The 107,888-nt window shown below is 40.3% G+C and overlaps 2 protein-coding genes, 1 non-coding gene and 1 pseudogene across 4 annotated transcripts; 2 read left to right on the top strand and 2 right to left on the bottom strand.

Annotated features, from left to right (window-relative positions):
* The first annotated feature begins 10,626 nt into the window (after window positions 1-10,626).
* NOX1 (NADPH oxidase 1) lies at window positions 10,627-36,747 on the top strand. The gene is made up of 13 exons (XM_010380182.2): window positions 10,627-11,596; window positions 14,880-14,975; window positions 20,210-20,320; window positions 20,565-20,649; window positions 20,988-21,139; window positions 21,235-21,416; window positions 21,505-21,637; window positions 27,547-27,639; window positions 28,453-28,688; window positions 28,905-29,067; window positions 29,410-29,556; window positions 30,091-30,215; window positions 34,815-36,747. The coding sequence occupies exons 1-13, from the start codon at window positions 11,414-11,416 to the stop codon at window positions 34,939-34,941; spliced, it is 1,833 nt and encodes a 610-aa protein (XP_010378484.1). The 5' UTR covers window positions 10,627-11,413; the 3' UTR covers window positions 34,942-36,747.
* Window positions 36,748-37,375: 628 nt separating this feature from the next.
* CSTF2 (cleavage stimulation factor subunit 2) lies at window positions 37,376-58,692 on the bottom strand. 2 transcript variants are annotated; one of them, XM_010380181.2, is made up of 14 exons: window positions 58,583-58,692; window positions 57,443-57,521; window positions 56,619-56,788; window positions 55,607-55,743; window positions 55,030-55,149; window positions 54,778-54,915; window positions 52,260-52,383; window positions 50,901-50,963; window positions 47,337-47,478; window positions 46,074-46,249; window positions 45,511-45,803; window positions 41,479-41,589; window positions 40,551-40,676; window positions 37,376-38,187 (listed from the first exon to the last, which is right to left on the bottom strand). In XM_010380181.2, the coding sequence occupies exons 1-13, from the start codon at window positions 58,638-58,640 to the stop codon at window positions 40,554-40,556; spliced, it is 1,734 nt and encodes a 577-aa protein (XP_010378483.1). In that variant the 5' UTR covers window positions 58,641-58,692; the 3' UTR covers window positions 37,376-38,187; window positions 40,551-40,553. The 2 variants fall into 2 exon arrangements, with proteins under 2 accessions (XP_010378483.1, XP_030790105.1); XM_030934245.1 differs by lacking the exon at window positions 58,583-58,692 and adding an exon at window positions 58,409-58,568 and having other exon boundaries at window positions 37,966-38,187.
* LOC115898894 lies at window positions 56,288-56,420 on the top strand. The gene has a single exon (XR_004058548.1). It is a non-coding gene; the product is annotated as a small nucleolar RNA SNORA9 (small nucleolar RNA).
* Window positions 58,693-76,149: 17,457 nt separating the features above from the next.
* LOC104675585 lies at window positions 76,150-78,002 on the bottom strand (annotated as a pseudogene).
* Window positions 78,003-107,888: the final 29,886 nt, after the last annotated feature.

The raw sequence follows: 107,888 nt of genomic DNA, 5'->3' as shown, positions 1-107,888 counted from the left end.
GGCTAGCTCTTTTCAGGCCCGATAGGCACACATTCATGGGCCTGGCTGGACCACCTATGAGAGAGAAAAGGGTGATCCCTTCCATTAGATTAACAGGCTTAGAAAAGGCTAGGGAGCTAAGCTGACTTCTTTTTTTTTTTGAGATGGAGTCTGGCTCTGTTACCCAAGCTAGAGTGGAGTGGTGCGATCTCAGCTCACTACAACCTCCACCTCCCAGGTTCAAGCAATTCTTGAGCCTCAGGCTCCCGAGTAGCTGGGACTACAGGGATAACAGGTATTACCACGTCCAGCTAATTTTTGTACTTTTAGTAGAGATAGGGTTTCACCATGTTAGCCAGGCTGGTCATGAACTCCTGACCTCAGGTGATCCACCCGCCTCAGCCTTCCCAAAGTGCTGGAATTATAGGCGTGAGCCACTGTGCATGGCCTAAGCTGACTTCTTCTTCTTTTTTTTTTTTTTTTTGAGACAGAGTCTTGCTCTGTCGTGCAGGCTGGAGCGCAGTGGCATGATCTCGGCTCACTGCAACCTGCGCCTCCTGGGTTCAAGCGATTCTTCTGCCTCAGCCTCCTGAGTAGCTGGGATTACAGGCATGCCACCACCATGCCCAGCTAATTTTTGTGTTTGTAGTAGAGGCGGGGTTTCACCATGTTGGCCAGGCAGGTCTCAAACTGCTGACCTCGTGATCCGCCCACCTCAGCCTCCCAAAGTACTGGGATTACAGGCATGAGTCACCGTGCCTGGCCCTAAGCTGACTTCTAACTGAGATTTCTGAGTGTAAGAGCTTTAAGTCAGAGCAATGGCTATGTTTTGTTCCTCAGAGGTTTTTTAAAAGATAATTGTCCACTTTGAGTTCTGACCTGCCTGAAAATTGAGTGGTGAACCTAATGACCTCCTGCCTGCTGCCTCCCAGGTCTTTTATGACTTAGGACAATTACTAAGACAAATTGATATCTTAAACAAAGGTCTCTTGGGGATTTCTTGTTATTGTTTGCTTTTGTATCTTCTTAACGATCAAAAGAGGACTCTAACAGGAACCTTTGATGTTTATCCAAGTAAATTCAGGCTTTTCCTGCAATAACGAAAGTAAGCTTGTTTGTGGTTTGTGAAGATTTAAGCAAAGGAGGAAAGAAAAGTTGATTTTTAGAAACTGTTTCTTAAAAGACAAATCTTTAAATGAACAGAGGAAATAATTTAATTTAACAGTTTTCTGAGATCAGGTTCCAACTTTTTTCTATTTAATCCTTTTCCAAACCTGCTTAAGTCAGTAGTTTTTAAGCCCTTGTGGATTGCAGACACCTTAGGGCAATGCATCTCAAATTTAGTATGGGTATGAACCACCTGGTGGTCCTGCTAAAATGAAAATTCTGATTCAGTAGGTCAGGGGAGGGCACTGTTGGATGGATCGAATGGATCTTCAAGCTTCCCCACTTGGGCACCCACTTTGGCTTCAGCCCACCTCCAAATGCCCAATGCACTCCTATTTTTCAAAGTCCACTGCTGCAGTATCCCATTCTAACTATTAATTTTTGTCAGATGCCCCTGTTACAAATCTTTCTGTTTTTACTTCACCTTCAAGTTTACCTCTCTTAGGTCCGTTTCTCTCTGGACCCTACTCTTGGTGAAAATATAATGAGCAACAGGTGATCATGGGTTGATGGGTTATTTCTCTTTCTCCCTTGGACAGAAGACCAAGCCCACTTATCCCTCCACCACCACAAGGTAACAATGGAATTTAACTATAGCTTTCAGGAACAAAGCTTTTCTCAAAGGAAAAATTCCAAATGATAAAATTTTTCTGCCTTATAACACACTAATGAAAAGGCTATTTTTTAGTGGCTTAGAGAGGAGGAATAGAATTTCTAATTTCTCAGAAAAAAAAAAAATCCGTACAACCTACCTAGGTAACTGCCAATCTGACCTGCTTACACTCTGCTCTGCCTCTCATCTGCTCTGGTCTCATTGAAAGCAACACTGTCTGATTTTAGAAATGGAACCATGAAACTGTTAAATGACCAGTTATTTCATGGTTATGTCCAAAGGGGTGGAAATTCCAAAACAAGGGGAGCAACCAATTTATTTTTCTTTTCTTTTTTTTTTTACTGAGAGACCTTGATGACCCATGGTGAAGAGCTTCAAAGCAGTGTCCAAAGTCTTAACCATGAAAACCTTTTTCTTAACTGCAAAGAGGGCTGAGTCTTCAAAATTCAGATGGTCTTATCTTGTACTCTCCAGAAGGGAGGGCAACTATTTGCATTCTGTTCTGGGAGAGGTCCCTTCCGCTAAGAGTGTGTTAAGTGCTCCTAATACAACAAAGGAAAAGGATTTTTTTTTAAAGCAGTTGCATTTCCTTATTTAAAAGGCCAATCATTTACATACTGCTTTACTTGCAACCAAAATAGTTCTAATGCATTTATCCACAGCACGTTATATTGATGGTAGGGGCTATACATTGTCAACCTTTAGCTCTGACATCTTGTGGCTTTATCTTCTTCTTCTTCTTTTTTTTTTTTTTTTTTTTTTTCTTGAGATGGAGTCTCACTTTGTCACCTAGGCTGGAGTGCAGTGGCGTGATCTCAGCTCAGTGCAACCTCCGCCTCCAGGGCTCAAGTGATTCTCCTGCCTCAGCCTCCCAGGTAGCTGGGATTACAGGTGCCCACCACTATGACAGGTTAATTTTTTGTGTTTTTAGTAGAGATGGAGTTTCACCACGTTGGCCAGGCTGGTCTCGAACTCCTGAACTCAAGTGACCCGCCCACCTCAGCCTCCCAAAATGCTGGGATTGCAGGTATGAGCCACTGCACCCAGCCGATCTTCTTTCCCGGGCTACAGGTAGTCAGTTCAGAGCCAGTAAATATGGTTGCAGGAAAGTCTTTTCTTTACCATCTGTATTACTTCCCTATTGCTGCTATAACAAATTACTATAAACTTTGTGGCTTAAAGCAACACACACTTATCATTATCTTATGGTTCTGGATGTCATAATTCTGCACTGGCTCTCACTGGGTTAAAATCAAGGTGCTGACAGGGCTGCATTACTTTCTGGAGGCTCTAGGGGAGAAGTTCCAGCCCACATTCCTTGGCTCCTGGCTTCCTTTCTCTGTCTTCAAAGTCAGTAGTAGTAGGTCATGTTCTTCTCACATCTCATCAATCTGACTTCTGTGTCCCTCTTCCATTTTTAAGGATCCTTGTGATTACATTAGGCCACCCATATACTCCACAATAATCTCCCTACTTTGGGGTCAACTGATTAGCAATCTTAATTCCACCTTCATTCCCTTTTGCCATGCAAGGTAACGTATTCAAAGGCTTAGGATGTGGACATCTTTAGGGGTCTATTATTCTGCCTACCACACCACCACATGACAAATGTTTATTGAACATCTACTGTTCATGGAAAGCTTTCTGCTCTGCCTTAAGGGACAATCTGGATAAGACAGGACTTGTTCAGAAAAGGGTAAATAACAATGGGAGGTTTCACAGGCTATGAGAGAGGTAAGAAGATGAGGAACTCATGCTATGTCATGCTACAAAAATTAGAAGACAGTGTGGTATGATGACTGAGGTGGTCAGAGAAGACTTCCTGGAAGAGGCAGAGCTTAATCGGTCTTAAAGAAAAGGCAAGACTTGAACATTGTTTCTGAGCTGAATAAGTCTTACATATACATTTTGAGGGCAGATTTCCAAAGTAGCAGATGTAACATGAAAGTACTCACTGCTATTCTAGTGATGTCTCCATGACACTTATCGGCCTAAAAATCACTGTTATACATACCAGCTCATTTGATGCTCACCACAGCCCTGTGAGGGAAGTAGGGAGAACAGGGAACTACATAAACCTTTCCATCATTGAGTCCCTGGGCCCCTTTCCAGGCCTAGGGCCACCCCCAGTGTTCTTTCTTCCTTGTGGCCATAGGGATACCACCTGTTTTCTCCTTTGGTAATTATCTCCCCAAGCCTAGCTGCAGAATGAGACACAAACTCTGCACCTTCCCAGTTTCTTGCTACTATTGAAGCCAAGCACACAGGCTCATTTAAAATTTGCTAAACTCTGTAGAAAACAGGGTAAAACCGACAGACATAATGGAGTGACAAAAGTTTCATAATCTTACAAAGTTTGTATAATAATGGTCTCTGATCTATAGTTTCTGCTCCCCTTTTCAATGGCAAAAGAAAGTAGTATTGAATTTAGGTCCTCTGCTTATATTTTCTTAGGGCTCATCATCATCATCATCACTGTAGCAAGCAACTATGGAGTACTTTTTATATGTCAGGCAGTGTTCTCATTGCTTTCCATACTTTAACTCATTTAATTCTTACAACAACCCATTTTATGGATAATGAGGCAGACTTCAAACCTAGGTAGACTGGCTCTGGAATCTGTTTCTAACCACTACACCATACTGCTCTACCATCTCTTCCGCACCACCACTTTGCCTTCTGCCTGTCAATATAGGCTGCAATTTGGATACTTTCTCCATGAGGGATCAGTATGCTAAGTTACAGAAGAAGAAACTGAGGCTGAGCAAAGGTAGACTTTTCCAAGGCAGCATTAATAATGAGTGGGGAGCTGGAGGTCAAATCCAGTTCCATCATACCATGTTGCCTTTATGAGGTGCTACTTTGGTGAGGTCTGGTTCTGCTCCAACATAGTAAAAAGAAGTGATTTCAAATGATTCCACATGTATCAGTCCCTCATACCATTATGGGATGTTTCATTTTTGGATGCTGTAATCAAGACCAGATTAATACCTTTAAAGGCTCTAAGATTTAAAAGAAACGAATGTCCTCCCAACACCATCCTCTATGGATTCAAATTAAAAGTAATTATAAACAATAAAATAAGTAAAACAAACTATCATTTTTCCCATGACTACTTAAATTTTTGTTTTTGAAATACCAGCCGTCAAATTCTTTTATAAATTCTTAAAAGTATTCTCAAAACAATTTTTTCTGATGTCCTAAGCACATGTTTAAACTATTAAGTAATTCAACACTCTCTGTTGCATCTTAATTCCTGGAAGAGGTGTACAAGATTTGTAACTGTAAAGGCAAATTTGGGACAAATGAGGACAGAAACAAGTGATCAGGAAGAAGACAGAACATGCAGGTCAGGGAAGGGCTGTGTGTTTATAGTTTGCAAGAATCCACCTACCATGGGTGGGATCAACCGTCTACAGGAAATCTTCCCGAAAGACTGTAGTCTATGGTAAAACTATGAATAAGTTACTGATGACGTTTAAGTACTCCCTAGAGATCTCCAGGAAGCAACCTCAAATTTAATCAATGCCCTACAATCCATAAACCTGGGAAATGCAAACATTAAAATAGGTGAAACAATACAGGGTGGAGGGGACTATTATAATGTCTAGAGCCAACAGAAGGAAAGCAATTCTTGGAGAATTTACAAAAAAGGGAAGTTGATGGTGAGAAGTTTTATTTATTTATTTTAACTTATTTTTATTTTACTTTAAGTTCTGGGATACATGTGCTGAACGTGCAGGTTTGTTACATAGGTATACATGTGCCATGGTGGTTTGCTGCACCTATCAACCCATCATCTAGTTTTTAACCCCATATAGTTTTTAAGGTGGATTCTTGCAAACTGTAAACACACAGCCCTTCCCTGACCTGCATGTTCTGTCTTCTTCCTGATCACTTGTGTCTGTCCTCATTTGTCCCAAAATTGCCTTTACAGTTACAACTCTTGTACACCTCTTCCAGGAATTAATATGTAACAGAGAGTGTTGAATTACTTAACAGTTTAAACATTAGGTATTTGTCCTCATGCCCTTTCTCCCCTTGCCTGCCACCCCCCAACAGGCCCTGGTGTGTAATGTTCTCCTCCCTGTGTCCATGTGTTCTCATTGTTCAAATCCCACTTATGAGTGAGAACATGCAGTGTTTGGTTTTCTGTTCCTGTGTTAGTTTGCTGAGGATGATGGTTTCCAGCTTCATCCATGTCCCTGCAAAGAACATGAACTCATTCTTTTTTATGGCTGCATACTATTCCATGGTATATATGTGCCACATTTTCTTTATCCAGTCTATTATTGATGGGCATTTGGGTTGGTTCCAAGTCTTTGCTATTTTAAACAGTGCTGCCGTAAACATACACGTGCATGTGTCTTTATAGTAGAATGATTTACAATCCTTTGGGTATATACCCAGTAATGGGATTGCTGGGTCAAATGGTATTTCTGGTTCTAGATTCTTGAGTAATCACCACACTGTCTTTCACAATGGTTGAACTAATTTACACTCACACCAACAGTGTAAAAGCACACCTATTTCTCCACATACTCTCCAGCATCTGTTGTTTCCTGACTTTTTAATGATCACCATTCTAACTGGCGTGAGATGGTATCTCATTGTGGTTTTGATTTGCATTTCTCTAATGGCCAGTGATGATAAGCTTTTTTTCATGTTTGTTGGCCGCATAAATGTCTTGATGGTGAGAAGTTTTTAGTGTGTCCAGCATTGCCCAAGAGAGGGAGGTTTCAGATTTGGGGCATGAATATTTTAGTTGAATTTGCTGGTATAATCTTATCTTGAAAAGGGCCAAGTGAGTTTGCTGCTACAGTTTAATAGTAATATTCCGTTAAGATAATCTGACTATCTTAGCTCAGATTCTGTGATCACCAACTTATCAACGGACTTCATAGTACTCTGATATTGGGAATAGGAGTCCTACCTCACAGACATAAGGGTCCGATCAGCATGGCATATATAATTCTTTAGATAATACATAAATTGTCATCCAGATTATAGATCATTCTTTTATGAATCACAGGATCTCAATGTTGGAGTATATGTAAGGGACATTTAGTTAACCATCCACCTGGTGCTGATATTCCCCTTATAAAAAACTGACAAGGGGTTGTCCATTTGTCCTTGAGAGTCTCAAGTAATAGGTAACACATTACCTCTTTACTTCTCTGAACACCTGTGTTGGAAAATTCTGCTTTATATTGAAAAAAAAATGTGTTACTTTATTTGTATTTTTGTTTTTTGACACAGAGTCTTGTTCTGTTGCCCAGGCTGGAGTGCAGTGGCATGACCTTGGCTCACCACAACCCCTGCCTCCTGGGTTCAAGTGATTCAAGTGCCTCAGCCTCCTGAGTAGCTGGGACTACAGGTATGCACCACCATGCCAGGCTAATTTTTGTATTTTTGGTAGAGATGGGGTTTTGCCATGTTGGCCAGGCTATTCTCAAACTGCTGACCCCGGTGATCCGTCCGCCTTGGCCTCCCAAAGTGCTGGGATTATAGGTGTGAGCCACCGTGCCCAGCCAAAAGTGTGTTACTTTAGAGCCCCCATTCCTTGGTTGACTCCTTGGGTCACATACAAAACAATCTAAATCTTCTAAAAAAAAAAAAAAAAAGTAGATAAACTCATGTCCCCGATAAACCTTTTCCAGGCCAAATTCCCTTCCTTCTTTAAATCCTCCTAATATAGGATGCTTTCAAATCATTACATCAACCTGGTCACCCTTCCATAGACAGGCTTTAGTTTCTCTTTTAATATGTGGTCTTGGGCATGGGCAAGTATTTTTGTAAAATTTACAAATGTAAAATATTTTCATCGCTAGTGATTGACTGTCTCTTACCACTCCAACTTCCCTCTGTCACACTTCCCCTCAGGTCAAGTGATGCTGGAGTGGCCATGAGCATTTCTGGAATACAGATAAGAGGTTATTGTTTTGGTGGTATATTTAGTTTGGATTTAGGAGAATATATATTATGTGGTTCACTGCCACTTCTATATCTAGTTAACTGATTGATAGCTGCCTTAGTGTAGAAATGGCTTCCAGGAAAACTCCTACTACGCACTATGCCAATTTCACCTGGCATTATGATACTAAATTGCAGGTGTGTTCGGCAGCTAATGAAAATGTTATTTTTATGGGTTTGGTGATGTTGAAGAGATTTTTCAGCTTTTTACAATAAATATAAAATGTACTATGCATTGAGCTATACTCCTTATAATGGGAATATTTCATGGCATATAAATTATACCTCAATAAATCTGTTTAAAATGTGCTGTGATTTCTTTCCTATTTTAAATAAATATTTGCTTTTGTGCCTAAAGTAAAATAAAAATATGTAGCAGGATATCTACAAAATCTGTACAAAACATCCCCTTTGTATGGAAGAGTGAAATGGAAGCATCCCCTTTGAGACTGGGAATTAGGCAAGGGGATCACTACTTCTACCTTTGTGCAACATTGTACTAGAAGTTCTAGTAAGTGCAGTAAGTGAAGAAAAAGAAATAAAAGTTATAAAAATTAGAAAAAAGAAGGTTGGGCGCGGTGGCTCACGCCTGTGATCACAGCATTTTGGGAGGTCAAGGCAGGCGGATCACCTGAGGTCAGGCGTTTGAGACCTGCCTGGCCAACATGGTGAAACCCCGTCTCTACTAAAAATACAAAAATTAGCCGAGCATGGCGGCAGGCGCCTGTAGCTCCAGCTACTCGGGAGGCTGAGGCAGGAGAATCGCTTGAACCCGGGAGGCAGAGGTTGCAGTGAGCTGTTGCAGTGAGCTATTGCACTCCAGCCTGGGCAACAAGAGGGAAACTCCATCTCAAAAAAAAAAAAAAGATAGAATTAGAAAAAAGAAATAAAACTGTGTTTAGAGCAAAAAATGTGACCACGTTTAGAGATAATCTAAGACAAAATACAGAAATATTATTACAATTAATAAGTGAGTTCAGCAATGTTGCTGGGCATAAAAATCAATATGTAAAAACAAATTGTCTCTTTAACAGCCATCATTAAAAATTAAAATAAAAATATATAATTTACGACCTCATGAAAACATATAAAGTTCTTAGAAGTGAATATAACAAAGGAGATGCAAGAATTTGATTATAAAATGTACATGAAAATGAAAAAGACCAAGAATAAAAACAAAACACAGAACCCCCCCCCAAAACAAAGAAACAAACAAACAAAAAGCCAAGAATAGCCAAAGCACTCTTAAAGAACAAGGTGGGAAAACTTGTCTTATCAGATATCAAGACTTAGTAATTAAGGCAGTGGCATGTAAGAACTAAATGGAGAGCTCCGAAACAAACTCGTGTATAAAGACATTTCATATATAATAGAACTGACATTTTAGATCAGCAAAGAAAGTATATTTTTGAAAGTACTTTTCAAAAATGGTCGGGCGCAGTGGCTCATGCCTGTAATCCCAGCACTTTGGGAGGCCCACGTGGGTGGATCACATGAGGCCAGGAGGTCAAGACCAGCCTAGCCAACATGGCAAAAACCTGTCTCCACGAAAGATACAAAAATTAGCTGGGCATGATGGTGCTTGCCTGTAATCCCAGCTACTCGGGTGGCTAAGTCATGAGAACCACTTGAACCCAGGAGGCAAAGGTTGCAGTGAACGGAAATCATACAACTGTACTCCAGCCTGGGTGACAGAGCAAGACCCTGTCTCAAAAAAAAAAAAAAAAAAAAAAAAAAGTACTTTTCAAAAATGATGCTGGAGCAATTCGTTTTTCATATTTAAAAGTCATAAATTGGATACCATAAGTAAAAATCAGCTCCAGGTGGATTCAAAACATAAATGTAAAATGCAAAAATATAAAATTTCTGGAAGAAAATATAAAAGAGTGTCTTGATATCTGGGTATTTCTAGAATTTCTAAAGCAAGACATAAAATGCATAAATCATAAAAGAAATGACTGATAATCAGAGTGCATTAAAATTAAGAACTTTCATTTATCAGAAAACACTATTAAGAAAGTGAAAAGATAAGCCATAAACATAACCAATAAAATATTAGTATAAGATTATAAACAGAACCCTAAGAATCTATAAGCAAAAGAAAAATAAACCAATAGAAAGATAGGCCATAAGGTAGAATAGGCTCAGAATAGGCTCTTTTAAAAAGAGAAAACTCAAATGCCCAGCAGTTGAATTAAAAGATGCTCAAACTCATTAGTAATCAGGGAAATGCAAATTAAAATCATAATAAAATAGTATTCCACACTTACTTGAATCATAAAAATAAAAAAGTCTGGAAAATACTGAGGGTTGGTAAGCATGTGGAGGAAGTAGAACTCTCATTCATAACTCTCTGTAGTATACATTTAGGTGGTCACTTTGGAACGGGCTTAGAATTACATAGCAAAGTAGAATATGTGCAAATCTCAGGACCCAGGAATTCTACTCCTGGGTATATATACCTTAGAGAAACTGTAGCATATGTGTGACATTTGATCAACATTGTTCCGTCATCATATCTATCAGTAGTGGGATGAATGAATACATTAATGTATATTCATTCATGCAATGGCATATTAGATAGCAGTGTAAATGAACTGTAATTACATGTACATGTATGAATCTCAAAAACCCAATGTTGAAAGAAGCAAACCACAGAAGCACACATACACACTGCCAGGTTTCATTTACAAAAAGTTCAAAAACAGGAAAAACTAAACAATATATTGTTTAGGGATGCAACTATAGTTAGTAAAAATATAAAGAAAAATAACGGAATGATTACCCCAAATTTCAGGATAGTGATTACATCTGGTGGGGTAGAGGAGGGGAAGAAGATAGATGTGATCAGGGAGGGAAACAAAAAGAGCTTTAAGATACTGGAGAAAAATAGTCTATTTTCTTTAATCTGAGTAGCGAACACATAGATATTTGTTCCTTAAAATTATTCTTTAAGTTACATATATATGTTTTATATACTCTTCTGTGTATATTTCACCATTTTAGAAAAGGAAAAAAAATCAGTGCCCAGAGCTGAACATACAACTCTAGTTAATCTGCCCAGAGCTGAACATACAACTCTAGTTAATCTATCATACTAGAAGACAATCATCTCCATTCTTTTGAGTGCTCTGCCCCTGTTTATTTTGAACCAAAGTGTACATTTATACTTGTTAAATTTTCTCTTATTCTATTTGGCCCTTCTTTTCACTTGTCCTTCCAGCCAGTCAAGCTCTCCCCAAAGCCATCATCATATATGTCAAGCATGGGTCATCCTCCAGGGCAACTGGTATACTAAAGTTTCTGAGCCAGCCGGGCTGAAATCCAAATGGCAGCCGGCAGACGTGGCAACACTTTGAAACAGCTTCCTTACCACACACGCTTCCCTCCCTACTTCTCCTGAAGTAATCTGTTAATGGACCCAGACTAATTATCTTTTTTATGAGAAACTTTAGCAAATCTTTTATCTAGGAAGGCAATGCTTCACATTAGGTCATGTTGATAAGGTGATGAGAGAAAATATTTCATCCATGAATACTGCTATTTCCTGAAGGGGTAAAAACCCCACAGGGAAAACCCCTGTGGTTCTCATAGGTAGGGCTGGTCTATCTAAGCTGATAGCACAGTTCCGTCCAGAGAAGGGAGGCAGAATAAACTTATTCATTCTCGGGGACTCTTGGGATGGGTGTGCGTTTTTCACATCTTGAAGACTCACAGACCCTGAGCTGGATAAATGTCCCATTCCTGAAGGACCTCTCCAGAATCTGGATTGCTGAATCTTCCCTGCTGCCTAGAGGGGCTCCAAACCACCTCTTGACAATGGGAAACTGCGTGGTTAACCACTGGTTTTCAGTTTTGTTTCTGGTAAGTGATGTTTGACTTCCTATTAATCAGGAAGAATTAAGGAGAAATCATGTTTGTTAATATTTGTAAAATAATTTGAAAGGGAAAGATTCCATGCCAATTATTGGGTTCCTCAGGACCAGTTAGTTAAAAAATACAACTCTGGGTCAGATGAGAGGACAGAGGCAAATGGCATGCAATTGTTCATGTTGTCAAATCACAAGTATTTGGAATTTCTATCTGTTTTCATTTTCTGTCGTCTCCCTTTCTCTTCCATCTCACTTCTAACTACTACCATGAGTGCTGATTTCTCTCTGTCTTTCCTATACTGGTCCCGTCAAGATTTCAAAAAGTCGCTGAATGTTTGAGACGAAAGTGATCTTAGAGATCATCTGGCCCAGCACTACCCACTAGAAATATAGCAAACCACATAATGTATTTCCTAAATTTTCTAATACCTGCACTGAAAATGTAAAAATAAACAGGTGAAGTTAATATTTAACAATATAATTCATTTAACCCAACATATCAACAGATCCTTTCAGTATGTATTCAATATTGAATATATCAATAAGATAATTTACATATTTTTATTTTTACTGAGTCTTTCAAATCTGATATGTATACCCACAGCACATCTCAGTGAAGACTAGCCACATTTCAAGTGCTCAGCAGCCCCATGTGGGTAGTGTCCGTGGCATTGCATAGTGCAGATGTAAACCAACTTATTGATTGTACAAAGGAAAATAAGACCTAGATGTCACACAATGAATTGACTGAAGAGGCATCACTCGAACCCAGCTCCCCAGTGACGTTCAGGCCAGAACCCCTTTACCACCCTATGTATGCACAATCCCTTTCTCCTAACACTCCAACGCCTCTCTCTACTCTCATTCTTCCATTTCTGAGCCACAATTGAGCCTGGGGCTCCCTGTGTCCTTTCTCACTTTCCTAGATCTTCATTCATTACTCTTTCTCTTTTCTCCTATTTTGCTTTTGGGTCCCACAGGAGAAACAGGAGAAAAGAGAAGGTGTGATGCTTCTTTTTTTCTCCTGTCCACCCCCTCGCCCCCTCCACCAGGTGCTCCAGGGAAAAATATGTGAGTTTCCCTGGAGGGTTGTTTGTTTTACATTTAACAAAAGTGCTTATTTTGTCAGGTTATCCCATGACATATTTTAAATGCTCAATGCCTTATATTGAGTTCCTTTTGCACAATAATGGAAAAAACACTAGTTTAGGAGAAAGAGAACCTGGCAAGTACTTTGAATTCTGCTACTAACTGGGTGACCTTGATCAAATTATTTATCCTCTCTAGACTTCAGGTCCTGTATGTGTATGTGGGGGGGACTGGGCAGGGGAGGGCAGCAAGGGATTAATAAAGTGACTAGATTAGATACAAATATAAGGGTGTTTCTAGCTCTAAAATCCACATTTACCTGCATTTTGCCCCTCTTATTTTTTGCTGGGAGAGCTTACCAGCTATGATGGTGACTCACATTTAACTCTCTAGCTTTGAATTTCCATCCCCCACCAAACCAGCTGGCAAGCTTAGACTTCTCATCATCTCTGATATATACTCCTATGCACTGATTTTTAAATAAAAAATAAATTACTTAAAAATCGTTTTATTCCTCCTTCCTCCCAGGTCTTGTAGTTTACCTACTTTGTCGTTCATAGTGGAGGAAATGACAGCTAAGATGGGGAATGGAATTCCTTACTCCTAGATATCACTGTATTTCATCATTTGCCTTGCCTACAATTGATGATGGGCTGACACAGAGTTATTTGCCCCTGTGTCTCTTTGTGATCCAGAAATATTTCTGCTCCCTCTAAATAAACTTCTCTCCTCTGTCTTCCAAATTCTGGAGGTATCTGTGACTGTTGACTTTCTTTTCTTTCAAAGACATTTCTCTGGAAGACACTCAGCTCTGGAAAAGGGTATCTGAGCAAAGGAGGCAGGAAGAAATTGATTGGTAAAGGAGGTTCGGTGGTGACACAACTCTGTAGCTAGCATTTATTGATCTCTTACTAAGCCCCAAGCATTGCATTAATCACTTTACACGCATTATCTGACGTTAGCCTCACAGCACTACTATAAAGTAGGTCCTGCTATTATCCTCATTTTACAGGTGAAGAAATTGAGGTTTAGAAAAGTTAAATCACATGTCTGTCTGAGATTACAGAGCTATTAATTGGTGATGCTACAACTTGACTCCAATATCACACTTTAAATCACTATGTTATAGTACTAAAGGTGTAGTGAGTGGTCTAGATCTAGGGAGTCTGAATAGGCCATGTCCTAGGCTAAAGGTCCTTTGCCTGTTGTGCTGAGATGGTTCTGACTTACACTGGGTCGAGGGATATATACTAGTGCCCTGGAGACCTGTCGAATTACAGACTGTCGAATCACCTCCACACTTGAGCTAGAGACCAGTTGGTTGGTCCTCAAGGCAATGGGCAGTGAGTTCCAAATTTCACGTTTAGCCAGTGCAGAGGCAGAATTTGGGACAAGCAAAAGCAGTCTTAAGAGCTCAAATGAGTCCAAAGGAAAAATAGATTAATTTGAAAAAAGACTCACAATCTGAAAACAGGAAAATGTATGTCAGGGTGTAATTAAAAAGGCAGGCCCATCTGGAATGGTTTAGTTCTTTTCAGATAGGTATTGTTATAGATGCTAAATTTGTTCTTTGTTTCTTCAGATATCCATTTATTCACTTATTGCCATCTTTTAGGTGCAACAGTTTGAATGCTGTAGTCCAAGAATTGGCAAATGTTTCTGTAAAAAGCTAGATAGTACATATTTTAGGCTTTGCAAGCCATATGGTCTCTGTCCCAACTACTCTACTCCGTCATTGTATCACAAAAACAGCCATAAACAATACAGAAATGAGTAGCAGTGGCTAAGTTTCAATACCACTTTATTTATGGTCACTGAAATCTGAATTTTATATAACTTTCATGTGCCACAAAATATTCTTCTTTTGATTTTCTCAACCATTAGCAAATTTGAAAATATAAAATACAAAAAACCATTCTGAGCTTGCAGGCTGTGGCAAAACAGGTCATGGGCCATGGACCTCAGTTCGCTGACCATGCTCTGGTCTAATGCATGTCTCAAAGTGCTGACTCACTCTGAAAGCCAGTTAGATACTGGCAGGATTGTACTCATTTAAGATGAAAACAGGTAAACACAAAATAGCCAAAATGGCGACACTCTTCCTATCCCTATCATTTATTTACTCCTTCCCATACTCAAATTTCACTTTATTCCTTGCATGTTTTTTTTTTTTTTTCTTCCTCTAGGCTGTTTGGTTGGGGCTGAATGTTTTCCTGTTTGTGGATGCCTTCCTGAAATATGAGAAGGCCGACAGATACTACTACACAAGAAAAATCCTTGGGGTGAGTATCACGGTTGTGATGGAGGAATCCTATTTTTTCCTTATCTCTGATTCTGGCTTCTTTGTGACCTAATGCCCTGATATCCTCTAGGGCTAGGGTTGCCAGAAAAAGTACAGAATGCCCAACTGACTTTGAGTTTCAGATAAATGACAAATTATTTTTTGATATAAGTATGCTCCAAATATTGTATGGAACACAGGTATATGAAAATATTTATTTTTAAAAATCTGAAGTTAAAATTTAGCTTAGCATCCTGTATTTTTATTTAATAAATCTGATAACCCCATCTAGGGCACACTACCCAGACCCAATAAAGGAAACATGCCATAAAGAAAACTATTAGGCAGTGGTTTTCAAACTGGTTTCCAGAAACTCGGGTGTTCCTACAGGGTATGAGGGGAAGGCTAACTGGGCAGTGCTCCTGCTCCTGCCCCTGTTTCAACCAAAGCAGCCTATATCTATCTATGAACACCTGCTTACAATTTTAAGGAAGTGTTTGGTTTTTTTTAAAAAAAAAGGAAAGTAAAAAAGAAAAAACAAACACAACTTGAAAACACCGCTGCCATGGAAACATACCTCTCTATCAAATAGAGGGATACTTAGGGGAGTCTCATGGGTGCTACAGAATTCAAGGCCTGCAGAAAGGAGGGCTCAGGTCAAGGTTACACAACAGAGAAGCTTGGGGAAGCGGCAGATCCAAAACAGAAGAGGGAGGGAGTGGGTAGGGCACATGGGTGTGGAGGTGACCAGGAGGAAGCATGGAGTTGAGGATGGTTCTCTCACAGGCTGATGAACCCGGACACTGCCTGGTTAGAAGAGCATATTTGACTGCTACCTCTAGTCTATTATGCAATAACAGAGGATTTTTAAATCACTTTCATCTTGACAGTGTCTTTTTTTTTCTTAGTAGCTTTCAGTATCCTTCCAATGTACATGTTTAAAGACAGCTTGTCCTTTTAAAAAAAATGCTTTTTTCTCTCTCCATAATCAAAGAATCCATGTTGAGATCACAACTAATTTGAATGTTCTGTTCATGGTTTATTTCACCCTGCTGTTTTCCATTTTAAATGTTCATCCTTGATCCTTCTTTAGAAAAGAACTCCAAAGGAGGTATTAATTTGCTTTAAAAATAGTTTTTTACTAAGAGAATGATGCAATAAATGTGACTAGTTATTAACAGCTTGATTACTGCATGACCAAAATGTCAGCAGCAGAAAAATAAATTATGCTGATGTCCCATGGACATTTTGTTTTTTAAAAATCATTTAAAAATTGTTTATATATGTAGGGGGTATAACTGCAGGTCTCTTTCCTTCTTTCTTTTTTCTCTTTCTTCCTTTCTTTCTTCTTCCTTCCTTTTCTTTCTCTCTTTCTTTCTTTTCTTCCTTCCTTCTCTCCCTTTCTTTCTTTCTTTCTTTCTTTTTCTCTCTCTTTCTTTCTTTCTCTCTCTCTCTTTCTTTCTTTCTTTCTTTCTTTCTTTCTCTCTCTCTCTTTCTTTCTTTCTTTCTTTCTTTCTTTTCTTTCTTTCTTTCTTTTCCTTCCCTTCCTTCCTTCCTTCCTTCCTTCCTTCCTTCCTTCCTTCCTTCCTTCCTTCCTTCCTTCCTTCCTTCCTTCCTTCCTTCTTTGTTTTCATTCTCTTTATTTTGAGACAGGGTCTTTCTCTGTTACCCAGGCTGGCATGCAGTGGCATGATCATGGCTCACTGCAGCCTCGAATCTCCCAGGCTTCAGCCTTCTTCCCACCTCAGCCTCCTGGGACCACAGGTGTGCACCACCAAGCCTGGCTAATTAAAAAAAATTTTTTTTGTAGACATGGGGTCTCCCTGTGTTGCTCAGGCTAGTCTCAAAACTCCTGGGCTCAAGTAAAATTCCCACTTTGGCATCCCAAAGGCCGGTATTACAGGTGTGAGCCATCTTGCCCAGCCACAAGTGCAGGTTTCTTACATGCATATATTGCATAGTGATGAAGTCTGGATTTTTAGTTACCTATCACCTGAATAGTGAACATTGTACCCAGTGGGTTATTTTTCAACCCTCACTCCCCTCCCACCTTCCCACCTTTTGTAGTCTCCAATGTCCATTATTCTACTCCGTAGGACATTTCATTTTTAAGGCCCTATTTTAAAAAGTTAATTATCAATAATGCTGCTTGCAATGAGATCAAACCATATATTAGGTTGGTGCAAAAGTTATTGCGGTTTTTGCTATTAAAACTGTTTGCAAAAACCGCAATTACTTTTGCACCAACCTAATAGAAGGGTATAAGTAAAACGTGAAAATCTCCCTCCCACCCCACTCCCCAGAGATACACACACACACACACACACACACACACAGACAGACATGCACACACACTGACATAAGCTCACAAATGTATCAGACACATAGGATTTTTTTTGAGCTGGGTACTATTGTTTATTCACATTTTCATTTTCATATAGTCAAATTTGCTGTTTTTTGGTGTACAGTTCTATGAGTTTGGGTAAACACATACAATAGGACACACAGTTTTTTTGTTTTAACCGAAAAAGGGATCACTTTGTAGATATGTAGATATTGGCTGGAAATTGTTTATGTTACTATATCTCACATATATCTTTTTTTTTTTTTTTTTTTGAGACGGAGTCTCACTCTTTCGCCCGGCCTGGAGTGCAGTGACGCCACCTCCTGGGATCAAGCAATTTTCCTGCCTCAGCCTCCCAAGTAGCTGGGATTACATGTGTGCACCACCATGCCTGGCTAATTTTTTGTATTTTTAGTAGAGATGGGGTTTCACCATGTTGGCCAGGCTGGTCTCAAACTTCTGACCTCAAGTGATCCATCAGCCTTGGTCTCCCAAAGTGCTAGAATTACAGGCATAAGCCACTGCACCCAGCCTCAGATATCTTTCCATGTGAGTGCCTAACCAGTGGTGTGCTGAAACCAGCTCATATCAGGTTGCAATGCCGGTTGTGTGCATCTCTTCCCAACTCTACATTCAGTGGTGTTCAATGACATCAAGTTAGTGTCTTGAAATCTGCCATGGTAGGAGTATTTACATCATCAAAATTGGCAAATGCTAGAAATCAGGAATCCCCCTCCCCTGCAAAAGCTAGTCATTAAAATATTTACCATCACTGCATCACTGCATAGAGCTCTCAGCCTTTTAAGAGAATACAATTAATTACATTGATATACCATAATTTATTTAAACATTTCACAGGTTATTTCTTCAACTCATGCTCTCCTTGGGAAAATACAGAGAGCAATTTGATTCACTATGAAGTAGAGCAGATAAGCAGCAGAGGAAGAAGTTTAAATCCATAGTCAATGATGCATTAATGGCAGCAGGAGTTCAATTATAACACCAGTGAGTGGGGATCTAGAGAAATGAACATACATTGGCATATTTAAATGTGCTGCAATGAGGAAAAAATGTTTTCTCTAAAAAGAATTCATCCTATACAGATAGCCACCACAGAATATGGAACTGTGAAATTATAGTCCTATATTTTCAATTCACTTGCCAATTTTAGCTTTAAGAAATCTCTGTGATTCAAATAAGCAAGTAGTGGGAACCAATGTGGAAATGCAGGATCTCTGAGATGAGCAGAGGAAATTTACTCAGAAATGGAACAGGCTGTCTGTACCGAAAACAGTCGGAGCGTGACTCAGCAGAGGGAGAAAACACAGGTCATGTGGAAAAGCCAGAAATGGAAAACAGTAGGGCAGCTTTTGTTCACCACACTGCCTGACATTCTTAGCCATTATGGATACTAGACAGGTCTTGTCCTGGTGTATTACACGATATCACATGTTCCTGGGTTTACGATGTAAGGAAAAATCAATTTTGTGCTTCATAGATAATTAGAAAAAGGCCAAGAAATTGTTAACCTTAACCCATACCCCTCCTTTTAGAAAGTCTTTGACACGCACACAATATAAGGCTGGCCAGTCAGCTGAAATGCAAAAAAATTGCCTGGCTGCTGCTGTCAGCTCCTCTGCTATGACAACATTGTCACACTCTATAGCAGTCCCAAGTTCATGAAGTAGACTCAGAGACCAGTTGTACAGAGTTGAGGAGAGAAGTCAGATTTAGCTGTCATGGAGTTAAGCATATTCTGTCCAGCTTATATCTAGTAAGGCCTGTTTTTCTGGGCTAAATACTTCTTTGAAGTGTTGATTTCTTGTCTCCTTTGCTAGCAGCTTCTACTGCTGGATCAGGTTGTTCTTGATTTATGCTACCTGGCCACCCAAGGAAATCAGCTTAAAATTTTGCTCCTCTGAAGTTCTCCCTTCTCAAATATCTACCTGTTTAAAAATTTTACTCTAAGAGGTTTGCTAGTCATGACTTTGTTCAATTTTTAAAGACATCTTAATAGAATTGCTTAAAATTTTAAGGGTTTTTATTATACAACTATTATGTGCTCATAACTGCAATATTAGAAAATACAGAAAAGAATAAAATACCATCTGTAATTATACCTCTAAGTATGAGCTTTATTTAAAATGCAAATAAAGGTATATATGATCCTTGGCCAGGCATGGTGGCTCACGTCTGTAATCCCAACACTTTGGGAGGCCAAAGCAGGCAGATCTCTTGAGCTCAGGAGTTCCAGACCAGCCTAGGCAACATGGCGAAACCCCGTCTCTACCAAAAATACAAAAATTAGCTGGGTGTGGTGGTGCACACCTGTAGTCCCAGGTACTCTGGAGGCTGAGGTGGGAGGATGGCTTGATCCCAGCAGGCGGAGGATGCAGTGAGCTGAGATCTCGCCACTGCACCCCAGCCTGGGCAATAGAGCCAGACCTTGTCTCACATATATATGTGTGTGTGTGTGTGTGTGTGTGTGTGTGTGTGTGTGTGTGTATATATATATATATATATGATCCTTAGGACTTTTTTACAAGTGGCAAATAACAAAATTATAATTAAGAGTATTACGTAAAATGTTACATCCATAGGATGTTTTGCTAACATGTAATCATTAAATCCTATTCTCTTTCATGTTAGTAAATGTAGTCAAACATTTCCAAACTACTGTCACGAGAATGTCTCAATTCAATAGTAAATTCAGTATATTTTATGTATTCTGCAAACAGAGCCTGGCCTGATGGTGTTAGCTACTGAGAGAGAGGGGAGGCAGCTGTAGCCCTGTTCATTTGCAGGCCTCAGACGAGTGGGCTGGGTCAGTGGCTCACATGCTAGATGGTGAAATGAAGCAGCTAATGGTCTCTTTTTCTCCTCTGCTCTAGTCAACATTGGCCTGTGCCCGAGCGTCTGCTCTCTGCTTGAATTTTAACAGCATGCTGATCCTGCTTCCTGTGTGCCGCAGTCTGCTGTCCTTCCTGAGGGGCACCTGCTCAGTGAGTCCCAACCACTCCTAAGTCAACTTTCACATTAAAGAAGGAGACCCCAGACTCCTCAGTAGGACAGCCCAACACCATGCTCCTAGGAATGGAAGGCAGAAGTCTCCTTTGGTAGCTAAGGGGGTGGGTAACGGTGGGTGAGTATTGGCATGCTATGTGCAAGAAGACATATTGGTTATGGGTTAGTGAATTTAATAAAGCTGGCTGGAGACATCTGACCATGATCACTTTACATTTGTAGTTTTGCAGTCGCACACTGAGAAAGCAATTGGATCACAACCTTACCTTCCACAAGCTGGTGGCCTATATGATCTGCCTACATACAGGTAATGCAGGCAATCCATGAATCTGCAGACTCCAGGGCATTCAGAATCTTGCTTCATTCATCCATCCATATGCATATTCAAAAAATATTTATCAAGCACTGGGCACTATTTGTCAGGCACTGTTCTTGGCCTATTTTCATGAGCTTAAGTTCTATTCCTTTGGGAACAGAGTAAATATAAAAAAAGATCTCTCTGCAATCGAGGGTTTATTGGGCACCTTCTGTGCACTCAGCATTCTGCTAAGCACTATAATGTAGGATTCTTCTAGTCTCATGGGGCACACCTGCCGTGATGTTGCTGAGATGCCTCTTAACATTTCTTTTCATCTTTCCATTTAGCTATTCACATCATTGCACACCTGTTTAACTTTGACCGCTATAGCAGAAGCCGACAGGCCACAGATGGCTCACTTGCCTCCATTCTCTCCAGCCTATCTCATGATGAGAAAAAGGGGGGTTCTTGGCTAAATCCCATCCAGTTCCGAAACACGGTGAGCTGACTTTCTAGCAAAGCATCTGAGATCAGGTCATGAGCAGGAAGTGCACAGGTGGACATTGTGTCAGGCTGACATTTCTCCTTTCACAGACAGTGGAGTATGTGACATTCACCAGCATTGCTGGTCTCACTGGAGTGATCATGACAATAGCCTTGATTCTCATGGTAACTTCAGCTACTGAGTTCATCCGGAGGAGTTATTTTGAGGTCTTCTGGTATACTCACCACCTTTTTATCTTCTATATCCTTGGCTTAGGGATTCACGGCATTGGGTAAGATCCTCAAACCCTCATTCTCATGGCCCAGCCCCTGACCTTGCATAATTCTTTGTCCCAAACCATCCTTCTTTGTCTATTTCAGTGGAATTGTTCGGGGTCAAACAGAGGAGAGCATAAATGAGGGTCATCCTCACAAGTGTGCAGAGTCTTTTGAGATGTGGTATGATCATGACTCCCACTGTAGGCGCCCTGAGTTTGAAGGGCAGCCCCCTGAGGTAAGAGCCCTATGGGCAAGGACAGACTCTTGTTAGGAGCTGTTACTGTTATTATTCTTATCATTACTCTTATTGTTATTATCATCATTATTATTAGCTCAGTCCTGTGCTGGGTCTTATGAAGGATATCCATGGGGTTCCTACCTTTAAGAAACTTCCAATATCACTGGCAACAGGCAATTACAAGGGGATCTTGAAGAGAAAAAACTAATAGTTCTTGCATGTTGTGAGACCTTCTGCAAGGGTAATAATGATAGCCCACATTATTAATTGTGTTTATCATCTGCCAGCCTTGCTGCATAATATGGATTATTTCATTTATATATAGCAATAACCTATGAGACATGTACTTCTTTTTTGTCTAAATTTTGAAACAAAAGGACAAGAATCCAAGAGATTAAGTAAACTGACAAGCTCTTACAGTAAGTAAGTAGTGGAGCTTGAATACAAGCCCAGGCCTTTTGGATTCCATAGATTTGAACTCTTGACCACTATACTGCCCCATAGCTCAGCTGTGATATTCCAGTCAAATTCTGGGGGGAAATAAAGCATTCTTGAAGTGGGCTTTCTTTGGTGTTCTAAGACTATGCTTGGAAATTTTTGTTAGATACTGGGTGATCATGAAACTGTGTTCTAGGGAACTCAAGGTGTGCCCCAGGGTAATTCTTGCAGATATTATGATTTACCTTTGCTTGCTCACAAAATAGGTTATATTGAGGAGTAAATGGAAGGGGAAGATTGATTTGTGGTGCCTCAAAGTACTCTGAGAATGATTAAGGTCTTTAAATCAGATTCAGAATTAAGAACAATAGCTTAGTTCTCATTTGGAACACGAAAAATATATAAAACAAAAAGCCTTCTAAAGTTGGCATTTTAATTCAGCAGGAAAAGGATAAATTAATAATTTTTAGTACAAGAAGATCATCATCTGGGAAAAAAGGTATATTTTCATTTCACACCTTGCACTAAAATATGAATCGAGGATACATGAAGCAAAAATTTACATGTAAAAAAACCCATAAAAGTACTTTAAGGCCACATGGGAAGTTTTTTTCTAATACTGAAATGGGGGAACATGTTTCTAAATAAAATAAACCATCCTGAAGCCATAAAAGAAGAGATATTTTTGCATGGCAAAAGAACCCCATCGGGCCAGGCACAGTGGTTCACACCTATAATCCCAGCAATTTGGGAGGCTGAGGTGGGTGGATTGCTTGAGCCCAGGAGTTTGAGACCAGCTGGGCAACATGGCAAAACCCCATCTCTACAAAAAATGCAAAAATTAATTGGGCATGGTGGCGTGGAGGGTGAGGTGAAAGGATTACTTGAGCCTGGGAGGTTGAGGCTGCAGTGAGCTGTAGTCATGCCACTGCACTCCAGCCTGGGTGACAGTGAGATCCTGTGTCAAAACAAACAAACAAACAAAAATTCCCATTGTAAATAAAGATAGACAAAAAATTACCAAGTAGGAAAAGTATTTACAACTCACAGGCCATGGACTAATTTTCTAATATATCAATAACTCCTAGAAATCAATAAGTACCTATTTAGAAACTAATTTTGTAATAAGATAGATGGAGTGCTAGCTACACAAATAAAGAATGGACCACTAGCTACACTAGTAATAATAAAAAGAAAAAAGAGAGAAGATCCAAAAAACACAATCAGAAATGACAAAGAGGACATTACGACTGACCCCACAGAAATTTAAAAAAAAAAACCCTCAGAGACTACTATGAACATCTCTATGCATATAAACTAAAAAACAAACAAACAAACAAACAAAAAAACCTAGAAGAAATGGTTTAAAAACCTAAAACAAATGGATAAATTCCTGGACACATAATACAACCTCCCAAGACCAGACCATGAAGAAATTTAATCCCTGAGCAGACCAATATTGAGTCCCAAAACTGAATCAGTAATAAAAAACCTACAACCAAAAAAAGCCCAGGACCAGACAGATTCACAGCCAAATTCTTCCAGATGTATAAATAAGATCTGGTACCATTCCTACTGAAACTATTGCAAAAAAATTGAGGAGGGTCTCCTTCCTAACTCACTCTGTGAGGCCAGCATCATCCCGATACCAAAACGTGGCAGAGATACAATGAAAAAAGAAAACTTCAGGTCAATATCCTTGATGATCATCGATGAAAAAATCCTCAACAAAATACTGGCAAACTGAATCCAGCAGCACATCAAAAAGCTAATCCACCACGATCAAGTAGGCTTTATCCCTGGGATGCAAGTTTGGTTCAACATATGCAAACCAATAAATGTGATTCATCACATAAAGAGAACTAAAGACAAAAACCATATGATCATCTCAGTAGATACACAAAAGGCTTTCAATAAAATTCAACATTCCTTCATATGAAAAACTCTCAGCAAACTAGGCATTGCAGGAACATATTTCAAAATAATAAGAGCCGTCTATGACAAACCCACAGCCAACATCATACTGAATGGGCAAAAGCTGGAGGCATTCCCATTGAAAACTGGAACAAGACAAGGATGCACTCTCTTACCACTCCTATTTAACATAGTGCTGGAAGTCCTGGCCAGAGCAATCAGGCAGGAGAAAGAAATAAAAGACATTCAAATAGGAAGACAAAAAGTCAAACTATCCCTGTTTGCAGACGATATGATTCTATACCTAGAAAACCCCATAGTCTATGTCCAAAAGCTCCTAAATCTGATAAACATCTTCAGCAAAGTTTCAGGATACAAAAGCAATATACAAAAATCAGTGGCATTGCTATACCCCAACACCCAAGCTGAGAGTCAAATCAAGAATGCAATCCCATTCACAATAGCCACAAAAAGAATAAAATACCTAGGGATACAGCCAACCAGGGATGTGAAAGATCTCTTCAATGAGAGTTACAAAACACTGCTCAAAGAAATTAGAGATGACACAAACAAATGGAAAAACATTCCATACTAATGGATAGGAAAAATCAATATCATTAAAATGGCCCTACTGCCCAAATCAATTTACAGATTCAACACTATTCCTACCAAACTACCAATGACATTCTTCACAGAATTAGAAAAAAACTATTTCAAAATTCATATGGAACCAAAAAAGAGCCCAAATAGCCAAGGCAATCCTAAGCAAAAAGAACAAAGCTGGAGGCATCATGTTACCCAACTTCAAACTATACTACAAGGCTACAGTAACCAAAACAGCATGGTACTGGTATAAAAACAGACACACAGACCAATGGAACAGAAATAATGTTGCATACCCATGACCATCTGATCTTTAACAAACTCAACAAAAGTAAGCAATGGGGAAAGGACCCCCTGTTCAATAGGTGGTGCTGGGATAACTGGTTAGCCATATGAAGAAGATTGAAACTGGACTCCTTCTTTACACTATATACAAAAACCAACTCAAAATGGATTAAAGACTTAAATGTAAAACCCCCAACTATAAAAACCCTGGAAGACAACCACCCTGGAAGACAACCTAATACCATTCAGGACATAGGCCCCGGCAAAGATTTCATGATGAAGATACCAAAAGCAAATGCAACAAAAATGAAAATTGACGAATGGGATCTAATTAAACTAAAGAGCTTCTGCACAGCAAAAGCAACTATCAAGAGAGTAAACAAACAACCTACAGAATGGGAGAAAATATTTGCGAACTACACATCTGACAAAGGTCTAATATCTAGCACCTATAAGGAACCTAAACAAATTAACAACAACAACAACAAAGAATAAATTATCCCATAACAAAGTGGACAAAGTCTCAAAAAAAAAAAAAAAAGTGGGCAAAGGACATAAAGAAACAATTTTCAAAAGAAGACACACATGCAGCCAACAAGCATATGAAAAAATGCTCCACGTCACCAATCATTAGAGAAATGCAAATCCAAACCACAACGACACACCATTTCACGCTCTTCTTTTATGGCTTCAGGATGGTTTATTTTATTTAGAAACATGTTCCCCCATTTCAGTATTAGAAAAAACTTCCCATGTGGTGTTAAAGTACTTTTTTGAAGAAATATGTGTATGGTATATATACCATTTTAATCGTTTTTAAAGTAAACATTGTGGCCATTACTTTACTCATGTATAATACTTTTTCACACCTTAATTATTTATCTCCATTTCCTAGAAGTGAAGTTCCAGGGTAAAAGAGAAAGAACACTTTTGAGGCTATTGAGATGTGCTGCTCAATTGCTCTCTGGGAAGATGTTGCCAATTTGCATTTTCAGCCATGTGAAATGCATGTTCAATTTGCATGCCCACGTGAACACGCCCATTTCCCTGAATCCCAGTTAATGCTGGGCATTATTACATAAAGTTGTTTTTCAATTTGAGAGACTAAAATGGTATCTTGTTTTAATATTTATTACTCTGACTATTTCTGAGGCCAATGTTTTTTTCACATAGTTATTACCCATTTCTTAAATATATTTTTCCTCAAATTCAGCTAGGGAATTTTTTCAAATAAGAAATGGCACTGAATTGCATAATGTTCACTCTGTTTGACTTATCCCATCTCTGCCTCTTCCTTCCCTAGAGATACTCAAGGAAGTTATTTGCTTGCACCAGCTTAAGAAACCTCACTTCACACAGTCCCAATGTATCACACTTGAGCAACTGTGCAAGAAAGGACATAATTTAGTATTGCTAGGAAGTACATTTTTAGTAGTTCCTGTACAGGTAGAAACAAACTGCCGCTTTGCAAAGATCTCAGGGATAGAAAGGCTGCTTTATTTATTTATTTTATTTATTCTGAGATGGAGTCTCGCTCTCTCGCCCAGGCTGGAATGCAGTGGCGCGACCTGGGCTCACTGCATCCTCCTGGGTTCAAGTGATTCTCCTTCCTCAGTCTCCCGAATGGCTGGGACTACAGGCGCCCACCACCACACTCAGCTAATTTTTGTATTTTTAGTAGAGATGGGGTTTCACCATGTTGGCCAGGCTGGTCTTGAACACCTGTGATCCACTTGCCTCAGCTTCCCAAAGTACTGGGATTACAGGTGTGAACCACCACGCCTGGCCGAAAAGCTGACTTTAAAAAAAATGTAAACAAGGTAAAAAAAAAAAAAAAAATTACTACGTTAAATGTTTAAGCACTTGAGAAAGGAGGTGATGGATTAGTACTGAGTTTTATGAGCCAATAGCATCAGCCACATACTTTCCCTTTCTTGTGTTTATTTTGTTTTTAATCATCTGCTTCTATTTCACATCTACTTTCTCTGTTGGTTTTTTAGATTGGACAAGCTGTCTTCGAAGATAATCTTAGATTCTTAAAATTAAATCTTATTTTATTTTTTTTTTTATTTTTGGGGACAGTGTCTTGCTCTGTTGCCCAGGCTGGAGTGCAGTGGCGTGATCTCAGCTCACTGCAACCTCTGCTGCCTCCTGAGTTCAAGAGATTCTTATGCCTCAGCATCCCATGTAGCTGGAATTACAAGCATGCACCACCACGCCCAGCTAATTTTTTGTATTTTTAGTACAGACAGGGTTTCGCTATGTTGCTCAGGCTGGGTCTCCAACCCCTGAGATCAGGCAGTCTGCCCGCCTCAGCCTCCTAAAGTGCCAGGATGAGCCACTGTGCCAGGCCTTAAAATTAAATTTTACATGTAATTTAAGAATAAGGATATTTACCATGTGTCCCATTTCTGTGCTTTTCTCTTGCTTCTTGGTCAGACTTGTAAATTTCCAGGAATTGGTCTGTTTTATGAATAACAGATTAGCAAACTACACCATTGTCTTTTATTTTTTCTATTTCCGTCTTCCAGATTTGGTGAAATTAGTACCTTAAAAATGATACACATTGGAGAACTCAGTAAAGAATGAAGGATGAGCTGCTACATAAATAAGTCCTAAACAAGAAATTAATGTGTAATCTCATTCTTAACCCTGTCTCTGTGCAGTCTTGGAAGTGGATCCTTGCACCGGTCATTCTTTATATCTGTGAAAGGATCCTCCGGTTTTATCGCTCCCAGCAGAAGGTTGTGATTACCAAGGTAAAGAATATGCACTTTCCTCTTGCTGTGATGAGTTCTCTTCTATCAGAGTATAGAACTAAATTTTTATGTTGTCACCCTGAAGGGAATAAAGAGGAACTTGGAGGCCGGGCACCGTGGGTGGTAATCCCAGCACTTTGGGAGGCTGAGGAGGGCAGATCTGTTGAGGTCAGGGGTTCGAGACCAGCCTGGCCAACATGGCGAAACCCTGTCTCTACTAAAAATTAAAAAAAAAAAAAAAAGTTAGCTGGGCGTGGTGGTGCCCACTTGTAATTCCGGCTACTTGGGAGGCTGAGGTGGGAGAATCGCTTGAACCCGGGAGGCGGCAGTTGCAGTGAGTTGAGTCGAAGTCACGCCATTGCACTCCAGCCTGGGTGACAGAGAGAGGCTCTGTCTCAAAAATCAAAAACAAAAACAAAAACAAAAAAAACTTGGGTTTGGCATACAGTGCTGGACAGAACTGGGAAAGAGGGGCTTCGCCAAAATCATCAGGATGATTGTTTGGTGCACACAATGTTTGTTTATAAAGTCGAATTGGTTGCCAGCATTTAAAAATCTGGATGGAAGCTTTTGTTTGATTTTTTTCAAAGCTATTTCTTACTTCTCTTGAAGAATCAGAAAACCTGGTAACATTGTCATGGTTCCATATTGCAACCACTGTCTGGAGCTAAGTAGCTGCTGCTCTCTTTAGAGAGGATTTGTGTTTGTAGTTCACCACTGTCACCAGCCCTCTAGCTTCACTCATTTGCTTTATCTGTCTGTCCCTGTCACCATTAGAGTTTGCCTTCTTTGGTCTATGTGCTTCATTCACAGGTTGTTATGCACCCATCCAAAGTTTTGGAATTGCAGATGAACAAGCGTGGCTTCAGCATGGAAGTGGGGCAGTATATCTTTGTTAATTGCCCCTCAATCTCTCTCCTGGAATGGCATCCTTTTACTTTGACCTCTGCTCCAGAGGAAGATTTCTTCTCCATTCATATCCGAGCAGCAGGGGACTGGACAGAAAATCTCATAAGGGCTTTTGAACAACAATATTCACCAATTCCCAGGTAGGTCCTTGAGACCAGAAGAGTCCCAGACCAGAATGCAGACTGGCAGAAAAGAGAAAGCAATTCTTCCTTGAACCTTAAGTTTGGTACAATAGAATAGGATTAAAATAAATACGCAGAAGTCAACCATGGGAACAACTATATTTCTGGGAGGATGTTTGAAGTTGGAGGTAGAGGGGAGCCTTCAGTTTCCCGTTATCTTCTGTCTTCTGCCAGGATTGAAGTGGATGGTCCCTTTGGCACAGCCAGTGAGGATGTTTTCCAGTATGAAGTGGCTGTGCTGGTTGGAGCAGGAATTGGGGTCACCCCCTTTGCTTCTATTTTGAAATCCATCTGGTACAAATTCCAGTGTGCAAACCACAACCTCAAAACAAAAAAGGTATAATCCCGTATATCACTTTTCATCTGACCTGGGTCTGACAAGTCTATTGCATTCTTGGGTTAAGTTCTTTACAATTGATAAGAGCAAGCTATCCCTGGGGTTATGAGAATAAGTGACCACTTCTCTTGGCCAGGACATCCACTTCAACAGATTTGTCATAAGAACAGCGTCTTCTTTTCTATTTGGAGTTTAAGATAACCCTGACCAAAGATGTTGGAAGGCTCTTTCCTAAGGAAAATTGTCAGAACTCTGAACATTCCTGCTGCCTAAAGTTTGCGGCTCTGTAATGTGACTTTTAAGGTCACCTAATAAGGCTATGTTCTCTTTTGCTGATTTCAGATCTATTTCTACTGGATCTGCAGGGAGACAGGTGCTTTTTCCTGGTTCAACGACCTGTTGACTTCCCTGGAACAGGAGATGGAGAAATTAGGCAAAGTGGGTTTTCTAAACTACCGTCTCTTCCTCACTGGATGGGACAGCAACATTGTGAGTCCAAATAACACACTAATTCCCCTAGTAAACATAAGATGAATGTCAGACAAAGGATAGTGCATATGGATTAGAAGTTATTTCTTATGATTTCCTACCTGCCCTCACACTCACACACAAGTTTAAAAGTGGTGGAAAGAAGGAAGAGGCAGCTATCAGGACTTGGTTTTTCTTTTCTTTTCTTTTCTTTTCTTTTTTTTTTTTTTTTGAGACGGAGTTTTGCTCTTGTCACCCAGGCTAGAGTGCAACGGCGCAATGTTGGCTTACCGCAATCTCTGCCTCCTGGGTTTAAGCACTTCTCCTGCCTTAGCCTCCCGAGTAACTGGGATTACAGGTATGCACCACCACACCCAGCTAATTTTGTATTTTTAGTAGAGACGGGGTTTCACCATGTTGGTCAGGCTGGTCTTGAACTCCTGACCTCAGGTGATCCACCCACCTCGGCCTCCCAAAGTACTGGGATTACAGGCGTCAGCCACGGCGCCCAGCCTAGGACTTGGTTTTTCTAACTTTTTATTCCTCTGAATCCAGGTTGGTCATGCAGCATTAAACTTTGACAAGGCCACTGACATCCTGACAGGTCTGAAACAGAAAACCTCCTTTGGGAGACCAATGTGGGACAATGAGTTTTCTACAATAGCTACCTCCCACCCCAAGTAAGTATATTTTCCTCCAGTAAGATGAGTTTGCGGGGGCCGTGTGCGGTTACTTACTGCCTGGAATCTCAGCACTTTGAGAAGCCGACGCAGGTGAATCACCTGAGGTCAGGAGTTCGAGACCAGTATGGCCAACTTGGCAAAACCCCATCTCTACTAAAAATACAAAAATTAGCTGGGTGAGGTGGCGCATGCCTGTAACCCCAGCTACTTGGGAGGCTGAGGCAAGGAGAATCACTTGAACCTGGGAGGCAGAGGTTGCAGTCAGCTGAGACTGCGCCATTGCACTTCAGCCTGGGCAACAAGAGAGAAACTCTGTCTCAAAAGAAAAAAAAAAAAAGATGAGTTTGCGGAGTTAGGATTTAGGAAAGGTATTACAGCATGTTGAACACTCTTAAGAAAAGATCTCTGGGGCAGAAACCTTTTGTGCCATTCTTAGATTCTTGATGAAGACTGAGGAAATTTCATCTGGGGTTTTAGAAAAATAGGGTCATGATCTTGAAACTGATGAAAAGAGGTTTTTTTGCCCTAGCAAACTCCATTCAAACAGTGAGGCAAGTGGAATCAGTTCTGATCTATCCTACCAAACAAACTAGAGAACTGGAGCAATTCAAATGCATTTTTGGTGGGAGGGGACTCAATAATCTCTACTTAAAGTAACAAAGGTATTATCTAGTTTACTGGCCACCTGAGCTCAATCTTTCTGGAGGGTTTTGAGACATGGTTAGAGCACAAAAAACCCTGGTGCTATGAAATCAGCCATGCCAATGGGAAGGAGATGAAGCTGAGATTCCCTGAACAAGTAGGCAGGTGATGATCAATTCAATGCTACAAATATTCTTGATTACTTTTTTTTTTTTTTTGAGATGGAGTTTCGCTTTTGTCGCCCAGACTGGAGTGCAGTGGCATGATCTCTGCTCACTGCAATCTCCGCCTCCCAGGTTCAAGCGATTTCTCCTGCCTCAGCCTCCTGAGTAGCTGGGATTACAGGTGCCCACCACCATGCCCAGCTAATTTTTGTGTATTTTTAGTAGAGATGGGGTTTCACCATGTTGGTCAGGCTGGTCTCGAACTCCTGACCTCAGGTGATCCACCTGCCTCAGCCTCCAAAAGTGCTGAGATTACAGGCATGATCCACCGAGCTCAGCCTTGGTTACTTTTTATAAGCTCAGCTTTCACCATTCTAGAAGCTTTGGAGGTTGAAAGAGAAATAGGATATGGTTCTTGCCCTCAAGGAGAATACGTTTGAATAAGAGATGCACACAATCACCTCAAAGCAGAATAATGCACTCCGTGAAACAGGTGCATGGTTGCTAGAGGGAAGAAAAGTCTATGGCCACATGGCATGAGGTGATTAAGAAAGGCTTCAGGAAGGCAGTGGCTAGAGCACTTAGTGACTTGGATTCAGATGATCCTGGGTCCTCATGCTGGTTCTCTCTCTTTTTTTTTTTTTTTTTTTTTTTTGAGACACAGTCTTGCTTTGTCACCCAGGCTTGAGTGCAATGGCGCGATCTCAGCTTACTGCAACCTCTGCCTCCTGGGCTCAAGCTGTTCTCCTGCCTTGGCCTCCCGAGTAGCTGGGATTACAGGCGGGTGCCTGCCACCACAACCAGTTAATTTTTTTGTATTTTTAGTAGGGACAGGGTTTCGCCATGTTGGCCAGGCTGGTCTCGAACTCCTGACCTCAGGTGATTCACCCACCTTGGCCTCCCAAAGTGCTGGGATTACAGGAGTGAGCCACCGTGCCCGGCCTTCATTCTGGTTCTGACACTGTCTAGTTATGAGACCTTGAACTTCTGAACCCTCTGATCTTGATTCCTCATCTGTAAGACAAGGGTCATATTAGTGAATGCCTGCTCTACTCACTTGCAGGGTTGTTGTGACAATTAAGTGAGACAATATATGAAAAAAATGCTTTGTAAATTGTAAAGCAGCATATAAGCATAAGAGATGCTAATTATCCTGTTGAATGTAACTGAAGTTTTGAGAGAGTATGAGGTTGTCAGGAGAGAGAGAAAGAGAGAGAGGGAGAGAGAGAGACTAGCAAGGGACAGAGTACCAAGGAATGCTGCCTAGGTTATATGGGAAGGGAAAAAGACAAACCAGGGAAGAAATAGAAGTACACAGAGAAGCGGTGTCACAGAACCCAAGGGAGCAAATATTAGAGAAGCGTGGTCAATAGTGTTGGAAGAGTAGCAGGGTCAGGAAATGTTTATTTAGCTTAAGCATATTTATAGACAGAACAGGGACCATTACATAGAATAAAATAAATACATGAAAGAGGGGAGAGGACTAAGATGGCCATAATAAAAGATGGACAATAGTGTTAGCAAGGAAGTGGAGAAGTTGCAATCCTACTACATTGCTTGTGGGAATGTGAAATGGTACCACACTTGGGGAAAACTCTTTGACTGTTCCTCAGTGTTAAACACAGTTTCCGGCCGGGCAAGGTGGCTCACTCCTGTAATCCCAGCACTTTGGGAGGCCAAGGCGGGTGGATCACAAGGTCAGGAGTTCGAGACCAGTCTGGCCAACATAGTGAAACCCCGTCTCTACTAAAAATACAAAAAATTAGGCCGGGCGTGGTGGCTCATGCCTGTAATCCCAGCAGTTTGGGAGGCCAAGGCGGGTGGATCATGAGGTCAGGAGATCAAGACCATCCTGGCTAACATGGTGACACTCTGTCTCTACTAAACATACAAAAAAAAAAATTAGCCGGGTGCGGTGGTGGGCGCCTGTAGTCCCAGCTACTCGGGAGGCTGAGGCAGGAGAATGGCGTGAACCCAGGAGGTGGAGCTTGCAGTGAGCTGAGATCGTGCCACTGCACTCCAGCCTGGGCGACAGCGAGACGACGTCTCAAAAAAAAAAAAAAGGTGAAAAAAATTAGCTGGGCATGGTGGTGGGCACCTGTAATCCCAACTACTCGGGAGGCTGAGGCAGGAGAATCGCTTGAACCCGGGAGGCGGAGGTTGCAGTGACCCCAGATCACACCATTGTACTCCAGCCCGGGTGACAGTGCGACACTGTCTCAAAAAAAAAAAAAAAAAATCACACAGTTTCCATACGACCCAGCAATCCCACTCCTTGTTATACACCCAAGAGAAATGAAAATATATGTCTACACAAAAACGTGTACATGATGTACACAGCAGCATTACTCATAATAGCCCCAAAGTGAAAACAAGCCAAGTGTCCATCAATAGATGAATGGATGAAGCAAATGTGGTATATTCACATACTGGAATATTATTTAGCTATAAAAAAAAAAAAAAAACAAGGTACTGATACATGCTACAACATGGACAAATCTTGAAAACATCATGCTGAAAAACACCAGACACCAAAGGCCATGTATTGTATGACTCCACTTATGTGAAACGTTCAGGATAGGCATACCCAACAGAGACAGAAAGTAGATAAGTGATCGTCTTGGGTAGGACAGGGTAGTTGGGAGGAAATGAGGACTGCTAATGTGGATAGGGTTTCTTTTGGGGATGATGAAAATGTTCTGGAATTAGATAGCGGTGATGGTTGCATAACTTGGTGGCTATGCGAAAAAGCACAAATTGCACACTTCAAAGGGGCGAATGTTATGGTATAGAAACTATACCATGATTAGATTTTTAAAAAAGAGGGGGAGAGAAGGGTATGAGAGAAGGAAGAAGAAGGTGAGACCCAGAGCATAGCTGGAAAGATTAGCCTTGGCAAGAAAGAACACTACCTCTCCAGTAGGAGAAATTTTGAGGTGGGGATAAGCTCACAGTGGATGGGTTTAATGGGCGCTAATACATATGTACTTGCTATGTGGCAGGCATTTTTCTAATTTCTTTACATGTTCTTATTTAATCCTTAAAACAACCCTATGTGGTGAGTACTATTTTTATCCCCATTTTACGGATGGGAAAGCTGAAACAGAGAGAGGTTAAGAAATTTGCCCTTCTCGGGCATTGTGACTCACGCCTGTAATCCCAGCACTTAGGGAGGCTGAGGCAGGTGGATCACTCGAGGTCAGGAGTTTGAGACCAGTCTGGCCAACATGGTGAAACCCCATCTCTACTAAATATACAAAAATTAGCTGGGCATACTGGCACATGCCTGTAGTCCCAGCTACTCAGGAGGCTGACGCAGAAAATTGCTTGAACCCGGGAGGCAGAGGTTGCAGTGAGTCGAGATCGTGCCACTGCACTCCAGCCTGGGCGACGGAGCAAGACTCCGTCTCAAAAAAAAAAAAAAAAAAAGATAAAAGAAAAAAAGAAATGTGCCCGAAGTCCCACAGGTGGGATAAATATCAGAGCTGACATGTGAGCCCAGACAACGCAGACAGACTGGCTGCACAATCTGGCACTTAGCCACTGCACTGTCCTATGTCTCTCATCTGTGTTCTCAAAACAGGGAAGGCCGAGTGCTGAAAGTGTTAAGGGCTGAGAGCATATTTGGGGTTTGTGCGCAGAAAAGGTTAAAAAACTACCATGAAGAACGTGGGAGTTAACAACCAAATTTTTATTCAAGGTTCTTGGAAGTAGTAGAGGCCTAACAGAGGCAGTTTCTCCATTCTATCATTGTTGCATTCTAGCCCGTACTATTGTTCTGTTCCTACAGGTCTGTAGTGGGAGTTTTCTTATGTGGCCCTCGGACTTTGGCAAAGAGCCTGCGCAAATGCTGTCACCGATATTCCAGTCTGGATCCTAGAAAGGTTCAATTCTACTTCAACAAAGAAAATTTTTGAGTTATAGGAATAAGGACGGCAATCTGCATTTTGTTTCTCCTTTGTATCTTCAGTAATTTACTTGGTCTGGTCAGGTTTGAGCAGTTACTTTGGTGTAAGAATGTACCTCTCAAGCCTTGACTCCCTGGTATTCTTTTTTTGATTGCATTCAACTTCATTACTTGAGCTTCAGCAACTAAAGAACTTCTGAAGTTCTTAAAGTTCTGAAGTTCTTAAAACCCATGGATCCTTTCTTGGAAAAATAACTGTAAACCTTTCTGGACAGCCATGACTGTAGCAAAGCTTGATAGCAGAGGTTTGGTGGTTGAGTTATACAAATAATCCCAGGTGATTTTATCAATTCTGGTGTTACCATCTCCTGAATTTTGGTTTGTAATCTTTTGTCCCTCCCATCCCCACAGAAGATTTCTAAGTAGGGTGACTTTTTAAATAAAAATTTATTGAATAATTAATGACAAACATAACAATAAACATAAATAATAAACAAAATTACTGAGAACCCCATCCCCATATAACACCAACAGTGTACATTTTTACTGTCACTTTTGATACGGTCTTATCCAGTGTGAACAGCAATTTATTCTTATTTTTGCTTGTCAAAAAATAAAGGATTTTCTTCTTTGCTTGATGAATGAGTCTTTTGTTACTTCTTTTTGGGCTCTCCATTTGGGAAAGAAAATCTAGAAAGTATGCTAATTGTAATTGAAATTGTATTATAATTGCAAGTCAGCTATATTGTCATCTTGTATTATTCTGTTAAAAGCGATTGTGAAAACCTGAACTCCATGTTAGGATGACTTATTTAGTCAAGAGGAGCTCTTTATCACTATTTTTATTAAAGGAGTTTATTAATGTCTAGTTTAAAAAATAATTTATAATTTTCATAGATTTTTGTGGACTACCTATATCGCTAAGGAATAATTCAGCTAATGACATAAGCAAAACGCCTTCATTCTCTATCAGAATGCTTTTTATTTCTGCCATCTACCCAACCTCAGCCTAGAAGGACCACACTGGCTCTGGGATGTTAGGCGTCACAGTGAATCACTAGAAGGAGAGAAGCCCAGGGCTCTTAAGAGAGAAACCTCACACTTCATTGTGCCCAGACAATTCAACTCATTATAGAGTTAGAAGAATGGTTCTACTGAATTAGCATTATATTATCTATTTTTTCTACCATTAAGTGACCAAGAATGAACAAATGGTTGTTTCTAATATTTTAGGAATCTCTATGGCTTGAAGGATAAAACTTTTTTTTTTGTCACTAGTCTGAGCACAATAAAGGTAGGTCACGAACTCATGGTGGCTAATCACATTTCATTTATTACAACAGTAAAAAATACTGATAGTTGTTTACATAGGGAGGGATACCACTGCTGTTGCCAATTTGTTCACCCGGATTTCAGCTAATTCAGGTTTAATAAGGCTTTGGGAAAATGCACAATGAAACCTTGAAGACATGGTTCTTATTAGACAACTACTGACCAAATGACAACTTCATCTTCAATGACCTTGATTTGGAAATCTTGAAACTTACAATGAGTTCCTAATGAGAAAGGCATCACTCTTGGTCTCCATGTCTAAATATATTGACACACTCACTTCAAGATATGATGGCTGCCAAAATCAATATCCCAAGGCTTGAATATTTATGGAAGTAGACATAAATTCATGATTTATTATATTCACGGTAATGAAAATAATAAATCCTATGCATAGCCAACATCCAAGTTGAACTGGGGATGAGCAGGATACACAGAAAGCTCCTCATCTGCTTTGAGCAAGTTTTTCTTGCAAAGTTGTAATACGAAATACCTTAATCAGCAAATTTCTTATAAATGTTTATGAGTAGAAAATCCTTCAATTTCATTGTCACTCAAAAAGTTGATTATCTTTGCATTCTTTTGCTTGACACGTAAGCAATATGCTATTACATTCTCTAAGCCTATGCCAGGCTTTTAATTCACCTGACCATAATCCTAACCCAGGGGATAGGATTCCAAGAATATAAGTTGGCTCAAAAGTAGTTCCAGTAGAACTTTACTGATTATTAAGGCAACTCTTAACCTCTTGAGGTTGGCCTGATGGAGAGAAACCATGTTCCTCCTTAATGCCACTACGAGAGAGACGGGGTGGGGTGGGGGGAGAGAGGAGGAGGCGGTGGCGAGAGAGAGAGAGAGAGAGAGAAATACTAGGCAAGAAGACCCATAGGTTAGCGCTAATGGCACTAATTATGTTCATACCTATCCACAAGGAAGCAGGCAGGAGCAGACCTAATGAGCAATCTGACTGTGTTCTACATTTGGTCCACTTAAAATCAGAAGAATGTACAAGTTTTAGGGTTTTCTGTGTTTTAAGTTCCCAGAATAAATGTAGTTACAGGGTAGGACTGCAGGTTAGGGACTGCCTGGAAGATAGGATGAAATGTATTTTGTTCATTTGATTTCTGTTTTTATTTCATCTCAAACATGTGAAAAATCAGTGGCTTTTTAAACTTTCAAAGTTGACTGCCTAGACTGATAAGTTTAAGAACACACAAGTAAATGTCAGCAGTCTCTTGTGTTGCTGACAGACTCAAACCAGTGCTAAAACAATTTTTGTCTTAACTCTGAATTATACATGTTCAGACCTGCTATTGAAACAAATGCATTTTGATATTTGGATTTTTCTAAACTAAACACATGGCTGTGCTAGGCTCTTTGCTCTGTTAGCCTTCTGACCATTTTATAGCTCTAAGCACGTGCTATTTTCTCCCAGAAGACTCAGAAGTCCTAGAATGTTTTCAGAGGGCAAAGCCTTATAATAATTCTTACTGGAAGCAAACTAAACAAAAACCAAGTTCCAGAAAACATTGCTTCTGAGAAATGCTCAAATATCATCAAGAAGAATAAATGGTTAACTTAAAATAAAAACAAAACTATGGCAATATGTTAAAGTACAATACTGCAGTAAGGGTAGAAAACACATCTAAGGTTTCACCCTTAGTGTTAAGCTTTTTAAAAGCAAAAAGGTCATGTATATCAATTTGCAGTGTACTAAAATTATGTTCAAAGTTTATTTGAAGTCACAGAAAATATACAAACTAAGACAATAAAATGAAGTGATTTTGTTCTGAGAGAAGGTGATGGGAGTCCTCCACCTGGCACTGATTTGAGTCATTCAAGGGTTAGGATGCAGGTCATCTTTTTTCAATATTTCAACAAAATTATAGAATTTCCAGATTTCTTGCCAGGTATTTTTGAAAACCTGTAAGAAGAAGTTAGGAGAAAGCCATTAGGAGTGAAGACAAAGCTCTCTTCAGGAAAAACTTCAGGAAAAAAATAAAAGGCTAGGGGAGGGAGGACAGGCATACAATCAAATCACCAGGACAGATTTGCAAGGTGTCTGTCTCCGACCTCCTGCCTCCTCAAAGCAATCATCCCTTGCAGCAGGGTTTCTCAACCTCAGCACTATTGACATTTTGGGCTGATCACTAGTTGCTATTGGGAAGTGGGTAAGGGGGGGCCATCCTGTGCATTATGGGATGTTTAGCAGCATCTCTGGCCTCTACCCACTCAATTCCAATAGCATGCCATACTTCCCTAAAGTTGTGATGACCAAAAATGTCTCGAGACATTGCCTAATGTCCCCTAGGGGGCAAAATTGCCCCTGTTTGAGAACCATTCATCTCTAATGATAATAGTATAGAAGCCTGTCCGTGATGGCAGAGATGGATCACAACTAGCTAGGTATAGGATGAAGGAAAAGGAAAAGCCAACACTTCAGCCATGGTATGCACAAACAACAGTAGACACACAATAAAATCCTGCCCACAAAAAAATTGCATAGAACCACACATACATACACACAAATTATGACAGGTTTTTTAAAATGGTGAAAACTGAGTTTGCAGTCAAGTTAACAGTAATGTGCCAATGTCAATTTCTTGGTTTTATACTACACTGGGTGAAGGGTACATGAGACTCCTTGTACTATTTTTCCAACTTTCCTTGAGTCTATGATTACTTAAAAATAAAAGGTAAAAAAATTAGACAAAAACTTTGCCCTGTGGTTAATATGCAAGGCCTTAAACATCTTATAAGCAAAAATATAATGAAAGAAATTTCAGAAACATTTCTACTTCTACTATCCAGAAACAGTAAGCAGTAATTTTCTCACATTGTAGGGAATGCCTTCTCTGGCATAAGTAAACTAGTAAAAGAGAAATAATTTGTATCTATTCCTCTGAATGTAATAGGTAGTCTATACTTTTACTTAAAAAAAAAGAATATGTGGGGTTTGTGGAATAAAACGTTAAGGTACCAAAAGTCTACAGAGCCCTCCATCTATGATAGCTTCTCATTAATTCATTTAAAGTCTAAATATATATATGATGCATAGTTGCAGTTTAAACATTTAAAGACATCACAAATATGGATTAAAATGATATATTTTGTAAGAGTGGTAATTACTAATAGTTAAATGAGTTCACTATTATATAACATAAGGATAGGAATTATAATATGGATAGGGTGAAAAGTAGAAATTTAAATTGTGCTGTCCTACCTGATAGTGGGGCAATGTTAATTTTAAACTGTTTTTAGAAAAAAGAATTGTTTATAAAATACAAAATGCTGGGGCAATTTTTTTTTTTAAAAAGGAAACACTGATCCATGTATGTGTAATCAAGTTGTCACATGATTATTTATGAAGTAGGTTACCTGGATCCTTTTTTTTTTTTTTTGAGGCAGGGTCTCACTCTGTGACCCACGCTAGAGTGCAGTGGCATAATCATGGCTCACTGCAGCCTTGACCTCCTGGACTCAAGCAATCATCCCACGTCAGCCTCACAAGTAGCTGGAACTATAGGCGCATCTCACCATGCCTGGGTAATTTTTTAAAAAAATGTTTGTAAAGATGGAGCCTCACTATGTTGCTTAAGCTGGTCTTGAACTCCTGGTCTCAAGTAATCCTTCCACCTCAGCCCGCCAAAGCTGAGATTACAGGGCTAAGCCACTGTGCTTGGCCCCTGGATTCTTTCTGCCTAAATGATGAGCAAGAAAAATAAAGGTAGCAGGGTACAGCAATCTTCAAAATATATAGAAACTGATGGTGATGATGGACATTTACTACCTTAAATTATGTGCTATAATAGTTCAACATAAAAATATTCACTGTAAAATAAATACAGGAAACAAAATATTTACACATTTTATTGAAATGCTCTGTTATTTTTTCCATTTTGACAGGACAGTTTGGAATAAAATAATACAACTGATTATAGAAGGATACACACCAAACTGTATTTAGAGGTTTTGTCTGGGGAACAAGATAGAGGAAACAGGGCTTTTTACCTTTCACTTTCTACATTTCTATATATGATTACTTTTGTTAAACTGATCATACATTACCTTTGTCATTAGGAAAGATTATAAGCAATTCAACAACTGAACAAATATTGTATAGCCTTACTCTATTCCTACAGGAGCTAACCTACTGAAGGGTAAAGAAGAGTCTAGCTAAGTGGATTGAGGGCTGCTGAGAGAACAATCTTGTTGGTTAAGGTTAAAAGTATATACCGAGAATAGACAAGGAGCTACTCCTACTCAGATGGGATTAAGTTTGCTCACCTATCAAGGTGCTCCAGTGGATTTCTGTATTTGTTCTTTTAAAATCAGGATACTCTGCCTTTGCTCAGGAGGCAACATGGCAATCTGGTCGGCAGTCAGTTGTAGAACCTGCATAATCAAAGCAGCCTGTGCAGAGGGAAAAAAAAGGTAGTCAGTTTTAATGATGGCAGCTAAAAAATACAAAACAAAACAAAAAACCCACCACCAGCTTCTGTCCAAAAAGTTACTGTAGTGGGCTATGAAGCAAAATGGAAAAAGGAAGAACATTTCACACAGAAAGAAACCAACAGCCCCCTCCAAAAAAAAAAAACAAAAAACAAAAAACAAAAAAAACAAAACTGGTGAGAAAAGCTACAATGAAAAGAACAAGTATAAATTAAAATACCTAAGATTAGACTATTTAAAACAGACAACTTCAAGAACTCAAAGTTCCTGGAGACTAAGATGATATCTGTGAGCCCTGGAAATCCTTCAGGTTTTAATCCTGTTTTGAAAGTCTCTCTTTTTCACAAATTTTAGCCTTTCCCTCAGACATAAGCTCCCCACAATGGTCAAATATAAAAACAGAAAGATATAATCATGGGGAATCTACTACCGTTTTTAGGGATAAAGTAGAAAGGGAAGGAAAAAGGGTATGGATTTTCAGGTCAATCTGGCCTGAACAAGAAAAACCTGCTATTGGCAGATGAGTCTGAACTATAAAATAAGCTGCCATTTACATCCACTTAAGAACTTCACATCCATTAGCAACTTCAGGACCAGACTCACAAATTTTCAGGTAACAAGATCATAAAAGAGTTCTAAGTTAGAATAAACATCACCTCCAAAGGGACTTTGAAGACCCAGGATCGCCACATGGTAACTGTGAAAAGAGGAATCAAAAAGGCTAGAATTGTGCATAAGGAGGCAGTCAGACAGTGTTGCTTACCTTCTCATGATCCTGTGGAGTGACTTGATTCTGCCCAGGACTAAAGCCGCCAGGCTGGCTTCCACCCTGTATACTCGCTCCTTGCATGCCTGTTCCCTGCATGACTGGGACCTATGTGCACAAAGAGAAAAAGAGATTTTTGGGATTTTTAATGTATAGCTAACCTGAATTTAGTAATAATGTGAAAAATTACAATCTCTACACAGATATGAGTAAAAACAGCAAACCAATGACTCTGAAGATCATTTTCTACTGTTAGCAATAGCAGAAGGCAGCGTTTAACCAGAGATCAACTAATAAGTTTGACATACTTGCTTACAACAGCTCCAGCACCATCAACAAATATCACACAGCACAACTGGATACCACTGAATTAATCAAAACTCAGCCAAATAAGCAAAGGGAAAACTGAGAGCACCCTGGAAACTAGCGCTTACTGGAAACACAAATGAAAGCCAACAGAGTCTAGAGAAAATGTATTCTGGTCCACTGGGGAAGTTAAATTCACAGGGCCACCCCCTACCCTAGTTCAATCAGACACAGGTAGTTTGTCCCAAAGGGCCCTATCCCACAAGTGAGGCAGAGATGTTCATAATGTCAGAGAGTTAGAAAGGCAATGGGAAGGCCTCCAGGCAAAAGACTGCTATTAGCCCAACATTTGCTGTTTATAGCTTTCCATAGAGAACATATGGCAGATGCTTTCTGCTAAATGTAGACCAAAAAATATGACTGACTTGAGTGAACGAACAAAGTACAGTGATATCATACTTACTGGTATTTAAGATCTTCAATAAGTTCAACACTTTGCAAGACTAGCAGAACCCAAGGAAAAGACCTCTTGAGTACCAAATGTAACTGTAAGAATGTCCCTATACAAGCATTATGTTCACACTCAGGCATTCACCCAGGGCTTAGGTACTCTCTTAATAAACATATATTGTTAACAAACTTGTTACCTGCTTACCCAGCAGATTAGAAGCAGCAAAACATAAAAGAAATACGGATAAACAACTGTTAGGAGCAGATACCACTTCAGCAATATGAAGAGCCAGGTGACAGCCTGACAGTGAAGGAGACCAGAAACCAAACGGGAGATAACTATGTTTTATATTACGGTATAGACAATAATGAATCTATTTAATGACGACCTTGAGTAGTCAAAACTGATTAAACTATTTTTTGTATCCTGTTCAAGAAAGGAAATATCAAATACCTCTTATAATTTTTTATTAAAAAGTTAAAAAACTTGGTAGAATAGTTCTATTATCTGGAACATTCACTTACATGCATTAACTCATTTCCCAAAGACAATGGACAGATGAAACATTAGTAGAGATTTGTACAGACTGCTAGAATACTATCACTGTTCTGTTCATCATCAATACTGAATCCAGAGACAAGTTTCCAGAGACCAGTCTGAACATTAATGAGCTATTATGGGTCTGAAACACCTATGAGTATAATCTTTTTTTTAAATTTTGTATTTCCATAGATTATTGGGGAACATGTGGTGTTTGGTTACATGAGTTTATAGCAGCACAATTCGCAACTGAGTATAATCTTTTTGAAGCTTTAATTTGAGGTACTGTAATTGTGATCTAACCACTCGATAACGGCCCTTTTAAGTTTCTAGGTGTGCTTGCTCTAGGCAGATAAGTACTAGCAAGAGTGACCATACACATCTTGGTTTCCCTAAGATAGTCCCAGTTTATGTTTTTGCCTCCAAGTAAAGTAACAGCACTTTCATTCATGTTCTCCTTTAGCTGATAAATTATATAATCACCCTAGTAATAATAAGCCTTTTGCTCACAAGTTTCTAACTACGTGGACTAGAGTTAATTTTAAAATCTAATTTAAAAGTATGAATTCAGGACATGTTGTTAAGTTAAAAAAAAAAAAAAAGGCACAGAACAGTGAAAGGGGAAAAATAAGAACATATATTCATATTTTCCAGAAAGTAACATGAAAAATCTAATAAAAGTCATTATCTACAGGACCTAGGGGGCCACAGGGGAGACAGGCGTAGGTGAGGAAGCAAGGTTCCTTTTAGTTTAAGATGTGGTCTCACTATGTTATGTAGGCTGGCCTCCAACTCCTGTGCTCTATTGATCCTCCTGCCTCAGCCTCCAGAGTAGCTAGGACTAAAGGATTCTACCCTGGCTTTTTTTTTTTTTTAAAGATGGGAGTCTAATATGCTGCCCAGGCTGGAGTGCAGTGGCTAGTCACAAGTGCGATCAGAATGCACCACAGCCTCAAGTTCCTGGGCTCAAATGGTCTTCCTGCCCCAGCCTCCAGAGTGCTGGCACTATAGGTGCGTGCCACCACGCCTGGCTTGAAGTTAATATATATATCTTTTATAGATGAACGAATGTATATATTTATAAGTTAATATATTAATTAAAAATTTTTAAAAAGTTTGAAGATAAAATTTGTATTTTCTCTTGCCTCAGATCTAATTGGCTTTATAGAATCTACTAACAAAAATGATATAAACCTAGTATTAGGGTAATAAGTTCAAGCACCAGCAGAGAGAAAGGAGCAAAATATTATCCAGAAATGTTCTTCCAATCCTTACTTGCAATGTCTTGCACCATAGAACTACCAGTAAAATTACGTAAGTGCATTATATAGTTATTTGTTTGTTATCTGTCTTCCCAACTAGGATGTAAGCCCATGGGGGAAGGGGCTTTGTTCTGTTCACACTGCAGTATCCCCCATACCTAGATCTATGTTTGGTACATAGTAGGTGCTCAATAAATACTTGCTGAATGGCAGAATGAATGCATAAAACCCATTTCTGTTACTAGGTTACTGACCATACAGAGTACAATAAAAATCAAGGCCCACGAACACTTCAAACACAATAGAGAACAGTTTTATTCTACACAAAGCAAAAAAAAACCCCTATTTGTATTTCATATTAAAGAGGAGGGGGTAGACACATATCCACACATACACACACACACACAAATGCGCAGATAACAGGACAGAGTAGTAAAGTGGAAAAAGTAGTGGCTTCTGTTCCTTACTCTGCCAGTTTCTAGTCATGTGAATTTGGTCAAGTCACCTGAATTCTTGGGCCTTAATTTCCAAACCTATAGACTGAGGGAATTAGACGACTGATGTATTCCATTCCAGCTCTGCCATTATCTTTCTCTCTCTCATACACACAGACATGGGGAGGAAGACACATAAACAAATAGAAGAGAGAATTACACAGAGGAAGGGGAAAAAAGGAAGGTAGAGCGGTTAGAGAGAAATGAAGGTGCCAACATATAAAAACTCAGGGAAGAAACACACATACCACCTCTCCACAACCAAGTGGAGACGAAGAGGGAGGTGATGACAATCACAGACCGGCATGTACACACAGGCAGAGAGACCCAAATAAAAGAGAGGAGACAAGCCTTCGGTTCCACACCTTTTAAGGTGATTATTAATAAATTGGCTTTCACATTCCACTGTTCACTGTTCATTCACTGTTCACTTTCAATTCACTGTTCATTGTTAATTGATGACAATAAATTAACACAGGTCTCTGTAAACCCAAGATTATCTAAATGGCCACTAACAGCTCTTCATATACTCTAACCCCGTGGTTCCCAGTCAGGGTTCACATTAGAATCATTTGGGGGAGGTTTTTCAAACTATCCATGCTCAGATCCTACTAATAAGAGATTCTGAGTTATACCTGGGATGAGATCTGGGCAAGTATATTTTGGAAAAAACCATGTACATGATGTTGGTTTGTACCCCAATGAAGACTACTTTCTAACCCCTAAATTTTCAGGGACTCTGCTCTGAATGAATAGCTACTTACTGTGGGATAAAGTTGTTTTTTTTGAACTACAATCCTGATAGCCAGAGAATCACCACCCTAAGGGATAGAGAAGCTACAGGGAGATCTGAGTCTTCCCTTTCTAACAAGCGAAGAAACAAACCAAGTCAGAAGGCAGTAATAATTAGGCTCAATAATCAATTCCTGAATAGATCAAGATTTCATTGGATGCCAGAAGTCAGTGTTACACATACCTGTCTGGATCCCTGGGGGACAACTGCCCCCATGTTAATTGGACTGGGACCCTGCATTCCACTAGGTATAGGTCCTCTAGGGCCAGGCACTGGGCCCCTGGTATCCATGCCTCTGGCCTCCATCCCTCGGACTTCCATCGCACGGGCCTCCATCGCTCGGGCCTCCATCGCACGAGCTTCCATTGCACGGGCCTCCATTGCACGGGCCTCCAGTCCTCTGGCATCTAACCCTCTTGCCTCCATGGCTCGGGCCTCCATCCCTCGTGCATCTATTCCTCGGGGATCCCTTCCACCTATAAAGAAAATTGTAAGAAAACCACTATGTAGCCACTTGCATGTACTGCAAGAATGATGAACAATCCAAGAAAGATAGAAATCTCTTATAGTCACATTTGCTCCTCAGCTATTAACATATGAGACTAATGTCTCCTCCCCAGTTTCTCAGATTTGTGGATAAACCTTAAAGATGCTTGCAAACCTACTGTTTCCGGCATTCTTTATCCCAGATTAGAGCCAAAGACAGCTGAGTTCATTATCACATTTGCAATGTGGTCTCCCCTTACCTCTGCCATCCAACGGTGGACCCCTCTGATCTAGCATGGGTCCTCTTGGTTCTGCCATTAGAGGTCTGGGTTCGGGTAATGGCCCACCCCTCAGCTCATGTGGGGGTGGTCCTCGGCTCTCATGGCCAGGGACATGGTGCATGGGTGGACCTTGATGAGGTGGTCCCAAGTAACCTCTGGAGATGGAGAAAAACATTATATTTTAAAATAGAACAAAACAACAACAAAATACCAAGCAGAAGATCAGTAAGTAAACATCCAACAAACAGCTGATGTAAACAGTCTATGAATACTAACAAGAAAATAACACCAAATAGATGGAAGAAAAGCTACAGAGATATACATCCATGTATTCTAGAATTTCGTATTTGGTTCATAATTAGGGAGGAATCAAGAATATTCATTATATGTATTAGTTTGCAGTACAATGTATAAGAACATGAGCTCTGGATTCAGACTGTATGGGTTCAAATCTAGGCTCTATCACTTATTAGCTGTGTGATATTGGACACATTTACTTAACTTTTCCACACATCAGTTTCACGTGTAAAATGGGACTAATAATGGTATCCATCTCACAGGGTCTTGTGGATTTAATAAGATGATCTAAGTAAAGTACTCAGAGCAGAGTCAGAGGCATGATCCCCATTAATGTCAATTATTATTATTGCTATTATTATTTTATTTACTTATTTACTTTTGAAATGGAGTTTCACCCTTGTTGCCCAGGCTGGAGTGCAGTGGCATGATCTTGGCTCACTGCAACCTCCACCTCCTGGGTTCAAGTGATTCTCCTGCCTCAGCCTCCTGAGTAGCTGGAATTATAGGCACCTACCACCATGCCCGGCTAATTTTTCTATTTTTAGGAGAGATGGGATTTTGCCATGTTGGTCAGGCAGGTCTCAAACTCCTGACCTCAAGTGATCCACCCGTCTTGGCCTCCCAAAGTAGTGGGATTACAGGCGTGAGCCACTGCGCCCGGCCTATTATTGCTAGTATTAATATTTCCACTACTATAAATTTCCCTGTTCAAGTATGTATACTAAAATTTCTAATTTCTGAAAATACAGTAGCTCAAAATGACATACTCAACTACATAGTTCTGCCTTAGGAGAAGTGCTTATCCTTGGACAGTGGCCATGAATATTTATCTATCTTTTGAAGTAGGCAAACAGGTACAACTGGTACAGAAAGATTTTTGTTCTCAGGAAAGAAGGGACAATTCTGATTTCTTCAACTGTTTCCTTCTATGTTAGTGCTTACCTAGGCTCTACCTCTCCAGTTACAGAAAGTAAAGTGCCTCCCCGTGGATCATTCGGAGCATCTCCTAACAAGCCTCGAGGGGTTGGGACGTTGGCAGGCAAGGATCCCCGCTGCATAGCTGCTCTGGGGTCTTGCATTGGCACTGACAGGGAAACAAACGGGGAGTTACTGCTGTGAAAGACACATAAGCAAACAAGAAATGACTCTATATACCACTGACAACATAATTTAGACACCTTAGAGTGGGTGAAACCTCACCACAGCAGAATCCTCTTGCAGCTCAAGAACAGAAGCAGGGTGTAGGCAGAATCTGTGCCATGTCAGAGGTATGGATGGAATTATATAAAGAGCAAACTGGGGAGCAACCTGCCAAGGACTAGCACTGCAACCTGAAGAAACTTATGCTCCTGGTTTTCCTTCTAATCAATCTTAGTTCAAGGACCAGAGTCACAAAAGAGAGGTAGAGTCTTGGCATATGTGAACACTGCCATGGCTCTGCAAGAACCCGCTGTCTCCTTACAGACTGCTATTCCATCCAAGCCTCCTGACACCAGTAGGGAGGGAGTACAGCCTCGGACAGATGCCCATATCATCCATGTTCTCTGCCCTGTGTGAAGAGGTCAATCTTAGGCTTGTGGCCTCAACAGGAAAAAATTAAAAAACAAAAACCCAAAAACACTACCCTTTTGGGTTCTGAACGCGAGGATGACTGCCAAGCAGCTCTTTTCCTCTCAACGTCCCACCCTGAACACCACAAGCAAAAGGAAACCCACAGATACAATGGGTACCTTGAACTCGCTCAATTGATGCAGGCCCGGCGGGTCCCACGGGCGAGTGCTGTAGGGTTCCTAGGTAAGCAGTAAGTTCAAAAGGAGAAAGAGCAGACACTTAAAATAGCTTGCGTACACATGCAGAAACACACACACGGAGATTGAGATTTACATATATAAGTTAAAAAGCCAAGAGTTCATTGGCTTGCTTCAGGCTACAAATCTCCCTAAACTACACTAGCTCCTTTGGGTCTCTGAAACAGTTCCATTTTGAGCAGATAGCTTTTGAAAGGAAATCCCATGGGGCACTGGTTTGATCTAGGCGGGAATAACCAGACATTTTCGATTTTCACCTCTGCTACTACTTTTCCCTTAGGTCTTCTTAGAAAATCATTAGAAAAAAATATATAAAAAGGATAGTTTTGGATCTTCTAGTTACGCAAAGAACATAAATGTAGTTTCAGAAGCAAAACATAAAAGAAACTGCACTGAATCTGGAAGGCAAGATTCATTCTGAAGCGGCCATAACTGAAGTACGGCAATTCTATTTTTGTCACGTTTTAAAGCACAAAAATTTCTGCTGTCAAAAACGTATCAGATGGGGAAATGCAGTGAATGAACTTTACGTGATGAAAGAGAGTATCACTCCACAAGAAATACTCTGCCACAGCAAGTCTTTGATAATAAACATCATGACAACAGCAAACAAAGACTAATGAGATGACATGGGCACCAACACTAAACAAACATGGCAGGGAAGCAAGAAGTATCTTTTCAAACATCTCCATCTCCTGTCAGCATTACAAATGTACAAAATCAGCATGGATTTCAGGAAAAGTAACACAAACTAGGCACACACGAAAAGAAGACTCTTGCTTCCTCTGCTGGGTACTGAAGGAAACTACAAAAGAAAGCTGATCTCACTTCGTCTATTCATGAAGACATCCTGGAAATACCCTCAAAACATGAGTCATTTCCCTTTGTCAGTTTCTGACAAAAAGGTGAAGATAACTGTAACAAGAAGATGTCTTGTGCAAGTATGCGTTAAACAGCTAAAACCTGATGGATTGAGTGCTGGCCCCATGACAGGTAGAAGTATGACTGAAACCCTAATACCTTCTCATTACTGCAAAAATACTCTGGGGAACATATATAATCTATTGACAGTGGTGGGGTGGGGATAGGGCAGCGTACAATAGCACAAAAGCATGGGATGCTTAGAGAAAATATGAGATATTTGGCCAGGGAGTTTGTCCTGCTGTCAGACATCTAACAAGGAAAAGTTAATTCTGTCACTTCAGCAACCAACCCCAGTGTAAAAACCACAGACTTGCATATTGTTTATGTATGTATGTGTGTGTATATATACGTGTGTGTGTATATATATATTCATATATATGTGTGTGTTGATATAATTTCTCTGTTGCCCAGGCTGAAGTGCAGTGGTGTGATTATGGCTCACTGCTGCCTCAATCTATCTGTTGGGCTCAAGTGATCCTTCCACTTCAGCCTCCCAAGTAGCTGAGACCACAAGTGCACACCACCACTGCCCATCTAGTTTTTGTATTTTTTATAGAGACAGGGTTTTGCCATGTTGCCTAGGCTGGTTTCAAACCTCTGAGCTCAAGCGATTCACCCACCTCAGCCTCCCAAAGTGCTGGGATTACAGGCATGAGCCACTGCACCTCGCCAATATTTTGCTTTTTAAATGGGTTCCACTTATAAGCCATATGCTACAGAAGAAAAAACCTTAAGCTTCTCTATGCTTCTCCAAAACAGTCTTTCCCATCATCTTATTCCCAAGGAATAAGAGAAAAAGACACTGAAGAATGTAAGTGGAAGTTAACAGGCAGTGTGGAGTAACAGAAAGAGGATAGATTTTGGAGTCAAAGACTTCTGAATCTTAGCTCTGCCACTTACTAGATGAAAAAGAGAATAAGAGCACCAAATCCAGTCCAGACTACTCATACATTAATATTTACTTACCTTGTCCCCTTGAGTAAGTAATTTATTCTGAGCTTCCAACTCTTTGCCTGTAAAACTGAGGTGCTGCCACCTAACTCACAAGATTATTTATGAAAATTAAAGTACCTGGCATATAGTATGCACTCAGTTCCTTCTCTTTTCTTACCATCTCTCCTCCTAACATTGTTTCCAACTTAACCACTGCACTTTCTTGTCCTTCAATCTCCAGTAACATGAATAAATAATGTGGAGATTTTGGAACGGCAGCTACTGTTACATACGACAGTACAGCCACGGCACAACAGATGTTCATTAAGTAGGCTTTACAGACCTATGATCCCCTTCCAGTTTTCTCTGGGGTTTAAATCTAGTCTTCTACATACCCAGCCACATATTTACATGCTCATTATTAAAATTCCTTACTCAGTCAACAGATACCCATACAGGGAGAGAAAACATGTCAGTGGAATAATTAGACTAGGAATCAGGAAACAAAGGATCCACTTGCTTCATTATCAATTCTTGTAGAGCTGGGCTCTGAATCACCAAGTGGAAAGTCTAGACCAGCACTGTCCAATAGATCTTTTTATGATGACAGAAATGGTCTATATCTGCAATGTCCTGTGTGGTATTCACTAGTCACCTACGGTCACTGAGCACTTGGAATGTGGCTATTGTGACTAAGGAACTGAGTTTTAAATTTTACTTAATTTTAATTAACTTAATATTGAAATAGCCATGGGTGGTTAGTGGCTGCCATATTAGATACTGTGGATGTGGAACACTTCCAAGACCAATTCACATTAGTCAGACATAAACATTTATTTACCTTGCCCCCGTTCCATGGACACTGGTCCACTTCCTGGCATTCCAACCTGAGCCTGCATTCCTCCTAGAAGACAAAGGGCAGACAAGAAAACACACCAATTAGAACAGCAGAAAAGAAAAATTAGAACAGGGGCTGAGTTTACAAATTTCCTCATTCTGCTCCACAAGCAGAAACCTACAAAGGAAGATATTCAACAATGCAATGAGATAGAAGATGGGGTTTGTTAGTATATTTACAATTTGTACTTTATGTTTCAGTGACAGAATAGTGAGTTCAATAAGAAAAATTCATCTCATTGGTTACCACTCTTGGCAGGAAGCTCTTCTATAATACAGGAAAACAGTATCACTTACTCATGGATCTCCTCTCATGAAAGATAATCTAAATATAAATATAACTCTATTAGGATAAAGCAGATACATAACAATCCTGAAGTAGATACAAAAAATTGCTGAGTTTGCAGAAATTTCTTTAAAAAATCTCTTCTTCCATTCCTCATCAACTTAGCTCTGCAGACTGGATTCTCTACAGAACAGGACAATTTAGAATTAAATCATTCTCCATGACTAGTGTTGTACTCAACATACCCTAGATTAGATAAATTAGCAAGAAGCAAGTTTGTTACATAAAAAAAACTTCAAATATTGGTAATACATCATGTGTTCATACAGATGTTTCATATGGGGAATCATTATTTCACTCAATCTTCTTAGTTACAATTGTTGAACAAGGGACAGTTACAGGTATATGAGCAATACTCTTATTAATTGCCTATCTATACACTTTCAATAAATGTATATAGCTTTTAAGTTTCTCTTTTTCCCTTTTGTTGTTTGGTCTGATTATGTTTGTTAAAATACAATCTTACGTCAGTTTAATATGATATAACAAATGTGACCTTGTGTTTTTTTGTCTGTTTTCTTCATGAGCTTTTGAACCCAACAGTTCATTCATATTTAGCACAGTAACAACTACATTAGTTTTTATTCCTTCCATCTTACTCTACATTTACTACTAGTTATTTTACACTGTCTCTTCCTTTTTTTCTTTTCTCTATTTTTGCTGGCTTGATTTCGTTTTCACTCATTCCATTTTCCCCCTCGTTATTCTATTTTCCCCCTCGTTAACTTGGAAGTTTTACTATGCTCTTTCACTTTACTGTCCCTTTCCATGTTCTTATAATTAGACATACAGGATTTAACATAAGAAATCTACTATTTCCTCCACCTAAGTTATATACTTTCTAGCTGTGGATTAATTTTACCTAAGGATCCCATTATCATATTTGGCTGCACTGCAGCAGTGCCTATGATAAAACTTTAGCGAGTACTGAAATGATGAAGACTAAATGAAACTTACCTCCAGGAGCTAAGGAACCAGGGCCAGGTCCTGTGACAGCAGTTGGTATTTGCCCTGGTGCTGGAACTCCACCCTGCATAGAAGCTTGCATCAGAGGAGGTGCGCCATTGACATGCATTCCACCCTGAACAAGAAAAAAAAAACAGAGTATGTACATGCCTCTGTGGAGATTCAATACTAAGTCTATGACCTTAAAAGTCCTCTTCAAATGAACAGCCCCAAATACACTACTGAACATCCTTTTTGTATGGCATGTCTTATGCAGCATTAGATTTGTCACACACTTTAAACTCCACAGAAGCAAGTTGCAATACACATCATGAGCCTGGTTATATGGAACACGGTTAAGATGGAACATATTCTCAATGTAGAGATTGACAAGTCTTATCTGTGTGGCAAGGCAGCACATAGCACCTATTGTTAACTTCATGACTGGGGCCTGGCAATAAGAGTTTAAAAAAAAAAAAAAAGCCCTAAACCCAAGAAAGATAAAAGGAGACTGGGACTCTTTTAAAAAAAAAAAAAAAAAAAAAAAAAAAAACTGCTAGTAGTCCACATTTTTAAAATCAAACTTTTTTATTTTTATTTTTTTTAATTTAACCAATCTTTTCTCACTCCTGTCCTTAGATATAATTCTGGTTCTGGGGGAATGTGAATTTCTTTTTTTTTAATGCTACATTAAAACTCTTTGAGAAAAAGAGAATGTCCACTTTTCATCTGTGCATTCCCCAAAACACTGAGTAGTCCCTTGAAAAAGAAACAGCTCAATAAATAAAGAACAAAAGCCAAGTTATATAAAAAGAATTACATACACGTTTAAGGAACACAAAACTCTACAACAGAAAAGGAAGAGCTGTATAGGAAGGTAGTTAAGAGAAAACTGGCTATGAGGTCAGATAAAACCAGGTTCAGAACTATATCTGCCACTTATAATTGTGTCCATTTTTGGACTAGTTAACCTCTCTTTCTATCTCTGAAAACGTATTTATTTATTTAGAGCAGGAGTTGGCAAACTATGACCCATGGGTCAAATTGGGCTCACTGCCTGGTTTTATAAACAAACTTTTGTTGGAACACAACCACACACACTTGTTCACATATTGCCTATGGCTGATTTCATACTACCATGGCAGAGTAGCTGTGGCAGATCCTGTGGCTTGCAAAGCCAAAAATATTTACTATCTGATCATTTACAGAAAAATGTTTGCTGGCTCCTGCCCTATACCTCTGCCAATCTGAGAGATGAAAAATGGTAGCTTATTGTAGTTTCTATTTAATTTATCTTTTAACATTACATGTATTAATAATTTATTACATTATCTTATTTTGAGGTTGAATACATTTTTATATATTTACTTTATATTTCTACTTTTGTGAAATATTTATGTCCATTTCCCATTTTTCTACTGGGTTATTGGAAATTTTCTTATTAATTTATAGGAGGCCTTTTAAAATGTATTATGAAAAACTACAGATATACAAATCATATAGAAAATAAAATAGCCACGCAGCTTGGGAAATAAACAATAAAATAAACCAATGGCCTGTATGGTCTTCCCCAATTGCATCCTGTGCTCTCTTCTCCTTAGATGACCGCTAAGACGTCTTCCTAATGTTTTAAAATTTTATAGGAATCATTACATACTCAATATATTATTTTGAAACTCACTCCACATATTTTGGGGATTTATGCAGAAACACATATCCTACATTTCGGGAATGCATCCACATTCACTTAGTTTCATGTCCGTATGTTACTGTTTTGGAGTTATTTGTGTTGATATTATGTATCCTAGTTCATCTTAACTGCTGTATGGAATTATGTTTTTCAGAGTCATTCATGTTGATATGTGTAGTTCATTTAACTGTTGTACAGTATTTCACTGGATGAATGTACCACACATTTTCTCCATTCTTCCATTGATGTACATTTAGGACATTTCCAATTTTTCACTCTAAGGCAATAAACATTTCTGTGCATGATTATGGGCTCTTTATTAGTCTGTTGTCCATCACATGTGTGGCAAATACTTTTTCTCAATTTGTCATGTCTTTGATACTTATTTTTTTCTTTATATAGAAATTTTTTAGTTTTCAAATGTATCAATTTTTTATGGCTTTAGGGTTTTGTGTCATGCTTTGAAAGCAAGCTTTACTTTTTTCATTGGTAAGAATGGAGATAATAAGAGTGCCAACCTCATACAATTGCTTTGAGGATTAAATGAGATAATGCATATGGAATAACGAAGTGCCAACCACAGTGCCAGGCATGCACATACACACAAAGTTAGCTTATAAGAAAAGGGCATACAGGAAGGATCTCTTTGTTTTACAAACTTGGAATCGAATCTATATTCATTCAGATGTCATGTGCTCTGCAACCTGGAAATTGCTTTTATGCCTGGAAATTGAAATTATCATCTCTGGTTCCTGACCATTCTTCTTTCAATATATTCTCCTAAAAAGAAAATGACATTCTAAGACAGATACAAAAAAATGTTAAGGGATAAAGCCCTACCAAAGACTGGGCCTGAGGGGCCTGAGGATTCTGCTGGTTCATTGACACATTGGATCCTGACCCAGGCCCAGCACCATGGACTGGCTGAGGGTTGCCTGCAATCAGCGTTGGGATATTTGTCTGGCGATGCAGAATTTTCTAAAAAGTGAAAAGACAAACCTATAAGCTGTCTGTTTAACAAAGCAATCAGGTAGTTCCTATCCCACTCAAGGTTTACCCGACCATTTCCATAAAAGAACCAGAAGCACTCACCAGTGCAATTTCCGGATCCACAATTCTCATCACTACCTGTGCTTGCAGCAAAGCATAAGCCAGTTGAGGGTTCTGAAGCAACATGTTCCGTGCCTCCTGGGGACTATTCTGGACACAAAGCTGAGAAGATAAGCAGATTCAGGTTTAATACTTATGACTTAGAAACTGATAGTGATTTAGAGTCATTCCCCTCTGAGAAATGTAATATTCAAGAGGCTCTTTATCAGTAGTTTTTGCATGGCACAAAAAAACTTTGGTCATGGCAGGCAAGAGAAGAAAGAGGCATTTCAAATACTGTGATACTATCATTTAGGAAAAAAGCCAAATTTTAATATCTACATCTGACATCTATGGGCCACAAAAATCCAGCTGGATTGTTTGGATAGCTGTGTTTGTGTACAAAAATAGAAAGCTCTTTGTACAAAATGTAAAATATACTGTGTACATACAGAATATTGAAGGTGCAAGAAATGGTGGTCTATAGACAATTTCTATTTGAGCTCAGGGAACTGATTCAATTAACTCCTTGAAAACCTGATGTGGTTTGCTTTATTCATAACCTAATGCCTCCTCCCACCTTCATTTGTTTCATCAGCTCAAACATCTGCTCTGGTGGAAGGCTGGCAACTGCTTTGCTAATGGACTCAGGGGCATCCTCAGGACTGATGGTCTCTCCATAAGGTGACTCAATGACAGGGGCACCAGTGCCAAGGCCTAATCAAGAAGAAAGTACAAGAAAGTTAGGGAGGCAAAACAAAAAGCTAAATCATTTCAAATATCTACTTTCCAGGGCTGCTGTAAGAACCAGCTGATAATTTTAGATTTTCCAGAGCTGAGAAATAAATGATTTGAAAGCCTCTTGTTTCTGTGGAGGAAAGTGAGAGTGTATTTTCTGTTCTCAGAGGAAAGCTGGGGATCATGATCACATGGAAGGGCAATGTTAACCTAAGTTAGAGAACTGGGAACACTGACTTCTTTTGACAAGTCATTTCAGAAACAAAATGTGAAAAGAGAAAAACATGCTAATTTCAAAAACTCCTGAAAACAGTGACAGGAATGACTAATGCCATAGTTAGTACTACTAATGGCTTGATGAATTTGAACTCATCTTTAACTGAAAATAACTCCCTAACAATGGAAAAATTTCGTTTTTTTTTTTTTTTTTTTTTTGGAGACAGTCTCGCTCTGTTGCCCAGGCTGGAGCAACTGAAGCATTTCTAATGTCAACTTTACCTGTTTCTTAAAGATATACACTTACTAGCAAGTCTCCAGTATGCTTAGGTCTGCAGTGAACCTATGCATTCCTACAGTGCTTGCCAGAACAGTTTTGAAATGGTTTGAGGCCTTGCCCTGCTCCATCCAGAGCAAGGGTATAGAAATTTCAGACAATTACTTGAAAAAAATTTATAAAAAATTTTTAAAAAGATATATATAATACTTGCCTAACTCAGGCACATCAGATCAGTCAAGTAATAAACAAGCTGTGTGGCTAACCATTTCAGCATTTTCTAAAACATTGCAGAAATGGAAAATCTTCATTGTTACATCTTTACTAATTCATACTGCATCCAAGTTGGAATTGTACTCACTCTTCAGCTCTTCTTTGTTCTTTTCACTGGCAGCATTGTCCACTCGAAGTGCTCTCCCACTGAATTCACGCCCATTCAGGTTCCGCATGGCACTAAGTGCTGTCTCTTGGTCTTGGTATTCACAGAAGCCATAACCTTTTGGCTTTCCTGTCTCTCTATCATATACCAATCTGGAGAGCAGAACCAAGAACCAAGTGTCAGGAACAAATGTTACACACATACAGGGTTCCTGCTAATATTGCCATGCTTTAATTGGGCCCACTGTAACATAAATAACTTTACAGCTCTGACAGCCTTACAGAAATATTTTTAAAAACTTTTTCTTTTTTTTTTTTCCTGAGATGGAGTCTCGCTCTGTTGCCCAGGCTGGAGTGCAGTGGCACGATCTTGGCTCACTGCTATCTCCGCCTCTCGGGTTGAAGCAGTTCTCCTGTCTCAGCCTCCTGAGTAGCTAGGACACAGGCATGTGACACCACGGCAGCTAATTTTTGTATTTTTAGTAGAGACGGGGTTTCACCATATTGGTCAGGCTGGTCTCGAACTCCTGACCCCAGGTGATCCGCCTGCCTCGGCCTCCCAAAGTGCTGGGATTACAGGCAAGAGCCACTACGCCCTGCCTAAAAAACATTTTTAATGAAAAAAACATATTTTAGGTAAGAATAAATGTCAATTGTATAGTATATAAATTATATCTCAATAAAGCTGTTACAAGAATAAAGTGTATGTGAAAAGTAACCAGTAAAGAAAACCTGCCATTATTACTAAGAGCCAAATCTGTGGTAATTTTTAAGAAGCTCCCACCATGAAGTAAAAGGGGATCTCACCTGAAACTAACAACAGGTCCAACCTCAGAAAAGATGTCCTTCAACTGTTCTTCAGTAGCTTCATAAGGAATGTTCCCCACTAAGGAAGAAAATAGGTAACATTAAAATTCCGAGTTTATAACATAGTTCTTTAGTGAGAAAGTAAATGACAGAGTATCTACTTATATCATCAAATATAAGGCTCAAAATAGTGTTCTCCAATCCCAATTCCACTGTATTTCTCTAGACCTCTTAACAAAGGAAATGTACCACTGAAACTAAATACAAAATGTGTAGGTACTCTTAAATGTTAATTCTCAGACTGATCTGACAAGTGTTAGATTTTCCTTAACTTTGGTGAAAATAAATACTTCGGCACTGGTATTTACCTAAAGATCTGCAAGTCTCATCAGTGACAACAAAAAATGTCAATGTTATTTAATATAATTTTTAAAACAGGTTCATATGTATTTCCACACATACAACATTTAAGGGAGAATGACCATGAATGTAGTGAAGAATGTTTAAAAATTATTCTGAACTACTTTGTCATGTCCCTTTCAAATGGTACTCTAATCACATGTATTTTTAAAAACAACTTATTTCAGCCAAAAAGATAATTCAGAATCGTTTCGACCCTTTTTAAAATTCCTCTGAGGAGGTCTTAACAGTTCATTCATTCATTCACTTACAAGCCATCTCAGGACACCAGGTGGCCGCTACTACTATTGATGAACTAAAATGTTACGGATAAAAAGCAAAGGATGAAAGTCCTTAGGAGAGAACAGGAAGTGGACACTAGGATCTATACCCTCAGCATATAGTCTGTATTCTGGGGCAGAGGATGAGAAGTAGTACGGGACAGTGAGGAGCTGTTGCCATGCGCCCACTCCTCTAGAGAATAATTAAAGCTCATGAAAGGAGAAACGCACAGAAGCTGAACGCTAGTCTAACTTCCCCAGTGATATTGCGGAAAGCCTACGAGACCTCGGCAGAATGGGAACATCTCTTTGCTCACGAGTCCACCAGGTTGGACGCCCTACAGGATAGGCAGGGAGAACTGCATGTCCCAACCGTCAGCGGCTCCGGTAGCGATTCATGAGATAGGAGGTGCAGAGGGGAGTCCCTCCCCGAAGCTTGGCTCCAACGAATTCCTCTCACCGAACACAGAACGTAGAGAACGATCCACCGCTGGGTCTCTCACAGTCAAACCCGCCATAGCCCTGTTGAGTCGGCTTCCGGTGCGCCAAAGCCCACTTCCGTACGGAGCACAAGCCCAGCGCTGAGCACGCTTCCGTACGGCGCGTGAGCCGGAAGTGCCTGGGTGGAACGGACGCAGAAACCCTCCTCTGGCGACCTTCTGTTAGCCGCAGGGGCGAGTTGCGTCCACCGGAGGACTCAACCCCCGCCGCTGAGATTAACTATGTTCCGAGCCAGATGCAGGCGACTCCAGGCTGATTTGAAGGGTTTCAGCCTGCAGACTTCCTTCTTATTAATTTTCTCTTAAGTTGATGCAAGTACTCGTCAACCACAATAAAGATGGCGCAGCGGCTTTACCATGGTAACAGGGAAGTCCTTTGCTGACAACTGTGGCGCTTGCATTTTAGTTCCGCCCTATCAAGGGAGGGAAATGCTTGGGCGCGTCCCAGCAGCGTGCATATTAATTTGCTAAAGCTGTGCGCGTATGGCGTGAGATGAGGAAAGGGTGTGCTAGCCGAGAGAAGCATAGTTGAAGAAATGGGAGAGGTAAAGGGAGAACAGACCTCTCTCTGTCCTTGTGTAGTCCGTGGGTTCCATGTGGTTCGTGGTGGGGCTGTGCGGCTGGGGATTCTGGCAGGCAGGAAACAGAAAACGTCATTCATTAGTTTTTCCACACTGTGGTGCCCACGCCACTGGGATGTGGCATGCAGGATAGGTCGTTGTATCAACCCGAAAAGGCAGACCCTGCCGGGGTTGGAGGAAATCCAGAGGGCACCTCAGGAGGACAGCATTAGGGGAGAAGCAAAGAAAGGAGCCAAGAGTGCTACCTTTGAGGGACTTGTCCGAAAAGGGAAGACAGTAAAATAGCCACGGAATTGGAGGCACGGACGTTTTTATTAATTCCACATGTGTTAAAAGTATATGGACCGGGTGCGGTGGCTCACGCCTGTAATCCCAGCCCTTTGGGAGGCCAAGGCGGGCAGATCACCTGAGGTCAGGAGTTCGAGACCAGCCTGACCAACATGGAGAAACCCTTTTCTACTAAAAATACAAAATTAGCCGGGCGTGGTGGCACACGCCTGTAATCCCAGCTGCTCAGGAGGCTGAGGCCGGAGAATCGCTTGAACCCGGGAGGTGGAGGTTGTGGTGATCCGAGATCCGCCATTGCACTCTAGCGTGGGCAACAAGAGTGAAACTCCGTCTCCAAAATAAAAGTATATGAAATATGATAAATATTTAGAAAAAATAAAGTGCTAGTTTACACCGTGGAACATATCACTTAAAGAATTTCTGGTAAAGATGGAACGTTTGAGAAGAGTATTCTCATTTTCCATGACTCTGGAGTCCCATTTGCAATCACTGTGTGACCAAGAGGACACCTTGTGTAATGGAATAGTCCAAAACGAGATTTACAGCTCTGTAGAAGGCACAGTTTCAAAGAGTTTTGGTATGTGTCATTGTTCCGTTGTGGTGAACTTTTGCTAAATGCATGTACGGCTGAATATATTTCTAACTCAGTGTTGGGCAAACTTACATGAACAAAAGATTCACCTGGGATCTTTAAGTAAGAGTATAGATTCCTGGAGCTCCACCCCAGCCCTATGGAATGGGACTCTAGGGAAAGAACTTCAGAATCGTTATATTTAAAGAAGTGCCACTGGTGATTCTTAGGGTCAGGTAATTTGAGTAGTATTGTAGTTATTGAGGTAGCTTTATGGCAGCATTTAAAACACGCATGCTTTCTTATGAAATTTCCCTTAAAGTAGTTCTTGAAGTTCTCAACCTTTGTGGAGGAGCATGTTTGGAAATGTACAGGGGCATTTTCAGTTGTTGCAATGACTACTACTAGGGGAAGAGAAGCCAGAGATGATAAATGGACTGCCATGTCCAATTCCGTTCTACAAGATGAACCCTTTCCCTCATTGAATGCCAATAATGTCTCTCCCCTTGAGAAACACTTAATATCAGCCATATTAGACCAAATGGACCCTGGATCTGAAGGCACTGCCAGCCTTGCATAAATAATTTGTACTTTAGTCTTCCTGTAACTGTGTAGCTGATCCCAATGAGTTAGTAATAATAAAAGCTAACATTTATTAAGCACTTGCTCTGTCCTCATTGTATTGGTTTTCCATTGCTGTGTAACAAATTTCCACAAACTTAGTGGCTTACAGCAACACTCATTTATTAGCTAACAGTTCTGTAGGTCAGAAGTTTGGGTGGACACAAGTGGGTTCTTTGCTTAGGATCTCACAAGGCTGAAATCAAGGCGTTGGACTCTTATCCGGAATCTTTGGGGGAAGAATCAGCTTCCAAGCTCATTTTTCTTGTTGGCAGAATTTGGTTGGTTGTGGTTGTAGGACTGAGGTCCTTGTTTCTTTGCTGGCTGTTGACTGGAGGGCTGTAGCTCTTAGCTCCTAGGGGCTTCTTTTTGGTCCTTACATGTGGGTTTCTACATCTCAGAGCCAGTGATGGCACATTGAAACCTTCTTATGCTGTAAATCTCTGACCAGAGATTCTTTTGACCAGCTGGGGAGAACTCTGCTTTTAAATGGCTCTTGTGTTTAGGCAAGGCCTACCCAGATAATCTCCCTGTATTAAAGTCAACTGTGCTATGTAAAAACTTAATCATGAGAGTAAAATCCCTTATAATCACAGTCTTAGGAATTATGCAGGGCAAATACATCAAGTGGTCAAGAAATCTTGGAGCCAGTCAACTATACCCATTTTATTGATAAACATCTCTAAAGAAGTTTCAGTAACTTTCCCTAGGTCCCACAACAAGCAAGCTAAGGCATGGTTTGAGCTCAGGTTGCTCTGGCTCCAGAGACTGCTTAATTGTTATATCGCCTGCCTCTCAATATTTAACTGAGGAAATGTGGATGACTCAGCATATTTCGTCACTGTTTTTGGGAAAGAGTATAGAACATGTGACCTGGTGATTGTGGGTCCGTGGCTCATAACAATGAGCTACTCAAGAAAAGGGTGGGGGGACTTAGCCAGGGCTTGTTCTGCTATCATCAGCCATCTATGAAAAACAGACTATTGGTTCTATGACTTCAGCAACCAACTTCACTCTACTGGTTATAAAAGAGGAGATGTGTGCAAGGGATGTATCCCAAGTGCTTCCTTTTTTATCTTTAGATTTAACTTATACACTCTGTGCTAGTGACTCCTGCCTCAGTGCCTGTCTGTGAGAGTCTTTCCCTTCATTGAGATCCTCCCTGAGTGACAGCATTTCCTTTGCCTCCAGTTTATAGCAAAATGAAGACAGAAGGTGGGATGTTTCATGCTGTTGTTGATGTTATGTGAGCCTCAATTAACGATATAGGTATGGTATGAAAATGTAGGGGGAACACAAGCAAAGAAGCATTTCTACAAAAAATGGGGCAAAATATGTAGGATAAATGTTATTTGGGGCTTTGAATGGAAGAGAAAGGGAACCTAGTGGAGAATCAAAGAATTTGGGAGATCACAGTCATGATCTGTGGGGCACTGGCAGAAAACTTTGTTGAAAAGTCCTGATTTCTTAACCAGTCATGTCGATGACACTAAGAATCTTGAGTGAGGTAAATGTAAGTGAAACAAGCAAAGATATTCAAGACTGTGAAGGCACAGAGACTTGAGTTCTTTCTCCCAGTTTTAAAAGATTAAATTTCTAAGGCTGGGGTAGATACTACTTCGTGTTTGATCCATGTTTAAACCTTTTCAAAGAGTCATGGAATAAAATCCTTCATTGGTCTCGCAGGGGATATCTGGAAAGGCAGCAACTCCTGGATAGTTGTCATTGCATGTAAAAGGTGCCAGATGAGACTGGTAGCATTACCTGTGATAAGAGAAATCTTCAATGAGCAGCACCTACAAGAGCTAAGGAACCTTGTAGCCAGAGAGCACCTGAATGCTGACATGGATCCTGATCAATATCAGGATGACGATATCAATTGGTCTGCTTTCTAGAAAGAAATATCATTCTTAAGTTCTGCACTACTGCATCATCAGGCTGGTTCTACAGCAATGTGTATACTTTCTGGGAATATTTGAGGGTTCAGCCCTGTGGCTACTCTACAGGGAGTTGTCTAGTCCATCAAAACTGGTCATGTTTTAGCATTTTCATTTTTTATTTCTTAGCTAATAGATTTTATTCTCAATACACACTACGTACATTTCTTTTATTCCTTCCCCAGAATCCTGTTCCTTCAAAGAAGGTTCAGAGTTGTTCACCTGCTCAAAGGATGTGTTATGAAATATGTTGTTTGGTAGAAGGCCAGGGAGTTCAACTGAATTGGAGGAAGATATGCTCTATTCTTGGCCATGGCATGATGAGCTCTTATTACTGAATAAGGACTACTTCAAAGCCAATCATTGGGAAAAACTAGGTAAGAGGAGGAAGTCTTTGAGTTTTTGTTTTGTTTAAAAACCAGAACAGTAGGATATTGTTGGCTAGCACATGGCATCCAGGGTTTAGCAAAATGAAGGTGAGTATTCACCAGATAGCACTCAAACTCAGTGTGCTGTTGGGTAAGTGTGGCTGGGTAAAGCGTGTGGATAATGGTATCAGATTGGGGAAAATGGAGTGATAATGACTGAGAAGAGCTAACATTTGCGAAGGGCTGTATAGATTACAAGGCTTTTCTACATGGATCTCATTTGATTCTCATAAAACCCATGAGATCATTTTAGTATGTTACCTTTTTTTGTAGTAAAATATGTATAACTTAAAATTTACCATTTTAGCCATTTTTAAGTGTGCAGTTCAGGGTCATTAAGTACATTCATATTGTTGTGTGCCAGTCTCCACCATCCATTTCCAGAAATTTTTTATTTTCCCAAAAATGAAACTCCATACCCATTAAATGCTAACTGCCTATCCCCTCCTCCCAGCCCCTACTTTCTGTCTCTATGAATTTGACTACTGTAGGTACATCATATAAGTAGAATCATACAATATTTGTCCTTCTGTGGTTGGCTTATTTCACTTAGCATAATGTCTTTAAGGTTCATCTAAGTTGTAGTATGTGTCAGAATTTCTTTACTTTTTAAGACTGAATATTTTATTGTATATATATTATATATAAATATACGACATTTTGTTTATTCATCTGTTAATGGACACTTGGGTTGCTTTCACCTTTTGGCTATTGTGAATCATACTGCTATGAACATGGGTATACAAGTATCTCTTTGAGTCCCTGCTTTCAGTTCTTTTGTGCCCAGAAGTGGAATTGCTAGGTCCCATGGTGTGATGATTAGTTTTAGGTGTCAACTCATCTGGACTAAGGAATAACTAGAGAACAGGCGAAGCATTATTTTTTGGTGTTTCTGTGAGTGTGTTTCCAGAGGATATTGGCATGTGAGTGTGAGTGGACTAAGTGGGGAAGATTTGCCCTCAATGTGGGCAGGCACCATCTAATCAGCTGGGAGCCAGGATAGAACAGAAATAGCAGAAAGATCTTTCTCACTCTTGAAGGTGGGATACACTCTTCTCCTGCCCTTAGACATCAGCACTCCAGGCTCTTTATCCTTTGGACTCCAGCAGCCCCCTGGGTTCTCAGGCCTTCAGACTTGAATGGGGCCATGCTACTGGCATTCCAAGGTCTCCAATTTGCAGAAAGCCTGTTGTGGGACTTATGAGCCTCCATAATCACATGAGCCAATTCCCTTAATAAATCCCCTCTTGTATCTTTCTCTCTCTAGATAGCCTATTAGTTCTGTCTCTGTGGAGAATCCTGACTAATATACATGGTAATTCTATGTTTGGTTTGTTGAGAAACTGTCGTACTCTTTTTGACAGTGGTTGCACCATTTTACATTCCTACCGCAATGCACAAGAGTTCCAATTTCTCCATATCCTTGCCAACATTTGTTATTTTCTGTTTTTTATAATAGCCATCCTAAGGGGTGTGAAATGATATTTCATTGTGGTTTTGATTTGTATTTCTCTAATGGTTAGTGATGTTGAACATCTTTTCATATGTTTACTGGTCCTTTGTATAACTTCTTTGAGTTCAAGTTCTTTGCCCATTTTTAAATCAGGTTGTTTGTTTTTTTTGTTGTTGAGTCATAGCAGTTCTTTATATATTCTGGATATTAGTTGCTTATCACATATATGATTTGCAAATATTTTCTCCCATTCTGTGGATTGCCTTTTCACTCTGCTGATAGTGTCCTTGGATATACAAAAGTTTTTAATTTTGATGGAGTCCAACTCATATATGTTTAAATTGTTGCCTGTACTTTTGGTATCAGATACAAGAAATCTTTGCTAAATCTTGTTATGAAACTTTTCCCCCTATGTTTTCTTCTAAGAGTTTTATAGTTTTAGCTCTTATATTTAGGTCTTTGATCTAATTTGAATTTGAGTTAATTTTTGCATGGTGCAAGGTAAGGGTCCAACTTCATTTTTTTCTATGTGGACATGCAGTTTTCCTAGCACCATTTGTTGAAAAGACTTTCTTTTCCCCATTGGATGATCTTGGCACCCTTTTTGAGAATTATTTGACCATATATGTGAGGTTTTACTTCCAGAATCTTTATTATTCCATTAATCTATATGTCTGTCTTTATGCCACATGGTTTTGATTACTGTAGCTTGTAGTTTTGAAATCAGGAAGTGAGAGACCACCAAGTTGTTTTTAAATTTTTTTTTCAAAATTGTTTGGTTCTTTGTGATTCCTTGAATTTCCATATGAATTTTAGGGTTAATTTTTCTATTTCTGCAAAAACATAATCGGGATTTTATTTAATCATAGGGATTGCATTGAATTTGTAGATCACTTTGGGTAGTATTGACATCTTAACAATTTTAAGTCTTCCAACTCATTAATATGGGATGTCTTTCCATCTATTTGTGTTTTCTTTAGCTTCTTTCAGCAACATTTTGTAGTTTTCTTTGTACAAGTCTTTCACCTCTTTGGTTTTTTTCTAAGAATATTATTCTTTTCGATGCTACTGTAAATGGAATTGTTTTCTTAATTTCTTCTTCAGATTGTTTAATGTCAATATAGATACATAACTCATTTTTGTGTGTTGATTTTGTATTCTGCAACTTTGCTGAATTTATTTACTAGTTCTAACAGTTTTTTGGGGGAAATATTTACAGTGTTCTACCTGTAAGATCATATCCTCTGCCAACAGAGAAAATATTACTTCTTCCTTTCCAATTTGGATGCCTTTTGTTTCTGTCTTTTGCCTAATTGTTCTGGCTAAAAGTTCCCATGCAGTGTTGAGTATTATTTATCTGAGAATATCTTAATTTGTCCCTCATTTCTGAAGGTCAGTTTTGCAAGATGTAGAATTATCTGTTGACATTAAAAAAAAAAAAAAATTCCTTTAGGATCATTGTAGACAGGAGGCAGGACTTGATTGCAGCTCCGGACAGAGCAGCATGCGGAGGCTTGCATTGTGAATTTTAGTGCCAGATTGACTATAGGAACAAACCAGCAATCCCGAGAGGACCCACAGACCCTCTGAAAGAAGCAGAGTACTCCTGCAGGACAGGGAAGACACCCCAAATACTGTGAGTTTCCCAACTGTGGAAGTGAGAAAGGTAGACCCTCCTCTCCTGAAGACACACCCTCACTGGAGAGGCTGAAGTTCTGTTTGCAGGAGAAGTTTCCAGCTTTACCTGGAGCTGAGTCAAGTTAGAGAGCCAAGTGAAATACAGAGGTAGAGGAAGCAACAGAAAGGACCCGGGAGCTTGCTGGGACCCAAGCAGCCCATTCCTGCCTGGCACCACAGGGATCCATCCAGAGGGTGGCCAGAGGAGCAAGGGGTGAAACTCCACATGGAGAAGGAATTCTGTAGCTGAACTTTGTAACAATTTGAATGTGGCCAGAAGCCTCCTGGCTGGAACTCAGCAGAGGGAGTGAATTGGGCATGCACATTTCACAAGCAGGGAGAAGAATTAAAGCCCTTTTCTCTCTCAGCTGGGAGGCGGATAACCTTGAGCAGGTTTTCAATCCCGTCTCACTCTATGCCTGGAAACAGACTTGGGGCTGTTGGTCAGGACACGGTGGGAATGAGACCTGCCCTTCAGTTTGTGTGGGAGGTGGGTGAGGCCTGTGACTGCTGGCTTTCCCCCACTTCCCTGAGAACCTGCATGACTCAGCAGAGACAGCCATAATCCTCCTAGGTACACAACTCCAGTGACCTGGGAATCTCACCCCCATCCTCCATAGCAGCCTCAGCAAGACCCACCCAAGGAGAGTCTGAGTTCAGACATGCCCAGTCCCTCCCCCATCTGATGGTCCTTCCCTATCCACCCTGGTAGTGGAAGACAAAGGGCATATAATCTTGGGAGTTCTAGGGCCCCATACACCACCAGTCCCTCTCCACGCTACTAAAGCTGATGCTTTCTGGAAAGCAACACCTCCTGGCAGGAGACCAACCAGCACAAAAATAGAGCATTAAATCACCAAAGCTAAAGACCTTCAGGGAGTCCATTGCACCCTCCGCCACCTCCACTGGAACAGGTGCTGGTATCCACAGCTGAGATACCCATAGTTCACATCACAGGACTCTGCGCAGAAACCCCCCATACCAGCCTGGAGCCAGGTAGACTAGCTGGGTGGCTAGACCCAGAAGAAAGACAATAATCACTGCAGTTCAGCTCACAGGAAGCCACATCCGTAGGAAAAGGGTGAGAGTACTACATCAAAGGAACACCCCGTGGGACAAAAGAATCTGAACAATAGCCTTCAGCTCTAGACCTTCCCTCTGACAGAGCCTACCCAAATGAGAAGGAACCAGAAAACCAACCCTGGTAATATGACAAAACAGGGCTCTTCTATACTCCCCCAAAATCACACTACTTCACCAGCAATGCATCCAAACCAAGACAAAATACCTGGTTTACCTGAAAAAGAATTCAGGAGGTTAGTTACTAAGCTAAACAGGGAGGGACCAGAGAAAGGCAAAGCCCAATACAAGGAAGTTCAAAAAATGATACAAGAAGTGAAGGGAGAAATATTCATGGAAATAGATAGCTTAAATCACAATCAAAAACTCAGGAAACTTTGGACACACTTTTAGAAATGTGAAATTCTCTGGAAAGTTTCAGCAATAGAATTGAATAAGTAGAAGAAAGAAATTCAGAGCTTGAAGATAAGGTCTATGAATTAACCCAATCCAGCAAAGACAAAGAAAAAAGAATAAGGAAATATGAACAAAACCTCCAAGAAATCTGGAATTATGTTAAACAACCAAACTTAAGAATAATCAGTGTAGCTGAGGAATAAGAGAATTCTAAAAGCCTGGAAAACATATTTGGGGGAATAATCGAGGAAAACTTCCCTGGCCTTGCAAGAGACCTAGATGTCCAAATGCAAGAAGCACAAAGAACACCTGGGAAATTCATTGCAAAAAGATATTCGCCTAGGCACTTTGTCATCAGGTTATCCAAACTTAAGACCAAGGAAAGAATCTTAAGAGCTGTGAGACAGAAGCACCAGGTAACCTATAAAGGAAAGCCTATCAGATTAGCAGCAGATTTCTTAGCAGAAACCCTACAAGCAAGAAGGGATTGGGGACCTATCTTCAGCCTCCTCAAACAAAACAATTATGAGCCAAGAATTTTGTATCCAGAGAAACTAAGTATCTTATATGAAGGAAAGATACAGTCATTTTCAGACAGACAAATGCTGAGAGAATTCACCATTATGAAACCATCACTACAAGAACTGCTAAAAGGATCTCTAAATCTTGAAACAAATCCTGGAAACACATAAAAACAGAACTTCTTTAAAGCATAAATCATAGAGGACCTATAAAACAAAAATGTAAGTTAAAAAGCAAAAACAACAAAAACCAAAGTACACAGGCAACAAAGAGCATGATGAAAGCAACAATACCTCACATTTCAATACTAGCATTTGAATATAAATGGTCTAAATGCTCCACTTAAAAGATACAGAACTGCAGAATGAATAAGAACTCACCAACCAGCTATATGCTGCCTTCAGGAGACTCACCTAACACATAAGGACTCACATAAACTTAAAGGGGCGGAAAAAGGCATTTCATGCAAATGGACACCAAAAATGAGCAGGGGTAGCTATTCTTAGACAAAACAAACTTTAAAGCAACAGCAGTTAAAAGAGACAAAGAGGGACAGTATATAATGGTAAAGGGCCTTTCCAACAGGAAAATATCATAATCCTAAACATATAGGCACCTAACACTGGAACTCCCAAATTAATAAAACAGTTACTAATAGACCTGAGAAATGAGATAGCAACACAATAATCGTGGGGGACTTCAATACTCCACTGACAGCCCTAGACAGGTCATCAAGACAGAAAGTCAACAAAGAAACAATGGATTTAAACTATATGTTGAAACAATTGGACTTAACAGATATATATAGAACATTTCATCCAACAACTGCATAATAAAACATTCTATTCGACAGCACATGGAACTTTCTCCAGGATAGACTATATGATAGGCCATAAAATGAGCTTCAATAAATTTAAGAAAATTGAAATTATATAAGCACTCTCTCAGACCACAGTGGAATAAAACTGGAAATCAACTTCAAAGAGAACCTTCAAAACCATGCAAATACATAGAAATTAAATAACCTGGTCCTGAATGAGCATTGGGTCAAAAACGAAATCAAGAGGGAAATTTAAAAAACTTCTTCAAACTGAATGACAATAATGTCACAACTATCAAAACCTCTGGGATTCAGCAAAGGCAGTGCTAAGAGGAAAGTTCAGAGCCCTAAATGCCTACATCAGAAAGTCTGAAAAAGCACAAACAGACAATCTAAGGTCATACCTCAAGGGACTAGAGAAACAAGAACAAACCAAACGCAAACCCAGCAGAAGAAAGGAAATAACCAAAATCAGAGCAGAACTAAGTGAAATTGAAACAAACAAAAATACAAAAGGTAAATGAAATGAAAAAGCTGGTTCTTTGAAAGATAAATAAAATTGATAGACCATTAGCAAGATTAACCAAGTAAAGAAGAGAGAAAATCCAAATAATCTCAGTAAGAAATGAAACGGAAAGTATTACAACTGACACCACAGAAATACAAAAGGTCATTCAAGGCTACTATGAATACCTTTATGCACATAAACTAGAAAACCTAGAAGAGATGGATAAATTCCTGGAAAAATACAACCCTCCTAATTTAAATCAGGAAGGATTAGATACCCTGAACAGACCCACAACAAGCAGTGAGATTGAAATGGTAATTGAGAAAATTACCAACAAAAAAAGTCCAGGACCAGACTGATTCACAGCAGACTTCTAGCAGACATTCAAAGAATTGGTATCAATCCTTTTGACACTATTTTACAAGACAAAGAAGGAACCCTCCCAAATTCATTCTATGAAGCCAGCATCATCCTAATACCAAAACCAGCAAAGGGTGTAACCAAAAAAGACAATTACAGACCAATATTTTTGATGAACACAGATGCTAAAATCCTCAACAAAATACTAGCTAACCAGTTCTAATAACATATCAAAAAGATAATCCACCATGATCAAGTAAGTTTTGTACCAGGGATGCAGGGATGGTTTTACATACACAAGTCAATAAATGTGATACACCACATAAACAGAATTAAAAACAAAAATCACATGATCATCACAATACATGCAGAAAAAGCATTTGACAAAACCCAGCATTCCTATATGATTAAAACGCTCAGTAAAATCGGCATACAAGGGACATACCTTAATGTAATAAAATCCATCTATGACAAACCCACAGCCAACATAATACTGAATGGGGAAAAGTTGAAACCATTCCCTCTGAGAACTGGAACGAGACAAGGATGCCCACTGTCACCACTCCTCTTCAACATAGTACTGGAAGTTCTAGCCAAAGCAATAAGACAAGAGAAAGAAATAAAGGGCATCCAAATTGGTAAAGAGGAAGTCAAACTGTCACTGTTTGCTGATGATATGATCATGTTAGATATGAGTTCTAAATTTCTTTTCAAAGAATTCATATGTATGTTCAATTCTTTGCCTTCTACTTTTAAACTTAACTTCCTTGTAAAGCAACCTTTTTGGATTACCTACTCCACCCTGACTCATTCTGATCACCTGCTCCACCCTACATTCCAGTCATCTGCTCCACCCTAACTCATTCCAATTACCTGCTACCTGCTCTGCCCTGACTCCCTCCAAAGCACTCACCCCGTCATTCTTTTTAGCCAATCGGAATTAGTTTAGCGTGTGCGGTCTAACCCTAGCCAATAGGGGAAAAACACAGCAGCAGGGGCCACATGCATCAGGGATAAGAACCCCTTCCCCTCCCTTGTCCAAGTGTGCACTCACCATTGTTCCATCTGTAGGGGCGCACCCTTCTATATAGAAGTAACTAGACTTGCTGAGAATTAAAAAGAAAATTTTATATTCGAGTGCTGTTTCTTTTGCGGCATCGAAACTTTATATATAACAATCATTTACCTTGAAAACCCTAAAGACTCCTCCAGAAAGCTCCTAGAACTGATAAAAGAATTCAGCCAAATTTCTGCATACAAAGTTAATGTACACAAATAAGTAGCTCTTTTATACACCAACAACGACCAAGCAGAGAATCAAATCAAGAACTCAACCCCTTTTACAATAGTCACACACACACACAAAAACCCACTTAGGAATATACCTAACCAATGAGTCGAAAGACCTCTACAAGGAAAACTACAAACACTGCTGTAAGAAATCATATATGACACAAACAAATGGAAACACCTCCCATGCTCATGGATGGGTAGAATTAATATTGTGAAAATGACCATACTGCCAAAAGCCATCTACAAATTCAATGCACTGTCCATCAGAATACCACCATCATTCTTCACAGAATTAGAAAAAACAATTCCCAAAATCATATGGAACCAAAAAAGAGCCCACATAGCCAAAGCAAGACTAAGCAAAAAGGACAAATGTGGAAGCATCACACTAGCTGATTTCAAACTATACTATAAGGCCATAGTCACCAAAACAACGTGGTACTGGTATAAAAATAGACATGTAGACCAATGGAACAGAATAGAGAACCCAGAAATAAACCCAAATACTTAGAGCCAACTGATCTTCAACAAAGCAAACAAAAACATAAAGTGGGAAAAGGACACCTTTTTCAACAAATGGTGCTGGGGTTATTGGCTAGCCACATGTAGGAGAATGACACTGGATCTTCATCTCTCACCTTATACAAAAATCAACTCAAGATGGATTAAGGACTTAAACCTAAGACCTGAAACTATGAAAAGTCTAGAAGATAGCATTGGAAAAACCCTTCTACACATTGGCTTCGGCAAGGATTTCATGACCAAGAACCCAAAAGCAAATGCAATAAAAAGATAAATAGCTGGGACCTAATTAAACTAAAGAGCTTTTGCACAGAAAAGGCACAGTCAGCAGAGTAAACAGACAACCCACGGAGTGGGAAAAAAGCTTCACAATCTATACATGTGACAAAGGGCTAATATCCAGAATCTACAATGAACTGAAACAAATCAATAAGAAAAAAACATACACAATCCCATAAAAAAGTGGACTAAGGAGATGAATAGAAAATTCTCAAAAGAAGATATACAAATGGCCAACAAACATATGAAAAAATGCTCAACAACACTAATGATCAGGGAAATGCAAATCAAAACCACAATGCAATACCTCCTTACTCCTGCAAGAATGGCCATAATAAAAAAAACTGTAGATGTTGGTGTGGATATGGTAAACAGAGAAAACTTCTGCACTGCTGGTGGAAAGTAAACTACTACAGCCACTATGGAAAATAGTGTGGAGATTCTTTAAAGAACTAAAAGTAGAACTACCCTTTGATCCAGCAGTCCCACTACTGGGTATCTACCCAGAGGAAAAGAAGTCATTATTCAGAAAAGATAACTTGCATATGTATGTTTATAGCAGCACAATTCACAATTGCAAAATCATGGAACCAACTGAAATGCCCAGCAATCAACAAGTGGATAAAGAAACTGTGGTATATATATACAATGGAATACTATGCAGCCATAAAAAGGAATGAATTAGCAGCATTTGCAGTGACCTGGATGAGATTGGAGAGTATTATTCTAAGTGAAGTAACTCAGGAATGGAAAACCAAACATCATGTGTTCTCACTGATACGTGGGAGTGAAGCTATGAGGATGCAAAAGCATAAGAATGATACGATGGACTTTGGGGACTTGGGGGGAAGAGTGGAGGTGGGTGAGGGATGAAAGACTATAAATATAGTGCAGTGTATACTGCTTTGGTGACAGGTCACCAAAATCTCACAAATCACCATTAAAGAACTTACTCATGTAACCAAATACCAGCTGAACTCCAATAACTTATGGAAAAATAAAATAACAATGAAAAAATTTCCTTTAAATATGGTATCTAATTCCTTCTGCCCTTCAAGGTTTTTACTGAGAAATCCACTGATAATCTTAGTGAAGATCCATTGGACATGATGAGTTACTTTTCTCTTGCTGCTTTCAAGATTCTTGAGGGGGCCTTAGACTTTGTATTGCATTCCTTTACCTCTGATCTCTTGCCCCCGGTTTCTGTGAGTCTGTAGTCCCCCTGCAGTGTTCCATGTCTTTGGCTTTTGTTAGAATATAATGTGTCTTGGTATGTACTGCTTTGGATTTATCCTACCTGGAGGTCATCAAGATTTTTGGATTTGTGAATCAATGCCTTTCCTCAAATTTGGGAAGTTTTCAGCCATTATTTTTTCAGATAGTTCCTCTGCTCCTTTCTTTATCCCTTCACCATCTGAGACTTCTGTAATGCATATATTGGTCAGCTCGATGGTATCCCATAGGTCTCTTAGTCGCTGTCCACTTTTCTTAATTATTATTATTATTATTTGGTCTTCAGATTCAATAATTTCAAAGGACTTACCTTCAAGTTCACTGATTCTTTCTTCTTCCTGTTTGAATCTACTGTTGAATCCCTCTAGGCATTTTTCAATTCAGATACTGTTTTTTCAGCTCCAGAATTTCTGTTTGGTTCCTTTTTATAGTTTCTCTTTGTTAATATTCTCTTTTGTTTATGTATTGTTTTTCTGATTTCCTTTAGTTCTTTGAGTTTTCATTTAGCTCTTTGAGCATATTTAAGACATTTTGTCTTTGTCTAGTACTTCTGATGCTTGTGTTTCTTCAGGGACAGTTTCTGACAGTTTATTTTCTTCCTTTGAATGGGCCATATTTTCCTGTTTCTTTGCATGGTTTGTTATTTTTTTGTTCTTTTTAAAAATTGGTCATTCAAAAAAACAGCCACCTCTGCTAGTCATTACAAGTAGGTTCTGTGCCAGGGAAGACCTTCACTCATTAGCAGGGCACGCTGTCAGCTTGGGATCAGCCCCATGTGAGGTCTTAAGGTCTTCTTAGGCCTCTTCTGGCTATGCATTTTGCCTTGGCCTGGGTATCTGTTGTTGTTGTTTTCCAGTTCCCTTGAATGCATGACTGCTTACAAATGTCTCAGTTTCCTAAAGAGTCTCACCCCTGCTTCTCCGAGGGTGGACTTAGATGTTCTATTGTGTTCCTCTACCTCTGACCTCTTGCTCCAGGTATCTGTGAGTTTGTAGGCCGCCTGCAGTGTTCATGAGTAGTGCTCACCATTTCCTGTGGCTTTTTCTGAACCTGAGTATCCAGCCATGCTGCTTTTCCCTGTCTGACCTCCGAATTAGGTAAAACAGAGACCAGTACCTCAGGCAGCCCCTTGACAGGTTAGAATGTTGCAAATAAAGTCCATTCTCCTCTCTCTGGGGTTCTAGGGAGGGAATTGGCAGCAGGGCTGCTGCTTCCCCAGGTGTGCCAGGAGGGAAGGATAGGGTACAGGCAAGTAAAAATGTTAACAAAATTTCTTAGCATTTTGACTGTGTCTTTTTCTTGATTAGGTGTTTGCTTGGTTGCTATAGAACTTTGAGTATTTTTCAGACTTCCTATAAAGTTATTGTGTAGCCAGTCTGTAATACTGTAATTTTTTAACAGCTTATAACACAACTTTTATTAGAAAAGTTATACATAACATAGCATCAACTATTTCCAAGAATAATATTGAACCCGATAAGCAAAAAAACCAGACTAACAAAATATGTAACAAGAAACCAAGACAAGAATGTTTGATAAAATCAAACATTCAATTATCTACAATGTCTTTTTACAAATGGAGAAAACTCCATGGTTTACAGGCATAGAATATTGAAAATAAATCTGCAATAGCAATTTTTTGCAGTTAAACTCTCAAGAAACTGAATCATTAAAACAGTAATGAGTTCACAAATTTAAAACATTTTGCATAATTTTAAATTGTTAGGTATACACTGAAGTCTGAGTTTCAAAAGTGATTGTTTCCCCATGAAAGTGTCAACACTTAAGCTAGAACTTTCAGTGTTAATTTTGCCCTAAAAATTTAAGAAATATTCTGATAATCATAATAGTCACATGATTTCTGATGCTGTCTGGTCTGTTAATATAGACCTTTATTTGGATGTGTTTTTCTTCAGTTAAATTATAGGAAACTGGATATAGAATTTCGTTGCAAAGCTATTAAAGTTCCAAACACAGGAATGTGCAGCACTGGAAAAGGAGATCAGTACTAAAACTTATAATAAATATCAGAGAAGCCATTAGTTTTTACGGCATTGTCTGCTTAAAGGTTAAGTTGACCTGGTGTATAATTTCCCATCAGTCTGTCCTTGTAGTAGGCAGGGCAATTTCTATTTTCATGATCTGAATACTCAGATATATCCAAACATCTTTTTATACTTTGATTTATAACTCCTAGAAAGTTATGTTTTTTGATAGTCACTGTACTCTAATCAGGCCTATATTTCTGCTCATTTTGGAGCCTCATTAAAATGACAGATTTTGAGATAGCCGAGTTCATCAGAAAGACTTAAATGGAATGATTGACAAAATAGAACACTTTAAACCAAGTCAGTCCTATCTTTTTGTAGCTGAAGGGTATCAGTCACAACACAATTTCACATATACCTTTGCTCATTAGGGAATTACACTTAAAATGAATCTCAAGAGGGTGACCTTTGTTATTTCAGGTGCCATCCCTAAGGTTAACAAGAAGATTGCCAGTGTTACAACTGATGGAAAGCCTTTTCTTTTTTTTTTTTTCTTGTCGAAGACTCATACCATAGTTTTAAATTAAACTGTCAGGCATTTGCCCAGACAGGTTTTCCTTTTCAATGCAGTAATGAAGAACTGAGATTAAAATCATGACTTTCAACTGCCACTCAACATCATTACATGCACCAATATTGCACACATCTGTTCTGTACTGTTAAAATAATCTTCTGAGTCCTTGGGGTGCTGTTTTCTCCATCAGAACACAAACACAACCCATCTAATCAGTTTCCCTCAAAGATGAAACTGACAAATTTAATATACTGGAAAAAAATGAAGAAAGAAAAAGGCAAAGACTTTGTACAGACAAAACTCTAAGTTTTTTTTAAAGGGTTCTGTGTCTCCTACACATGGGGGCAATTTGTAAGCACTAGTGAAATAAACACTAGCTATAATGCTTCTAGCTCCTTATAAAATGTGGAACTTTGGCCCAGGTGTTGCGATGATGTTACTGTACAGTTCTTGTGTCAGCTCAATAGCTTGCTGCTTTTTAAGAACTAAGAAGCTGTAGAACTTTGCGGCAGCTTGTTTTCTGTTTGTGTTTTGACATAACTCAAGCAAACTGATAGATTCAGCTCCAGTTTTAGCAAGAGCTCACTGAAGACCATGAAGCATCTGCTGAGTCCTTTTCTTCCATCTTCTTTCTTCTTGATCTTGATCACCCCCTGAAACATCTTCGTCCTTTTCCTCTTTATCATCTTTTTTTCCCCCCTTTTCTTTCTTTTTGGCAGAAGTTCTGACTCTTGTATTAGCTGACAGATATTTGGAGGTTCTTCTAGGGGAAGCTCTACAGGCAGTATTTCCATCTGCTCAACCTGCTGAGGAGGCATCACAGGCTCTGGGTTAATTTGTCCAGCTTTTCGCTTAACTCCCTGAGGTGGTGGTGGAGGCATAGCTGACTCATCCAGGTTTGTTCTGCTGGCCTCATCACTGACTCCTGGAGGTGGCTTGTCTCTTCCAAAATGGGCTTATCAGTAACGTCATGCTGCTCGTGTAGCTGTTGCTGGTCCTCTTTAGGAACCTCTGGATTTTCACATTATTTGAGGAACTCATCCAAATTATCTGCCCTACTTTCCCCCTTTTTCTGCAAGTGGTGTAAGACAGCATGTAAAGAGCTTCCGTAGTCTGTTATTCCACAAAGGCTGAGCAGGTAAAGAAAACAGTTTTTCTACTCCTCCTGTCTCTTTCCACATCACCTGTTTCTTGGTGAGTGGTGCTAGATCCCAAGTAGTAACAATATCAGAATAATCATTAAGTTGGGCTCTAATTGTCTTGCTATCCAAGTTTTTGACACTGTCAACAATTGGCTTCCTCTTCCTCTTGGCTTTTGTTTCTTTAACAGTTATATCAATAGGTTCCAATGCAAATGCTTCTTCCTCATTTGGAACAAGTGTTGTTTGATCAGACATAGCTGGCTGGTTCAACAGTATTCACTGAATCAGGACTATCAGGCCCACCCATTGATGTATTATCATCTTCATCCATATATCATCATGTGCAGGCTGCTCTGTCAACATCACCTCTGCCTCAGAGAGGGCAGGGGGATCGTCAAAGATACTACCATCATTATTAGTAATAAGTTTGTCATCTAATATTCCACCATCATTTCCTTCTCTAAAATTATTATCTTTATATTGGTCTTCATATTCTAAATGGTTAATTTTCTCATTCAGATTGCTGGTGCTCTCTCTGTTCAGACTCTAATAGGAGGTTAGAAGCAGTAGTGCCTACTAACATGTCATCATCCTCAAAAGCACTGCCTTCTCTCATTATCTCATGATCATCCATTCCAAAATCACCAAAATCATTTTCTTGTAAAATACTGATATTCCCAACTTCTTCTCTCATGGTTATTTCTTCCACTCTACTCTGACCCAAGCTGAACTCCTGGGCCACATCGATGTCATCTAAGTCAGGCAGTGGCTGATCAAAGTCATGAAATTCTTCAGGTAAAGTGTTATAAGCTGCTTCCTGATTTTCCTCAGGCAGGTCAACACCTGGTCAAAAAAACATCTTTATCTTAATGAATGCTTCATTACAGTCTGCAAGAAGGTATTTGGCTTTCCTGTGATATATTCAAACTACTCCCAGTAAGAGATGTCTGTAATGCTATCTTCACTTTTGGTGAGATGATACTCTCTATGCTAGTCTCTAAATTACACTGTAACACAGGGGCTTTGGTTAGCTTCTTATCCCAATGGGCCACTAGCCAAATTTTGGCCAGAGGCCCTCTTACTGAGGACAAAATGTGCATAGAACATTGTTCTGGTTGGCTATGAAAATAGAAGGAAACCTTGCTCTCCACTGGGAGTTGGGCGGGCTGGGTCCAGTCTGTATATTTTTTTAATGTTTTGTCAATTGAGAAAAAGTAAGTTCCAATCATTTTAGGAGATTTATTTGCCAAAGTTAAGAATATGCCCAGGAGACAGGTCTATGCCTTTCTCCAAAGATGATTTTGAGGGCTCCAAATTTAAAGGGGAAAGGGTGGGATATTGAGAAGCAAACAATTTTCATGTAAGAGGGGGTAGCGAAAAATAGTCATTCATGCCTTTGCCTGGTTCAATGAATCTGCATTTTTTTAATGTAAGATAATATAAAATGGCTGCTTCGCAGATGCTGCCACTGCCAGGAGCCCTGTACTATCAGCCATGGTCAACATCTTCTTCAACATCACCGTAGATGGTGAGCCCTTGGGCCACATCTCCTTCAAGCTGTTTGCAGACAAGTTTCCAAAGACAGCAGAAAGCTTTCATGTTCTGCGTACTGGAGAGAAAGGATTTGGTTATAAGGGTTCCTGCGTTCACAGAATTATTCCAGGGTTTATGTGTCAGGGTGGTGACTTCACATGCCATAATGGTACTGGTGGCAAGTCCATCTACAGGGAGAAATTTGATGACAAGAACTTCATCCTAAAGCATACAGGTCCTGGCATCTTGTCCATGGCAAATGCTGGACACAAACAGTTCCCAGTTTTTCATCTGTACTGCCAAGACTGAGTGGTTGGATGACAAACATGTGGTCTTTGGCAAGGTAAAAGAAGGCATGAATATTGTGGAGGCCATGGAACGCTTTGGGTCCAGGAATGGCAAGACCAGCAAGAAGATCACCATTGCTGACTGTGGACAACTTACTAAAGTTAGACTTGTGTTTTATCTTAACCACCAGACCATTCTTTCTGTAGCTCAGGAGAGCACCCCTCCTCCCCATTTGCTGGCAATAGCCTATAATCTTTGTGCTCTCATTGCAGTTCCCTTTGGGTTCCATGTTTTCCTTGTTCCCTTCCATGCCTAGCTGGATTGCAGAGTTAAGTTTATGATATAAAATAAAGCCAAATAACAAACAACAAAAAAAAAGATGACATAAACAAAAGAGGCAGAGGAAAAATCTGGGGAATCTGCATTTTACATAAGATAACAGACAAAATGGGGCAGGAGAACACTCAGATATGCATTTATGTCTGGTGGACCAGGGCGGCTGCACCTGTAAAGATAAGCTATCAATTTGCATTGCCATGGTGAAATTTTAACAACTCACTAGGAATTTCCTTGTGGGCAAAATATGGAGGAGGCATGTAACTTTTCATCTTGTAACCATTTTATTGAGGAACCAAAATGGGGAGGCAGGTTTGCATGATCCAGTTCCCATTTTGACTTTTGCCTTTGGCTAAATGAGTTTGGGGGGATCCCAGAATTTAATTTCCTTTCACATTTCCCCTCTTTTTTATTTAAAATCTTTTGGAGGAAGCATTTTAAAAGGAATATGGGTTCTTGGCTTCAGGTTGCTTTTTCCTCCCTTTTTTGAGCTGGTTTCCTGTTGCTGGGATTGTTTATTTCTACAAGTTTAGGTCCCACATTGCCAGGAAGGCTCATTCCTAGGAAATTGTGTCCCATGAAGATTAAAAAAAAAAAAAAAAGGAGAGGAAAGAAGGAAAAAGGAAAGGAAAAAAGAAAGAGAGAGAGAAAAAAATACATATATATAGGACCTAGGCCAGATTTATAGCAACAAAAGGAAAGCAAACCTGGAAGCTGGGTCAGGCTATATTACTGCTTCCTCAATTAAAGCAATTCTCTGGGCATTTATTACCCCAGCCCTTTCAGTTGTGCATTAACTTATTTGCAAGCACATATCGTAACAACATTGTAAGCAGAAACAGGACATAACACAAATTATTACTATTCCTATTATACACAATAGCTTCTGCCACCAAGTTCCCCAGGATCCAAACCAACTACTCAACCAATTGATTAGTGAGGGTTTTGGATCTGACAGGTTGGTTATCTGGGTTTTCATATCAGTCATAAATCAAGTTATGTTCTTTGATTCATCTGGAATATACACACAACATTCAGTTTTTATGATGGCACAGGTCTCCGTTGTGCTGCAATGAGTATATCTAAAGCCATATGGTAGTATAGCACAACTTTCCTCATAAGCATGACCTCATTGTTTAGCAAGGCAATACTCATGTGGCTATCATTCAGGGCCTTTTGGGTGTAATTGGGTAAGGCCTCTATATGCCATATAACATCTTCAATACCTGTCTGTGGCACAAAGATTGAAGCTAAGTGATCATACCATTGGAATACCTAACATGTCCAATGAAATCGTAAATGAAAAAGGTTTGCTGGTTTTGGCAGGGTCTGAATTACATGTCCTTGTGCCCAAGCATAACCTAGGGAACGTCATCCTAACTACCCTGGAGGTAACCACGGCCATAAGTTAGTGCCACATAGCCAATATGTCCCATTTGGAGCTAGCCAATAAATACCTGGTTGCTGCACCCAATCGGTGGCATTCCAGTCAGCGTCTTGTAATATGATAATGTGGTCACAGCATTCTCCAGGTGTCCACCCCGTATCTCTCGTACTGTTTGGCCATAGGTCCTTGGTACGGTTTCTTCACTGCCAGCACAAAGAAGCATTTTGGCTGAGTTGGCCAGACATGAGGTGAGCCAGATAAACCCAGCCCAAATTTGCATTATTCCATTTTGAAAATGGGCTGTTGTTTGGGGTGTGGTTACCACCTTCTGTTTTAGCTGGGGGTGGGGGGGTGGGATGTTAAAGTGAGATCTAATGACCTGGTCCTTTCCATTCAAAAACTTTTCCCATATCCCTTGTTCTTAAGAGTGTTTTTAATGGGCCAGTTATATATATTGTCTTTTGTTATCCCAGCACTAAGAATGCCAGACCACTTCTGTGATGTGATAATTTTTTGGTATTCTATCCAGTCCTGACCTTGGAAGGGGGGTATCCACCATGGCAGGCTGAAGCCACTGGAAAGAGGCTTGAGTCTGCATACCCAGCAGGTATTCTTTTGTAATCAGTCTGCATAATGCTGAGCCCACTGTAGAAACAGGTTTGTTTCATGGGCATCTGTGGGTGGCAGTGGCAAGAAGGTGTAGGGATATAGGATTAATAATAGCAAGGTTGTGAAATTCATTTTAGTTACTAAATGGCGTTAAATCAGACAAGGCAAGTGCCCTGTCATTTATAAGACAGGAGTTGCCAGTATTTCTAGGACAATAATTGTAATGGTTACTGTACAATAAACAGAGGCGTTCCCTTTGCATACAGGCCTGGTCCTGTGTCTTGGGTTTAAGCAGTCCACAACAACTGTTGTCTGCTTCTAATCCTGGGTTGCAGGTTCATGTTTAGTGAACCGGAGGTGAAGGTCTTTGGTGGGAGTTACAGTCCACTCAGGAGGTTGTGCCTTTTTAAGATGAGAGATGTGAATCCGTGAATCTATACTCTTTAATTTTGTAGTACATGGATTAGTCAGTAGTACCTGGTACGGGCCCTTCCATCAGGGTTGAAGGGAATCCTTCATTAGATGTCTTTTCCAATAGATGAAATCTCCAGGTTGCAGATCTTGACCAGGCACCTTATCTTCAGGGAGCGCACTGTGAAAGGAATTCTTTAACAAATCTTGGCTTTTTCTAAGATGATAAATGAGTCCCTCACAGTATTGCAATATATCTCCCTTGAGAAAAGTTGGATTGGTTATGTTCGTTCCCATACACATGGGTCTTCCTGTTATAATTTCATAAGGAGACAATTGATGTTTTCCAAAAGGAGTGGATCGGAGTATAAGCAGCACTAGGGAGAGTGCTTTGGGCCAGAGGAGGTGAAGTGCCTCTGTGAACTTAGCCAATTGTGTTTTAATTATTCCATTAGTCCTCTCCACCAGGCCTGAAGACTGGGGATGGTTGGCACAATGGAAATGTTGAAATGTGGGCCAAATTTTACAAATATTTTGAGTAACCTGGCCAATAAAGTATGTTCCCCTGTCATTGTGAAGTTCACAGAGGACTCCCCACAGTGGGACAATTTTTTTTAGTAGGATTTTTCGAACTGTCATGGCTGTTGCTTGCCTGCAGGGAAAAGCTTCAACCCAATGGTATAACATGCAGACCATTACTAAAACATACTTGTAACCTTGAGATGATGGCAGCTGGATAAAATCAAGCTGTCATACCTCAAAAGGTCAGCCGGAAGGGGAAAATGACCCTGGACTCCATGGAGGGGTTTTCCTGGGTTATGTTTGGGACAAATAACACATGAGAGTAAACTTTTTTGTTTGTTTGGTTTTTTGAGATGAAGTTTCACTCTTGTTGCCGAGGCTAGAGTGCAATGGTGCAATCTCAGCTCACTGCAACCTCTTCCTCCCGGGTTCAGGCGATTCTTCTGCCTCAGCCTCCCAAGTAGCGGGATTACAGGTGCGCACCACCATGCCCGGCTAATTTTTGTATTTTCAGTAGATACAGGGTTTTGCCATGTTAGCCAGGCTGGTCTTGAACTCCTAACCTCAGGTGATCCCCCTCCCTGGGCCTCCCAAAGTGCTGGGATTACAGGCGTGAGCCACGGTACCCAGATGAGAGTAAACTTTTTGTGCCACTATAAAGGATGGTTTCCAGTAATATTGTTTATACCAGGATATTATTTTATCTGGATTCCAATGGGTTACATTATGAACATATTTCATAAGGGACACCTGACATTCTGTTGGAATAATGGGCTTCTTGGAATGATTAGGTCCACATCATATTTCAGTTTTGGGAGTCAAGTATCCCCCTGCCTGTTTCCAAGTAGATTTCTCTTTTGTAGGAGCTATGCGCTGGGTTTCTTTCAACATGTATTTAAGTGTTTTGGGTTTTATGGCCATTTTCCAACTTGGGGGTGATGGCTTGAGTGCTGCTCTTTTAGCTGTGGCGTCAGCGAATTGGTTACCCTGACTTTCTGTGGTGTCTAATTTTGAGTGACCTGGGATTCTTATAATTGCCAAGCTTTTTGGTTTTATAACACCTTCTAACAGCTCTGATACTTGTCCATTTTTTATGGGTTGCCCTGAGGGGGTTAAATATCCTCTCTCTTTTCATAGCATCCCAGTCATGAGCAACCCCAAAAGCATAGTAGCTGTCAGTGTAAATGTTTGGAGCCTTGTCTTTTGCCAATTGACAAGCTTCGGTCAGGGCAACCAATTTGGTCACTTGAGCTGATCTGGCTTGGGGGAGACGATTGACTTCAATTACCTCTAGTAAGGAAACCACAGCATATCCTGCTATAAAATTTCCATCGTTTCCTCTTAAATAAGACCCATCTGTATACCATTCTATCTCAGCATTATCCAGTGGCATCTCTTGTAGGTCTGTCCTGGGGGTGAGAAGTCAAGTCAGTCATCAGAACACAGTCATGAGGGGTTTTGTCAGAAGGGCTTGGCAAGAGAGGGGCCAGATTAAGATTATTACAGCAGGAAATAGTAATATTGGGAGATGATAAAAGCAAAATTTCCTAAGAGGCTAGCCGGTTGACAGACAGATGTTGTATTTGATGAGAGTTTAGAAAGGTCTCAAGAGAATGTGGCACAAAAATGGTAAGGGGGAACCCGTAATTATTTCTTCAACAGACTTTGAGATGGTGTTATCTTTTGAGCAAAATCCTGGGAACTTTGTACACAGCAAGGCTGTGGCTGCTATTGCTCTCATACAAGGAGGCAGCCCTCGAGCCACAGGGTCCAGCTGTTGGCTATAATAGCCTATAGGTCTCTGATGATCACCATGTTTCCGGGTCAGTACTCCGGATGCAGTACCTCCAACTTTGTGTATGAAAAGGGAGAAAAGCAATTTGTAGTTTGGGTGCCCTAAGGCCGGGGCGTTAATCGGAATTTCCTTTATTTGTTGTACAGCTGATTGTCCCTCTGGAGTCCACATGATGGGATCAGGTTGTTCATTTTTTAGGTATGCACACTGAAGTTGAGCCATAAGGGAGAAATTTGGTATCCAGTTTCTACAATAACCCGCCAGGCCCCAAAAACTCTTGTTTCTTAGTGGCAGGCATTGGGAAAGCTAAAATTCCTCACTCTATCAGGGTTAATACTCAGTCCTTTGGCTGAGATAATATGTCCCAAATACTTAACTTGAGGTAAGCATAGCTGAAGTTTGTCTTTAGACATTTGTGTCCCTTGGTGGCTGTTTGAGTAAATATAGACTATCTTCCTGAGAGGAAGAGAGTGTGTCTGAACAAAGGAGAGTAGATGAATGCTGAGCCCTGGGTAAATATTTAATCCTCTAAATCAGCTTCTAATATTTGGGAACAGTAAGTGGGACTTTCTGTTTACCTTTGGGGCATTACAGTCCACGTATATTGCTGTTCTTTCCAAATAAAGGCAAACAAATATTGGCTGCCTGGTTCTACAGGAATACTAAAGAAGGCACTATAGAGATCCACAACTGAGAAATACTGACTGGTAATGGATATAGGTGATAGAAGGGTTTGTGGGTTGGGGACTACTGGGTGCCTGGGAATTATTATATTGTTTATTGCCCTCAAGTCCTGCACAAATTTCCATCCTCTCCTGTTTGGTTTCTTTACAGGGAATATAGGGCTGTTCCAGGGGATTGTGCAGGGAATAATGATAATCTCAGATTATCATTATTTCTCAAATGATATATTATTCATATATCATTTCTCAGATAATCTTCTATGATAGGAGCAATTCTATATATGGCTTCCTTTTGCAGAGGATAGTGTTTAAGTTTGGATAGGGGTTTCTTTGGGTTTATCACTACCTTTACTGGAATGGCTGAGAATACTTTCTCTGTATCTGTATTTGACTGAGACTATAAGCGGGAGGACCCATCCTTGAGCAAGTGCTCCGCTTCTGGTGTTAACAGGAAGATTGGGGAAGCTAAAAGGAGTTTTACTGTTTTCTGCTCTGTATTCCAATGTTCTTTCTTCTTCCCTAATATTTCCTTCTCTGTCTCTATTTTATTTTCCTGGTCACAAGATGACGTTTTAACATTACCAGTAGTAAATTGTACATTATCAGGACATTTTAAAATTTGGTATTTTTGGTCTCCTGGCTCCAATTCTAAAACAGTTTCACCTTTTGATGAAAAAGAGATATGGGCATTATGGATGTTGAGATCACGGCCCAAAAGATTGACCGGAGCCCCAGCGCATATTAGAAACATATGGGACCTACTGAGTGTGTCACACTTAGAGCCTGCGACAGGGTAGTGGAACCCGATTAACCCTAAGGTATGGGTTTGGACTTAAAACATGAGACCATTTTATTAGACACACTCACCATGTTAATTCTTTCATTACTCTGAGGAATGGGGTTTCTAAATAAGGTGGGATTGTTGTACCCGAGCAAGTTAGAGAAACACCACACTTTGAGACGAATTTAGGAGTCCTTTATTAGTCAACGACTCGAAATTCTCTTGGCCCCAAGGAAGGGGCTCGATTTTCTTTTATACTTCGGTTTAGGAAGGGGTGGGGGAGCTCAGTTGCAACAATTCTACAGAAGTAAAAACATGCAAAAAGTTAAAAAGACAAGTGGTTACAGAGAAGCAAACAGTTCCAGGTGCAGGGGCTCTAAATCTTTTATAAGATGTTATATATGGGGACTCTGCCAGACACAAACTCAAGGCATTATGGTGTTATCTTTTGAGCAAAATCCTGGGAACTTTGTACATTGCTTGCTTCAGTACCTTATCAGTTAATTGGACTCTTTGATATGTTGAGAGTCAGCTTACACAAGTTAACCCCTTGAGGAAGAGGGTGAGGTAAGGAGTCCTTGATGTCCTGTAAATGAAGGAGCCAAATGGAGTTCCTCTGGCTTTCTCAGCTAAGGGAGAGTCTATTCATGTGGAAACAAGGCTAGGTGATTACAGGATTTATCAGAGATAGTCACACCTATGTCAGTTAAGGCAGTTGTAAACTCGTGGTTTATTATTATATTAATCTCTCCCAATGGTTTGTCAGGGTAGAATATTTGGAGAGGTGAAACCCCCGTATTTCCTTGGAGCACCCCTTGTCTTCCTGAGTTGCATTCTGCCTTTTCTTTCGTTTCAGCCTAAGGCAATCTCTCTTAAGGTGTCTCGGTCATTTACAGTTGTAACAGACTGGGAGGGAAGAGTCCTCAGACAGAGGGAGCTTGAAATCTTTCTGGGGCTGAGAGGCTTGAGAAGTTAATTGCTTTTGCTGTAAATGCATAATTTGGGCAATCTTCTGTTTTTTCTTGTTTTATCATATTGCGGGATAATTGGTCAGCTAACTAGTTCTGGCTGTGGTCCAATTTGCGTTTTAAAAGGGTGGCTAAATCATCATCTAGTCCGTTAAGAAATTTGCATTTAATAATGTATCATTTTTATTGTTTTCAAAGCAATCAGCTGACATCCCACAATATTGTTTTAAAGTTTTATCAAAATGTGTTAAATAATCTAAAACTAATTCATTTGGGTTCCAATGGCGTTGTTGGATTTTATTCCAATCCACAACCCTTTGGAACACTGAAAGAATGATATTTAATAGGGTGGTTACTCATTCCTGCACATCTTTGTGCCTGTCTTCTGGATTTTGGGGGACTGGTTGTTGTGGCTCTATTGGGCCTTCAGGAGTCAAATCTGCTATGGGGTCTGACCATTGTGCTTTTCCCAGCCATTCCTTAGCTTTAGCTTCTGAGACCAACATGTGGACTAGCTGATAAAAGTCTGAATGACCTGGGTCATAGGTTCTGACAATGAACTCAAATTCTCAAACCCAATTGGATCTTTATGGGGGTCAGGAAATTCTTTATGCCTCAGAATTCAGCCTTTGACCAGGGTGTTGGTAGACAATCACCAGGGTTCCCCTACCTGTTAGCAGTTGTTCCCAAAATAGGGTGATCATGAGAGATGTCCCTGCAGGGTCCCTCTTTTCCACATCTTCCAGATGAGATGTTGCCATTGGAGCTGTCAGGGAATCATGAGGGGGTGGGGTCTTTGCAGCCAGACTCCAAACTGCCTTCTGTTGAGCCAGTGTTAGACATGCAGTAGAAGCAGGGGACAGATCTGGTCCAGGAAGTTCAGATAGGTCAGTGTAGAGTAGGGGTGTAGAGGGAGGTGCCAAGGGGGAAGTAAGGAATTCTGAGGATTTCTTTAAAAGAGATTGGAGATTAGAGAGTTCTTGATTAGCATTTCTAAGTTGTTTGTTGGCCTCCTGTAGGGAGATGAGGTGGTTGTCAGGCCTCTGAGCCCAAGCCTGCATATATATACATCCAGATGACCTAAAGCAACTGAAGAATCACAAAAGAAGTGAAAATTGCTGGTTCCTGCCTTAACTGATGACATTACCTTGTGAAATTCCTTCTCCTGGCTCAGTCGCTCCCCCACTAAGCACCTTGTGACCCCAGCCCTTGCCCGCAAGAGAACAACCCCCTTTGACTGTAATTTTCCACTACCTACCCAAATCCTATAAAATGGCCCCACCCCAACTCCCTTTTGCTGACTCCTTTTTTGGACTCAGCCCACCTGCACCCAGGTGAAATAAACAGCCTTGTTGCTCACACAAAGCCTGTTTGGTGGTCTCTTCACATGGACGTGCGTGAAATTTGGTGCTGAAGACCCGGGTCAGTGGGACTCCTTTGGGAGACCAATCCCCTGTCCTCACCCTTACTCCATGAGGAGATCCACCTACGACCTCGGGTCCTCAGACCAACCAGCCCAAGGAACATCTCACCAATTTCAAATCAGGTAAGCGGTCTTTTCACTCTCTTCTCCAGCCTCTCTTGCTACCTTCAGTCTCTCTCTCTCGCTACCCTTCAATCTCCCTGTCCTTCCAATTCCAGTTCTTTTTCCTCTCTAGTAGAGACAAAGGAGACACATTTTATCTGTGGACCCAAAACTCCGGCGCTGGTCACGGACTTGGGAAGACACTCTTCCCTTGGTGTTTAATCACTGCAGGGATGCCTGCCTGATTATTCACCCACACTCCATTGGTGTCTGATCACCACAGGGATGCCTGCCTTGGTCATTCACCCACATTCCCTTGGTGGCAAGTCAATTGCAGGGACGCCTGCTTTGGCTGCTCACCCACATTGCAGCCCAGGACTGCTCACCACCCCCCTTCTCCGTGTCTCTACGCTTTCTTTTAGCTGGGCTTGCCTTCTTCACTATGAGCAACCTTCTACCCTCCATTCCCTCTTCTTATCCCTTAGCGTGTGTTCTCAAAAAACTTAAAATCTCTTCAACTCTTGCCTGACCTAAAACCTAAGTGTCTTATTTTCTTCTGCAACACCACTTGGCCCCAATACAAACTCTATAATGGTTCCAAATAGCCAGAAAATGGTACTTTTGATTTCTCCATTTTACAAGACTTGGATGATTTTTGTCGAAAAATGGGCAAATGGGTCTGAGATGCCTGACGTCCAGGCATTCTTTTACACATTGATCCCTTCTTAGTCTCTGCTCCCAATGCAACTCGTCCCAAATCTTTCTTCTTTCTCTCCTGTTCCTTCAGTGTCCACCCAAAGTTCTGAGTCTTTTGAATCCTCCTTTTCTACGGACTCATCTGACCTCTCCCCTCCTCCCCAGGCTGCTCCTCACCACGCTGAGCCAGGTCCCAATTCTTCCTCAGCCTCCGCTCCCCCACCCTATAATCCTTTTATCACCTCCCCTCCTCACACCTGGTCCAGCTTACAGTTTCATTCTGCGACTAGCCCTCCCCCACCTGCCCAACAATTTCCTCTTAAAGAGGTGGCTGGAGCTGAAGGCATAGCCAAGGTTAATACTCCTTTTTCTTTATCCAACCTCTCCCAAATCAGTTAGCGGTTAGGCTCTTTTTCATCAAATATAAAAACCCAGCCCAGTTCATGGCCCATTTGGCGACAACCCTTAGATGCTTTACCGCCGTAGACCCAGAAGGGCTAGAAGACCGTCTTATTCTCAATATGCATTTTATTACCCAACTTGCTCCTGACATTAGAAAAAGCTCCAAAAATTAGATTCTGGCCCTCAAATCCCACAACAGGACTTAATTAACCTCGCCTTCAAGGTGTACAATAATGGAGTAGAGGCAGCCAAGTAGCAACATATTTCTGAGTTGCAATTACTTGCTTCCACTGTGAGAGAAACCCTAGCCACATCTCCAGCACACAAAAACTTCAAAACGCCTGAACCGCAGCGGCCAGGCATTCCTCCAAGACCGCCTCCCTCAGGATCTTGCTTCAAGTGCCAGAAATCTGGCCACTGGGCCAAGGAATACCCACAGCCCGGGATTCCTGCTAAGCTGTGCCCCATCTGTGCGGGACCCCACTGGCAATTGGACTGTCCAACTCGCCTGGCAGCCACTCCCCGATCCCCTGGAACTCTGGCCCAAGGCTCTCTGACTGACTCCTTCCCAGATCTTCTCTGCTTAGCAGCTGAAGACTGACACTGCCTAATTGCCTCGGAAGCATCCTGGACCATCACAGACACTTTGGGTAACTCTTATAGCAGAGGGTAAGTCTGTCCTCTTCTTAATCAATACGGAGGCTACCCACTCCACTTTACCTTCTTTTCAAGGGCCTGTTTCCCTCGCCTCCATAACTGTTGTGGGTATTGATGGCCAGGCTTCTAAATCCCTTAAAACTCCCCAACTCTGTTGCCAACTTGGACAACACTCTTTTATGCACTCTTTTTTAGTTATCCCCACCTGCCCACTTCCCTTATTAAGCCGAGACATTTTAACTAAATTATCTGCTTCCCTGACTATTCCTAGGCTATAGCCACACCTCATTGCTGCCACTTTAATACTTTTAGAGGCCCTCAAAATCGCAAGCTATGCTCCACCTACTCTCTATAGTTCCCATAACTTTCAAAATCTATTTTCCTCCTCACACTTGATGCATACACTTTCTGCCCCTGGCTCCTTCAGCTATACTCACTCTTTGTTGAGTCTTCCACAGTTACCATTGTTCCTGGCCTGGACTTCAATCTGGCCTCTCACATTATTCCTGATACCATATCTGACCCCAATGACTGTATCTCTCTGATCCACCTGGCATTCACTCCATTTCCCCATATTTCCTTCTTTCCTGTTCTTCACCCTGATCACACTTGGTTTATTGATGGCAGTTCCACCAGGCCTAATTGCCAATCACCGGCAAAGGCAGGCTAAGCTATAGTGTCTTCCACATCTATCCTTCAGGCTACTGCTCTGCCCCCCTCCACTACCTCTCAGCAAGCCAAACTCATTGCCTTAACTCAGGCCCTCACTCTTGCAAAGGGACTATGCATCAATATTTATACTGACTTTAAATATGCCTTCCATATCCTGCACCACCATGCTGTTATAAGGGCAGAAAAAAATTTCCTCACTATACAAAGGTCCTCCATAATTAATGCCTCCTTAATAAAAACTCTTCTTAAAGCTGCTCTACTTCCAAAAAAGCTAGGGTCATTCACTGCAAGGGCCATCAAAAGGCATTAGATTCCATCGCTCAAGGTAATGCTTATGCTAACAAGATAACTAGAAAAGCAGCTAAGTTCCAACTTCTGTCCCTCGCTGCCAGTTTTTCTCCTTTTCATCGGTCACTCCCACCTGCTTCCCCACTGAAACTTCCACCTATCAATCTCTTCCCACACAAGGCAAATGGTTCTTGGACCAAGGAAAATTCTCCTTCCAGCCTCACAGGCCCATTCTATTCTGTCATCATTTCATAACCTCTTCCATGTAGGCTACAAGTCGCTAGCCCACCTCTTGGAACCTCTCATTTCCTTTCCATCGTGGAAATCTGTCCTCAAGGAAATCACTTCTCAGTGTTCCATCTGCTTAGAATAGCAGTAGTAGAATAGTAGTAGTAATAGTAGTAATAGTAGTAGAATCTACTCCTCAGGGATTGTTCAGGCCCCCTCCCTTCCCTACATATCAAGCTCGAGGATTTGCCCAGGAGTGGCAAATTGACTTTACTCACATGCCCCAAGTCAGGAAACTAAAATACCTCTTGGTCTGGGTAGACGCTTTCACTGGATGGGTAGAGGCCTTTTCCACAGGGTTGGAGAAGGCCACTGCGGTCATTTCTTCCCTACAGGCAGACAAAATTCCTCGGTTTGGCCTTCCCACCTCTATATAGTCCAATAACAGACCGGCTTTATTAGTCAAATCACCCAAGCAGTTTCTCAGGCTCTGGGTGTTCAGTGGAAACTTCATACCCCTTACCATCCTCAATCTTCAGGAAAGGTAACACGGTCTTTTAAGAACACACCTCACCAAGCTCAGCCTCCGACTTAAAAAGGACTGGACAATACTTTTACCACTTGCCCTTCTCAGAATTCAGGCCTGTCCTCAGAATGCTACAGGGTACAGCCCATTTGAGCTCCTGTATAGACACTCCTTTTTATTAGGCCCCAGTCTCATTCCACACACCAGCCCAACTTGGACTGTGCCACAAAAACTTGTCATCCCTACTATCTTCTGTCTAGTCATACTCCTATTCACCATTCTCAACTACTCATAAATGCCCTGCCCTTGTTGACACTGCCAGTTTACACTTTTCCTCCAAACCATCATAACTGATATCTCCCAGTTTTACCTCAAAACGCCACCCTTAAGTCTCTCTTGAAGTGGATAAAAGATCTTCAGTGGCAAAGTACACTCCAGTACTTTCACCCTGATGAAGTCCTATTCTTTACTTTTATGCTCACTCTTATTCTCATTCCCATTCTTATGCCACCCTCTATCTCTCCCCAGCTATGTCCACCACACTATCAATTTCACTCTCTCCTAGCCGTTTCTAATACTTCTTTAACAAACAACTGCTGGCTTTGCATTTCTCTTTCCTCCAAAATCACCAAGGCTTCAACTTACTCACTGCTAAAAAAAGGAAGACTCTATATATTTTTAAATGAAGAATATTGTTTTTACCTAAATCAATCTGACTTGGTGTATGACAACATAAAAAACTCAAGATAGAGCCCAAAAACTCACCAACCAAGCAAATAATCATGCTGAACCCCCTTAGGCACTCTCTAATTAGATGTCCTGGGTCCTCCCAATTCTTAGTCCTTTAATACCTGTTTTTCTCCTTCTCTTATTCAGACCTTGTGTCTTCTGTTCTCAATTCATACAAAACCGTATCCAGGTCATCATCATTCTACATGACAAATGTTCCTTCTAACGACCCCACAATATCACCCCTTACCACAGAATCTTCCTTCAGCTTAATCTCTCCCACTCTGTGTTCCCACACTGCCCCAATCCTGCTCAAAGCAGCCCTGAGAAACATCGCCCATTATCTCTCTCTATCACCCCCCAAAATTTTTGGCACCCCAACACTTCACCACTATCTTGTTTTATTTTTCTTATTAATATAAGAAGACAGAAATGTCAGGCCTCTGAGCCCAAGCCTACACATATACATCTAGATGGCCTGAAGCAACTGAAGAATCACAAAAGAAGTGAAAATGGCCAGTTCCTGCCTTAACTGATGACATTACCTTGTGAAATTCCTTCTCCTGGCTCAGACATTCCCCCACTAAGCACCTTGTGACCCCAGTACCTGCCCGCAAGAGAACAACCCCCTTTTACTAATTTTCCCTTTACCTACCCAAATCCTATAAAACGGCCCCACCCCTAACTCCCTTTGCTGACTCCTTTTTTGGACTCAGCCTGCCCGCACCCAGGTGAAATAAACAGCCTTGTTGCTCACACAAAGCCTGTTTGGTGGTCTCTTCACAGAGACACGCATGACAGTGGTCTCCCCCCTTTTGCTACTTTCCAGCTACCATTAAAATAGCTCTCCCTTTCTGGTTGTCTAGTTTTTGTGTCTGTGTTTTCCATCCTGGTTCACAGGTACATTGATCTAGCATCTCAAAAGATCCCCATTTAGGCCATTGTGACTTAGAATATGCTTAGTTAGAGTGGTCTGCGTGGTTAAATATTTGCATGATGATTCACCGTATTTTGCATATACCCTGCTGGAGTTTCTAAAGGGGGAACTTTATGTTCTGCAGCTTTGGGGTCTTAGAGGCCTTGTTCTCCATAATTTAGAGTTCCCCTTTGGATCTGACCAAGTGGGGATGTATGTTGGACCCAAAATGTTCTGCTTGCAGACCTAGCTTTTCACAGGGCCATTACACCCTGAACCAATTTGGTCCACCCATGTCATGGCTACCTGGCACAATGTGTCAGGGGCTCAAAGTTTGGGAGGGGTCAGTTCCTTATATGCACCTCCTGGCTGAGATTAGACCCTAAGTATGCTTTTCTGAGGGGGAAACCTATTTAGAGCTGCTGCACGTCTTAGGGAGAATTTCTCCTAGACACCCTCACGTGATTCTCAGTTGCCTGAGAATGCCCCAAAGGGCTGAGGGGAGCAACATGTTCTGTTTCTTCAGAGTGGAAAATTTCACACTCATGAACTTGAAGGTTCAGAATTGGTCAAATCTGATAGGGGAAAGGACCAAAACATACACACACACACACACACACACACACGACAGAAAAACAAAACAAGCAAAACTAACAATGATCACACAAATTATATGATTTCTGAGTGCTCTAAGTGTAAGTAGGAAATTAACACCAGCTGATTGTTAATGCTAATACTAGTCATTTAAAAGAATTTGCAATAATAATTCGAGGGGGGCGGAGCAAGATGGCCAAATAGGAACAGCTCCAGTCTCCAACTCCTAGCGCGAGCGACACAGAAGACCGGTGATTTCTGCATTTTCAACTGAGGTACTGGGGTCATCTCACTGGGGAGTGCCGGACAATCGGTGCTGGTCAGCTGCTGCAGCCTGACCAGCGAGAGCTGAAGCAGGGCGAGGCATCGCCTCACCTGGGAAGCGCAAGGGGGAAGGGAATCCCTTTTCCTAGCCAGGGGAACTGAGACACACAACACCTGGAAAATCGGGTAACTCCCACCCCAATACTGCGCTTTAAGCAAATGGGCACACCAGGAGAATATATCCCACACCTGGCCGGGAGGGTCCCATGCCCACGGAGCCTCCCTCATTGCTAACACAGCAGTCTGCGGTGATCTAACCGCAAGGCAGCACCGAGGCTGGGGGAGGGGCGCCCGCCATTGCTGAGGCTAAATAGGTAAACAAAGCCGCTGGGAAGCTCGAACTGGGTGGAGCTCACAGCAGCTCAAGGAAACCTGCCTGTCTCTGTAGACTCCACCTTTGGGGACAGGGCACAACAGGGGAAGCAGCAGAGGCCTGAGCAGACGCGAACGACTCTGTCTGACAGCTTTGAAGAGAGCAGTGGATCTCCCAACACGGAGGTTGAGATCTAAGAACGGACAGACTGCCTGCTCAAGTGGGTCCCTGACCCCTGAGTAGCCTAACTGGGAGACATCCCCCACTAGGGGCAGTCTGACACCCCACACCTCACAGGGTGGAGTACACCCCTGAGAGGAAGCTTCCAAAGGAAGAATCAGACAGGTACACTTGCTGTTCAGCAATATTCTATCCTCTGCAACCTCGGCTGCTGATAACCAGGCAAACAGGGTCTGGAGTGAACCTCAAGCAATCTCCAACAGACCTATAGCTGAGGGTCCTGACTGTCAGAAGGAAAACTATCAAACAGGAAGAACACCTATACCAAAACCCCATCAGTACGTGACCATCATCAAAGACCAGAGACAGATAAAACCACAAAGATGGGGAAAAAGCAGGGCAGAAAAGCTGGAAACTCAAAAAATAAGAGCGCATCTCCCCCTGCAAAGGAGCGCAGCCCATCGCCAGCAACGGATCGAAGCTTGTTAGAGAATGACTTTGACGAGATGAGAGAAGAAGGCTTCAGTCCATCAAACTTCTCAGAGCTAAAGGAGGAGTTACGTACCCAGCGCAAAGAAACTAAAAATCTTGAAAAAAGAGTGGAAGAATTGACAGCTAGACTAATCAATGCAGAGAAGGTCATAAACGAAATGACAGAGATGAAAACCATGACATGAGAAATACGTGACAAATGCACAAGCTTCAGTAACCGACTCGATCAACTGGAAGAAAGAGTATCAGCGATTGAGGATCAAATGAATGAAATGAAGCGAGAAGAGAAACCAAAAGAAAAAAGAAGAAAAAGAAATGAACAAAGCCTGCAAGAAGTATGGGATTATGTAAAAAGACCAAATCTACGTCGGATTGGGGTGCCTGAAAGTGAGGGGGAAAATGGAACCAAGTTGGAAAACACTCTTCAGGATATCATCCAGGAGAACTTCCCCAACCTAGTAGGGCAGGCCAACATTCAAATTCAGGAAATACAGAGAACGCCACAAAGATACTCCTCCAGAAGAGCAACTCCAAGACACATAATTGCCAGATTCACCAAAGTTGAAATGAAGGAAAAAATCCTAAGGGCAGCCGGAGGGAAAGGTCGGGTTACCCACAAAGGGAAGCCCATCAGACTAACAGCAGATCTCTCGGCAGAAACTCTACAAGCCAGAAGAGAGTGGGTGCCAATATTCAACGTTCTTAAAGAAAAGAATTTTAAACCCAGAATTTCATATCCAGCCAAACTAAGTTTCATCAGTGAAGGAGAAATAAAATCCTTTACAGATAAGCAAATGCTTAGCGATTTTGTCACCACCAGGCCTGCCTTACAAGAGACCCTGAAGGAAGCCCTAAACATGGAAAGGAACAACCGGTACCAGCCATTGCAAAAACATGCCAAAATGTAAAGACCATCGAGGCTAGGAAGAAACTGCATCAACTAACGAGCAAAATAACCAGTTAATATCATAATGGCAGGATCAAGTTCACACATAACAATATTAACCTTAAATGTTAATGGACTAAATGCTCCAATTAAAAGACACAGACTGGCAAACTGGATAAAGAGTCAAGACCCATCAGTCTGCTGTATTCAGGAGACCCATCTCACATGCAGAGACATACATAGGCTCAAAATAAAGGGATGGAGGAAGATCTACCAAGCAAATGGAGAACAAAAAAAAAGCAGGGGTTGCAATCCTAGTCCCTGATAAAACAGACTGTAAACCATCAAAGATCAAAAGAGACAAAGAAGGCCATTACATAATGGTAAAGGGATCAATTCAACAGGAAGAGCTAACTATCCTAAATATATATGCACCCAATACAGGAGCACCCAGATTCATAAAGCAAGTCCTTAGAGATTACAAAGAGACTTAGACTCCCATACAATAATAATGGGAGACTTCAACACTCCACTGTCAACATTAGACAGATCAACGAGACAGAAAGTTAACAAGGATATCCAGGAATTGAACTCATCTCTGCACCAAGCAGACCTGATAGACATCTATAGAACTCTCCACCCCAAATCAACAGAATATACATTCTTCTCAGCACCACATCGCACTTATTCCAAAATTGACCACATAATTGGAAGTAAAGCACTCCTCAGCAAATGTAAAAGAACAGAAATTATAACAAACTGTCTCTCAGACCACAGTGCAATCAAACTAGAACTCAGGACTAAGAAACTCAATCAAAACCGCTCAACTACATGGAAACTGAACAACCTGCTCCTGAATGACTACTGGGTCCATAACGAAATGAAAGCAGAAATAAAGATGTTCTTTGGGCCGGGCGCGGTGGCTCAAGCCTGTAATCCCAGCACTTTGGGAGGCCGAGACGGGCGGATCACGAGGTCAGGAGTTCGAGACCATCCTGGCTAACACGGTGAAACCCCGTCTCTACTAAAAAATACAAAAAAAGCTAGCCGGGCGAGGTGGCTGGCGCCTGTAGTCCCAGCTACTCGGGAGGCTGAGGCAGGAGAATGGCGTAAACCCGGGAGGCGGAGCTTGCCGTGAGCTGAGATCCGGCCACTGCACTCCAGCCTGGGCGACAGAGCGAGACTCCGTCTCAAAAAAAAAAAAAAAAAAAAAAAATGTTCTTTGAAATCAGTGAGAACAAAGATACAACATACCAGAATCTCTGGGACACATTTAAAGCAGTGTGTAGAGGGAAATTTATAGCACTAAATGCCCACAAGAGAAAGCAGGAAAGATCTAAAATTGACACTCTAACATCACAATTAAAAGAACTAGAGAGGCAAGAGCAAACACATTCAAAAGCTAGCAGAAGGCAAGAAATGACTAAGATCAGAGCAGAACTGAAGGAGTTAGAGACACAAAAAACCCTCCAAAAAATCAATGAATCCAGGAGTTGGTTTTTTGAAAAGATCAACAAAATTGACAGACCACTAGCAAGACTAATAAAGAAGAAAAGAGAGAGGAATCAAATAGATGCAATAAAAAATGATAAAGGGGATATCACCACCGACCCCACAGAAATACAAACTACCATCAGAGAATACTATAAACACCTGTACGCAAATCAACTAGAAAATCTAGAAGAAATGGATAATTTCCTGGACACTTACACTCTCCCAAGACTAAACCAGGAAGAAGTTGAATCCCTGAATAGACCAATAGCAGGCTCTGAAATTGAGGCAACAATCAATAGCCTACCCACCAAAAAAAGTCCAGGACCAGATGGATTCACAGCTGAATTCTACCAGAGGTACAAGGAGGAGCTGGTACCATTCCTTCTGAAACTATTCCAATCAATAGAAAAAGAGGGAATCCTCCCTAACTCATTTTATGAGGCCAACATCATCCTGATACCAAAGCCTGGCAGAGACACAACAAAAAAAGAGAATTTTAGATCAATATCCCTGATGAACATCGATGCAAAAATCCTCAATAAAATACTGGCAAACCGGATTCAGCAGCACATCAAAAAGCTTATCCACCATGATCAAGTGGGCTTCATCCCTGGGATGCAAGGCTGGTTCAACATTCGCAAATCAATAAATGTAATCCAGCATATAAACAGAACCAAAGACAAGAACCACATGATTATCTCAATAGATGCAGAAAAGGCTTTTGACAAAATTAAACAGCCCTTCATGCTAAAAACGCTCAATAAATTCGGTATTGATGGAACGTACCTCAAAATAATAAGAGCTATTTATGACAAACCCACAGCTAATATCACACTGAATGGGCAAAAACTGGAAAAATTCCCTTTGAAAACTGGCACAAGACAGGGATGCCCTCTCTCGCCACTCCTATTCAACATAGTGTTGGAAGTTCTGGCCAGGGCAATCAGGCAAAAGAAAGAAGTCAAGGGTATTCAGTTAGGAAAAGAAGAAGTCAAATTGTCCCTGTTTGCAGATGACATGATTGTATATTTAGAAAACCCCATTGTCTCAGCCCAGAATCTCCTTAAGCTGATAAGCAACTTCAGCAAAGTCTCAGGATACAAAATTAATGTGCAAAAATCACAAGCATTCTTATACAGCAATAACAGACAAACAGAGAGCCAAATCAGGAATGAACTTCCATTCACAATTGCTTCAAAGAGAATAAAATACCTAGGAATCCAACTTACAAGGGATGTCAAGGACCTCTTCAAGGAGAACTACAAACCACTGCTCAGTGAAATCAAAGAGGACACAAACAAATGGAAGAACATACCATGCTCATGGATAGGAAGAATCAATATCGTGAAAATGGCCATAGTGCCCAAGGTTATTTATAGATTCAATGCCATCCCCATCAAGCTACCAATGAGTTTCTTCACAGAATTGGAAAAAACTGCTTTAAAGTTCATGTGGAACCAAAAAAGAGCCCGCATTGCCAAGACAATCCTAAGTCAAAAGGACAAAGCTGGAGGCATCACGCTACCTGACTTCAAACTATACTACAAGGCTACAGTAACCAAAACAGCATGGTACTGGTACCAAAACAGAGATATAGACCAATGGAACAGAACAGAGTCCTCAGAAATAATACCACATATCTACAGCCATCTGATCTTTGACAAACCTGAGAGAAACAAGAAATGGGGAAAGGATTCCCTATTTAATAAATGGTGCTGGGAAAATTGGCTAGCCATAAGTAGAAAGCTGAAACTGGATCCTTTCCTTACTCCTTATACGAAGATTAATTCAAGATGGATTAGAGACTTAAATGTTAGACCTAATACCATAAAAACCCTAGAAGAAAATCTAGGTAGTACCATTCAGGACATAGGCATGGGCAAGGACTTCATGTCTAAAACACCAAAAGCAACGGCAGCAAAAGCCAAAATTGACAAATGGGATCTAATTAAACTAAAGAGCTTCTGCACAGCAAAAGAAACTACCATCAGAGTGAACAGGCAACCTACAGAATGGGAGAAAATTTCTGCAATCTACTCATCTGACAAAGGGCTAATATCCAGAACCTACAAAGAACTCAAACAAATTTACAAGAAAAAAACAAACAACCCCATCAAAAAGTGGGCAAAGGATATGAACAGACATTTCTCAAAAGAAGACATTCATACGGCCAACAGACACATGAAAAAATGCTCATCATCACTCGCCATCAGAGAAATGCAAATCAAAACCACAATGAGATACCATCTCACACTAGTTAGAACGGCAATCATTAAAAAATCAGGAAACAACAGGTGTTGGAGAGGATGTGGAGAAATAGGAACACTTTTACACTGTTGGTGGGATTGTAAACTAGTTCAACCATTATGGAAAACAGTATGGCAATTCCTCAAGGATCTAGAACTAGATGTACCATATGACCCAGCCATCCCACTACTGGGTATATACCCAAAGGATTATAAATTATTCTACTACAAAGACACATGCACACGTATGTTTATTGCGGCACTATTCACAATAGCAAAGACTTGGAATCAACCCAAATGTCCATCTGTGACAGACTGGATTAAGAAAATGTGGCACATATACACCATGGAATACTATGCAGCCATAAAAAAGGATGAGTTTGTGTCCTTTGTAGGGACATGGATGCAGCTGGAAACCATCATTCTTAGCAAACTATCACAAGAAGAGAAAACCAAACACTGCATGTTCTCACTCATAGGTGGGAGCTGAACAATGAGATCACTTGGACTCGGGAAGGGGAGCATCACACACTGGGGCCTATCATGGGGAGGGGGGAGGGGGGAAGGGATTGCATTGGGGAGTTATACATGATATAAATGATGAATTGATGGGTGCTGACGAGTTGATGGGTGCAGCACACCAACATGGCACAAGTATACATATGTAACAAACCTGCACGTTATGCACATGTACCCTAGAACTTGAAGTATAATAAAAATAAAAATAAAATAAAAAAATTAAAAAAAAAAAAGAATTTGCTAGACAGAATCCCAAACCAGTTTCTTACCTCGTGATGGGGGCCCCAGTTGAAGATTGCTTTTTGCAGATGCAGAAGCAGACAGGCTCACCTTCCTTGATGGAAGAGAGTGGAAACGCCTACAAAAAAAGGAATTTTTGTTGTTGTTTTGTTTTGTTTTTAACAGCAAATAAACCTCAGACCCCCAACTGGAAAATGTTGGAAGATCAGAGATCCCTGGAGGAAAGGGTCCTGCACTTTGGCAAATTGTCCTCTCAGTTTGGGCTATAAGGTACCCAGGCTGGTGCCGAGCACTGAGAGGTGAGCTACTGCAGGCTGGGTCACTTTCACTCAGGATCCCTTCGTGGTTACCAGATGTCAATTGAGTAAAATGACAAGTCTCAATCATTTTAGGGGATTTATTTGCCAAAGTTAAGGATGTACTCGGGAGACAGGTCTATGCCTATCTCCGAAGATGATTTTGCGGGCTCCAAATTTAGAGGAGAAAGGGTGGTATATTGAGAAGTACACAATTTTCACGTAAGAGGAGGGTAGGGAAAAATAGTCATTCATGCCTTTGTCTGGCTCAGGGAATCTGCATTAGTAAGATGACATAAAAGAGGCAGAGGAAAAATGTGGGGACTATGCATTTTACATAAGATAACGGACAAAATGGGACAGGGGAACACTCAGATGTGCGTTTATGTCTAGTGTGCCGAGGGTGACTGCACCTGTAAAGATAAGCTATCAATTTTCATTGCCATGGTGACATTTTAACAACTCACTAGGAATTTCCTTGTGGGCAAAATATGGAGGAGGCATGTAGCTTTTCATCTTGTAGCCATCTTATTGAGGAGCCAAAAGGGGGAGGCAGGTTTGCATGACCCACTTCCCAGTTTGACATTTCCCTTTCGCTAAATGAGTTTGGCGTCCCAAAATTTAATTTCCTTTCACAGATTCCATGGGGAAAGGAGGGCCTGGAGCTTCCTACTCTGCTGTCTTTCAGATGTCACTCAAAAACAGTATTCTATCGCTTTTATAAACAGGGACACCAAAGCTCAGAGAGTGACTTGTATAAGATTATGCAATTAATGCAAATACAGCTGGGATTTGACTCTTTTTTTTTTTCACTTTTAATTTTTTTAAAATAAAATTTTCCAGGTTTTGTGATTTTTTTTTTTTAAGAAAAGAAACTTAGTATCTTGGAGTAGTTTTAGATTTGCTAAAAAGTTGCTAAGATAGCTCGGAGAGTTTCCATATCAGCCCACTTCCCTTCCTTTGGCCCTACACAGAGTTATGGTTTTTATTATCATCTTAGATTAGTATGGTACATTTGTTATAAGTAATAAACCAATATTGATACATTATTATTACTAAAGTCCATACTTTATTCAATTTTCTTAGTTTTTATCTATTGACTTTTTCTGTTCTAGGAGCCAGTCCATGATACCACATTACATTTACTTGTCATTTCTCCTTAGTCTCTTCTTCACTGTGACAGTTTCTCAAACTTGTTTTGATGACCTATTGAGGAGTACTGCTCAGGTATTTTGTAGAATGTCCCTCAATTGGGATTTGTCTTATGCTTTCCTCATGATTAGAATGGAGTTATAAGTGTTTGAGAGAAAGATCACAAGGTAATGTTCCATTCTCATCACACCATATCAAGGCTTTGGTCAGCTAACCAAGGTAGTGTTTGCCAGGTTTTTCCACTATCAAGTTACTTCACCCCTTTTCCATACTCTATTCTTTGAAAGGAAGTTACCAAGTCCAGCCCACACTTATGAGGGTTTGAGGGGGATTAAGTGCCACTTCCTGGAAGGCAAGTATCTGTGTAAATTATTTAGAATTCCTCTGTAAGGAAGAATAACTTACTTTGTAGCCCAAATTGTTCCAACTTTGTCCATTGCAAGCTCTTTCAGGCTGGCTCCTGTGTCCATTTGGCATGCTCCCATAATTTTGTTTTTGAGTACTTTCTGAAGTTGCCTCTAAATTTCATTCTAAACACCTATCTACCTCAGTTCAGTTCCTTTTACCCAGTACATCATGCCTGGCTTTCAACAGAAAAATTTTAAGACGTGCTAAAAAGCATAAAAACAAACAAACAAACAAAAAACCACAGTCTTGAAGAAACAAAGCAAACACTAGAACCAGACTCAGATGTGGCAGATATTTTGGAATTATGGGACCAGAGATTTAAAGTAACTATGATTAATATGCTAAGGTTCTTAGTTTGCTTGGGCTGCTATAACTTATACTGTAGGCTGTGTGGCTTAAACAGCAGAAATTTATTTCTCACAGTTTTGGAAGCTGGGAAGTTTAAGATCAAGGTGACAGTAATTTGATTTCTGGTGAGGGCCCACTTCTTGACTTGTAGATGGCCACTTTCTTGCTGTGTCCTCGTACGGCAGAGAGAAAACTGGCATCTCTTCCTCTTATAAGGGCACTAGCCTTATTCAACTAGGGCCCTATCCTTATGACTTCATTTAACCTCTGTCACCTTCTCACAGGCCCTATAAATGTAAAACAGAAAACTACAAAGCTTCTAGAAGATAACATAGGAGAACATAGAGGTAACCTTGTGTTTGGCAATGAGTTTTTAGATACAACACATGAAGCACAATCCATGAAAGAAAAAATTGGTAAATTAGACTTCATCAAAGTTAAAACCTTCTGTTTTACGAAAGACACTGTTAAGTAAATGAAAAGACACAACAAAGACTAGGAGAAAATATTTGCAGAAGACATATCTGATAAATGACTGTTATCAAAAATATATGAAGAACTCTTAAAACTCAATAAGAAAATGAGCAACCCAATGAACAGATGTGCAAAAGACCTGAATGGACACCTGCCCAAAGAAGATATGCAGATGGTAAATATGCATATGAAAAGATGCTCAACATATATGTCATTAGGGAATTGCAAAATTAAAACAACAATGAGATACCACTCCACACGAATTAGAATGGCTAAAATCCAAAACACTGATAACACCAATGTTGCTGAAGATGTAGAACAGAAACTCTTTCATAGCTGGTGGGAATGCAAAATGGTACAGATGCTGTGGAAGACAGTTTGGTAGTTTCTTACAAAACTAAATATGCCTTATGCTCTTAGGTGTTTACCTCAACGAATTGAAAACATATATCCATGCAAAATCCTACACAAAAATTTTTATATCAACTTTATTCATTATTGCCAGAAATTAGAAGTAATCGAGATGTCCTTTAATGATGAGTAAATTTTAAGAAAAGCTATGGTATACCTATACAATGCAATATTATTCAGTGATAAAAAGAAATGAACTGTCAAGCCACAAAAGACCCAGAGAACCCTTAAATGCACGTTGCTGAGTGAAAGAAACCAGTCTGAAAAGCCACATACTATTGTGATTCTAATGATATGATGTTCTTCAGAAGGGAAAACTATAGATATATTAAAAAGATAAGTGGTTGTCAGGGCTTTGGTGTGGTCATGGCAAGTGGGGAAAAGATGAATGAGTGGAGCACAGGGCATTTTCAGGACAGTGAAATTATGCTGGATGATACTGTAATGATGGATACATGACATTAATACATTTGGCAAAACCCATAGAACTGTATAGCACACAGAATGAACACTAACATATGGACTTTAATTTATCAATATTGATTCACTGATTGTAAAAAATATGCCACAGTCACGCAAATATTAATAACAGGGAAAACTGGGGCCAGGGAGTAAGGGTTATATGGAGACTGTACTTTCTGCTCAGTTTTTCTGTAAACCTGAAACTGCTTTTAAAAATAAAGTCTTTTAATTTAAAAATTAATATCAGGAATCGGGTGCAGTGGCTCATGCCTGTAATCCTAGCACTTTGGGAGGCCGAGGCTGGTGGATCACCTGAAGTCAGGAGTTTGAGACCAGGCTGGCCAACATGGCGAAGCCCTGTCTCTACTAAAAATACACACAAAAAATTAGCTGGATGTGGTGGTGGGAGCCTGTAATCCCAGCTACTTGGGAGGCTGAGGCAGGAGAATTGCTTGAACCCAGGAGGCGGAGGTTGCAGTGAGCCAAGATGGCGCCACTGCACTCCAGCCTGGGTAACGGAGCGAGACTCTGTCTCAAAATAAATAAATAAATAAATAAATAAATAAATAAATAAATAAAATTAATATCAGGTAGACAGGGAAGGGAAACAAAAACTAGCAGAATTATCCCCCCCCCCCCACCAAAGACAACCTGATTAACAAATGTACAAAAGACTTGAATAGACATTTCTCTAAAGAAAATATACAAATGGCCAATAAGTACATGAAGAGATGCTTAACATCATTAGTCATTAAGCAAATGCAAATTAAAACAATAATGAGATATCACTTCACACAGACTAGGAAGGGCTATAATTTTAAAAAAAGACAGTAACAAGTGCTGACAAAGATGTGCAGAAATTGTAACCTTCATACATTACTGGTGGGAATGTAAAATGGTGTAACTGCTGTGTAAAACAGTCTGGCAGTTTCTTTAAAGGTTAGACATAGAGTTACTATATGACACAGGAATTTCCCTCCTATGTATATACATAAGAGAAATAAAAATTTATTTCCACACAAAAACTTGTACGCAAATGTTCATAGCAGTGTTATTCATAAAAGCCAAAAAGTAGAAACAGTCTTTACGTCCATCAGCTGATTAATGGATAAACAGAGTTAATATATTTGTGCAATGTACTATTATTTGGAAATACCACCAAATGAAGTAGTGATACCTGCTACAACATGAATGTCCTTGAAAACATGTTACGTGAAATAAGCCAGTCACAAAAGATGACATATTTTATGATTCCATGTATACAAGGTGACGTCAAAAGATTTGTAGAGTAATGATATTAAAAGATAAAAATAAAACATGTAAACTTTATTTCTCAACGTAAGCTCCATCAAGTTCAAGACACTTTTGTAAACAATGATACTAGTGATTTAGTCTGTCTCTAAAGAACTGAGAGTTCTGAGAATTTAGCCATGTTAATGCAATCTTTTTTACATTATTAAGAAAAATGGGTGCCCTTGACAGATGTTTTTAAAAGATTAGGAAACAAAAAGAAATCAGAAGGTCTAAAGAGATATCATGAAGTTGGAAAATACAACAACTGAAGTAAAAAAATTACTAGAAGGGCTTAACAGCAGATTTAATCTGGCAGAAGAAAACATTGATGAACTTGAAGATAGGTCAATTGAGATTATCCAGTTGAGGAACAGAAGGTAAAAAGAATGAAGGAAAGTTAACAGACCCCAAGAAACTTGTGGGACAACATTAATCATGCAATATGCCTCAGAAAAATTTCAGGAGAAGAAAGAGAAAAGGATAAAAAGAATATTTTAAGAAATAATGGCAGAAAAGTTCCCAAATTTGATGAAAAATATTAATTTACACATTCAAGAAGCCAAACAAACTTCAAGAGACACATTATAATTAAACTGTCCAAAGTTAAAGCCAGATAGAATCTTTTGTTTGTTTGTTTTGAGACAGAGCCTCACTCTGTTGCCCAGGCTGGAGTGCAGTGGCATGATCTTGGCTTGCTGCGACCTCCCCCTCCTGGGTTCAAGCAATTCTCCTGCCGTAGCCTCCTGAGTAGTTGGGACTACAGGCACACGCCACCATACCTGGCTAATTTTTGTATTTTTAGTAGAGATGGGGTTTTGCCATGTTGGCCAGGATAGTCTTATACTCCTGACCTTAGGTGATCCGCCCGCCTCAGGCTCCCAAAGTGCTGGGATTACAGATGTGAGCCACTGTGCCTGGCTGAAAGCCAAATAGAATCTTGAAAGCAGCAAGAGAAAAGTGGCTTATTACATACAGGGAGTCTGCAATAAGATTAACACTTTTTATCAGAAACCATGGAAGCCTGAAGGTGGTGGGAAGACATATTCAAAGTTCTAAAAGAAAAAAAAAAATTTTAAAGACCCCCCCAAGCCCCTATCAACTAAGACATCTATATTGGGTAAAATTATGCTTCAAAAATAAGGCAAAATTAAGACATTCTCAGATAAACAAAAACTGACCTAGTTGATTGCTAGCATTCCTGACCTAGAAGAAATGCTAAAAATAGTCCTACAAACTCAAATGAAAGATGAATCTACACATAGGTAAACATATGAAAGAGCATATTAGTGAATCTTTTATTTATAGTTCTCTTTTTTTCCTATGTGATTTAGAAGACAACTTCATGAAACAATAATTATGAATTTATTTTGGTGGGCACACGAAGTGTAAAGATGTTATTTTTGACAATAATGATATAAAGGGAGGGAGAATGGAGCTATATTGTTTGAAAGTTTTTGTATACTTTTGAAATTAAGTTTGTGTTAACCTGAACTACATTGTTACATATTAAGATGTTAATATGTGATTGTAATCCTCATGGAACCATGAAGAAAATACCAAAAATGTATAGTTAAAAAAAAAGGAAATTAAACTGGTACACTAGAAAATATCTATTAAGTCAAAAGAAGAAAGTAATGAAGTGACTGTAGAACAAAAATTTATAAGACATATAGAAAATAAAATTTCAAAATGGTAGAAGTATTTTTTTATCAGTAATTACATCAAATATAAATGCATTAAACTCTCCAATTAAAAGGCAGACATTGGCAGACTGGATTTAAAAACATGATATAACAGGTCTCTACAGGAGACAGTTTATATACAAAGATGCAAGTATCTTGAAAGTAAAAGGATAGAAAACATATACCCTGCATTCTGTAACCAAAAGAGAACTGAAGTACCTATATTAATATCAGACAAATTAAGACTTTTAGACAAAAGCTGTTACTAGAGACAAAAGACATTTTATCCATTTCATCATAATAAAGGGGTCAATCAAGAAAATATAAACTCCAAAACACATGAAGCAAAAACTGACAAAAGTGAAGGGAGAAGTAGACTAGTCAGTAATAATTGGAGACTTTTATACTCCACCTACAGTAATGGGTAGAACAACTAGGTAAAACATGAAAAATGAAATAGAAGTGTTTATAACACTACAGAACAACTAGACCTAACAAACATCTACAGAACATTCCACCCAACAACAGCAAATTATACATTCTTCTTAAGTGCACATGGACCATTCCCCAGGATACAGCATAGAGCATATGCTAGGCCATGAAAAAAGCCTTTACAAGGTCTTTCCTTTAAGATGGCTGACTAGAGACATCTTGTAATCACCTCTTCCACAAGAAGAACCTAAATAGTGAATAGATAATTTCCCTTTGAATAGATCGTCCAAGAGAGAACACTAGAATTAAACAGATAAATGACAGGAAATACTTTAAGGAAGGAAGGAGAGGGAAGTGAGGCAGCCTGCTCAACTGGGATTGTCTGGAAGCCTGGAGAGACTACCCAGTGTGAGGAAAAAGTGAGAGTCTCTCTCTCCGCCCCCCACCCCTTGAGTGGCCCACATTCCCACCATGGACTCTTGCAATCCAGCCACAAGGGAGCCCCCTGAGATTTGTGAGCCCTGGAACTAACAAGAAGTACCTGGAGACTGTGCAATGGTACTGCTTCAAAAAGGGAGCTCATGCTGGATTCCACACATCCCCTCAGTCCTAAGTAGTTGTGGAAAAGTGCCATTTTGAGGTCCCAGCCCCCAACAGACTGCACCCTTCCTTGGAGCTTAACAGTGCCTGCATCGCCACATCCCTGGAGCACCACTGACATTCCCTGCCTACAGCCACCACAGTGGCTGGCTGATGCTGCCAGGGCCAAAGTGTGGGCCACCGGCAGTGACCTTG

The sequence above is a fragment of the Rhinopithecus roxellana genome, chromosome 7, assembly GCF_007565055.1.
Source record: "Rhinopithecus roxellana isolate Shanxi Qingling chromosome 7, ASM756505v1, whole genome shotgun sequence".
NCBI lineage: Eukaryota > Metazoa > Chordata > Mammalia > Primates > Cercopithecidae > Rhinopithecus > Rhinopithecus roxellana.
This window is presented reverse-complemented; position numbering and strand designations above follow the sequence as displayed.

What these genes read in the sequence shown, in the direction of transcription:
- NOX1 (XM_010380182.2), top strand. Translation starts at nt 11,414, where the DNA reads ATGGGTGTGCGTTTTTCACATCTTGAAGACTCACAGACCCTGAGCTGG. An exon ending in TCCTGAGGGGCACCTGCTCA is followed by an intron (nt 20,321 to 20,564) that starts GTGAGTCCCAAC and finishes TTACATTTGTAG; the next exon opens with TTTTGCAGTCGCACACTGAG. An exon ending in AGAAGGTTGTGATTACCAAG is followed by an intron (nt 27,640 to 28,452) that starts GTAAAGAATATG and finishes CTTCATTCACAG; the next exon opens with GTTGTTATGCACCCATCCAA.
- CSTF2 (XM_010380181.2), bottom strand. Translation starts at nt 58,640, where the DNA reads ATGGCGGGTTTGACTGTGAGAGACCCAGCGGTGGATCGTTCTCTACGT. An exon ending in TTCTCTACGTTCTGTGTTCG is followed by an intron (nt 57,522 to 58,582) that starts GTGAGAGGAATT and finishes TTTCTTCCTTAG; the next exon opens with TGGGGAACATTCCTTATGAA. An exon ending in TGGATCCGGAAATTGCACTG is followed by an intron (nt 54,916 to 55,029) that starts GTGAGTGCTTCT and finishes TTCACTTTTTAG; the next exon opens with AAAATTCTGCATCGCCAGAC.